Source organism: Ostrea edulis, chromosome 5 (assembly GCF_947568905.1).
Source record: "Ostrea edulis chromosome 5, xbOstEdul1.1, whole genome shotgun sequence".
NCBI lineage: Eukaryota > Metazoa > Mollusca > Bivalvia > Ostreida > Ostreidae > Ostrea > Ostrea edulis.
The window spans coordinates 72,971,125-73,115,303 of NC_079168.1; the positions used below are offsets into that span (position 1 = coordinate 72,971,125).

The 144,179-nt window shown below is 35.3% G+C and overlaps 4 protein-coding genes, 3 long non-coding RNA genes and 1 pseudogene across 15 annotated transcripts in view; 1 reads left to right on the forward strand and 7 right to left on the reverse strand.

The window, feature by feature from the left end:
• Nucleotides 1-3,773: 3,773 nt before the first annotated feature.
• LOC125652814 (presenilin-1-like) lies at nucleotides 3,774-30,868 on the reverse strand. Its single transcript, XM_056165459.1, has 11 exons — nucleotides 30,578-30,868; nucleotides 27,186-27,412; nucleotides 26,793-26,943; nucleotides 24,916-24,983; nucleotides 22,140-22,360; nucleotides 20,690-20,788; nucleotides 19,433-19,513; nucleotides 17,501-17,610; nucleotides 16,358-16,454; nucleotides 9,404-9,516; nucleotides 3,774-4,381 (listed from the first exon to the last, which is right to left on the reverse strand). Exons 1-11 carry the CDS (start codon nucleotides 30,722-30,724, stop codon nucleotides 4,226-4,228), a joined length of 1,470 nt encoding a protein of 489 aa, XP_056021434.1. The 5' UTR covers nucleotides 30,725-30,868; the 3' UTR covers nucleotides 3,774-4,225.
• Nucleotides 30,869-31,081: 213 nt separating this feature from the next.
• On the forward strand, nucleotides 31,082-95,819 carry LOC125652816 (ral GTPase-activating protein subunit alpha-1-like). Of its 8 annotated transcripts, XM_056165463.1 has the most exons (48): nucleotides 31,091-31,282; nucleotides 33,742-33,852; nucleotides 33,964-34,013; nucleotides 34,492-34,549; nucleotides 34,715-34,758; nucleotides 34,851-35,010; nucleotides 35,258-35,379; nucleotides 35,501-35,639; nucleotides 35,781-35,919; nucleotides 36,121-36,367; nucleotides 36,499-36,570; nucleotides 37,301-37,414; nucleotides 40,457-40,882; nucleotides 41,094-41,167; nucleotides 43,087-43,201; nucleotides 44,377-44,499; nucleotides 45,017-45,137; nucleotides 45,342-45,467; nucleotides 47,174-47,347; nucleotides 51,246-51,335; nucleotides 62,370-62,486; nucleotides 63,423-63,584; nucleotides 64,015-64,199; nucleotides 64,981-65,079; nucleotides 67,439-67,594; nucleotides 68,225-68,356; nucleotides 69,738-69,863; nucleotides 69,966-70,024; nucleotides 70,186-70,294; nucleotides 70,397-70,576; nucleotides 70,732-70,842; nucleotides 71,769-71,951; nucleotides 73,188-73,337; nucleotides 74,896-74,949; nucleotides 75,061-75,211; nucleotides 75,339-75,493; nucleotides 75,724-75,905; nucleotides 76,192-76,209; nucleotides 81,250-81,357; nucleotides 82,125-82,196; nucleotides 82,592-82,715; nucleotides 83,548-83,703; nucleotides 84,572-84,730; nucleotides 86,615-86,742; nucleotides 86,962-87,077; nucleotides 87,334-87,444; nucleotides 91,841-91,861; nucleotides 95,213-95,377. In XM_056165463.1, exons 1-47 carry the CDS (start codon nucleotides 31,156-31,158, stop codon nucleotides 91,843-91,845), a joined length of 5,940 nt encoding a protein of 1,979 aa, XP_056021438.1. In that variant the 5' UTR covers nucleotides 31,091-31,155; the 3' UTR covers nucleotides 91,846-91,861; nucleotides 95,213-95,377. The 8 variants fall into 8 exon arrangements, with proteins under 8 accessions (XP_056021435.1, XP_056021438.1, XP_056021439.1 ...); XM_056165460.1 differs by lacking the exon at nucleotides 91,841-91,861 and having other exon boundaries at nucleotides 31,082-31,282; nucleotides 95,213-95,819; XM_056165464.1 differs by lacking the exon at nucleotides 91,841-91,861 and having other exon boundaries at nucleotides 40,457-40,687; nucleotides 95,213-95,819.
• LOC130054756 (uncharacterized) lies at nucleotides 46,873-61,248 on the reverse strand. The gene is made up of 2 exons (XR_008803070.1): nucleotides 61,031-61,248; nucleotides 46,873-47,328 (listed from the first exon to the last, which is right to left on the reverse strand). It is a non-coding gene; the product is annotated as an uncharacterized LOC130054756 (long non-coding RNA).
• Nucleotides 95,686-108,902, reverse strand: LOC125652813 (uncharacterized; annotated as a pseudogene).
• Nucleotides 108,903-112,693: 3,791 nt separating this feature from the next.
• LOC125652802 (uncharacterized) lies at nucleotides 112,694-118,065 on the reverse strand. Its single transcript, XR_007361683.2, has 3 exons — nucleotides 117,880-118,065; nucleotides 114,762-114,893; nucleotides 112,694-112,767 (listed from the first exon to the last, which is right to left on the reverse strand). It is a non-coding gene; the product is annotated as an uncharacterized LOC125652802 (long non-coding RNA).
• A 912-nt stretch (nucleotides 118,066-118,977) lies between these two features.
• On the reverse strand, nucleotides 118,978-125,681 carry LOC130054757 (uncharacterized). The gene is made up of 7 exons (XM_056165468.1): nucleotides 125,066-125,681; nucleotides 124,931-124,984; nucleotides 124,747-124,800; nucleotides 124,255-124,311; nucleotides 121,213-124,163; nucleotides 120,974-121,060; nucleotides 118,978-120,027 (listed from the first exon to the last, which is right to left on the reverse strand). The coding sequence occupies exons 1-5, from the start codon at nucleotides 125,613-125,615 to the stop codon at nucleotides 121,912-121,914; spliced, it is 2,967 nt and encodes a 988-aa protein (XP_056021443.1). The 5' UTR covers nucleotides 125,616-125,681; the 3' UTR covers nucleotides 118,978-120,027; nucleotides 120,974-121,060; nucleotides 121,213-121,911.
• A 4,136-nt stretch (nucleotides 125,682-129,817) lies between these two features.
• On the reverse strand, nucleotides 129,818-134,785 carry LOC125652815 (riboflavin biosynthesis protein VVA0006-like). 2 transcript variants are annotated; one of them, XM_056165470.1, is made up of 4 exons: nucleotides 134,526-134,785; nucleotides 131,679-132,081; nucleotides 131,414-131,565; nucleotides 129,818-130,362 (listed from the first exon to the last, which is right to left on the reverse strand). In XM_056165470.1, exons 1-4 carry the CDS (start codon nucleotides 134,556-134,558, stop codon nucleotides 130,147-130,149), a joined length of 804 nt encoding a protein of 267 aa, XP_056021445.1. In that variant the 5' UTR covers nucleotides 134,559-134,785; the 3' UTR covers nucleotides 129,818-130,146. The 2 variants fall into 2 exon arrangements, with proteins under 2 accessions (XP_056021445.1, XP_056021444.1); XM_056165469.1 differs by lacking the exon at nucleotides 134,526-134,785 and adding an exon at nucleotides 134,326-134,466.
• A 3,879-nt stretch (nucleotides 134,786-138,664) lies between these two features.
• Nucleotides 138,665-144,179, reverse strand: part of LOC130054758 (uncharacterized) — an 11,399-nt gene continuing 5,884 nt past the window's right edge. The window contains exon 3 of the long non-coding RNA XR_008803071.1: nucleotides 138,665-138,745. This is a non-coding gene — a long non-coding RNA (uncharacterized LOC130054758). The remainder of the gene's footprint in view (nucleotides 138,746-144,179) is intronic.

Genomic DNA, 144,179 nt, shown 5'->3' on the forward strand with positions numbered 1-144,179 from the left:
GAACAGGCATAGCCTACATCCACAGAGAAGTGGGTGTAGGCTATGCCTGTCCACCTGTCTAGAGAGAATATCATAAGATAGTAATACCCGCACGCAAAACATCCTCTTCCTCGTACTTGTGTAACTAGCAAAAGAAGCCCCTATAGCAATACCATACAACATACCCTATGCATGTCAAGATGCATCGAGTACTCTGTTGGGACGGTGCCCTGGGGTAATCTAAAACCCTATTTCACATGTTAAAATATAGTTTAAACAATTGAGGTCCTGACCTTTAAACCATATATATCCCTGCTGCACTTATCAAGATGCATGGAGTGTTTTGATGTACAAGTGCCCGTGTCGTCCCAACCCCCATCACGTTTTTATTTTGTCCAAATATCTTTAAAATGGTTGAAATTCAAACCCTTAAAGCAAATATATTTTTGTTGCACATGACACATTAATGGAATGAGCACCAGCTTTTTGTTCGTCGTTTTCCTCACCCCATTTGCCCCACAATCAAGGTGAAAAAGAAAATTCTGACAACTTATTGCACACCTAAAGGACACCACCAATCATCTCCCCAAAACGAATTGGCTGCTGCATAAAAAGTAAGAAGAGTTCTGGGAACAAGGTTTTTCTAAAGAAGAATACCAAAAGCTGTTGACATATAATTGATTTTATCCCACATAAGGAGAAATACTACAACAGAGAAATTTGATAAATGGATGAAAAGTGGAGGACTTGTACAATAATTATTTTGAAATTGAAAACTTTTAAATTTACTTCACTTGGTCAAAAAATGCAGTTTTAGTAGAAAGTAATCTTTAAAAAAAAAATTAAAACCGCTGCTGGACTCGAGCCCGCGATCTTCAGTTTACACGCTAACCTACTGAGCTATGCGCTTTAAAAATCTAAATGGAATAACTCGATTCGTGCTTTAAAAGGAAGTCAGCCATTATAGTGATGTAGTGTACCTCCTTAAATTAACCAATACATAAACCAAAAATAAGTGATTTTGGACATACACAATGTATTACATCTTTTTGGACGTGCTAATAGTCCAAGGAAATTCTGGCGTTCTAATTTAATTGGCGATTTTGATACGTAAATATCACATCTCCTCATCAACAATTCAAATATTGCACTCAACCTCCATCAACCTAAAGCGACACGCGACCTGTCACCATCTTCTAGAACTTGGAATTTCTTTTGCTGGACACTATACAATAAAAACAAACTAAAACAAAGAACAATAAATACATAGAAAAAGGCATAAAATAATACTACAACTGAGGTTAACACAGCACATGTAACTATTAGAAGGTAAAACTACTTAAGTTTTTTCTAAATAAATGTATACATAAATACCCAATTAAATGAAGTTTAAAGAGATAAGTTTTAAGTTTGTTTTTATAAACAGCCAATGAACCTTCGACACGAAGATTCAGCGGGAAGCAGTTCCACAGATTTGATGAAGAAACATAAACCCGTCTTTCACCATACAGTTTAGTACGACCGCGTGGCTTTAGAAGGGATAACGAGTCCGCAGAAGGAAGTGTTTGCTGAGGACGGTAGACTTGAACTAGCTCCTCGATGTGTGCTGGAGCTAATCCACATATTAGCATGTAGAGCCTTGAAAGTACACAACAGGATTTTATACTTCGTTCAATATGTCACAGGTAACCAATGAACCGAAAAATAATGATAGAAAAACTTCTTTGCTTCGTAAAATAAAAATTTTAATCTTGCAAACTTCCCTTCAGCAAATACGGAGTGATTGATTCATTGATTGATTGTCAAGCATGGGTTATCCGCCCTAAAATATTTTCAGTCACTGAATCACATTTAGTGGTTTCAGCAATTTTTGTAGGCCCCAAATTTCGATTTTGCAAAAAATGCAGTTTCCTTGGTTTGTAAATTCCTGGATCTCAATATACATATTTTAAACAGGAAGAAAAAAAAAAATTCAATGGATCAGACCAGGATTAGAACCTGGTCCCCCTGAATCTCTAGTCAGGTGCTCTACCAACTGAGCTATCTGGCCACCAGTGATCGATCCCATCTGACTACTACAAAATATAATTTCTTTAAAAATGGACTTCCTTAATCATTTGATTTCCTGATCTTGCTTTATAGAGAAAACAATGAAAGCAGTTACTCAACAAATAATGATAATGTGCCTGTATTCAACAAATAATGATAATGTACCTATACTCAACAAATAATGATAATGTGCCTGTACTCAACAAATAATGATAATGTGCCTATACACAACAAATAATGATAATGTGCCTATACACAACAAATAATGATAATGTACCTATACTAACTCAACAAATAATGATAATGTACCTATACTCAACAAATAATGATAATGTACCTATACTAACTCAACAAATAATGATAATGTACCTATACTCAACAAATAATGATAATGTGCCTATACACAACAAATAATGATAATGTACCTATACACAACAAATAATGATAATGTACCTATACTAACTCAACAAATAATGATAATGTACCTATACTCAACAAATAATGATAATGTGCCTATACACAACAAATAATGATAATGTGCCTATACACAACAAATAATGATAATGTACCTATACACAACAAATAATGATAATGTACCTATACTAACTCAACAAATAATGATAATGTACCTATACACAACAAATAATGATAATGTACCTATACACAACAAATAATGATAATGTACCTATACTAACTCAACAAATAATGATAATGTACCTATACACAACAAATAATGATAATGTACCTATACACAACAAATAATGATAATGTACCTATACTAACTCAACAAATAATGATAATGTACCTATACTCAACAAATAATGATAATGTGCCTATACTAACTCAACAAATAATGATAACAGTGCCTGTACTCAACAAATAATGATAATGTGCCTGTACTCAACAAATAATGATAATGTGTCTGTATTCAACAAATAATGATAATGTGCCTATACTCAACAAATAATGATAATGTGCCTGTATTCAACAAATAATGATAATGTGCCTATACTCAACAAATAATGATAACAGTGCCTATACTCAACAAATAATGATAATGTGCCTATACTCAACAAATAATGATGATGTGCCTATACACAACAAATAATGATAATGTGCCTGTACTCAACAAATAATGATAATGTGCCTGTACTCAACAAATAATGATAATGTGCCTATACTAACTCAACAAATAATGATAATGTGCCTATACACAACAAATAATGATAATGTGTCTGTACTCAACAAATAATGATGATGTGCCTATACTCAACAAATAATGATAATGTGCCTACACTCAACAAATAATGATAATGTGCCTATACTAACTCAACAAATAATGATAATGTGCCTGTACTCAACAAATAATGATAACAGTGCCTGTACTCAACAAATAATGATAATGTACCTATACTCAACAAATAATGATAATGTGCCTATACTAACTCAACAAATAATGATAATGTACCTATACTCAACAAATAATGATAATGTGCTTATACTCAACAATTACATGTAATAATAATATACCTATACTATGTCTATCAGAGTCAAAAGGAAAAAAGAATTGTTTGAGAAGAAAACTTTTCTGCAGTGCAATCATGTAGCTCATCAGTTCAGAGAAGTTAAATATGTTCAACATACAGCACATGAAGAGGGACAAATGAGAGATCATATTACGTCGTCTAAGTTCGACTAAAGATGATCATACCGATAGGTACCAATGTTCAAGAACAAACTTTTCATTTTACACAGGTTACAAATACTTTATTATCTTTTTTTCAAAACTTTCAGTTTCATTAATGCTTTAATGATGTAAATACAAAAATCATTTGATAAACATTTTATGATGCATATACAAAAATCATCTGGATAAACATTGAATTACTACAGAGGAAATAACAAAACAAAGAGAACAAAAATAAATGAATAAAAAATAAAATAAATGAAAATTAGAGAGCATTTAAATAACATATGACACAATATCTAATTCAACATACTGTACATCACACAAAAAATGGTAAACATAGTGTTTCGTATGGTTCAAGATCATGACAATGTTAACAGTGCTGAAGTTTTAAAATAATTGATGTATTTTAGTCTGTGCCACCTGACACTTTTCTGTGTCACGGATATCAGATATACACCCACTGACTGACACAGACATCAGATGTACACCTGAACACTCCCACAGACATCAGATGTACACCTGAGAAGCAGATAGGCTGTCTGCAAATGGCTGAACCAGGAGACTAGTGGAGAAGTTAAAAATCAGTCCAAATGTGATGGAAATAGGCAAAGCTGGCAGCGCTTTTCTGAAGATAGCCAGGAGCAGAAGAGTGAAACACAATCCCTGTAAAGAGAAACAAAATATCTATGAGTCGCAAGACTTGCTTACAAATAGGGACGAAAGCATAACAGAGATAAAAAACAGAAAAAGGGAGGTAAACATCTCACATAGGGAAGAAAACGCACATAACAAATAAAATCAGAAAAAGGGAGGTAAACATCTCACATAGGGAAAAAACCACACATAACAGAGATAAAAAACAGAAATAGGGAAGTAAACATCTCAAACAGAGATAAAAACAGAAAAAGGGAGGTAAACATCTTACATAGGAAAGAAACCACACATAACAGAAATAAAAACAGAAAAAGGGAGGTAAACATCTCACATAGGGAAGAAAGCATAGGAAATAGGGATGAAATAAAAACAACAAAAAACAGGATGAAAATATAATAATTAAAAAGATAAATAAAGCACTGAAAATGACCAACTACATGAACAATATGAAATTGTCAAATTTTTGGGATGACTTGTCCCGCATACCGCACATGTGCATGTGAAGGTTATATTCAGAAAACAGGCGACTGATGAGCTGAGAATCTGCAAATATGACACACAGTTGTGCTTATCAAGAGAAAGTTTGATAGAAATTTTCTGTATGTTGAGACTATGATTTCTAAAGAAAAAAATATGTGAAAAAATTACATATTTTACATGCTCTTAACCCCACCATGTAGCAGAGTGATTAGCAAGGTTTCCTGTAAGCAATATATAATATTGCATTTATATGTAGTTTTGGTATTATTTACCTATAATAAAGTAAATGTTTTCTGAAAGGTTAGATTGTGAACTTTCTGAAAAGGACATTCAAAAAGTTATTTCCCTTGTCATGGCAACAAGAACTGAATGATACTGTGGAAATTCATCTTGAAAGCTATAATTTAAGCTTCTTCTGCTACAGGTATGAAATAAATGGTGTTAATAAAATCAGAACAGTGTTATATGAATGTTGTGGGGACACTTTCAATAGTACAAGATATTCCAGAGATGACACAGCTACGATGGATACAGTGGTCATTACGTGTTTGTGATCTCACACTTCTGTTTAGACATTCAGATTCTGAACTTAAGCCAAACTACTATACACTTTATTCTAAGATGGTAATAATATTACAAAAATAAGTCAAGTTTAATTTTTTGTCAAAAGGTCATAGAGTATTCATTACGATGAGAAAAAATGTCAAAGTCATGATGAAATGACAATGCATTACAGAGATTCTAATGAAAATAGATGGGTCAAAGTGTGTAAAGTTTTCAATGATGCTGAGTACTTCCTCTTTTTTCATTAACCAAGTATGGAACAGAATAAATGGAACATTATTATGACATTTATGCAATATCACAATGTTCTTTCACATAAACCAGTGATAACAATTGGCATTGTTTCCCAAAAGTTAATAATCTTTTCATTAACTGTAATATTAACTATTGTCTGAACTATTATGATCTCAACTTTATTCTGATTTTATGACTTTTCACACAACTACACGTATATGACAATGACACGATATCTAACGGATGCCGCCATGCGGAATATTGATGCGATGTCAAAACTATCGCAAAAACTCAATACAATTTACTCCTTATATCTAAAAAAATTATATTATTTACTATAGATTTTTTAATGATAAAAAGTGTTCTTTCATGCTTGTTCATTTTTCCCTATTGGTTGAATGTTATGTTATATCCCTTAATTTTTAACTTTAGATAAATTTTCCACATACTCTATTAGAGATGCGTAAGAATGTGTATCTGTCATATAAGGGGTTAAAACCTCAGATAAAGGCCAGCCATTTACATCTTATGATTTATTCTGGGCAATAACCAGGAATTTGATGGAAAGGGTCTTCTAACACCACACATTTAAGAGAGTAAAGTTATCAATAAAAATATTCAAGTAGAAAAATATTCAAGTAGAAGCAAGAGCTCCACAAGGCAGGGCATATCTCTTCACAACGAGTGTCTACAAAAAATTTTTCTATGAAAACTTGTAATGACATTGATCTTTCGACCCCAAAATCAATAGGGTTCTTCCTCACTTCATAACAAAGCAAACAAGAGGCCTATGGACAACATTGCTCACATGAATCACCTTGGCCCTTTCATGGTTTGGCTGTTGTGATTTCAAAGATTTTTTTTTTTAATCCAATAAATCATTCTGATCCCATATTGTGGCCCCAATCTAGACCCAAATGATCACATCGTATTTACTGAAAATGAATTCACCTACCATATATACTCGCCTATAAGTCAGTCCGCCTATAAGTCGGTTGTATTTTTTAAGGTTAGTTTGTAGGAATTTGCCATTGACCTGCTTAAAAATCGGTACAAATTTTTGTCAGATTCGGTTGACAATTTCAAGTCAATGCTCTAGTGTTTTTATCTATGTTTCAAAAAATCTTTTGAGAAATTGATAATTATAATGTGCTCAATATCCAAGCCATATCTGTTTGGGGTTTAAACGCAACCCTTGATCTAGTATGGGCAATGATCCCTTGTTTACCTAAGCAATTATGGTCTCCTAATTACCAGTTCCTGACACCGTGTTTACTTGTTATTTTTGGATTCTGGTATAATTCATTGTATCAACAATAGAGTTTTTAGGAGTCAAGAATGATGATCTAAATTATCTGTTAATATTCAATCTGTTATGAAATATATTTCAGCCGGTATACATATGAATATTTCAATATTAAATTGGGTTCGTAATTCAATTTTACCGACAAACGATAGATTAGTTGAATTAAAAGTATTAGTTATCGGTATGTAAATAATTTTTAACTAGATAAAAATATGTAAATACTTGTACTTTATACATAATTTTAAAATACATAAGCAATACAATATGTCTAGATATTTGTGAACAATAATCATTTGTGTGGTAGTCCATGATAATCGTCGGAGTTGTTTAAAAAACACTACATTGGCGTATGTTCTACGAAAAATACCAATCTCCTTAGGACGCGCCTATAAGTCGAACATAGAGTTTTGGACCAAAAATTGACTCCCAAAAATCCGACTTATAGGCGAGTATATATGGTAATAAGAGTTACATCAACACCAATATGACTAACATGATCTTGGTGTTCTGGATAAAACCAAGTCATGGTCAGAGATCATGGTATGATATGAAAGTTCTTGCCAAAAGGAATTTGTATACAAAACATGAAAATTCCATCTTAAATAGTTCTGCAGATATTGAATAAGTAATATTTTTATCAAAATAGGTCAAACTTCTAGGTCAAGGTAACAAGGTCAAACACCAAAATATAACAAGGTCTTGCTTTAAAGAATTTATAAACAAATTGTCAAAGCCCTACCTCAAATACTTCATAAAATATTGAATTGGTCAGGCGTTTTTTAAAAGTAGGTCAAACTCGAAGGTCAAAAGATCAAACACCATTGTGTCAGTGTCACAAAATCTTGTCATAAAGAACATATACACAAAACATGACAGCCCTACCTTAAATAGTTCAGGATATACTTAATAGGTTATAATTTCTTAAAAGTAAGTCAAACTCAAAGTTCAAGGTCACAAGGTCAAAGGACATGACATGAAATTAAAGCTCTTGCCATAAAAAAAATTATTTTCAAGATATAAAAGATCTACCATAAATATATACATATTGTATAGGTCAGATTTTTATCAAAAGTAGGCCAAACTTCCAGGTCAAGATCACAAGATCAAACACCATTGCATCACATGAAAGGTCTTACCGTAAATAATGTATATACAAAATATGAAAGCCCTAGCTTAAATAGTTCAAGATATATTTTTAAAGATTTTTTCTATATATCAGCATATGTAAAACTTTGGTCCCTATTGTGGTTACACCCTATCCCCAGGGATCATGAACTGCACAAACTTGGATCTACTCTATGTCAGGAAGCTTTCATGTAAATTTGAACTTTTCTGGCCCAGTGGTTCTTGAGAAGATTTTTAAAGATTTTCCCTATACACTCATATGTAAAACTTAGATCCCTTATTGTAGCGCTATCCTACCCCCGGGGGCGTGATTTTAACAAACTTGAATCTGCACTATGTCAGGAAGCTGCCCTGTAAATTTGAACTTGTCTGAAGATTATTAAAGATTTCCCCTATAAATTTGCATGTAAAACTTTGATCCCCTATTGTGGCCCCACCCTACCCCCAGGAAAAATGATTTTATCACACTTCAATCGGCACTATGCCAGAAAGCTGCCATGGAAATTTCAACTTTCCTGGTCTAGTGGTTCTTGAGGAGATTTTTGCTATATATTCGCATGTAAAACTTTGATCCCCTTTTGTGGCCCCTACCTAGCCCCATGGACCATGACTTTTACAAACTTCAATCTACATTATGTCAGGAAGCTTTCATGTAAATTTCAACTTTTCTGGCCCATTGGTTCTTGAGAAGATTTTTTAAATGACCCACTTCTATTTTTGCATTTTTGTGATTATCTCCCATTTGAAGGGGTATGGCTCTTCATTTGCACAAACTTAAAAAATCCCTTTTACCAAAAGATGCTTTGTACCATGTTTGATTGAAATTGGTCCACTGGTTATGGAAAAGAAGATGTAAACGTGAACAGTTTACAGACGGATAGACAAGGGACAAAATATGATCAGGAAAAAAAACCCATGTTGCCTGTAGAGTGTCTATAAGCTCAGTATTATACACACACTTGCAGACACGGATGGGGCCCATTACTGTGAAAGTCTAGATACTTTGAAAATTTAAATCAGTACACTGAGCTCTCAGAAATTCAAGTTCCTGTTTTGCAACAACTTACAAAGGACCAACATACAGGCATGTATAAACTGGCTGGGGATATAATCATATACTCAAGAAGATCTCTAGACCTATAAAGAATGTTTACACAACATTTTTAAAAATATTTCCCATCAAAATATCTATAACTGTGAAAGCAGAATCATTGTATCATTCATGATGTGAATTTGAAAAGCAGACACTTCACATACGAACCCCTCCCATTTCATAATGGCTGATCGGTCCCACACAGCTGTAATCACCACAGTGTACTTACAATAAGAATAGCCACAAAGCAGGCCAGGGTGGTGTTCCAGTCTCCATTTGAGGAAGCTTTACCAACAAGTACGCCATAGAATATGAAGTCACCAAGGCCCAATTTCACACCTCCTGTAAAAAGAAGTCCATTATTATAATTCACATTTGGATAAAATCTGGTAATTGTCAAGCATGTACATGTAATTATCTACATGGAATCAATGCAATATATTTTTTGAGAAATTAAATAAAATTTGTCTAATTTTCTTCCGAGATAAAATCTCTATAAATTGCCACTGCTCCATACAAAAGTCACATTTACAGGACTACAATGTCCTCTTGCTAACTTTGTACTTAAAAATTGTAGCTAGAAAGTACCTGTAGCTTTCAAACAAGTCCTGACAAAATGTAACACATTTTCATTTCTTATAATATGCATATAAACTAAACGCAACAAGAACATCAGTAAAACTGATGGATGCATCTTACTTCTTCATAGGAGGAATGACTCGCACAATGATCAAAAACTGTTAAAATATTGTTAAAATGAAGGCTTTTTTATCATATATAAGATATATGTTGATGAGTGATGCTGCCCTTTAGAAAATGACCTGAGTGACCAATGTCTGGAAAGCGATTTTCCTATTACTAATTTGTGTGATATATGATCAATACCTGTTTAAAAACTGTTGAAATCAAAAAACTTCTTATATAAGGTATATGCTTTGAGTGACCTTGACCTTTCCAAAATAACCTTGGTCCAAATGTTCCTGTCTCAAGGAATATTAGTGATCAATTATGATAATTTTTTTATGAAAGGTTTAGGAGATGAGAACTTTTATATCAAATACTGTTGAAATAAGGAACTTTTATGTGTTCCAAGTTACCTTGACCTTTCAAAAATGACCTTGGTCCAAAAGTCCTTGTCTCAAGGAACATTTGTGATCAATTATATCAATTTCTGATGAAAAGTTTAGGAGATATGAGCTCAGATGGACGGAGGGACAGACATGACAGAGACTATACATGTATGCTAAAAATTTAAATTAAAAATTTTAAATTAAAAAAAACCCCTTCTTTAATGGATGATATAATATGCTAATAAAATCAATTTTCAAGCTAAATACAGAACACGTTTAATGATATGAAAATAGGATGTTCTGGCTTTGGGGCTACCAATGCTGAAATTTTCTCAAATTTGAGATTTCTCAAAAAATTTGACTTTTTCTCACCCAACTATGCAAATATTTTCTCCTACTCACATATTTTTTAAAATAGTTTTTTCTCACATTTGAGAATTTTCTCAAATGCGCATGCCACCAAAATATTTTTAAACTCAGCTGAGAAAAATATTTGCGATTTCTCAGAAAATCCTGTGATTGGTAGATAGCAACCTCAAATAAAATCTCAAGTGTCTTTACTCACAACAAAGAGGCTGTCAGATGACTTTGTCAATGCAGATGATGCAAGAATATAATGATTGTGAGGACAGGGAGGTTTCTTGACAGGTCCAGTCCTTTGGAAAGGTTGAGCGAGGGTTATATTTTAAACAGATGTTTTTTCCCTGTCACCATTTTCTTTGTTTTATATTTCGGTGGGTGACTCTCATTGTTTCTATAAGGGTGGCAGGCAGAGTAATAAGGGTGTTCAAAGACTTGTTGTATCATTTGGCCAAAAGATTTATCAAATTTCCTAGCCGTGAGGAACTTGCACACATCAAAACAGCATTTCACAAGATAGCCAGTAAGGAAATTCCACTTCAAATGTTTATGTTGTCTGCTACTTGTACCTAGTGACCATGACCCTTACATTAATGCATATCTTGAGTCTGAGTTCAGTAGCACATGTACCCGTTATATCATTGTCGTTAGCCATGGTTACTGAATTTAGTAGTACGTAGCGTAAATTGAGACAATAGGCGTGGATTGTGACCGTGACATTATATATATTGTGTCAATAAGTCTCAATATCTTTAACTTCTCTATAAGTTGAAAAACAATTTCTAAAATATTTCGTATGTCAAAAATAGCAAAGACAACTGTACACGATCAATGATAGCTGTATCACTAGAAGTATAGACACTACTACCCCCCCCCCCCCTTCTGATAATTTCTCTGAAATGTGTGGATTGCCTGTCTATCTCATCCCTCTTCCGATTTATATATTCGATTCGCGCTTCTTCATAAGCTTTAGAGATTGGCCCTTTACCGGTATAAAATACACATGGTAAGAAACAAAAATTAGTAACCAAACAGAAGGTCCCGGCTTCAGGACACATTTTCCAAGTAATCACAGCATTAGCTAAGAGAATTTGGCGAGCGGCAGGTCAGGGAGATGTCATACTACAAGTCTCTTCAACTCAAAACCCATCTCACCCTTTTATTTGTCACAATTTTGCGTGCATTGATCAGACAGGGTTTTCCCTGACAGCCAAAGAGGTCACAGAGTATGAAATGAGTTACGTGTTGTGTGATTAGTCCACAAAAATCCTTAGACTAAACAAGTGTCAGTGTGGTATTTTAATTATACCTTTATTATACCAGTAGAAGGTCAATCTCTAAAGTTTACAAAAAGCGCGAAAAGATTACATAAATCGAAAGAGGGATGAGATAGACAGGGAATCTACACATTTCAGAAAAATTATCAGCGCAAAACAACTATCAAAATAGGGGGTGGGGGGGGGGTGGGGTGGGGTGGGGGGGGGGGGGGGGTAAGTAGTATACTGGTAGAAGGCCAATCTTTAATGCTTACAAAAAGTGTAAAACAATTACATAAATCGAAATTGGGATGAGATATACAGGGTATCCAGAATCCACACATTTTGGGAAAATTGCCACCACAAAAAACCAAAAATCAAACAAAAAGACAAGATGTGTTAGTGAAACACAAATGCCCCCGATAATGGCCAATTCTAAAGATGGCCAATGTCAAAAGGACAAATATCTTGGTACCAGTAGAAAGATCTTGTCACAAGAAATACTCATATGCAGTATGAAAGCTCTAATATAAATTTACCATTTAGAAATTATGACCAATGTCAAATTTTTTAAAAGTAGGTCAAACTCCAAGGTCAAGGTCACAGGGTCAAAAATGTTGGTACCCACGGAAAGGTCTTGTCACAAGGAATACTCATGTGAAATATCAAAGCTCTAGCACTTACTGTGTAAAAGTTATTAGCAAGGTTAAAGTTTCAGACAGAATGACAGACAGGACAAAAGCAATATCCCCCCCCCCCCCCCGATCTTCGCTCTCTGGGGCATAAAAATTCAGAAAAGGTGGAAAGGGGGGGGGGTGTTAGTAGTGTCCATACATCAGGTGCCTGTGCTTTTGCATGTAACGTCATTGAATGATTCAACAAGAGGCCCATGGGCCTAGAATCGCTCTTCTGATACATTGTAGAACAGGCAAAAATTGTCACTAACCAAGATTCATCAATTAACAAAGTTTGATGATGTTAAGTCAAATAGAACCTGAAAATTTAAATGTAATTGTCCAAAAGTAGGTCACGGTGGCCTACTTTTGGTTGACACATTGAAAACTCAAGATGTATCAACTGACAAGTCAAATTGTATTCAAATATAGCCGTCAAATTCCAAAAGAAGGCCACAGTGACCTACTTTTTGGTTGACAGACTTCCAAGAATCAAGATGCATCAACTGACAAAGTTTGATAATTCAAGTCAAATAGTATCTGAAATATTCCGATGTAAACGTCAAATTCCAAAAGTAGGTCACAGTGACCTCCTTTTTGGTCGACACACTCCGAAGACTCAAGACCCATCAACTGACAAAGTTTGATGACTGTAAGTCAAATAGTACCTGAAATATTCAAATATAGCCGTCAAAATCCAAAAATAGGTCATGGTGACTTACTTTTTAGTCAACACACTCTAAAGACTCAACATGCATCAGCTGACAAAGTTTGATAATTGTAAGTCAAATAGTAAATATAGCCGTCAAATTCCAAAAGTAGGTCACTGTGACCTACTTTTTGGTCAACAAACTATGAAGACTCAAGATGCATCAACTGACAAAGTTTGATGATCCTAGCTTTCATAATGTCCAAAATATGCATCTAAAATTGAAAATGTGAAATTTGAATGTCTGCAAAATTCAAAAAGTAGGTCATTGTGACCTACTTTATTTTAATAAATATGTTTCGAGGCCTCTAGACGCATCAACTTACAAGGTTTGATGATTCTAAACCTCTCGGTATCTGAAATAACAACCTAAAATGTATTCATAAATGATTAGCCATAAAATTCAGAAAATAGGTCATGGTGACATACTTTTCACATGACGCACTTCAAGGTCCCATGATCCATCAACTGACAACTTTTGATGATCATAGGCTCAAAAGTGTCCAAGATATGCATCAAAATCCATTTAATAATAATTACCTGCGAAATTCAAAAAGTAGGTCACCATGACCTACTTTTGAGACAACATGATATTAGGTCCTAAAATGCATCAACTGACAACATTTGATGATCCTAGTCCTTATACTAAACAAAATATCAAAGTTTTAACAAAACAAAATTTAAGGTCAACTTTGAAGTGACCTTGAGACCACACCCTTTGCCCCAGGATGATGCCTTGAACAATTTTTTATCTACAACCTATCCTCATCCTTATGCATAAGTTTGGTGATAATTTGCCCAGTGGTTCTTGAGAAGAAGATTTTTTAGCAACCACTACTTTTGTTTGCATTTTCCTAATTATCTCCCCTTGTTAAAGGGTCACAACCCTAGTTTTAGTACAAATGAAAGCCCTTGGGCCAAGGATACCCTGTGACAAATTTGACAAAAATTGGCCTAGGGGTTCTTGAGATATAGCCCTTTTTCCAAAAAGTTGATGCACACCGCACGCCAGACATATGGCCAAATGATTAGCTCTTTGAGATGTAAAGTTCATGCCAAAGCGTTGTAGTTAATGTAAACAACAAAGTGAAAGTGGATTTTATTGAAAGTAAGGCCCCTTGCAACAATGAAAACACATTGAATTATTTTGTCAAATCTCAACTTGCGTGAGATGACTCCAAGAAATTTTGGTGGCACAGTATTTAAGCAAAATCTCTCCTCAGGTGAAAAACAATAATTTGAGTCGGAGTTTGAGATTTTTATAAGTTAGTGGCCCTGAAGCATAGTTACCCTTAAACTAGTTCTTCCTAACAGGGCTAATACCCCTTTAGAGCAAGCTTTCATGTAAATCTTAGCTCTCTTGGTTCAGTGGTTCTTGAGAAGAAGATTTTCCCTACATATTTCTATGTAAAACTTTGATCCCCTATTATGGTCCCAACCTACCCCCGGGGGCCATGATTTGAATAACTTGAATCTGCACTGTGTCAGGAAGCTTTCATGTAAATCTCAGCTCTTCTGGCTCAGTGGTTCTTGAGAAGATTTTAAAAAGATTTTCCCTATATATTTGTATGTAAAACTTTGATCCCCTATTGTGGCCCCATCCTACCCCCGGGGGCCATGATTTTAACAAATTTGAATCTCCACTATGTCAGGAAGCTTTCATGTAAATGTCAGCTCTTCTGGCCCAGTGGCTCTTAAGAAGATTTTTAAATGAACCTACTCAAATTTTGCATTTTTGTGATTATCTCCCCTATGAAGGGGGCATGGCCCTTCACTTGAACAAACTTGAAAGCCCTTCACCCAAGGATGCTTTTGGCCTAGTTGGGTTGAAATTGACCCAGTGGTTCTGGAGAAGAAGATGAAAATGTGAAAAGTTTACAACACCAACAACAGACAAATTTTGATCAGAAAAGCTCACCTGAGCCGGAGGCTCAAGTGAGCTAAAAATGGGGGTCGCAACGCTTGTTACTGAACTAGAGTGTTCTAAACATGATCTTTTTGCACTTAAAATTTATTCAATTAAACTTGATTTGTTTGGTGGTGTCAACACAGCATAAGCAACACAAATCAATCATTACATAAAACAGATATACATAATCATGTCTTCTAACACTACAGATAAAAAAAAAGTTTAATAATAGTAATGGAAATAAATAATGACCTTCTTGCATTTAATATACGAAAAAATTCATGATATGAAATTTGAGAGTTTAAAAGAACATATTAGGAGCAATGTCAATTTTTAAAATTTCACATAATTTTCAAGGTCTTTTCTTAAAATTTAAAATGAAACTAAAAATAGTGGGGGTTGGAGATCAAATTTTTAAATTATTGGCAAAAATACTTAATTTTTATACAAAATTTTGAGTAAATAAATCTAAACTTTTTTAAGAATCGGTGTTCTATTTGGAAAAATATACCAACCATGTTAATAAATTACAACATTTGAATTAGTTCCAAGTCTCAACTACTTGTATCATAAATCATAAAACTGTAATACATGTACCGGAGTATAAAAATAGAAGATATATATGTGATGAAACAGAAACTGTAATATCATGCAGATTTAGAACTTTCTGATTAATCAATCCTTCCGCTACAAAATATAGTCCATGTCAAACCCTTTCAAAATTTGAATTGACACAAAATTTTTCAACTGGATGGGGTTCAGTAATAGATGCGTAATATGTTTGCACCAATGGGATCAGTATTGAACCACTAAATACTTAGTTGTAGCATCCTGCGCAGTTGTACTCAAAAGCTCAGGAGCTAACTTCCTTAAGAATTTTTAATGAACAAAAAACAACACTAATCCTTATTTTAAAAAAAAATCATCTTCTTTGTTTAATTGATAATTATTGTATCATACAATACATTGCCGACCCTCAAGATCGGAAAGAATGGAGATCTGAGGTGAGATCTGCCATGCGTGCAGCCAGCCAGATACCTGGAAGGGGGCCCACTAGTGTGGACACTACCCGTGATACTGCACGGAAATAAAAAGGAACCGACAACAACAGTAAGATGTCTGTAGAGAGAGTAATCTCCCTTGTGTCTGAAGCTACATGCGATTTGTTAAGGCTTTTTATCTACAGTATATATAGAAAACCTTACTTTCTTCCTCGTCTTCCTCCTCAGTATTCTGATTTCTCTGTGTGTTTCCTCGCTGCCCATTATCTGAATCTCCCAGAGTTCTGGCAGCTCTTACAGCCTGAAAATACACACCAATCGATGCATTAAAGTTAAATAGAAAATACACACCAATCGATGCATTAAAGTTAAATAGAAAATACACACCAATCGATGCATTAAAGTTAAATAGAAAATACACACCAATCAATGCATTAAAGTTAATTACAAAGTACACACTTATCAAGTATCTAATAATTCGTTAGGAATAAAATGTTACTAAATTCTATCATCGTCACAAACCACGAACAATATGCACGATCCTCTCCCAAAGAAGAGAGCTATATGTGGACTCTGGACCGTGGCTTGAGATAATGAATTCCTATAGAATTTTAGTGTGTGCCATTATAGAGCACCAACTTTTTGTGAAATAATAGGATCCATAAGAATATATTCCTGGTATAAGTTATCATTAATGCACTATAGCTCCAAATAGATGGCAGATTATATTAATATCGTTCGGTAAGCTCTGGTAGTCAGTTCAAATGTTTCATACATTTGGTATCAATTAATTCTTATATTTCAACCCTGATCTACAGTTAGGACCATCAACTATTTTCCTTATTTGAAACATTCCACTAACAGGGATCAGTGCCAATAATGCTTCAATTTTTAAACTTGACAAAAAAATGAATAAAATGATACATGAGTTATTGAACTTATATTGTTACTCATTTCTACATCCAACTCTGATCTATATTCACCAATAACCCTACAGTTTAACTGTTTTCACCAATAACCCTACAGTTTAACTGTTTTCACCAATAACCCTACAGTTTAACTGTTTTCACCAATAACCCTACAGTTTAACTGCTTTCAAAGTATTGAATTCCATTGGTTGTCACTAGTCTTCGACAGTGTCTGCTATCCACTTGATTCTGATTTTACACAATGATCTATTGAATCTAGCAGACGCCTCTGAGCTTTGATTTTACACAATGATCTACTGACCGGTCTCCTCTGATTTTACACAAAGATCTATTGAATCTAGCAGACGCCTCTGAGCTTTGATTTTACACAATGATCTACTGACCGCTCTCCTCTGATTTTACACAATGATCTACTGACCCTAGCGGTCTCCTCTGAGCTCTGAGACAGATGTCTAGGTGGTCGTTCCTCCGGAAACCCCCCATCTTCTTCCTCCTCTAAGTGATTTGGCTCAGCTGAGGCGGCTGGTGCTGGAAACAGAGGTAACATCAAATAATAACCCAAATGGTTTAGTCTCTGCACCTTAATTTTCTTTTATGTAAGACTGTTGACTGATGCTGTTCTTAAAAGGACTATATGACTAGTCTGTTGACTTGTGGGAGATGTGAAAACAATGTGGATTATATGTAGTAATCATACCAGGTTTCCATTAACCCAAGCTTCCTTTGTTTTTATACCCCACACAACACACTTCATGAGATATATAGAAACAAGAGGATCATGGGCCTAGAATCGCTCTTCTGATACATTGTAGAACAGGCAAAAATTCTCACTAACCAAGATTCATCAATTAACAAAGTATGATGATGTTAAGTCAAATAGTACCTGAAAATTTAGATGTAACTGTCCAAAAGTAGGTCACGGAGACCTACTTTTGGTCAACACACTGAAGACTCAAGATGCATCAACTGACAAGTCAAATAGTATTCAAATATAGCCGTCAAATTCCAAAAGTAGGTCACTGTGACCTACTTTTTGGTCAACAAACTATGAAGACTCAAGATGCATCAACTGACAAAGTTTGATGATCCTAGCTTTCATAATGTCCAAAATATGCATCTAAAATTGAAAATGTGAAATTTGAATGTCTGCAAAATTCAAAATTTTATAAATATGTTTTGAGGCCTCTAGATGCATCAGCTTAAAAGGTTTGATGATTCTAAACTGAAATAACAACCTAAAATGTATTCATAAATGATTAGCCATAAAATTCAGAAAGTAGGTCATGGTGACATACTTTTCACATGACGCACTTCAAGGTCCCATGATCCATCAACTGACAACTTTTGATGATCATAGGCTCAAAAGTGTCCAAGATATGCATCAAAATCCATTTAATAATAATTACTTGCAAAATTCAAAAAGTAGGTCACCATGACCTACTTTTGAGACAACATGATATTAGGTCCTAAAATGCATCAACTGACAAAATTTGATGATCCTAGTCCTTATACTAAGCCAAATATCAAAGTTTTAACAAAACAAAATTAAGGTCAACTTTGAAGTGACCTTGAGATCACACCCTTTGCCCCAGGATGATGCCTTGAACAATTTTTTATCTACAACCTATCCTCATCTTTATGCATAAGTTTGGTGATAATTTGCCCAGTGGTTCTTGAGAAGAAGATTTTTTAGCAACCACTACTTTTGTTTGCATTTTCCTAATTATCTCCCCTTGTTAAAGGGTCACAACCCTAGTTTTAGTACAAATGAAAGCCCTTGGGCCAAGGATACCCTGTGACAAATTTGACAAAAATTGGCCAAGGGGTTTTTGAGATATAGCCCTTTTCCCAAAAAGTTGACGCACACCGCACGCCAGACATATGGCCATATGATTAGCTCTTTGAGCCTTCGGCTCAGAAGAGCTAAAAATTTAATTTAAAAAAAAAAGTACAAGTTTCTATATCAAATTGTATCACTGCAAAAATCATTATAGTTCATTATTCATATGTTGGTATAATACTGATATTGTCCATTTACTTGTGTATACACCTGATTTGCAATTCATATATATGTATGTACTTGTTTCCCCCACATGCTACATCCACATGTAGTTTGCAGTTCATGTAATCTGTAGTTAATGTTGAAAACTTTCTTTTTAAATTATAAGCTGTCTTGCCGTTATGCCCTCTGGGTCCAAAATTGGAATAAACTTATCTTATTTTATCATAGTGTTTTTATCAAGAATTACCAACAATAAATCATTAAAGATTTATTACTGACAACATATTTGCAAATACAAATAATTCAAATTATTCCATAAATATCAGTGTACTAAGTGACAACAGTTACCCTTTTTTTTGGATTTCTTCTTTTTCTTCTTTTTATCTGATCCATCTTCTGCCATTCCAACAACAGACCAAATCATAGTGGCTAAAAATCCAATTAAAGATTAAAAATCATAGTAGCTAAAATCATAAGGGGCACAACTCTTACATCTCAAAATTTCCAATACACTCTTTAGAAAAAGAACAAAGTTCACATACATGTAGGACCTAATTTGACACTATGAAGTTTTAAAATTCTAAGATGATATTTACTTTTCCGCATAAAAACATATAGAGAATGCATCATGATTTAATGATCTATTACTGTGATGCAATTTCACTGTAGTTTGTATACCATGATGTTACAAAGTACATGTTTGTTAAATTATCATTCAAAACTGCCCCAAAATGTAATCTACTTTTCAAACATTTTGTATGCAGCACAAACTGTGATGTAATCTTTATATATATATGTACATGTATGTTCAAAAGTTGACAGAATTTTTTTTCTTCTCTTATTCAAATTCTTGTAAAACATGTACAGTGGAAAATCACCAATTAAAACCTTCACAAACAGGAGAAGCTGAACTATAATACAGAATAACAACTTTTCAATTTTTCTTAAAAACATTTTGGCCCCATGAAAATACAGGGTTTTGCTATCAAAATACTGCATTTTTACCCCGATAAAAATCTACAATTTTGCTTGACCTTCATCCATAAATGAACCCTGGTGGAAAAATGCATGACAGTTAATAAAATTATTAAGATTATAATTCAAATCAACATTTAATTTGTTGATTTGAATATACTGGTATTCATTTGAGATATTGTTTCGTTTTGGAGAGTTTTTAAAAAAGAATTTCATTCCACTTGATGTTACAAAATCCAGTCTTCGGTTTTGTGTTTGCATGTACATGTATTCATTTGGCATATTGTAGTTTTATTCTGGAGAAAGTTTTAAAAGAATTCTATTTTACTTGATGAGATATTTTTGTAAATCTTTAAATCCTAATGTGACCTATTCTGGAGTCCTTGATTTATACAAACTTACATCCACATGTATATGACTTGAAAATTCCTTGCTTGAACAAACCCTCACACAAGTCTTATAATTTTTAATGCATGACTTTATATCATAAATGGCCTATGGAATCCAATTTTCATCATTTTATATCAAATTATAAGATGTACTATTGACAGTCTTTTGACAAACTCTGGTAAGAAAATTTATAGCTAATAAAAAAGCAAGTATCAAATTTAAAATTCAATCTGCACTTACAGGAATAAATAAGGGCTGGAAATATAGGTTCATTTCTCTCCTGTGCTGTTTCTACTAAAATTCTAAGTGGACCCTTAGGACAAAGCACTGCTACTAAATCTAAAAAAGAAAACATCTTCATGCAGCATATTCAATACACTGGTTTCGAGATACGTTCGAGTTAATTCTCTATGGAGAACTCTCTTACATAATAAGGCGCGAAACAATTTGTTTACATGCGGGAGTGGGACAAATTTTCAGCCAAGCATAAGTGATTCTGCTTAATAAGTTTCTCATATATGCAGTTTCATCACCCAAATTCGACCGATACATAAACTAAGTAAATGATAAGTATTCAGGGAGTAATTAAATACATGGAATTCTTATTATATCACATTATTTTGTTGCTCGTACATATCATATCCAGGAAATTACTTGTAAATATGACATTGTTTTTAATGTTTCCACTTTAGTAAAATATTTCATCTTTCAATAATTTTTTGTATTTCTTTTGATGTATTTTGTATTTCCTACATTTACAAACTTAAAGAGAAGCTGCTTTTCATACATTCCATTGTCTTCCCCCCAGACTGTAGGTCCAGCCTGTCCCACTTGGGCATTAAAAGTGCCACTAAATGCACCTCCTACACAGAAGAGCTCTTATCTCGAAACTGGCATATTCTTTAACAGTGAAAAAGCACTATATGGTTCTGTACAGAATCCAGCTTGTCATATTGAACTTTCTGATACGTGTATCACAGCATACGTTTTTACAGAATCCAGCTTGTCACATTGAACTTTCTGATACGTGTATCACAGTTTTTACAGAATCCAGCTTGTCACATTGAACTTTCTGATACGTGTATCACAGCATACGTTTTTACAGAATCCAGCTTGTCACATTGAACTTTCTGATACGTGTATCACAGCATACGTTTTTACAGAATCCAGCTTGTCACATTGAACTTTCTGATACGTGTATCACAGCATACGTTTTTCATGTTTAGCATATATATGTTTTCATACTTAGCATAATTATGTTTTTCACATTTAGCATACATGATTTTCATATTTAACATAAATGTTTTTCATATTTAACATACATGTTTTTCATATTAAGCATACATGATTTTCATATCTAACATACATATTTTTCATGTATAGCATACATATTTTTCATGTTTACCATACATGTTTTTCACATTTAGCATACATGTTTTTCATACATGATTTTTATGTTTAGCATACATGTTTTTCATGTTTAGCATACATGTCTTTCACTTTTCTTCAGAACTTGAACTACATTGAATTAATCAAATGAATTAATCTTTTTTCCTCCTAAAACACAGACTTTTATACAAATATTTTTTGCATACTAGCAATGACAAATCATCATGTGTCATGTTAAATGACCACATGAATGATCAGAAACAACAGCAGAGAAACAGTGTGGTGATGAACCGATACCTACCCCAAACAACCATGACCCCTAGCACCACCCACGTGGTCCAGTCTGGTAAATACTTAATAAAGATGAGGGCCATCAGGGCTGATATAACGATGAGATACGCCTGTTGTAGAAACAATGGTCCCTTCCAGTGGATACAGATCATACCCACCACCCCAAAATTCCACATCAGAAGGGCCACAGTGATGTAATCCATAGCCACATTATAGGCTTGTAGCACCACCCTGTACAGAAAAAAAAATATTGTAGCACCACCCTGTACAGAAATAAAATATATTGTAGCACCACCCTGTACAAAAAAATATATATATCATATTATAGCACCATCCTGTACAGAAAAAAAAATCATATTGTAGCAACACCCTGTACAGAAAAAATAGTATACTTTACATGTCTTAACTTCAGATGGGAAAACTAAAACTGTACACAACAGATTTTTCTTGACAGAAAGAAAATCCATCACATACATATACAGTAATCATTTAGAATGAACTCAAACAGTTCACAATTACAACAAATCTTTTCTGAATCCCCACAAAGCACCCCTTGTATTTCTCTGATATTCATGTGTAATGAATTAGCATACAGCAAAATATATCTAAATGATGTACCCATATAATGAACTTGAACATTACTCTTCCCTTTATCCCTCTACTTTATTTAATCAATTGTTTTTAACATCCGACATATTACCTTTATAACCTTACCTTAGTTACAATTAATTCTATTCTAAACATCCTTTAGAGACCTGAGTTAGAATCACAGGGGCTAAGCCCGTTTTGGGCCCAAACTCTGTGATACCATAAATATAGATATTTATGGTATACAGAGTTCATACCCAAAACAGGCTTAGTCCCTGTGATTAGAATAGGTTCTTAGTACCCCTTGCTTTGTCGTAAGAGGCGACTAAATGCGGAGGTCCTTCGGAGGAGACCGCAAAAACCAAGGCCCTGTGTCACAGCAGGTGTGGCATGATAAAGATCCCTCCCTGCTCAATGGCCGTAAGCGCCAAGCATAGGCCTATATTTTGTGGCCCTTCAGCAGAATGGTAACGTCTACATATGAGTGAAAGATTCTCGAGTGGGACGTTAAACAATATACAATCAATCAATCTATTCTTAACCATTTAGATTCAATTAAGCCTACTGGGTGTAACATCAATTAAGGATACAAAAAGACCTGTCCATACACACAGTCTATGTACAAGCAGCATGGCAAGTCCTGTAAGAGGCCTCAATAATCACACCCAAGGCTTGTGATGCCTCTCTGCAGTCAGGCTTTATTCATATCAAATATTAATCCGTTTTTAATACACACGATATCATGTACATCACTCATGTAAAAAATATTTGATACAAACTATTTACAATATATTTTAATAGATCGGAATCATATTACTGAGTCAGCTGATTTCAAAATGGCACACGTAAAATTGACACGCTTATGAACTGTAAAGTGTTCTAAAATTTCTCCCAGTTAAATTTTGCTCTCATAATAAAATCCTGTAAGTACATATATGTACATGTATAATAGATCCCTTTTCTTACAATGTTGACAAAGATAGAGATATAAGAGAGTTTATTCTACTAAGCTTAATGAATCCATTATAAGATTTTGTTTAAGGATATAGCAAATCACGGATAAATAATGAAATAAATCCACAGTATTCAAGAATTCACTGTATCAATATTTTACTGTATATGAAGCATGAACTTGGTCATTCAAACTGACAGTAACATAAAATTCTCATCAGAAACAAAATATTGAAAAAGAAATTGGACACAATAAATGAAAACAAGTGGTACTGTGAGCAATGCTCACTAAGAATACCCCCCGCTTACCCCAATCTCCCAAAGAGTGTTGTGAATAGGTATAAATTACCTCTTTCCTGAGTGTAAAAATATGGTATGCCTTTGTAGAAGAAAATGTAAGATATAGTCCGAACACAAATCCATGGCATAAACCTATAATTTTGACCTTGAGATCAAAGGTCAAGGTCATAAAGAGGTCATGAATGTACATGACACATAGTCTCATGGTGATACACCCATGTCTTATGGTATGACTATGTCAAAACCCTACAATCAATTTTGACCTTGAGGTCAAAGTTCAAGGTCATATAGAGGTCATGAAGGTACCCAACACATCGTCTCATGGTGATACACTCATGTGTCAAATATAGTATGCCTATGTCAAAGAACAAAGAAGTCATGGCCCTGACACGAATCCATTGAAAAAACCTTTAATTTTGACCGTAAGGTCAAGGTCATATGGAGGTCATGAAGGTACATGACACATCGTCTCATGGTGATACACTCATGTGTCAAATATGGTATGCTTATGTCAAAGAACAAAGAAGTTATGGCCCGGACACAAATCGATTGTAAAAAACCTTTAATTTTGACCTTGAGGTCAAGGGTCAAGGTCATATAGAGGTCATGAAGGTACTCGACACATTGTCTCATGGTGATCCACCTGTGTGCCAAATATGGTATGCCTAAGTCAAAGAACAAAGAAGTTATGGCCCGGACATGAATCTACACAGACAGACGGACAGACAGAGTGATTCCTATATACCCCCCTGAACTTCGTTCAGGGGGTATAATAACATGTTTATTGGATAGACGTTTCTGGACATCTAATAAACAAATATTTATTGTATCATTTTTCTTACTTCATAACTCTGATTCATAAATTGTTGTAAATACAATTTGACGCATTTTAAAAATGCAATTTGACACAGTCTAAATATACAATTTGACGCAGTTTAAATTCTTACCCCAGGTAAATGTAGGAAAACAGAAACAGAAGCATTAAGGATGACATAATCAGCCAGCCATGTATAACCTAAAAAATACAAGTAAACATATATATCAGTCAGATTAGTAGTTATAATTCACAACTGGGTTTAATTATTTTGAGGGAGTGAAGAGATGCAGATTGAGTGAAAAAGAAAAACCCAACAAGGAAAATTGCAAGACCCAATCACTAACAATTTTTTTTTACCAGTTGTTCTACTGTATAATTAGATAATTCTTTAGATTTGATAAATCTGGCTTATGGAGATCTGCTTATTCAATTAAAGAACAACTCAATCTAATTAAAATCAGATCCTAAGATACGCTCATAATCGCTACAATAGGATCTGACATAACCCCATAGGGGGTCTTGTCCGTACGACCTTTCGCTTGGAATATTCATAAGAACTATCAGCCAATCAGATTGTGCCATACAATCAATGATGGTTATTTAGGTGGTTCCTGAAGTTTATTCCACACTAAAAATTTTTTTATTCTCATATAAGGAATTTTCAAACTTTTGCAATAATGCATAATCTATTCCACTCATTCAAACAACAAAACGTATAATATAAAATACAACCAAATTAAATTAATTGTGAAATGCAAATCATGTATGAATAGGGATGGGTACAATTTCAATAGTTTTCAAGATGGTTTACTTAATTAACGCAAGGAATATAACACCAGTTGACGTAAACGGTGCATTGTGACGTCACATCTAGCTGTGATGTGTTTTCTTTCAAACCAAACAATCACAGCCATTTTCCTTGAAATTGAATTGTGAACACCATTTCATTGGCGACGCGCTGATTGGCTAACATAAAGTTCACCTGAACATGACCCCTAGTCGGGTTATGTCAAATCTTCTTACGCAGAGTATACAGCGCATATCTAAGAAGTCTGATTTTTAATTAGATTGAGAACTAGTCCAATTTCCGAGATATCAGCTCTCTGCTTATTCAAGTAAAGAACAACAAGCCCAATTTCTGAGATATCAGCTCTTTTGTGATGGAGGTATGTTCAGTATTCTGTTGAACGCTTGGGTGGGTACAAGACGTATACATATAGTCTAGACTGGCTATTTAAATAAGGATAAAAGTTGTGAAAGCATAATTTTTTTTTACATCAGTCGTTGGTATACATTAAACTGACAATGTCAAGAATAATTTGTTTGATTTAGGCCTTTAAATCAAATATGAAACTATTATTCATTTCCTCCTCTACACGAGTGATACTTTAATCAAAAGGAAGATGGTGATTATTGATTTTTCTTCAAGTCATTTTATTATCGAATACTCATAAACTTACAGAATTTGTGTGTCCATGCAATTCGGGTGGTTGCATGTCTGCTAATCATCCTTTAGACAATATATGAACGCAGTGATAAGCATTTGTACCCATCGCGTGAATATGACAATGCATTTTGCATCTCACCGTGCGCATGAGTTCAACAAAGGGAAATAACTATTGTGCAACTCAGAAATTGCGTATTGGATTGAAGGTTCAAAGTGTTTTGATTGTGGTTACATAATTCATGTTATACTGACCTCACCTTGTAACACTTGGTTACATAATTCACGTCATATTGACCTCACCTTGTAACACTTGGTTACATAATTCACGTCATATTGACCTCCTCTTGTAATATTTGGTTATATCATTCACATTATATTGACCTCCTCTTGTAACATTTGGTTACATAATTCACACGTTATATTGACCTCACCTTGTAACATTTGGTTATATAATTCACGTTATATTGACCTCACCTTGTAACATTTGGTTATATCATTCACATTATATTGACCTCCTCTTGTAACACTTGGTTATATAATTCATGTTATATTGACCTCACCTTGTAACATTTGAATTTGTAAAGCAGTAGAAGCACAATAGTCATCACACAGATAACAGCCAATAGAATGAGAGCGTTGGCCAATGACTGCCAGACTTTCGTTCCTGTGTCAGCATCGGCTTTGTCGCCATCATGGAATGGAGTGTATACTCTGAAATAAAGTAGATGATGCTGTGGATTGTTTCATTTATCATACACCATAATAAAACTATTCATATGTCCTAATAAAACTATATTTCAAATCTATCAGGTGTAGTTCAACAACCATGACAGCTGCATTTACAAATGCCAAGAAATTAAATTCATGTGATGTATTGTAATCAAATAGTATGGACTCCTGATTTAGATTTTAAATTCAGTAAATGCATTTAAAAGATCAAAAAGAAATCTTACAAATAGCCTCCTTTATCTGTGTAGAAGGTTACAGAGCTGATAGTAGCCACCACGACAGCCATACAGAGGGACACGGGAACAAACAGCATGATGACATGTTTAGCCCCGTACAGTAGTGTGTCGTCGTCGTCATCCTCCTCCTCATTAGACCGCGCTGACCGCCTTTGTGCGGATCTTCTGTCTCGTGTTGGACGAGTAGTCACTGCACTGTCATGGTTCTCAACTGCCTATAGTAACGCATCAAAATATAATCGGTAGAGATTGTAGAGATTTAGTCTACAGAACTTCTCCTGCCTATAGTAACACATCAAAATATAATCGGTAGAGATTGTAGAGATTTAGTCTACAGAACTTCTCCTGCCTATAGTAACGCATCAAAATATAATCTGTAGAGATCATAGAGATTTAGTCTACAGAACTTCTCCTGCCTATAGTAACGCATCAAAATATAATCGGTAGAGATTGTAGAGATTTAGTCTACAGAACTTCTCCTGCCTATAGTAACACATCAAAATATAATCGGTAGAGATTGTAGAGATTTAGTCTACAGAACTTCTTCTGCCTATAGTAACGCATCAAAATATAATCTGTAGAGATCATAGAGATTTAGTCTACAGAACTTCTCCTGCCTATAGTAACGCATCAAAATCTAATCTGTAGAGATTGTAGAGATTTAGTCTACAGAACCTCTCCTGCCTATAGTAATGCATCAAAATATAATCGGTAGAGATTTAGTCTACAGAACCTCTCCTGCCTATAGTAACGCATCAAAATATAATCTGTAGAGATTTAGTCTACAGAACCTCTCCTGCCTATAGTAACGCATCAAAATATAATCTGTAGAGATTGTAGAGATTTAGTCTACAGAACTTCTCCTGCCTATAGTAACGTATCAAAATATAATCTGTAGAGATTGTAGAGATTCAGTCTACAGAACTTCTCCGTATTGGCTTACACATATCGATGTAACTCCATATCATTCATTTTCTCCTCAGTACCAGAGCAGGTAGTTTGTACACAGACTCAGATAGTTACCATAATCAGTTTCAATACCTCAGATGCTAGCTGGGTATGTCTGTGCACCTGATTTTACGTTTTCATTTGGTTTTAAATCTTGCCAGTGGTGTTTTTGCTCACTACTGAGTGTAATGCTTCAATAAGCATCTGCTTGGAATAGGATTATCAATAAAGATGGTTACCGTGAAAGTTTTCCATTTTATGAAAGATCATTTATCATAATAACTGGTTTTTATCCTGATTTGCAGTTCATTTGAACTGCATTACTTCTTAAGGCCCACGAGATAGGATGTTGGACATTTCCAACTAAGTCAGGAAGCTTTCATGTAAATCTCAGCTTTTCTGGCTCAGTGGTGGTTCTTGAGAAGACGATTTTTAAAGATTTTTCCTATATATTTGTATGTAAAACTTTAATCCCCTATTGTGGCCCCATCATACACCTGGGGGCCATGATTTGAACAAACTTGAATATGCACTATGTTTTGAAGCTTTCATGTAAATTTCAGCTCTTCTGGTCCAGTGGTTCTTGAGAAGATTTTTAAATGACCCCACCCTATTTTTGCATTTTTGTGATTATCTCCCCCTTTGAAGGGGACATGGCCCTTCATTTGAACAAACTTGAAAGCCCTTCACCCAAGGATGCTTTTGGCCAAGTTTGGTTATAATTAGTCAAGTGGTTCTGGAGAAGAAGTCGAAAATGTAAAAAGTTTACTCACAGACACAGTTGTCTGAAGTTTTGTCAATCAAATTAAAATAAAAATCCGGAAAAAATATTGTCCAATTCAGAAAAGAAATATGCATTGTTTTCTATTAAAATTCCGTTGAGCGGTCTCAGAGAAGTTGCGCTGACAAGAACAGGACCGACAGGCTCGAAATTAAGGACAGACGGCTCAAAATTCTAAGTTCAAATGGGACATAACTCTAAGAAAAATTATTGAATCAGAATTTCCTGGGAATATGCATGTCTGCACTGTGTCCTTAGTAACTTCAGAGTTTCACAAAATTCTGTTGAGCGGTCTCGGAGGAGTTGCACTGACAAAGAACAGAACAGACAGGTTGGAATTTTAAGTTCAAAAGGGGCATAACTCCCAGAAAAATAATTGAATCACAATTTCCTGGGAATATGCATATCTACACAGTGTGTCCTTATTAACTACAAAGTTTCATGAAATTCTGTTGAGCAGTCTCAGAGAAGTTGCGCTGACAAGAACAAGACAGACGGGCTCAAAATTTTAAGTTCAAAAGGAGCATAACTCCAGAAAAATTATTGAATCAGAATTTCCTGGGAATATGTACATCTTCACAGTGTGTCCTTATTAACTACAAAGTTTCAAGGAATTCTGTTGAGCAGTTTCAGAGAAGTTGCGCTGACAAGAACAAGACAGACGGGCTCAAAATTGTAAGTTCAAAAGGAGCATAACTCCAGAAAAATTATTGAATCAGAATTTCCTGGGAATATGTACATCTTCACAGTGTGTCCTTATTAACTACAAAGTTTCAAGGAATTCTGTTGAGCAGTTTCAGAGGAGTTGTGGTGACAAAATAAAGGGTCTGACGGACTGAGAGACAGGTCAAAAACATCATACTCTTCGTGTCTTGGTACATCTTTCTATGAGGAGGAGAAGCAGTATTTGAATAGAGACATTCTCGCACATATATTAACTCCGAAAAATGGCTGTTTACGACATAATTTATCAATTTGATACACTCTTTCTTACAATTGATTCAAATAAAATGCTTTTTTAAAATCAAAATGAATTCAATTTACATCTATTTATCCAAAACTTTACACATATTCACATTTTTAATTAATGAATAGAAATTATAAACACCACTGCTGACCGCGACTTCTTTATTACAACTGAAAACTGAGATTATGTCATAAAACAGTTTAAAATGTTGACAAAGTTGTTTTTTAATTCAGAATAATTAAAATATCTTGAGGATTAAAATAAAATTTCTTATTTATTTTTTCAACACGACCAGTAGGACTAGTAAAACGACATTTTCCCGACTGGACTTATCATTTAGTAGACTAAATTGGTCAGAGGTGCCTTAGTGTCAAATCCTGACCTGTTCTGAGACGCAGAACTTTAGAGCACTGAAGAGACATTATTTGTCGAAATGCGCATCTGGTGCATCAAAATTGGTACCGTATAAGTTTTACATCATTATAACTACGCTCACCCAAACAGGTTCTCATATACATCAAAGCCTCTGTATCTGTTAACCTTAAATTCATACTATTAATTTGGGGTCTGCAAACCACCTACCCCTTGGTCTTTGGGAAAAACAGAACCACCTTGCCCCCCCCCCACCATTAAATGCCATACAATGACAGTTGTGGTTCATACAATGACAGTTGTGGTTCATACCTGGCCAGTTTCAGCAGCAGCTGCTGTGTCATTAGATCCAATGTCCTCGTACAGATGCCTTCGGTATGTTTCAACAGATCCGTCCATCAGTGGCTTTCTTTCCGAGGGCCTGTCGGAGTCAGTGGAAGAATTGTCGTTCCAGCTCATGCAAACCTCATTTGTTTATTCTCTGACTAACGTTATATGTTAAATTAACAGTTAATTCTTCCTTCTAGACTAAAGATCATGAATATGCTTCCCTACTTCCGTTTTGACTCATGAAGATATGTCGTTCGGTAACTGTTTCGCTTAATATTCTGTAGCGCGTATAGCGTGAAAAAAGATAAGTTATTAAAATATCAAATTCCTAAAAATTTAATTTTAGCTTTCATGGTTCATGATATTCACAAATCATTTTCATTTCGATAAGACTTTAAATAAAATTTACTTACTTACTTTACTCACTTAGCCTATTTTCAAATCGGGTTTGGTGTTTGATTTTCAAATCGGGTTTGGTGTTCTAAATTTATTTGTGCGCATGCGCAAGTAAACAGACGAAAATGACAGAAATTGCAGAAATTCGCCTAAAAATATTTTAAATGTCTAGTGTTTTGGACATGTTTAGGAAAGGTACCAAAGATGGAGACTTAAAGAAATCCGTACAAAAAGTGTCGGATCCAAAGAAAGATGCTTTAACGAGGCTGAAACACCTTCGACACGTACTTGGTAATGTTGCAAATTCATATTCAAGGTGGTGCTAGTGCAGTGTGCATCATAATCTTCAAGGGGAGGATGATTACATAGCGGTGCCGTTTATTGATCTTTCAGCATTTCCCCTTTATTGTAGTTAATTAGAAGCTAAATATTAACAAATCAATAATTTCAGTGCTATGCACAATGTAGTAAATTTTATTTCTTCTCCATTTCAAATGTATACATTTAAAGTACTCTATCTTACCTTGATACCAGTAAGACAAATCCTGTTTCATCCACCCTTTACTTTTGTGATATGCTGTAGCTGTGAGGGAATCGGAATGAATTGTAGGTTTCAGAAATTGGTGATATCTGCAGGATGCCAATATCATGAAAATATAAAATATTGCAAACAGAACAGTGGATTTTGTGTGTTGAGAGTAATATGTTTACTGTGCAATTGTTGCCATTATCAAAGGTGAGATTAGTGCAGAAGATAAAACTGGGTGCAAAGGGTTTTGCGAAATAGTTTTGCATGCATTTTTAAAATATCAGAGATGTAGCATTTTGTTTGTCCTCTTGACTGTTACTCAATCTAATTAATGTTACTCAATCTAATTAATGTTACTCAATCTAATTAAAATCAGATCTTCTCTATTACCGTTACACTTCTCCAGTGTAATGGTTAGAAAAGATCTGATTTTAATTAGATTGGACTATTACTGAGAGTGTGGGGAACTTCATAATTACAGACATTTAGGGTAAACAAGATTTTGATTGGTGTGCAGCTTACATTAATTACTAGATCTCACTTCAGGAGTGCACCTTTGGGTGACTCGTTGTATACACTTGTCTATAAGATATTTTGAATCAGCTTTTGTGGATCAGGTCCAGAGACCATGGTGATTATGAAACAGTTATGATATATATATTCAAATCTTTAATTTCATTTGAGGAATTTTAATCATTTTGTATTAAAAATTCAAGGAGTTTCCCCAATGGAAACATGGACTATATTTTAGCTTCATGTGAGAATTTATGCATAAGATGAAAAAAAAAATTGTGTTGTGCAGTAACTCCAATCTCATGTAAAAATTTAGAAAGATGTTTCTTTATATTGAAAAATCATGAATCCACATCACCTCTCCTTTACAATACTGTACTGGTGGTAGTTCATGAATGTAGATCTTGGATGAAATGGTGACTGGAAATGGTTCAGTTATTTTTCTATACTTGTCATTAGAATTTGGAAAAGTTACATCTAAAGATTTAAATTTGATGGATCTGATTCACATCTATATATTTCATTTAGGTAGTAATTTATTAGATACAGGTACCATATTCACCCTATTTAGTGCTCTGGGCACTTAGAAAATTGGAAAAGGGGGCTGATATATGGAACTTTGTTTTGAAATATTTCCAATGAAATTATGACCTTGACAAATGTTTGAATAGATAATTAGATTCTAAATGAGTTATAATTGTGATAATACTTTCTTTTACAATAATATAATCCACTATGGTCATACACAAAGATGTAGTAGCCATTACTGGTATAAGGTAAGTTGTACTGTATTTTAAAAGTTGAAAAAGTCACAGGGGGCACTTGTAGGGGTTGCTCAATAGGATGAATATGGTATACATGAACTGTTTTCAAATTTCATGTTGAAGTGAGCTAAAAAGTTAGTCAAATTCCGTTGTGTGTGACTCTTACTTTAGTATTGTAGACAATAACTACACTAGTATGAATCTGATCATAAAAATATTATAGTTTTGAAGTTTCCGCAGAATTAAAGTGCAATTTGATCCATATTTCCTCCTTTTATTGCTATGTCAGAGTTTTCATGGGATTTGTCCACTGAAAGTTCTTTCATACTATAGAAAGTTGCACAACATATCGTTGTGTGGACTGATAATGCTATCAAAATGTCTTTTGAACAAGGATCAGATTTCAAAAACTCTGGTAGTGGTATATTGATCAGTATGTAACTAATACTTCAAAATGTGTTGGGGGGTTTTCTATGAAAATATGGTATATATTCAGATTTACATAATAATGGCACTGAATTTGCCTTGATTTTTTTTTTCATTGACTTAAGTAAGAGAGAAAAGAAATCGCATGTACTTTAATGAGAACTGGCGGATCAGTTCATGCAACATTTAAATTTGTAGAAATAGTTTCCTGTACATAAAATGTTGGGGAAGGAAACAGGAAAACATATGACTTTGTGTAATTCGGCTGACTTGGTGTCAAATCTTGTTGTGCAGAATGAAATTTCATTATTACTTTAACACAGAAATGGTCAGATGTTCTGTAATTTTAGTAAATATTAAGTACATTAACTATAATATGATTTCCTGAAAACAAATTCAACACTTGATGCATCGATATGTCAAGAGATGTAATCAATGTTGTATAAAAATCAGCTTCGAGGAAACAGTCTCTAATTCTTGTATATATGTGGGTATATCAGTATAATATTTCATTGCAGATAATCACAGCTTAACAGAAGCAAAGGCATTCTTTGAAGCCAACTACTCACACATCTACTTCATTTTTAATGACAATTTTTCAACGGTAGAGGCAGACCTAAAACAAAGAGGTAATATGATACCATGCCAAGCAGGCCATGAACTCGAAGTTAAGATTAAGTGCAGCTGCCCTATTTATTGGTGTCATATTTTCATTGAATGAAATTTATCATTAATTACAGCCAACAGAGCTCATAGGGAGGAACTAGATGGAATTCTTTTTGTCTTTGAGGTTGGTTTATGTAGTTTTGTTATTATTATTTTTAATTGGTGAATTAAGGTTTTAGGTATGTTAAGTGAATGCATGAGTGCATACTTGATTTTATTAAACCATTTGAGAGATATATGCAGAAGTTGTCAACAGGCACTTCTCACCACATGTTAGTGTTTTATGCAGCAATACATTATACCTAATATAAGTAAAGATACTATAACTGCAATGAATTATTACTAGCACTTAGATTAACTGTGTGTATTATGTGGTGTACATATATTTTATGTATTGGTACAGATCAGAAATAGGAAATAAATGAACTTGTAGACAAGCTTGTTTGACTACATTCATTGTGTTATCATGTGGTACTTTTATAAAGGTCATTTATATTGTAAGTACTTCAAGAATTGTATTATTGAGTACTGTTTATTAAGATTATTCATTTGTATTTTTTTTTTTCCCTTAATAATTCATGTGAGTAAATTGTAAATTTCAGAAAATACTCATACTGTTACCTGAATTAATACACAAGCGATGGATGTTTCACAGTATTGGTGAGATTTTTTGTGCATTTTTTAAGAAAGAACTTCAGTTTTGAAAAAAAAAGTATATGTATAACAGTATTTATAAAAGAGAAAAGAGACCTGGGTCTTGAACAGATGAAATGCATGCATTGTCGCCCCACATTTATCTATTGTTTTTTATCATTATTTTGATAGGGAGAGTTTTAAAAAAGCTGTTGCATCCAGGGAATGGATTAAAGGTATTGAAAAAATTATATCCTTTTGTATCTTTACAATATTTTTTTAAAAAAAATTGAAAAGACTTGTGAAAGTGGTTATATTTATCTCATAGGTGAGGAAAGATGGCATCCGATTGTTCATGCTTTGGTACCAGATATTAAATGAGAATGCTTCAGAAGAGTGCCATGAAATATTCCTGCAACTGGTACCAGGTTTGGGAAAGGGAGTTCATCAAGAAGTTTTATATGGGAAGTCTCCTGAAGCCTCTGAGAGTAAGTACTGAATCAGAGAAGTGGGAGTATTTGTATCATTCACTCCTTTTTATTGGAATAAACAACATATATTCTCTCTTTTGAGTAGAAAAGAATTGATGGAGGGAAAATCCAACACAAATGACTTTAAGCATGTTTCTAAATACTATGTGTCAACATTAAGATTATTAAGGTTTCTGGAATATAGTAAAAGAAAACAAATTTTAGATATACACAAGTTTTATTTGTTACAATATTGTTATTAAAGGTTGCAGTGGGACTATCATGTCAGGGGACATAACTCCAATATTACCTAGCAGTGGAGAAAAATTACCAGAGAATATTACCAAACACTACTTTGATGCCTTGCTGTACTACATGGTGTCTGAGGTAAAAATCACATTAAGAGGAAAAAGCTGTCAAGACATTTTACTGATAAAGGTTTTTTAAATGAATAATCCTAAAGGCAAATGAATCACTAAATACTTGGAATGAATATTCTGTGTTCCAGGTCACCAAAGTGGAGTGGACAAATAAAATGATGAGAGAGACCTGCTTTATATTTTTATTTGATAATTTTAAGTCATCATACTTGATGTGGCTACTTCCAACATTTGATAAAATGGGGGATATTTATAATCCCAAATTAGGTAGGTTGTGATATTATGTTATATAAACATGGGATGTACACATGTATCACTTGGTTCAGCTAGGTCTGTTGTAAAAAATTGTGTATTGGTTATCTTGAATTATACTAGTGCATAGAAGGTACATACTGCTTGTCCCTCCAGATTTACCTGAGTCCCGGAGAGTGTCGGAGTTGGAGAGTCATGATATGCCTGGTAATGTGTCAGACTGTCGATACTCCTTCATCAAGTGGCTGGCTCACTTTGTTTTCATCTCCAAGCAACAAGACAAAGCCATCGAGAAGTACAGTGTTCTATATATAAATTTAGCAGTGATTTTATGGTGATCAAATGATTACCAAATACAAGTGCATTGTCTGATATTTATTTTTCATATGCTTCATGTTGACTCTGATGCAGTAATTGTGTCACTTGCATTGGTTTATTTATATGAGCACAGCATCTTCTTATGTGTAGTCATGCATTGTTTGGTATTATTGAATAGTCAAGTTCCCGAGACAGTTGGTTCCGAGGAGGACATAACAGAATCGGACCAGCCAATGGCAGCAGTTGCAGAAAACATGCCCGGAAGCAATACTAGCACCCTCTCCACCGGCTCACATCACTCGGAGCTGGAGTCCCTCACGTCTAGTCTCTGCTATGAGGAGTGGGGGAATGAGAATGAGATTGTTCGAACAGTTTTGTTTTCCACCCGAGAGAATATCAATATTATTCACGAGTCCTTTAGACAGGTACATCATCAACATAGACATTCTTTGCTGGTGTTGATAAGTATAAATATTTGACACAGAGTTTCTAAACATTGTTGGGAAACAGTTTGTGTACAAGTTATCAAATGATGTTAACTGTTGTTCACTTTCAGGCCTTTCTTTTCTCCTTGAATCAGTCTAAATCCATCAAAATGGTGATCAGTGTGTATAAGGACTGGTTTCAGGTAATGTAAAGGCATGGTTTGTGGAATGTTGTGAATGCATGTGTCAAAGTCATTACATATTTAAACAAATTTCATGGAATCTTCTTTATCAACTAGCATAGATGCATAGCTTAACTAATAATCCATGTATGTAGTTTGATTGATGAAGAAAGATTTATTAACTGCAGGTAGAAACTTTCAATATTTTTATTTTAAATACCATACTTTTTTGAACTTCAAATTTGATAACATGGCTGTCAGCAGAAAACACTTTATCCAAGTACATGCACTTTAAACTTTTGAAAGCAGAGTTGTTAACATGTAATTGTAATCAAGTATTAGGAGAATAGACTAATTGAATGTCAGTATTATCGAATACTGCTGTAGAATCATTTAATTTAATGGTTTGTGGGATCTTCATTTCGTGGTTCAATAGCTTTACAACTTAATATGGGTTCGTGCTCTCCTGTTTGTAGAGAGTTTTAATTCATGAGTTTCTCCATATCATCAAAACGATGAAAATTAGACCCTGATGAAAATTGTTCATTTTGCAATACACATACACTGCATGATATATTGGAATTTTTAGAAATCACTGCATTTTAATTTGAAATATATTGCATGGGTGTTGTACTTCGTAGATACTTGGTCTAGTACATCATAGGACACATCATTTACTAACATGTTAGTTCATAAACCTATCTTAATGAACCTCTTGTGCATAAACTGAATGCTGTTTTTCCTTACATAGCATGATGACCAAAAACCTATCTTCATGCAAGAACCGTCCGATATAGGCTTTGGTCATGCACCAGAATTTCACCATAGCAGCTTGTCTGATATCTTGGAAGAGGACTCCTCCGATGTATGTATGATAATCCTGATGATAATCATGGCCTTGACGTAGAGAATGCCTCCGCTATATAACACGGTCATGTGTCTTTGTAATGTGACTCTAATTAGTATTGTGGAATGCTGAATCATGTTAATATATCTTTACTTTGGAACCATATATTATTATTTATGTGTAGTACTTGGCCATCAGTGAGTGGTCAAATGATTTTTTAATGTCGTTCAGCTAACAGCTCAAAATTACCAACCTGCAAATTGGAATGTTGGAAGGTATGTATTTGTATTAGGTCAAATGATTCGTTTAATTTGTGTGTACTCTTTCGAACTTGCCTAAAACCAGCAATAAATCAGAAGTATTTGATAAAGAAATGAAGATTGGTCTGTTTCATTGATAGAAAGACACTGATGAATTCTTCTGTTATGTATTTGGTACGGTTGTGAATCTCGGTCTGTCTCACCAGTAGATGGCACAAATAAATATGTTTTTTATGTATTTGGTAAGGATGTGAAGCTGGATCTGTTTCACTGATAGATGGACAGGGATGAATACATCTGTTTGTACTGTATATAACCCAGGACAAAGTCATTGTCAACAAAGATTTCTTAACTGCAAACATTTTATTGAAGCTCGAGATGACTGATAAATGTTAGAAACTTGATCTGACATTGCAGGTAGGTAATTCTTTTGTGGAATATACAATCTGTGTCAATATTGATGATAAGGTCAGGTTTGTTTACATTTAAAGGAATCAATCCATGTTGGGGGTGGTTCTGACCTCTTATTCTGACTGGGATAAATGAATTTTGAAGTTTGGCAATTCATATTTTAACGTACCTCCTGTGACGTCATAAGATTTCGGAAAGTCAATGATTTAACAAGATTTATGCATGACAAGAACATAAATTTTGTTGGAATCTTTTTCAATAGTTATATTAAAAATTCTTGTTAACCATAAAATATTTCAAAAGTCTTTAATAGTTATACATGTATATGAATAATCAATTATATGTTTTAAAATATTGAATCTAAGGGCAGTAACTCTGTTTTCGTTAAATTATTTATTAAGTCCATTATGCAATAGATTTCGGTTAATTTTCACAAACATTTTGTATATTTTTTTGAAAAACATTTTCATGAAATTGTTATGAATACTATTATATCATTTCAATCAGTTGTTGTGAAATTTTGATAATGCTGGTTAAGGAAAATTGCAATTTTCTGACGTTGATATAGGTATATGTGTGCTAATTGATAAAAAATGTATTAATACTGCAACATACTTATTTTATCATTTTTATTTGTTACTAAGATATAGTTGAAGAATCGCAAGATCTAGAAGGTGGAATTACCTTAAAACATTTCTAACCCATCTACATTTCAATGCGTGAGAGCTACAGATGACTGTCTATGGTTCAAACTTCGATCTCTCCAAGTTTTTGATCTCTCGTAGTAAAATCAGTCCTGATTTTTTTTCTCTATATAGCTAAGCAAATTCACTCTTGATCTCTTGAAGTTCTTGATCTCTCGATGTGAAATTTGGGTCCCGTAAAACATATATTATTGTTTTTCGCTCTTGATCTCTTAAAGTGGTGATAGTGATCTCGAGAAGAGGGGGTAGTATATACACACCATCCATCGAGTGTATATTATTTCTGCTTGGACCTTGTCTGGGTAACAATAAATGCCAAGGGCTAGCTTGGCGGTATTAATTAGGTGTTTACGTGTATACATGTATAGGTTTTTCACCCTACACCTGTGCTTTGTTTTTGTTATGTGTAATCTGACCATAAATGAAATTTACGATTTGTATGGACTTGGCAATGATGCAGTAATTTTGAGAAAATAATTTACAGACATGTCCTTGAAACATTTGTATTTTGAAAAATAGTGCTTTGTGTAAAGCGACTGGAAATTGTGCTCTGTGAATTTAGTGTGAAACTTGATTATTTATGAGAAATTAAGTACATGTATGTCTGTTTTAGGTTAATAAAAAGAAATGCATAAGCTTAAAAAAAAAAATCATTATACCCCCCGCAACAAGTTGTGGGGGGGGGGGGGGGTATACTGGAATCGGGTTGTCCGTCCGTCCGTCTGTAGATGCAATGGTTTCCGGGCTCTAAAGCATTATCCTTTCCACCTACCGTCTCCATATCATACATATGGACTACCCATGGGATGAAGATGTTCCCTATCGATTTTGGGGTCAAAAGGTCATGCGCACTGGACATCGAAGTAGCAATATAGTTCAGTTTGTCATGCCATTTGTTTTTTACAGTCAGAAAAGAGGTAGTTTATACCTATTACCAACACCCTTTGGGAGATTGGGGTAAGCGGGGGGTATTCTTAGTGAGCATTGCTCACAGTACCTCTTGTTCATGCAAGTTAAAGTTAGAACTCTGTTGTTGAAATGAAGTCAATTAACAAAGAAATATGAAGGACAATCCCAGAATGTTGTAAATATGCAAATTGGTTCCTGTAAAATCTTAACCACAATGGTTGGACCTTAAATTTCTGGCTTTCAATCTCTTGAGCTCGGGAAGCTTTATTAAGAATCCTTGAACTTTGAGTTATCTCGAGTCATCTGTACTATGCTTTCCTTGCATCAGCATTCAGACTATGTGATAAGATAATGAAATGTTTACTTTCAGTTTAATGGTTGTAGTATTACAACAGTGTACATTTTCAGCTGTCTACATGCACCTGTGTGTATCATTTCTAAGAGAGAGAGAGAAGAACACATAGTTTTCATTGAAATACATGAAATTGTTTGATGATTCATTGATGGCAAGTACTACACACAGACGACCATTAATAATTGTATAAACAAGAGTGCTTATTCCTACAGAACTTACCTATATAATGTGTAGGTAGACTGTATATGAATGATCGCAGATTAATGCTATACCTGTACAGATTAATGCTATACCTATACAGATTAATGCTATACCTGTACAGATTAATGCTATACCTGTACAGATTAATTACCCAGTATGTATGACAAATGAATATACAGTGTAACGTATCTATAAAAAAAAACTCGGTATTTTCATTTAGGAATCAGCACCTCAAACCAAAGATCTCTCCAAGTCCCTGCCATCTTTAGATTCCATCAACAACTCACGAATCAGGAATGCCTCATATCTAGGGGCCATTGGTGATCTTGCTGATGGTGGCAAATTAAATGATGTCAGAGCAGGAATACAAAAAGTCCTGCAAGTCTTCATTGTCAATTCAGCCAATGTGTTTCTACTACAGACAGATGATGAAAGTGCCATGTCAGAACAGGTAAAACAAACCGATGATGAAAGTGTCATGTCAGAACAGGTAAAACAAACAGTTGATGAAAGTGCCATGTCAGAACAGGTAAAACAAACCGATGATGAAAGTGTCGTGTCAGAACAGGTAAAACAAACAGATGATGAAAGTGTCGTGTCAGAACAGGTAATACAAGCAGATGATGAAAGTGCCATGTCAGAACAGGTAAAACAAACCGATGATGAAAGTGTCGTGTCAGAACAGGTAATACAAGCAGATGATGAAAGTGTCATGTTAAAATGAATTATAGGAATGTGTTGTGGATAATATTTCTGTAATATCAATTTAAAGAGATGTTTGTAGAAATTGAAGATCCATGCATGCTTTTGTATTTCTGAATTCAGAACTGTGTTAAAGTTAGTATTTGACATTGCAGGTTGATTTATGTAAGAAAGTTATAAATATCTACAGATATCTAGTCATGAACATCAAAATGGAACAAAAGACATGGTAAGTGTGGGAAAAGTTTACGTCGTTTAGTAGTTTAATTAGATTACAAAGTTTAGATACTGTGTAAGGGGGGGGGGGGGGGGGGCATTACTTCTGACATCAAAAATGGCTAGTTTGGAATATATACAATACAGTGAAATTAAGAAAAAGTGAATAAGGCATGATATTGTGTAAAAAGGTAATTAAAAGTTACACTGAAAACTTGTTTTGTACATCAAAGCATCTACTTGACAATTACCTGTATTTATTCCGATGTACCAAGCTACACAGGGATTTTTTAAACTTTGATTTCAAGAGCCATTCACATTTGGAAAAAGAGTGATATATGGTTGAAATTGGGAAAAGCTAGTTGATTTATGTACTGATTTAAGCAAACTTCAATTTCCTGTTAAAGAAAGATGGAAATGTTCAAGTAAAGTCATGACTCTCTGAGTCTGATTTTACCAAAGGAAATTAATATTGGTCTCCAGTCTTAAGTGATGGCTGAAGATGACAATGTTTTCCTTATCTGAATCATCAGAACTTCAATTGTTTGAATACTTTTGTTTTCAATATCATTCTCTGAAAATTGAAGGAAAACTCTGGGAATTTGTTTCCATTGAAAGACTTGTATCACTGTCATGAGCATGGTCAACCTCGGGACCAGTCTCTTGTTGATTTTTCACCTGGTCACTTATCGGGGGACATGGATTCCTCTCTTGAAGATCCATCTTTAGTTTACAAATAATGAAATATAAAAACGTAGGTTTCCTGTTTTTACTCTCTTCTAATCTAATTAATATAACTTTATGACAATGATATTTTTAAGTGACATTTTTGTCACATCGACAGATTTATAGAATACCGATCCCGAGTTAATTGCAATAAAGTTACGAACATAGATTAGATAAATTCTTGAAATATCCTGAGTGACAAGTTCCTAACAATAAATAAACAACTTCTTGATTTTTGATATCTTTTTTTTTATTGTTATCATTCATGAATTTTTAGGTGTCATTTTGGGGAAAAGGTCTGTTTTCAGCATTTGAAATAGAACTGAATTTCGGCCCTCTACAGACCTTAAAACTACATCCTTCAATGTTATTCATGACAGTTTAAAATCATCTTCTTATATAAATCAGATCTATTTTATTTCCATAGAATTTCTAAACATATCTTTAATTGATATTAATTTTAATTTCTGTTATTAAACACCAAGCCCATGCCAATAATGGTTCACCTTATCAGTTTGTTCAGTACAGGTTCAATTAAATCCACCCTGGTGTATTGGTCTATACAGTCTACATTAATGAACACCTTGAAACTCACAAATTTTTTTTTTAATGAAAATTATATGATAATGTTGTAAGTAAACATTTAGTGGGCCTCCTATATTGCTTTTCAAAATTTCAAATGTACTTTACTTTATTTTTGCATATGGTATGTATAACTTTTTCATTTATTGCTATGTCTGAAACCTTTAACCTTTCCTGGATTTTTGAAATTTTGATGAAACAGTGACCACTTCTTGATATTTTTTTTTTCTGTAAATGTAAAACAATCCAAGGAGCAATATTTATATTGTTACTAATATGTATTATTCAAAGCTCAAAATCCAAAAACAGTCAAAGAATTGAGACAAATTACAAGGAGGGATGCAAAATGGTGGTATTCATGATTTTGTCACATTTTCTAATTTCAAAAAAAAAATTTATAAATTTTTTACTGCTAAAATTTTGTCCATTGATTGATTGATTGTATATTGTTTAACGTCCGTCCAAGCCATATACATGTACATGTATATACATTTGTAGCCCTTTCTGTGTTTTATATTTTGATGAAACAGTTTTAATCATATGTAGGCTTCATCATTAACTTGAACTTTTGATCGGAAGGTAATTTGAGATGTATTAAAAAGCAATTTTCATTTTCATTTTTAGGGAGAAAATGCTTCAGGTGTTGTTGTGTATTACTACGGGAGTGTTAGGAGATGTTCCTATTTTCAATCAGAAGGCCACTGACCTTCAGAAAAGATTAGCAACCCCAATATTTCAGGTATCACTATCAAACAGACCAAGAAATTCTTTTTATGTAGATAGATATATATACATTGCATGGCTTTTTTTTTTTATCAACAAAACATACGATCATTACTTTTTTGAAAGATAATTAGACAGGCTTACACAACATTTATAAGTCAATAGACAAGTTAATACAACATTTATAAGTCAGTAGACAGGTTAATACAACATTTATAAGTCAATAGACAGGTTAATACAACATTTATAAGTCAATAGACAGGTTAATACAACAGAGATAAGTCAATAGACAGGTTAATACAACAGATATAAGTCAATAGACAGGTTAATACAACATTTAAAAGTCAATAGACAGGTTAATACAACAGAGATAAGTCAATAGACAGGTTAATACAACAGAGATAAGTCAATAGACAGGTTAATACAACAGAGATAAGTCAATAGACAGGTTAATACAACAGAGATAAGTCAATAGACAGGTTAATACAACAGAGATATGCCAGTAGACAGGTTAATAAAACAGATATTCATAGGAGTGCATTCAGTCTACACTGTAGTTTATTTCATAGATTCTACTAGGTTACAAGTTTACACTAATCCTGTGTCACAAATATTTCTACACATGATAAAACTCATTCAATTGCTGGGTAGGATGAGTCAGCCTTGTGTTAGAATCTGGTTAAAAAGATTAGGGAATATAGCAATGGCCTGATGAGATCATGCAAAGTCTCTCTCGATCATGACAACAGTTTCCAAGAATAACAGTGAATAAACAGCTTCATACATAACAACATACTGATATCTAGAGCATTAAACATGTAGAGTGCATTACATCAGCTGTTCAGTTCACTTGGTTGATTTTACTAATACTTGTTTCAGTCAAGAAGGAGAACTCTTGCACTTCTGTATTGAAATTCTTAAGTAAATTTGGTTGTATCAGTTCAAATGATATTTGAAGATCGCTTCTTTTGAACTGATTTTAAACCTAGATGAATATGGGGTAGCCTCAGTACCTTGTAAAGTCACACTAGGTACTGGCCGAGAACCCAGACAATTCATTGTGTCTCCTCAATGCTCTTGATACCTGATGCATCAAAGAATACCAGGTATTGATTCATGTATTTGTTTAAGTTTTATGAATAAAATCAGCATTTTTAAATTAGCCTTGAAAATTGAGTGAATACATTTCAGACAATCATTGTTACTTGGATTCGTGCTAACCTGAATGTATTTGTGAGTGGCCAGCTATGGGACCAGTTCCTAGAAGTGCTATCCTCCCTGTCAGGCTGGTCAGAACTTATCAGGCAGTGGGCGGTAAGAAGTCCAGCTAATGGCTGACTCTTAATGTTCAGTGACATCAGTATTGTCACAGCATGTACACTCTCTGGGATCTCAGTTTGATGTGATTAATTAATCTTAATTAAATGTTTTCAAGAGATCAGTGTCACTGATCTATACTTTACAAGAAACTCTTGCATGAATAATATGCAACAGAAAATAATGAGAACTATATTTAAGGGAATTTCTAATCTCTCTAAATAAAATCTTAAGGCATAAAACTGATTCTGCAGCATAATCAACTGGTACAATGGAAAGAGAGTAACACTGGTTTGAAGATATATTGTATATATAAAAGTTATCTGGGAATATGAAATAGATAAAGCCTTAACAAAATAAGAAATTTCAGCTGTTCGATGGTGGCTTAAACAAAATTGTTACATTGTATAAGAAATCTACTCATATGTGTTCTAAACAAAACAAGATAAGGTTGGAACATCACGAAGTTTTGTTAATGCACAGAAAATATGATGTAGTTTTTTTTTGTACACAGAACACGATGGACACACTCACACGAGTTCTGGCCAAGCAGGTGTACGGGTTAGATCTGACAGACCTACCTCTACAACGGCTGACGGAGCAGAAAGAGAAAAGACGACGAGGGAAGAGTCAAGGTACATAACTCTTCTTGGGAGAATCAACAGCTGTTCATATTGTTAATCTCAGCTGTAAACCTGAGTGTGTTAAGGCATGTGCTATTTTTAGGGATGAAGACCATTATTATGTTCATCACTAATTACACCAATTTATGACAATGGTTTAGGGAAATGTACTTTTAGGTCATTGACCATTTATTATCTTGATATAATTTGTAACAGAGATCCCAAGGAACAGGAACTGTGATAAGAGTTTCTCTCGCTCCTGGAGTAAAAATGAGCCACCCTATGATAAGGCCTTCTCCAGCACGACTGTGCCATTTGAGAGGGGGAAATATAAGAGTGATGGTAAGATCTTATACTGAACTTACAGTAAATGTGTGATATTTATGATACAGAAAACCCCTCAATTTTTTGTATATTTTAGGGTACAACGATACACTTGACTCACGATACAATATGTGTCACGATACATACGATACTTTTACACTAATTTTGGTATCATTTAGTCGCACTTAATTGTATGACACATCAGCAAAACAGTGCTTACAGGTTGTAACACTACAGACGAAGACTTTCTTAGCATTTTCTTCCGTTGTTCGGAATTCAAAATGTTCCCATATTGGAGATTTATTGGTCTCAGGGGGAGAAGTTAATTCAGCAACACCACCTCATTACTGGAAGCCATTTTATGCTCCTGCCAGAAAGTGGTCGGGGCATATAGTTTTACTTGTCCTTCCTTTCGTCCTTCGACGACATCCAATTTTCTGGACTTTTTTTAGTAATCGTTTTGAGATAATGAACTGATTTTTTATAGGCAGGTGTATATTGATCAGTTACAGATCAAGTTTGAGTTTTGTTCTGGTTTGTTGATATTTGATGAAGTTGTATTTATTTTATGGCTGTTAAAACATATAAAGGATTGTTGTCGAGTTCTTCATTGTACTAAATGCATGTAACATACAATCTGAATACCATATTCAATGCTATACTTAGTTGGATTTCCTACATTTGACTTAACTTTAGACTGACACATCTAGTTACAACATAATTTTAAAGGGGCATGAACACAATTTGAGATAAAAAATTTCAAATTCATTTTTAATGTTTAGTATGCTTGACTAAGGTATTACTAATGGTCAACAAAACTTTGAATGTCGGTAGTCGAGGTACATAGGAGATACAGAGCACACAAGTCTTTGTTATGGTAACAAGGCTTGTGCCATGTTATTGTTTACATAGGTTAAATATACTAGTAAATGTTCGTTTAAAGCAATTCTTTTTCAATTTTCAAGTTAATTCTGAACACAATTAAATAGTTTCTAGTGTTTGTTACATCTTATTTTGTTTTAAACATGCTATTTTCTATTACACCATCTGTGTAAACAAAAATATGACAGGAGCCTTGTTTACATAACAAAAAATTGTGAGTACTGTATCTCACTTGTAACTCAACAAGTGATGTTCAAATTTTGATTGGCCATTAGAAATACTCTAGTTAAGCATTATAAACAATAAAATGGAAAAATAAAATTTGGAAAATTTCAGCTCACATCGTGTCCATGCACCTTTAAAGACAAATCGGATGGTTCAAATTAATCCCGATTGAGAATACCAAACCGAGGCATATTGTAAAGAATCGTGAATCGAACTGTTGCATAATATTACCATGATATACTGTCTCATGGTTAATCATTGTACCCTTAGTATATAAAATAGTTTCATCATCAATAAAAATAATGGAACAGCTGGGTAACTTTTGGACATAAAATGTTTATTAGGTGTGGGAATTATTGGACATTGTAGAACAACAGATGATGTCACAGAAATGTTCTGATTCAGAATATTTACTGCATTACATGTTTACATGTCTTAAGACATGACACATACATGTAGCTTGTGTCAAAATATTTATAGGTGAGACTGCCAAGTGCCTGTAATCTTTAGATCATTTCAAACCAAAAGACTAGGAGTAAAAAAAAAGTTTAAATTCATTGACATACATGTAATATTAACATCAGTTAAACAAAGAATTGTTCCTCTATTTTTGCTAGGTGCTGGTGGTGGTAAGTCAAGGCCGGACCTGAACAAGCAGCGGTCCCTGAGTGGAGAACCCTCCCCTTCTCATTCCCGTCAGCCATCCAACGCCTCAGACTCCGCCCTCTACCTTAGAAGCAACAGTGATGGCAACCTGGCAGATCCCAAAGATCTGGTGGAGAGGTTGAAAGGTATAACTTATTTTTCTGTTGTTTTGTATTAGCAAGCAGATTACTGAGATTCTATATAACTCTACCAGCTGATCATTGAGATTATACTTAATACTGTATAGTGGGTTTTTTTTCCATGGGGTGATAAATTTGGCTTATTTTAGCAGGTAGATAGCTTTCTGCCAAAATTTTACTTGCCAAATATTTGCAAGAGAGATAACTCTTCCCTGTCCACCAAAATTTATTACGCTAAAATTATTCGCATACCTTTGAGCCAGCAAATTGCCAAATTTTAGACCCGCAGAATAAACCCGCTATACGGTATTCTTAAAATTACTGATCACAGATCTCTTCTGTACATAGCTTGTTGTAGTGATAATTAATAAATAGCCACCCTAAGTCTATTCTCATATTAGCTCACTTTGACAAAGTTGGAGAGAAGTTATGCTCTACTACTGGCATTTGCATGGGTGGCAGTGGAATTGAATTCCCATAGGCCCTACCTCGACTAAACATCCATGGAAATTACCTGTACAGTGATGTGCTCAACTAGCTTCAGATGTTGAATGTGGTCCATAGGATTTGGATGCTGACCAGGTTAAAGGTTTTGAAGCAGATTATAGTTTTTGGAATTGGTTGCATTCCCCAAGTAAAAGGCCATGTGTGGGCCAAACTTGCATACTCTTCTCAGATGATGGGAGATCTAGATACATGTATTTCCAGTTGATTGACTAGGTTTTTGGAGCAGGTTCAACTTTTTGGGTGTGGTTAGACTTAGAAGCCTGTAGACCGTATCAGTTGTGAAAAGTTAGAATAAAATGCAAGCACCCTGAGACTTGCAGTATATTTAGTGGTCCAGTAGCAGGACTGGGCTTACATGTATTATAGTCCAGTAAGATCTTTGTATCAGCAAAATGGCTCAAGTGAGCATTGTAGACTGTTGACCTTTTGTATATTGTTATACAGTGGAACCCCGTTATTACGTTTTCCATTTTGTCACGATAAAATAACGTAATACCGGGGGCAACGTAATAAACGTTCCCAGTGAAATCCGTTAAAAATATCATTTGGAAATTGTATATCGTCCGTTGGTACTCCTTGAAGAGGTGTGAATATATCTTTACTGTTTCTTTGTTTAAAAGACTATGATACTTTGTTTTATTTACATCTTATCTTTAATGTCCGTAATTCTTCATGTTCTTATCCCTTTTCTCTATTTCGGTGTAGGATACATAAGGATGTTTTGATAAACATTGCTTTTTCTGCATTCATTTGGACCGCCATTTTGTTAAACTGTAAAACAATGCGTTCATGTAAATTTCTCTCAATAACTCGTTCCGGTTCGTATTCAACATTCGTATTAAAAAAATAACAAAACATCGTTTTTATTAAGTTCTCTAATTACACAATACAATAAAAAAATCTCACCCAAAAAACAACAAAACTATAGACACAAAACGCACACGATACCCAACACTTACACACTTCTCACCAACGATAAACATGCACGGAGAACAATTTAAGCGCAATCCACATAAAAAAATATAATGATGCACGAAGATTTCATTTATAACGCTAAATGATGGCACTAAAATCACGTGCGCATCAAGGGATTTTAAAATATTCACTGAGGTAAATGCCGTGCACGAATCGGCCGATAGATTTGTGTATGTATGGACGAGATTTACGAACACCCAAGCTGCATGTCCAAACAACGAACAATTTTTTTAATTGAACACCTTTAGTCATCTATATCCAAGCAGTTACCCAAGCGGTTGTAACATTGCCACGATAAATCTTGTCTTTCTTGTTTGGTACCAAAGCTGTCCGTGAATAGAGTTTTAATAGCGAAGGTAATCACACTATGCTGAACACGCAGGTGGTTGAGAAATTATTTCTTTGATTATCAAAATATGAAAAATAGAGTACAATTTCTAAATAAACATTATTTAATTGTTTATCACTGGCTTCTATACGGGGTATTCACCTGTATTGATGTCGCTAGATCTATCGAAGCGTGATCAGTCAAGCGTCTCTTATCCCCAAACAGACCAGGAAATTTACGTAGTGACTGCCTCAGGCAGTCAAGATGTGAATGGCTTATTATTTTGAGAATCAGTATTGAATAATTAGGGGTTTATTACATTTTTGTCGGAATTTTTACAACGTAATACCGAGTCCTGGCATTTTAGGACAACGTAATAACGAGGTCTATTTTACATGTATATAGGTTTGTTAAGAAATGGTTTTGTGCTTTGAAATTCCAACGTAATATGCGGACTAACGTAATAAAGGGGGAACGTAATAACGGGGTTCCACTGTATTCAGTAATGTATTCTCTCTATATATCTTATGTATATAAACAACGAACACAGTAAAACTAATGAATAGTCAATAATTAGATCACCTGATCGTTCTGCTCAAAATCTATACATTGTTTGTCATCTGTTAAATTTTCTTCTCCCCCACCCCCCCCCCCACCCCACCCCAAACTTTTTCTACAGAACCACTAGGTTATTTTCAGCTAAACTTGCCATAGAGTATCCTCAGTTTAAGGGAATTCAAGTATGTACAAATAAAGGGCCATGTACATGTACCTCTTTAATGGGAAATAATTGCTGGTGTTTATATGAATCCCTCTCCTTCACTTTGGGCGTCAATATGTCAATCCCTCAGCATTAGTGTTACCCTTAACCACAGTCAACAAGTAAATGATAATGTGACAACATAAATAAGTTACATCTCATATGCATGTATATTACACATTGGACAAATAGAACATGTCTTAATTCGCTTCTTGAAAAGGTTATTGATTTAGATTAGCGAGCCAAAAACAAAAAACATGTAATTTGTTGGGTATATACATATGTAGAATTGTACATGTAGTCTTTTTTTGTACATTTTTTACTCACGCAAAACTTTTCCATTTGTCCTGAGGAAGGGAGAAATCTTACCAAGAATTTGACAATATAATTGTTTCCGACTTTGGTCATGTTAGTGCTTTATATTATTTTTATATCAGACCTTTCATCCTTTTTTGTGTGGATCCAATACTTTTGGATAAAGTTGTTGGAACTCATTATTGCTCTCTCTTTCTCTCTCTCTCTCTCTCTCTCTCTCTCTCTCTCTCTCTCTCTCTCTCTCTCTCTCTCTCTCTCTCTCGTATATACATTATCATAATGTATATCAGAAGTTCATATTGTGTTATGGTGCTGTATTATTTTATGATTTATAAGATATCATATGAATAAATGTTTGATGCTTTTCATGCATCTTTTAACATTTATCATACTCAAACCATATTTTATCATATCGCAACTCATATATCATATGTGTCACCTTGTTTAATTTCCTATTTTTAAGAATCATTGAGTATAAGAAATAGGGAAATGCTATCATGGCTAATGCCAATGCATTTATTGTGTATGTGTCTTGTGCATCTTGGCCCCATTTAGAAATTGCCTTCATTGAGGTGAGCTCTTCAGGCTTTTACCAAGATATGTTTTGGTTTCAAGCAATGTTTGAGCTTTTACTATGATTTTGATACTGCGTAAGGGCACTGGATAAAAATGCTTTTGTTTTTAAATCCATTCAGGATAGTATTTAAGATATTTGCAGTTAACAGAGAGAGGAATGAAAGTACTGAAAACCACCTTATAATAGAGACTAAGTGTACTATCATTCAGTGAGATGATGAGGACTCAGTTAATGATGACCCTAGACTAAGTGTACTATCATTCAGTGAGATGATGAGGACTCAGTTAATGATGACCCTAGTTGTAATATTTTGGAGTGAACCAGTGTTTAGATCTTACACATAAAACAATGCTGGTAAAGCTGTATTACAGTATTTAATGAATATATTGATCATTTCCATTACTAGTCAAAATGTATTGTGACTTTGTCCTATTTCTGTCAGGTGTGTCATCAGCTGAGATGAGAGAGAAGCATGATAGCACAGATATACCTGCATGTACAGTCTCTGTGTCCAGCACGTCTGAAAACATAGGTATGCACTTATTTACCAGCACTGAGTTACACGCATTGACCTGTCGAAAGGTTCAAATACAGAGTTTATTTTATAGCTGTGAGTAACTCAGAAGGATTTGCATGTCAAAAGCTTACATTTGGAAATAAAGGATACGCATTATATTATTGACATTCATTAAATTGACAGAAATCATCTGACTTTGTTAAAGTAGGGAAAACTTATGCCATTGGGGGCTTATGAAATGGAGACATTGTCATGCCCCATGTGTCAGTTTCTTTGTCACTATCAATGTCAGTATACTGTCCTGGGTGTCAGTTTCTCTCTCACTATCAATGTCAGTATGCCATGCCCCAAATGTCAGTTTCGCTCTCACTATTAATATTTGTATGTTTTGCCCTGGGTGTAAGGATCTCTGTCACAATTAATATTTGTATGTCTTGCCCTTCTCTGTCACAATCAATATCAGTATGTTTTGTCCTTCTCTGTCACTATCAATATCTGTATGTTTTGCCCTTCTCTGTCACTATCAATATCTGTATGTCTTGCCCTTCTTTGTCACTATCAATATCTGTATGTCTTGCCCTTCTTTGTCACTATCAATATCAGTATGCCTTGCCCTTCTCTGTCACTCTCAATATCTGTATAATATGCTGTTCTTTTTCACTATCAATATCTGCATGTCTTGCCCTTCTTTGTCACTATCAATATCAGTATGCCTTGCCCTTCTCTGTCACTCTCAATATCTGTATAATATGCTGTTCTTTTTCACTATCAATATCTGCATGTCTTGCCCTTCTTTGTCACTATCAATATCTGTATGTCTTGCCCTTCTTTGTCATTATCAATATCTGTATGTCTTGCCCTTCTCTGTCACTCTCAATATCTGTATAATATGCTGTTCTTTTTCACTATCAATATCTGCATGTCTTGCCCTTCTTTGTCACTATCAATATCTGTATGTCTTGCCCTTCTTTGTCATTATCAATATCTGTATGTCTTGCCCTTCTCTGTCACAATCAATATCTGTATGTCTTGCCCTTCTTTGTCACTATCAATGTCTGTATGTCTTGCCCTTCTTTGTCACTATCAATATCAGTATGCCTTGCCCTTCTTTGTCACAATCAATATCTGTATGTTTTGTCCTTCTTTGTCACTATCAATATCTGTATGTTTTGTCCTTTTTTGTCACTATCAATATCAGTATGCCTTGCCCTTCTTTGTCACAATCAATATCTGTATGTCTTGCCCTTCTCTGTCACAATCAATATCTGTATGTTTTGTCCTTCTTTGTCACTATCAATATCTGTATGTTTTGTCCTTCTCTGTCACTATCAATATCAGTATGTCTTGCCCTTCTTTGTCACAATCAATATCTGTATGTCTTGCCCTTCTTTGTCAGTATCAATATCTGTATGTCTTGCCCTTCTTTGTCAGTATCAATATCTGTATGTCTTGCCCTTCTTTGTCATTATCAATGTCTTTGTCCAAGGTGAACCATTTGAAGCACTTCTATTCCCAAGTAAGCAAAGCTGTATGTACTGGAAGTCATGCTTTGTATACTGCATGTGTCATATACAGTATTCTCTTGATGAGTAACCAGATACAATATCATGAGCAAGTTCATTCCTTATCAACTATACTTCTAGAGATGCATGTTAATCATGCTCCAATGCTGCATGTGACCTAACCTTTTCAGATCCATTACCAGGTGTAACTTCATTTTTATGCTCCAGTCTAAGACCGATGATAAAATGGTATTATGAGGTTTCTGTCTGTCTGTTAAAACATGCAAAAAAGTCCAGTTAACTTTCCTTTTGGGATCTTATCTATGTATAGCAAATACCTTTCATATTCTGCTGGGTCTCCCACATTTTTCTAACAAAAAAAAGGTTAAAAAGAAAAACCTCCTGTATGTATGTCAATCTTCCTTGTAAGGTTGAAAATTTTCATGCAATTGAGAAATGTAAGCCAAGCAGAATTCAAGCAGGACAATTTTTCATCAAAATATTCCCTAAACTGTGTGTCCTGTGTTTTCTTAGGTGATCAAACTTTTGTCTGTTTGATGCTGATGACCTGGGAACACACATGTCACTTCCCGCACATACTTGATCAGCAAGGTGTGACTGTCTAGGGAAAATGGTATGAGAGAGACTTGAATGAAATTGGTCTAGAACCTGTCTGCTTTGGAAGAAAAAAATACTAAATACTGAATTACTAAATACATAACAATTTAGCTAGATTGCTTGAATGAAAATTAATGAAACTGCTTGGAGTTTTACGATAGTAATTATGGTGGTCCATATGAATAGCTAAGGATTGCTATTTATGGGGAAAATACCAATATAGACGAAATTTTATTTCAGTGTCTTTAATGAGCTTAGATTAGAAAAACTTTCAAAAACAATTTCTTACTGGGTACTTTGTACTTTCTGTAATAAAAATTTTGAAAATACAATATGAATAAAAATCAGAATTTTTTTTTTTTTCTCGGGTGAACTCATTTTCAATGAATGCCATGGACTTTTTCTTCTGATTTTAATAGCTAGATAAACTGTAAATGAAAATTAGATTAAAAAGAAATGATGATAAACACTGAATATTATTACATAATCTATAAAAACAATAAACAGGCATTCCAATTTGAAAGTGAAAGATAACGGAGAATAAGTCAATACATGCTCCATTGTCAATGTTACTATAGTACATGTATAGATTAATCGTTTCAAAGTCCTTTCTCCAGGGCCAACAGAAGCTCTTTTTTGTTTATCTAAGTTTCACTTTTTCCCAATTTGTTCCTTCAATAAAAGTAAGGCTTAGATCAAAAGTAAGCTCGTTTAATTTGTATGGCCCCGGAAAAAAGTCTTTCTTTTATTATTATTATTTTTTTTTTTTTTTTTTTTTATACATACAATTCAATCAAATGAATGTGAATTTACTAAAGGTGTTTTAGTACTGTGTATACGGGTACAGTAAAAAGAGTGATCGAGACCCTAGGAAGAGGTCGTTAAGTGCAATTAACGAAGACCTCTCTCATTTTAAAGTATTCTCTTATTAAAGTTAAGGTAAGTTTGCAACAACAGGGAAATAACTCTTGATGTACCTCAATGCACTTCGCGCTTGATGACGTCATAATGAAAAAATGTGTCACATCATAGTTGTATCGAGGGAAAATGACACAATATTTACTTGTTATCTACTACTGGTGTCAAGCAGCGTATGTGTAAATCTCTATGACAAAATGATAATAATGTTTCTCAAATGATCATTTATAAATTATTTTCTTTGATATTATAAAAGTCTACAATTTTTATATATACAGTACATATGTAGTATGCACTACGGTTAATTTCCATTAAAATTATGTTGTGACCATGTAATCTCTGCGAATCTTGCTAGGGAAAGTAGGATTTATTTTGATGCTGTTATAATCGATCATTGTTTGTTTGTGAATAGTATCCTCAAAGACGAGGTTCAACATTAACGAAGCTAGGAATTTTTATGACATTCACAAGCATTTTCGAAAATAAACCTGACAATGCTCTCTTTATATATCAATGCTATATAACATCGACTGATAGAGCGATTTATCACATGAACTGTAGAAAACGCGACTGATATGATCACGTAAGAATAATAAAAAAGGGGTCTTCTCTTGTATATCTTAATTAGTTTTAATTTTGTTAGTGTCAGTTTTACTAACTTTATGTCCCCGTCCCCCCCCCCCCCCCCCCCCCCCCCCCTTCTAGATCCACCACTGACCCGGCTTTATATTATCGCGAAGGTTACAGTTGTATGTTCAACTATGTAAACAAACATCAAGCAATGGAACAAGGAAAGGAATTTATTTCAAAGATGTAGTACATAAGACAGGTTTGGGCTAATGTAACAATTAATTTATGTCGAAGCAGGACCGTGGAAAACCCGCCGGGATATTGAAAATATTGTATTGTATTGAATATAGAAAAAACAAACAAAAAATAACCAACTCAACATCTCAATTTCTAATAAATGTGATACTACAATACTTGACAAATAAATATCATTTATCATTTTTGGGCTGGAATTGTATCTTATTCATGAAAATGCTCAATGCACTCATCAAAAGTTGTACAATTAGAAAACAAAGTGACAAATCGCATAAATGAAATAATTCTTTTTAATCTGTTACCATGGAAACAAAGCCTGGTGGGTAGTAATTCTGTATGCTTTCCTAAATATTTATGGTCCAAATAATATGTTTAAAGTAAAAGTTTTCTGACGTAGACCTTGTAAAGCTGCTCAATGTGCATTTTTGTTGTCATGGCAACCAATTTAAATTTTATTCAAGATATAAAAAGTGCTATTTTTTGTGTTTTAATATAACATTTTGCTACCAATTAGTATAATCTTATAGATAATACTCTTTTTAAAAATTCTACCAGCTTTTTACTCCATAAGTTTGCCTCTTGTAGTTTTTATACCACTAGTATTCCCTTTTGTAGAAAGATCCCCAAAATGTAAAACATCACAAAAATAAGCCCATCTGGTCAAAAAAAGACACGGGCAATTTTTTTTTTAAAAGTCAATTTTTAAAAGATAAATTTCTACTGAACTTACTGATATGCAATATGACTTTGTTCGCTACCTGTCAAAATGTCGCAAACCTTACCTTAACCTCCCTGATTAAAATGTTCAACATGACTGATCACATATTGTGAACATTGAAGCCTAGGAGGATGAATCTTTATAGGATTATTGATTTCAGGAAGGAGTAGTATTATGGTTTGAAGTAGTTTAGGATTACCTCATTTTGAAATATAGTTTTTATGAATTTACCTGCAAAAAGGGAAGTAATGCTTTTCAATGTACTCTATATGGTAAAAAGGGGGAAAAACCAAACCGAAATTGTAGTCTCAATGATTTTTTTTAAAAAATCACAGGAAGTATGAGTTAGACATCATTTTGCATGGGATTAATTTCCACCATGCTGCTGCAAGATTCAGATTTCAAACTGTACATACCTTGTTACAGGATAGTTTAGATTAAGATCTGCTTTGTCTGAACTTACTTTAGCAATATATATATATTTAAGAAATAAACTTCATTTCAGGGTGTGAACTGCAACGCTTCATGCCGGCAGACTTTTCATGAAGTGCTAACACACTACGAAGCATACTGGCATGAAGTGTCACAGTTCATTCCCTCATGTATTTTCTAAAATGAAGTTTATTTTAATGCTCCTGTCACGAAGTGGTCGAAGCATATAGTTATACCCTTGTCCGTCCTTCCGTGACACCCAGTTTTCCAGACATTTTTCTAAATGCCTCGAGATTTGAAATTGATTTTTTGTATGCAAGTGTATATTGATGACTGATGAGTTACAGACTAAGATTGAGTTTTGTTCTGATGCACTGGATTTTGATGAAGTTTTGCCCCTTTAATGTAGAGAAATTGCTGTTACGACCAGATCTCCAGACTTTTTTTTTCTAAACACCTTGAGATATGGATCTGATGTTTTGTATGTAGATGTACATGTATATTGATTAATTGCAGATTGAGATTAAGTTTTGTTCCAGTGTGTTGATTATTGATGGAGTTGTGCCCCTTTAACCTAGAAAAATTACTGTTATGACTAGTTTTCCTGACTTTTTTTTTAACTTTTGGAGATATTGAACTAATTTTATTGTATGCAGGTGTATATTGATGAGTTACAGGTCAAATTTGGGTTGTTCCAGTTTGTTGATTTTGATGGAGTTGTGCCCCTTTATAAGATATGTATTTATTTTATGGCTGTTAAAACATATTTATATAAAAGGATTGTTATTGAGTTCCACATTGTACAAAATAAGTGTTTCATACAATCTAAATACCTCATTCAATGCTATACTTTGATGGATTTCCTACATTTGATGTGACTGCAGGCGGGGTCATTCATGTTGTGTCAACACATCTAGTTATGCCCCCCTTTGAAAAAGAGGGGGCATATTGTTTTGCACCTGTCGGTATGTCGGTCGGTCGGTCGGTATGTCGGTCGGTCTGTAGACCATGTGTTGTCCGCTCAATATCTTGAGAACCATTCACTTGATGATAAAGATATTTCATATGTGGGTTAGTTATGAGTAGAAGAGGATCCCTATTGTTTTTCAGGTCAAAAGATCAAAGGTCAAGGGTCAATCTACTCTGGACATAGGAATATAATGTCTGCTCAATATCTTGAGAACCCTTTGCTTGAAAGACATCAAACTTGGCACACTGGTACATCCTAAGGAGTAGATGACCCCTATTGATTTTGTGGTAATATGGTCAAAGGTCAAGGGTCAAACTGGGCATAGGAATATACTGACCATTCAATGTCTAGAGAACCCTTTGCTTGACAGACATCAAACTTGGTACGCCAGTACATCTTCAGAAGAAGATGACCCCCATTGATTTTGAGGTCACATGGTCAAAGGTCAAGGGTCAAACTGGACATAGGAATATACTGTCCGTTAAATATCTCGAGAACCCTTTGCTTGACAGACATCAAACTTGATACACTGGTACATCTTCAAGAGAAGATGACCCCTATTGATTTTGAGGTCACATGGTCAAAGGTCAAGGGTCAAACTGGACATTGGAATATACTGTCTGCTCCATATCTTGGGAACCCTTTGCTTGACAGACATTAAACTTGGTACACTGGTACATCTTCAGGAGAAGATGACACCTATTGATTTTGAGGTCGCGTGGTCAAAGGTCAAGGGTTAAACTGTACATAGGAATATACTGTCCGCTCAATATCTTGAGAACCCTTTGCTTGACAGACATCAAACTTGGTACACTGGTACATCTTCAGGAGTTGATGACCCCTATTGATTTTTAGGTCACATGGTCAATCCACTCTTGACATAGGAAGATATTGTCTGCTCAATATTTTGAATTGATGATACTACTCTCAATTAAATGATGTGTGTGTGTATAACCCTTTTCAATTTTGCACCATGGGGGGCATATGTGTTTTACAAACATCTCTTGTTTGTATTTACAATTTCTACTTTTATTTCCATGTAGATCCAGATTCCTACACATTGATCACAACTACATCACATTCATGAGGAAATGGCTATCACTGCAATTTGTAAAGATATCAAAAACCAAAACATTGAATTTAAATATTTTATAGTGAGCTAATTATTGGTCAGTGTTATATGTGCTGTTAATACAGTATTTATATAGCATACTACTGCCTCATAGCTGCACCAATAACCCATTGCCTGCAACTGCGCTAAATTTTGAAAAATAAATACACATGCATCATTTATAAATAGGCAGATACCATAACATTCTAGCAGACTATTCGTTACCCAGGTCCATTTAAGGTTGTACGGAGATATATCTTGAAGTTGTATGTTATAACTAAAATAAGTGTTTTCATATAAGATATTTTTCACGTTTTACGAACTGGGTGTAAGTAACATGATGTCACATAACATTGAATAGTGATGAACACATTCTAAGGAACCAATGTCATTAAATCTTTTTCTTTGTGTGTAGATACATATTGCATTAATTGTGATGTCACTTTATTTACCTCCAGCTTCAGCAGGGTGTACAAAAATTCAATTTATCAGAACTCATTTTACAAGCTACATACGGAATAGAGATATTTATTTTCTTGCAACAGAGTTGCTAAGGGATAAAGTAGCATGCTTGTCTGTTTGTTAATTCATTCTATATTGTGTATGTTAAGTGTTTGTAGTGGGTAGATCTGGCCATATGTACAAGATATCAGATTTAAGGAATGGTACATTTTTAGTAAAGAACTTGTCTCTTACTGGTTTTCATTGTCAAATGTGAAAGTTAACACAGTTAGATGGAAAATTGTTTTGTACAAATTTAATGTTAAGATGATTTTGAGGGAAATGTGTGCAAGACTTTGACTGGATTTGATTCTTGTTTGGTTTAAAAGTTATATAGGACAATAAGGTCTTTGGAAAGAACTGTTGGAAATATACCATGTTGTGGGGAGATGGCCCACTTTTATGGAGCTCTTGTTTAATGTGATAATTGCATCTTAAATACATGTATCAGTGTTTTGAACTGTTTTCCCATATATTTTGCAAAATTTTCAGAAACCATTTTGGCTGTATAGTGAAAATGTATTAAATCTTAGAAAATCCTTTTCTCTACTTCTGCAGTATTTCGAAATCCCCTTTAATCTTATGTATTTTGACTATTATTTTTGTGCATAATGATTATGAAAATATCCATGGCCTTAATGGCCAGTTTAGACTTGGGGGGGGGGGGGGGGGGGGGGGGGGGGGGGGGGGGGGGGGGGGGGGGGGGGGCTAACTTTACCATATCATAGTATGTGTTCTATTTTAGAAATCTGTTTGATTTATTGTGCATTGTAGCAATAAACTGTAAGCATGTAGCTATATACTTAAATTAGAAATTTCATGATTCATGGGGCAGGAATACTGATTCAAGGCAGAGGGCAAAGTCAAAATGGTCATAGAGTATATAATGCTTATGACAATATTCATGGCCTCTAATTCACTTTTGGGTGATGGGTGGGTGGGTGGGGTTGAATAAGGGCTGATTTAAAGGCTTCAAACTTCATATTTCCCTCTATGTATTTGAATGGGAAATGAATGCATGTTTTGAAAGATTATAAACCTGTGCACAAAAGACTCCAGAATGTGGCTTAAATGCGAATATGAGACACCATGACAGGTCTATGTATGGGCTATGGTATTCAGGTGATCATTAAGTCCTGTAGGTCTCTTGTTAAAAATTAGATTTGGCAAATTAAAAATCAGATGAATAGTAATTTTGAAGCAAAAATTTATTGTTTAATTCTTTAGTTTTTCATAATTTTGATGAGAGTTTAAAGACACGTTTGTGACATACTGGTTCTAATGCCATCAGTAAGTTTAATGAATAATCTCGGAAGTTTTGTTGGCATCATCAGAGTGGGCGTGCAGACCTTGTTTGGTTTGATGCATGATAAACAAATGGTCTTCTCAAGTATATAGAAAGTCTTATCTGTTTATTTTTTCACTCCTTGTGTAGCATAAGAAAAATTAACCTAATATAAAATGTAGATTTAATTTGGTTGGCCTAAGATCATAAGAACATGTCCCCTGCAGAAAAGGACACACCCAGCTTGTCAGCTCATCTGTCTAATGGCAGTATTGGAAGTGCATCTTGTAAAAAGAAAAAAGACTTCACACTTCACATTCATGAATGGTAGAATTTTACTCGATAATGCTAATTTGAATGAACACATCCTGTATTACCATTACTAAGTGCATGTGTACTTTGTAATGCACATAATTCGTACATGTGTATAGCTGCACGACTTGTCAATATGAGTCCCAATAACGTGTGTGACCGGTCAACAGTGTAAATGTTGGTCATTAATTTAAAGGTAACAAATGTTTGTAATGTTATGAAGGGGGATAGTTATGAAATACATTAAGTGATGAGGTATTAGGATTTTAATTGATGAATCTGTGTACATAATGTAACATGTGAATGAAGGGTTTAATTACTAATTTGTCAGAATCTAACTGATATATGATTTAATGATGAAATTATCAATGATAAACTGAATTGTCGAACAGAATATATATACAGGGGTATTATCATAGCTTCAGTTTTTTGTTCAGTTAATTAGGAATTTGAAAAGCTACAAATATTTCTAACTTGACTGAATACTTTCAGTGACTTGACTGTATAATTTTACATACCGTTTGATCCCCTAATGCTTTCTTTTTAATCACACATGACATCTGTGTGTACAAGGAGCAGGATGTTTGAAGCATGTCGTCCTTGTGACTCACTGAGAGCGATTATGAATAATTATTTCAATTTCTGATGTAACTAAACAGGACTTCGTGGCAATAAATATGATATACAGATACTAATTTATAGCTAATCATGATTGATGGTCATTACATAAAAAGGAAGGATATTATGTACATTATTGAGTGTCTGTGTGTGTCGCTGATCAAACAAAACGTTCTGCAAGATCTTTTTGAAAGGCTTTCAATTTCTCCGGGAAAATTTAAACGATATTAAGGGTGTTAGGATTGTCTTTTGTGTGTACTTGTGTATTGGGAAATTAATAGACAGCCACAGGATGTAATCGCTTTTACTGACTGCTACAGAGCAGAGGAAATACTACAGGACTAGCCAAATGTCATGTCCAAGTGTCACAGTCTCTGTCAGCTCTGCTGCTGGTCAATCTTTAAATGTACATGTAGGTCAAAAAATAAAACAATTACATGTAGCCTCTATATAGTCTACAGACAATTTATTGAGTAATCATAATATCTGATGCCTTGTGATTTATGTTTTTAGTTTTAAAAAATTGTTGGGAGGGGGGTGGGGGTGAGAAAGGGCTCCAACAATAAAGTGAGCTGTGGTATACCTGAATTGGTTATATTTAAACATTATTTGTTAGAAATGTCATCTGTAACTTCCGTTGTCTGGAGGCAGTGTGTATCATGGAGAAGTGAAAATATTGTCAATGTTTATTATCAATTGATTTGTATCAAGTTGTGTAGATGATATATTGTCAATACTAGGTGTATGTCATATTTTTATGCTCCACTGCATGATTGCAAATTCTGTTAGGTAATTTACCTGGTAATACAGTTGTATAGAAAAGGTGATAAAAAATGAAGTTTTTTTTCCCTAAACCATAAATTGGTTTTATGACTTATCATAATGGAAGTTAAGACTCATGAGAAAAGGAAATTTGTTCAGTACAGTAAAATACTATTACAAAACTATGTTTAGTATTAGCTTGTTCAGTTTCACTTGAGTACTTTTATACTACACTGTACACAAAACATTCATATACCACACAGTGTTATGTATTTAGTAAGAGTTTTGACAGTCATTAAAGTAACATCCTTTTTAGCAGAAAAGAAATGTGGAAAAGAAAAGTGTTTAAGAGGCTCTACTCCCTCCGCTGTATGGGGTTCAACTCTGTTTTGTGGTGTTTGAAAATGTTTTGCAACTTAAAAGGCTTTCACAGGAAATATGTATACTTTTATAAGTTAGGATTCCTTTTATTTGTAGATTCTCCGGCCCCGGAGGATCTAGAAGTGGCCAAGCTCAGCATGCATAGTCTTCAGAGTGAGGCTGATATTGACAGCATCAGTTTGGAGCGTTCGGAGCAGGATACCTCATATAGATGTATGTCAGGGTGTACTGTGTGTAGAATTCATGAAACAAAGTCGGTAGGACTAGATTGTGGAAAGATTTGCCTATTATTTTAAATGATATGAAGGAAAGATTTTTAATGGGAATGGTAATTTGGTAGCCTCATTGCGTGCTAATCTTCTTAATCCTTTCACTGTGTCATTTTTATGCGCCCAAGATCGAAGGTCGGGGTGCATATTGTTTTTGTCCTGTCTGTCATTCTGTCTGAAACTTTAACCTTGCTAATAACTTTTGAACAGTAAGTGCTAGAGCTTTGATATTTCACATGAGTATTCCTTGTGACAAGACCTTTCCATGGGTACCAACATTTTCGACCCTGTGACCTTGACCTTGGAGTTTGACCTACTTTTAAAATATTTGGTCATACTTCTAAATGGTAAATTTATATTAGAGCTTTCATATTGCATGTGAGCATTTCTTGTGACAAGATCTTTCTACTGGTACCAAGATGTTTACCCTTGTGACCTTGGCCATCTTTGGAATTGGCCATTATTGGGGGCATTTGTGTTTCACAAATGCATCTTGTTATAAGTCTTTTTATTACTTGAAAAAAGGATTCTTAAAAAAAAGAGGAAATTTTTCACAATAAAAGACTAGCTATGACATGTTTTCATGGTCTTTCAAATTTTCATAAATCTGTTAACACAATGAAACGTTGTGAAATGTTCACGTCATTTCTATATATGTTATGTTGCTTCCTGTTTATGATAGCTTTTGTTAAAGTCTAACATTGTTGAAGAATGGATTGTATTTATGTGCATTTACTTTACCTGGATAAACAATCTAGGTATTAAATATCCCGAGATTTAAACATACATGTACCACTTCAGCAATTTAAATCTGGCCACTTATCTGTATGTAAGTTATGAATATATGTTGACAGTATATGAGATTTTTCTCTACCCCCAGATTCGAGGTCTCCCTCCCCAGCCTCAATTCACTCCCAGAGCCCCTCCCCCATCAGTGAACTAACCGTCCACCAACAGCAGAAAGACTGCCCCACTCCTGACCGGGATAGTTTACACATTGAGATGGCAGCTACTACCACAGATGGTTGTATGGAATCTAAAGGTGAGACTGTACTACAAACTAGGAATTTTTTTATCATGAATTTAAATAGAAGATCAAAGTGTACATATGTTTAGGTACATGTAAATTATATTTGTGTTCCTGCTATGTTTTGGATTAATAGAAGGATGGTATATGCTGTTGAATTTTGTGTCATGTACAGAGTAGATTGCATATACAAAGATCTTAATTAAAAACAAGGAAAACCATCTAGATCAATGATGTTTATCCACAACTGAAATAATTATAACCCACCATATTCATATGTATTTATATGTGCATTGTTTACAACTGCAATGCATTCATGAATGAGGAATTGCCTATCATTACAAGTTTTAAAGATATCAAAGGCTAAAACATTGGAAATGTAAGTATTAGTGCATCATACAGTGGAAAAAGAAAAACTTCAGAATATTAATGTCTGTATTTACAGAATGTACAGATGACATGAGGAGTGTGTTAGCTGGAGGAACAGTCCAGGGCTGGCTACCAGACAGTGCTGTGGTACTGTGGAGGAGAATGCTAGGAATTCTGGGGGATGTGAACCAGATTACAGATCCAGAGAATCATGTCTTGGTGTATGAAGAACTTAGCAGAATTCTGGACACGCTTCACAAGGTGATCCCTTTTTTCTATGAATCACTAGTCTCAGTGAGCGAGTTACATTTTATAATGCAGAGTAGGAAGACCTTGACTTTTTTTATATTGAACTTTTTCCTGTGAATAGCCAAAGCCTGATGCACATTTGGAGGAGAATTTATCAACAGGCAGGAAGGTATTTGAGAACATGAAGAGGCTGGTAGCACACATATTACAAATTGGAATGTTGATCCATCTTCAGATATTTATCATGTAGTATTACATGTAATTTTTATAGTTGTACTTGCATTAGAAACCAATGTTGATAATCCACACATTCAAAGTAATGCATACATGATTTTCATACATGATTTTAAATATGAGAAACTTGCATCACATATTATCTCCATACATGCATACTTTTTTCATAGACTTAGCACTACTACATGTACACTGTATATGTGTGTGTCATGTATTGTATGGTATTTAAATCTCCAAAACATCAAAAAGTAAGTCTCAAATTTCATCTCGTCAATATCTTAGTGAAGTTTTATTTACATTACATGTATGCACATTGAAATCTGAAAATTTAATTCAGAACTCATCTTACAGTACATGTAAAATTTCGCGTTCCAGTATTATGACTTGCACAAATTTCAAAGTGACATTTGCTAGTGTTTGGGAATTTTTGTCGTACTTTCAACTAACAGTCTAAGATTTGATAGATTACGACTATGCCCAACAGTCTTGAATTGTACTTTGAGGAAAGATGAATTATATTCTGGAGAACTACATGTATAATGATTTTTGTTGGTTACAGATTCGGAATAACATCGGGGTGACGGAGGATAACACATTTTCTCCCCCTCCCCCTGACTGCATCCCTCCCACTACAACTATCACACCATGGCAGTTTGAGGTTTGTAACTCATTCTTTATCTTTCTCTCCATCATTTGAAGTTATGGAGTGAAATGTAGTCCAATTTCATTGTGCCAGTAAATGCATTCGGTTTTTTTTTTGGGGGGGGGGGGGGGGGGGGGGCAAAAGCTGTATATGGAGTTCTGCAATTCAAAGTTCAGAAATGTCTGTTGATTATTTAGAAATATATTCATAAGCAAAATTTTGAAGGGTATTCCTTTAAAAGTTATCAGAATGACATTGTATAGTACACATATATGTATGAGCGATAACTTTCGTACAGGGAATGTATGAGGGTTGTCCCAAACAAGACAAGCGGTGCTCCTCATTAAACTGAAGTCACAGAGAAATGAAACTAGTGCAACTGATACAAATAATTTGCAATATGTAATAAGTAAAATTATCCTGCTTCAGACAAATTTGTAGATAATTGATTGGATAAAAGCTAACCACATAACGCCCTGAAATTTTTTATTTTACGTCTCCGTCCGGAGGGTGTATAAGTTTGACAACTGTGATGTCACTTATGAATCACATGACCCCCCTGAAATTTCAATATTCCGTCTCCGTTCAGAGAGTTGGCAACTGTGATGTCACTTACAAATCATATATGACACCCAAAATTTCAATATACCGTCTCCATGCAAGGGAATATTGATCTAACAACTACCGTAACTTACATTGTATGTCAGCATTCAGTTTCAACATACATGATTTCTTTATTTATGATTATTGTTTATATTCTTAACTGTGATGTTAAGATTTAAATTTGTGATTGTATGATTTTCATTGTGATACATATATATGAAATTCAATTTTATAACTGAGTAATATTTATGAAATATGTTACTGATTTTCTAAAGGTCCTCAGCAGGATAAATTCGTTATTCACCGAGTCCCAATGTGAATATCCATTTCCCACCCTGGATGACTCCGTAATACATCTCAAACTGACTGTGTAACTAATAATATTAAATATTGTAAGTGAATGAATAGGCAAAGTACAAGTATCTTGTGTAATAAGACCAGGAGGTGGCACGATGTCAAAAATAGCTAATGAAAATCATAGATATAATAGTTTATCAAAATAGCTAATGAAAATCATAAATATAATAGTTTATCAAAATAGCTAATGAAAATCATAGATATAAAAGTTTATCAAAATAGCTAATGAAAATCATAGATATAATAGTTTATCAAAATAGCTAATGAAAATCATAGATATAATAGTTTATCAAAAATAGCTAATGAAAATCATAGATATAATAGTTTATCAAAATAGCTAATGAAAATCATAAATATAGTAGTTTATCAAAATAGCTAATGAAAATCATAAATATAATAGTTTATCAAAATTTCGCTGATTGATTTTAAAGTTTTGAGCTGTGTATGCATGCAGAATTTTAGGACAACCCTCGTACATGCAGAGTAGTTGTGTAACCATCTGTTTGTACAATTGTTTATTTATTGGATCAGCACTGTGTGCAAGATTTCATCCATATTGGTCTGCAAATTTTTTATCTGAGTTACAGGAATACCTTGTATAAAGACCTTAAGGTATTCCATGTATACTGAAAGGATAATGAACAGTTTTGAAGGATTTAGATCCACATAAAGGTTTATTGTTAAATAATGATGAAAGTGAAGCAGATGAAATTCACATGACTGGAAAATGATTAGAAGCTGACCTTTTTGCACTTAAGACTTTTTGGAAGAGTTGTCTGCCCTTTATAAAATCAAGAAAAATCTAATTTTCTAAAAATGTGTGTGGTCAATGATTAATTTTATTTCATATTTTCACTAAGAGAAAGTGTTTGTAACTTTCTACTTAGAGATTTGTGTGAAAATATAATTTCTTTTTAAAATATTGTAATAAAACATGCTTTTCCCATATACTTCAATGTTAAATCCTAGGTGAAATAAATCAAGCAGTAAACAAAATTTTGAAAATTCCTATGGTGGATTATTTTTATTTGATGAACCCTTCAAAATGATACCATGATTACAAAAATTCCACCATCCATTTATTAGATATGAAATATGGTCATTACACATTGAATACCTTAATTCCAATTGGTTTCAAGGTAACATCTAAAAGGTCAAGGTCACTGGATGGGACTAGATAGTCAGTGTATTTGGTGTGCAATATGAGAAACATGCAGGGATGCTAAATTACAAAGAATTGGATTAACTTTAGTTTCTAAAGTTAAAGGACAAGTCATTGGATAGGACCCCCAGGAATAAGCCATGTAGTGAGGGGGATGAATGTTGAGCATTACATTGTAAATAATCATGGTTTTACTCTTTGTCAGGTAACTTTATTAATTACTTTTTCCTGTAATTGGTTATTGTTTTGCAGTGTCTGACATTGTCCGATGATTTTAAGAAAGGTAAACTCCTGGCATATCAGCTTCTGTGTCAGACAGTGGTCAGAAGACATGATGTCTCTCTCCCTGACGAGCTCCTGTCTCAGTTTTACATGTGGCTCCACACAGGGATTGGGTCAAAGGATCAGGTATGTCAGGGCAGGGTAAATTGTCAATTAGGGCAAGAGTAAATTATCTGTCAACACAGGGTAAACTGTCTGTCAGGGCAGAGTAAAATGTCAATTAGGGCAAGGGTAAATTGTCAGGACAGGGTAAATTATCTGTCAGGACAGGGTAAATTGTCTGTCAGGGCAGGGTGAATTGTTAGTCATGGTAGGATAAATTATCTGTCAAGGCAGGGTAAATTGTCAGTGAAGGCAGGGTAAATTGTTAGTCAGGGCAGGGTAAATTGTCTGTCAGGGCAGGATGAATTGTCAGTCAGAGCAGGGCAAATTGTCAATTAGGGCAGGGTGAATTGTCTGTCAGGGCAGGGTAAAATATCTGACTGGACAAAGTGCATAGGGAGGGGATAATTAAAAGATGGGTAAAGTGATAATGTAAGAGTTAAAGCCTACAGAAGTGATATAAATGAATAACAATTGGAATGGATTAGAGGATGAAGAAGGTGAGGGTGAAATCAAAGGCTAATTAAGGAACTATATTGGGATGATACACTGTACATGTAGGATGTTGTTTGTATCATAGGAACTACAAAGAATACTTAATGAAACGAATCATGTCCGTGTAGTTTGGGCTGATTGCGATTTTTGTGTTTTCAGGAGATTGTCAATGTGTTGGTGAGACACTGTGGACCTCGCTTTTTCTCCATGCCATTAATGAGCTCCACATTACTAATCAAAAACTTAATCCATGCAGTGGGAGTGGTGTTGTCGTCTCCCGACCTCAGACAGGTTAGTGTCCAGAAATAGGGAGAAACATTAATTTAGTTCAGATTAGTTTTAGTTTGGTGTCTCTTGCTGATCTCGGAGAGTTTAGGTGAAAAATATGTGCAGTGTCTTGCATGATGATTTTAATGCAAAGGTGAACAATCTTAAATTCGGGAAAAAAACTTGGCATCTAATGGTATGCTTTAGTATTTAGTAAGTCATATTGTGGTATTCTGGCATGGCTATAAAGATATTTTGGTTTTTTTTTTAATAGATACTGTATATACTCGCCTATAAGTTGGTCCGCCTATAAGTCGGTTGTATTTTTTAAGGTTATTTTGTAGGAATTTGCCATTGACCCGCTTATAAGTCGGTACAATTTTTTTGTCAGAATCGGTTGACAATTTCAAGTCAAAGCTCTAGTGTTTTTACCTATGTTTCAAAAAATATTTTGAGAAATTAATAATTATGAGGTGCTCAATATCCAAGCCATCTCTGTTTGGGGTTTAAATGCAACACTTGATCTATTATGGGCAATGATCCCTTGTTTACCTATGCAATTATGGTCTCCTAATTACCAGTCCTTACACTGTGTTTACTTAGTGACATGTGCCTCCCGCAAACTGTTATTGTGGGATTCCTGTATAATTCATTGTATCAACAATAGAGTTTTTAAGAATCAAGAATGATGATCTAAATTATCTGCTAACAATATTCAATCTTTTATGAAATATATTTCAGCCGGTATACATATGAATATTTCAGTATTAAATCGGGTTCTTAATTCAATTTTACCGAGAAACGATAGATTAGTTGAATTGAAAGTATTAGTTACCGGTATGTAAATAATTTTAACTAGATAACAGGGGATGTTTACTCCTCCTAGGCACCTGATCCCACCTCTGGTGTGTCCAGGGGTCCGTGTTTGCCCAACTATCTCTTTTTATTGCTTATAGGAGTTATGAGAATGATCACTGTTCGTTATCTTCACCTTGCATAAAAATATGTAAATACTTGTACGTTATACATAATTTTAAAATACATAAACAATACAATATGTCTAGTATTTGTGAACAATAATCATTTGTGTGGTAGTCCATGATAATCGTCGGAGTTGTTTAAAAAACACTACATTACGCTGCCCAGAAAAATACCAATCTTCTTAGGACGCGCCTATAAGTCGGACATAGAGTTTTGGACCAAAAATTGACTCCCCAAAATCCGACTTATAGGCGAGTATATACGGTAGTGTTTAATTATAACTTTACTTCTGATTTACTAATTATGGAAGATTAGCCCTTGTAGCTTTTTTTTTTTGGATGTATTTGATGGCAGATCTTATTGCCACTGTCTTCAGCAGACCTTGATCTTTAGCTGACTTCAGTAAACTGTTTCCTATTTTCAGACTCCTAGATCGGAGGCCCTGTCTCTGATTGGAAGTTTGGTGTGTTTCCCAAACCACTATCCATACCTACAGGTTCTGAGTGTTGGAGATTTGTCTGTAGAGTCCTTGTCCTGTAAAATTTTCAAGGTAGGCATACTTCACACACAGAAAGTAGCACTAGTAACAAAATCAGATAAGATTTAACATCAAGGAAATTTTTTGATGATTTTTTTTCCTCTCCATGTGTAGGATTCATTAATTGATCAGTTGTTACATAGTGCAAAGAAAGAGTCTGCAGAAACAGCCAGGTAAGAAATGAAATGAAAGTAAAAGTAGATTTGGAGAAAATTTCCACATAAAAGGATATTGAGATTTTTTTTTAAAAAGTAGATCTCTTTAAGTTGAATTAAGAGAATTGTTATTTCAGTAGTATTCCGGGAAGATTGACAGGTGCTTGTTGATATTTCAGGTGTATAGCTTTAAGCAGTATTGGTGTATATTTGTATGAAGAGTTGTGTCATCGTACCCTTCATGCTAGACTTCATGAGGCTGTGATGGTACTACTGGGAAACCTAAGGGTATGTGACAGAATGTAATTCAGATTTATTCTTAATATTGTTTTTTAAAAAAATTGTTTCATGTTAGATTACAATAGTTTCATTTTCATTCTATTATTTCAGTGCAAAAACAAAGTAGTTGCCAAAACCGCAGCAGATGTGCTATCAATTTTATGTGACCACACTGACCAGCTGTTCAGTTACCATACTGATTTACCAAAGCTTATCATAGAGGTTGTGACGGCAACCGTTGCCGTTTTAATCCCCCTCACAGGACTAGATGTCTCTCAGGAGGAAAGGAAGGTAGGCTGAATAACATAATTTTGAGACTCTAGCGTAAAGCAAGAGAAACTTCTTGTAAATTCACACATTTCGGAATCATTTAATGCAAAGAATCAGATAATGTGTGTATAGTTGAGGTAATGATTGCTGTAAGCCCTCTCTGCTGTGGATTTCAGTTGATCGTGGGTATGTTATTCTGTGTTGTGGAGTGGTGCATGAGGATGCCCATTTCTCTGCTGCTGGAGACAACAGACACCGACAGAAGTTGTGTATTCAAAGTATTCCAGGTTTGTGTGAAGTGATTTTTTGGAATTTGTTTTGAATGTGAACACCAGTACTTTAAGTCTCATTCTTTTTTTGTTTGTTTGATAATCGGTAACAAGTGAAAATATAAAAAAAAAAATTTAAGAAACTATGAATGCAGAAATATGTTTTGTTGTATTATAACGGGATAACAAGATTTGATGAAGGAATAAAGTATTTATGGTAAACAAATGTAGAAGAGAGTCTAAACTTTAATTCCACATTAAGTTAATATGTGTAAAGTAGAACTTTGACTTTAATTTCACATTAAGTTATGTGTAAAGTAGAGTTTTGACTTTAATTTCACATTAAGTTATGTGTAAAGTAGAGCTTCAACTTTAATTCCACATTAAGTTATGTGTAAAGTAGAGCTTCAACTTTAATTTCACATTAAGTTATGTGTAAAGTAGAGCTTCAACTTTAATTTCACATTAAGTTATGTGTAAAGTTGAGCTTTGACTTTAATTTCACATTAAGTTATGTGTAAAGTAGAGCATTGACTTTAATTTCACATTAAGTTATGTGTAAAGTAGAGCTTCAACTTTAATTCCACATTAAGTTATGTGTAAAGTAGAGCTTCAACTTTAATTTCACATTAAGTTATGTGTAAAGTAGAGCTTCGACTTTCAATTTAACAGTAAGTTATATACTGTATAATGGAGAACCTCTGCTTTAACTTGACATAAGTTATTATAACAGAGAATCTTGACTTTAATTGACATTAAGTTATTAGAATGGAGAATCTTGACTTTAACTTGACATTTAGTTATTATAATGGAGAATCTTGACTTTAACTAGACATTAAGTTATTATAACAGAGAATCTTAACTTGACATTAAGTTATTATAATGGAGAATCTTAACTTTAACTTGAAATTAAGTTATTATAACAGAGAATCTTGACTCTACAGGTTCTGGATTTGGCAGTGAAGGGACACAGTACTGAGACCCTGTCCCAAGCCCGACAGGTTCTCGCGGGGATGATACAGGGTGCAGACTTTGACCACCTGAGGGATCTGCAGAGCCCTGTAGGGGATTACAAGTCAGACAGGAAGTCCAGTGACAGTGATTCTATACAGTGTGCTGCTAAACTGGTTAGTGTGGACTAGAGAGCTAGTCATTCTATTACACACCATCTTCTCCTTGCACACATCCTGAGGTCTCATGTAATATATCATTCAGGTAGCATTAACTTGATTTGAACCTATTGTATTGTATATACAGTGAAACTTCTCTAAACCGGTCAGCTGCCAGACTGAATGAAATGGACAGATTAGAGAGATGTCTGAGAACTTAGGATTTAGTGATACTTTTATCTCAATTATCATTAGATTTTTCTTCGTCGTATCATTTGTATGAACAAAATAAGCACTTATCTTTGTATAAAAACCAATTTTTAAAGGAAATAGTTTTGATAAAAGATTTAAGTTTAGATATATTTACAATCTGTACCATTGCTGTAATCACCCCCAAGCTGTTAACGAAGATTCAATACACAAGGTAGGCCCTGTTCACTATGATCCTTGTAATTGAAAATCACCATCTTAAATAATTATCAGTGGACATTTAATTAACTGGCTTGTACATAATTAATACTACAGGTATAAAGATCATCCCAATTAATACATTCCGTAATCCCGTTAAAAGACAGTAGAAAACTAATAGAAGTTTCTTTATTGACATTTCTGTTTAATAACTAAACTCTGTTGCTTTGATATGTAATTTATAATGAATTTGTTTTAAATGTTTGTGAAAAGTACAGTTATAGATATAAAATTGTTAAATTCCCATTTGTTAGGAATTTTCAGTCATCGGAAATCAAGAAAATCAATGTACATGTATCTTCTAATAATTTTCAATAACACGTGGGTGTTTGATGGTCTTTATTCCCCACTGACCAATATTTTCTTGTCTTAAAAAGGTTGCCAGTGTTATCAGGGGAAATTAGATTTGTTTGTTACCTGCTGTTTCTTTTAAAAATGACCAGAGTCCAGTTTTTAGGGATGGTTGGTTTTGTAAAAATTAATTGATTGGTAAGGAAATGTTAAGATTTCTGTTGGGACTTTGAAATTCAATTGATAATTTTGGAGGACTGGTTTTCTTAGGGTCCAGTTTGGAGAAGTTTCCCAGTATTATCAATTTACAAAGGGATTTAAAACAAGTTCCAAATTCCTCTCCAGGAAGTGTTATTATGTGTGTTGTCATTTACATTTACTAGGTGGTCACAATATTACAAAATACATGTAGGATCAATGTACTCTGTCAAATCAGCCCACTGCATAAAGAAAGAATATTAACAATGAGATTTTTCTTTTCCTTTTTTGAATTAGTTGATCAATCACATGGTTAATCACATGTGTCACTTCCCAATGGGTTCAGGAGCATCCCGTCTCTCCTCATCCATACAGGAACACCACGATATGGAGGAACTGGAGGTGAACGATCTCAAACAGGAAATCTTCTACTCCTCCAACATACAGGTATTTCTAAAACACACAGGCTCTCCTTAAACATTCAGGTACTGCTAAAACATACTGGTACTCCTAAAACATGCTGGTATTACTGAAACATACTGGTACTACTAAAACATACTGATACTACTAAAACATACTGGTACTGCTAAAACATACTGGTACTGCTAAAACATACTGGTACTCCTAAAACATACTGATACTGCTAAAACATACTGGTACTGCTAAAACATACTGATACTACTAAAACATACTGGTACTACAAAACATACTGGTACTACTAAAACATACTGGTACTGCTAAAACATACTGATACTGCTAAAACATACTGGTACTGCTAAAACATACTGATACTACTAAAACATACACGCACTACTAAAACATACTGATACTACTAAAACATACATGTACTACTAAAACATACTGGTACTTCTAAAACATATATGTACTACTAAAACATACTGGTACTGCTAAAACATACTGATACTACTAAAACATACTGGTACTGCTAAAACATACTGCTAAAACATACTGATACTACTAAAACATACACGCACTACTAAAACATACTGGTACTGCTAAAACATACTGATACTACTAAAACATACATGCACTACTAAAACATACTGATACTACTAAAACATACTGGTACTGCTAAAACATACTGATACTACTAAAACATACACGCACTACTAAAACATACTGATACTACTAAAACATACATGTACTACTAAAACATACTGGTACTTCTAAAACATATATGTACTACTAAAACATACTGGTACTGCTAAAACATACTGATACTACTAAAACATACAGGTACTACTTAAATATACTGATACTACTAAAACATACTGGTACTGTTAAAACATACTGGTACTACTAAAACATACTGGTACTGCTAAAACATACTGGTACTGCTAAACATACTGGTACTCCTAAAACATACTGGTACTGCTAAAACATACTGGTACTACTAAAACATACATGTACTACTAAAACATACAGGTACTCTTAAAACATACTGGTACTACAAAAACATACTGATACTACTAAAACATACTGGTACTACTAAAACATACTGATACTACTAAAACATACACGCACTACTAAAACATACTGATACTACTAAAACATACTGATACTACTGAAACATACTGGTACTACTAAAACATACTGGTACTTCTAAAACATACATGTACTACTAAAACATACTGGTACTACTAAAACATACAGGTACTACTTAAATATACTGATACTACTAAAACATACTGGTACTACTAAAACTTTCTGGTACTTATGTGTATGTACTCCTTAAATGCATACACAGAACAGGTAATCTAGTCCTAAAAATGCAGGACATTTAGTTGACATACAACTATGCTGATGATTGGTTTATAGCACAACTTTTACAATGGTATTTCTGTGATGTGCTTCCTTCACATTCACTTTATGTACGTGTTTAAACACAGAACTCCTCTCATCAGATACTAGTTTTGTGCTATTCAGTAACTTGACAGAATCTTGAAATGAATTGACCTTTATGTTTCTACTTCCTTTATTTCAGTTCTTTGTGCAGAATAAGAGAACCCTGATCTCTTTCATTGAGCTCCCTGCCATGGTAAGTACATGTACAACTGATGGAGAGGGGGGGGGGGGGGGGGGGTGCTGTGTTTATGTTGTCTAGGAGTTTGTGTTGCCTGTATGTGTAACTAACCTGTACTTTCTATAGGTGGATGTACCTGGCGGGGGAGTGACAGCAGGACTGACCACAGCTCGGACTGTATGCAGGGTCTTGCTGAGGGACCTCACAGGGAAATATGCCTGGGAGTCCTCTATGTTGTATGCCCCTCCCTGGTGTCAGGAGGGGTCCTCAGTTAAAAGTAGGTCATTGGCAAAAAAATTTCTAAAATCACATACTGTTTTTACTGACCACATGGTCTTGTATTTGATAGATGTGAAGAGGATATGCTATGAACATGTAAATGAAGCCATAAAATTCTGTTTCAGATGCCAAAGCTTTATTAGATCTGTCCGGTACAGGTGAACTAGAGCCTTTATTATCACTGGAGGACAGGGAGGTTCCACACATTGAATCAGAGAGACCCAGTTCTGAGATGCCTCTGTATAACCTCTCCTTACCTCATCATGACAACCTTAATGATGTAAGTCAGTAAATAAGGCGGTCATGCAGTTCTACAGAGCTATTTTCAGATCTGTTTATTGAAATTTCTAAGACCAGTCTAAAGACCCTGGATATTCTGTTGTATTGATTATTTTAAATTATAGTAATAAAGTATGACATGTTTATAGAAAATGTTGCCAGACAATGCATGTACTAAAGTGTTGAAATGTAACTTACATACAATGTAGATCTATGTACTTCTCGATGCAGATGTTGAGGTATATAGGTCACACTAGTCCGGAATGCCACCTGATTCCCGGGGAGCCACTGAATCTGGAGGCAGCCACACCTGAGGGGTTCAGTATGGAGAGTGAGGAGGCCATAAAGAGGATGGTTGTACATCAGAAGGAGAACGAGCTGAATTACTACGCCCAACACAAGGCGGACAATGGGTAAGCTATCTGTAGGAATTTCCCATTTCTGACATGTTTCTATAAATAGTCACATACAGATGTGCGAGTTAAGACTGTCGCCAATGAAAAATAGATAATGATTGATGTAGGATTTAGTCAGGTTTATTTTCAGGAAAAAATTCACGAGAAGATTACCAAACTTATATTCATAACACATTTAGATGCATTTGTGTTGCGTATTAGTAGCTTTCAGTAACGTTGCTCAGTTTACAATAGTTATTTGCATGTACTGATTTGTTTTTAATTTTTTGCCTTGGACTACCAGAAGTCTGGAGTTACAGAAGTAAGTGTTTGTTGTTCTAGGGCCAGGTGTGTAGTACTGTAACCTGTTGTCTTTTTCTGTCATCACAGAATAGATCTTTCCATAGTGCCATCAACATATAGCTATTCAGATTCACAGTACATAGCTTTGTACACCATATTACATTTAATTTTTCCATCAAAGTATTGCTTGTTTTTAAAAAAAAAATCACTATACATCATATTTAATACCTTTTTTATGCCCCATGAGATCGAGGATTAAGGGGCATATTGTTTTTGTCCTGTCATTCTGTAATTCTGTCTGAAACTTTAACCTTGCTAATGACTTTTGAACAGTAAGTGCTAGAGCTTTGATATTTCACATGAGTATTCCTTGTGACAAAACCTTTCCGTGGGTACCAACATTTTTGACCCTGTGACCTTGACCTTGTCGTTTAGCCTACTTTTTAAAAACTTTAATCTTGCTCATAACTTTTTAACGATAAGTGTTAGAGTTTTGATATTTCACATGAGTATTCCTTGTGATGAGACCTTTCCGAGGATACTAAACTTTTTGACCTTGGCATTTGACCTACTTTTTAAAAATTTGACGTTGGTCATAATTCAGAATGACAAATTTTAAAGCCATCATATTGCACATGATCATTTTTTGTGACAAATTCTTTCTACTGGTACCAAGATATTTGTCCTTGTGACCTTGGCCATCTTTGGAATTGGCCATTATCTGTGGCATTTGTGTTTCACAAACACATCTTGTTTATTTTATTGTTTTCCATCAAAGTGTAGCTTTTTTTTTTTTTTTTTAAATCTTAATACATTGTATTTCTTTTTATTCATTCACTTAACCCATCAAAATGTAGCTTTTTCAATTTGCAGTATTTTATCCTCAAATACTTTTTGCACTTTTTCAATGTTAGATATACAATTATGTACATGTAGTTATTTTAATTCATCTTCATTCAGGTTTTTTCAAATTCCTGTTATCCATGATAATTGGTAATTTTGGTGTGAATTTGCTTGTGTGAAACTATAAAGATGATGAATTTAGTAAATTTCATTGTTGATGCATTAATTAATTAAAGCTTGTGGTTTTTCTCAAAATTTTATCCTCTTTAAATGAATTACATGTATCTGTTAGTTCATACTGAAAGGAACTTTTTCAGAGTATAGGGTGAAAACCCAGGATCTGATTTTTGTTTTTGCCTGTAAAGTTGACGTCCTTCTCCATTGTATGTTAGACAGACAGTGCTATTGTGATGTGTGTTTTCTGGAAAAAGACAATTACTAATTCATGTGTATACATGTAGAGGTGTTTTGATTGGTAAATTTGAAGTGGAAATTTAAGGAAGACCTGTTTTGATCTTTAGATAGATGTAGATTAGAAAGTGTATGCTAAACAGAGGAGATTAACCAGACTTTATAGAGCTTCCTGTATACATTATTATATAAGGCTAAGTGATCAATTTTTTTTTTTTTGTATGCATTTTTTTCTAACATTTAATTCACAGAGGTTGCTCATGTTCTAAACAGAGAATGAATTGCTGAAGGATTTTAAATTCATTGTGAGACTTTAAAGAGCCATAATCAAACCCCAGTCCATGTTTTGTTTTTGTTGACAAGTTTGGTGGTGGTGTTAAGGTACAGGCACTGTCAGACAGAACATCAGACTGAGTATAATATAAACTGGAATTAAATATCAAGAAACCTATAAAGTACATCTACTGGTACATGTATGATAAAACAGTAAGGCTGGATTTTGATCAGGATTCAACAGAAATTCAGTCCCTATAATTATATATGTAGGAATTGTAAAGTAAACCATGAACTATATACACCTATTACATTTGTTTGTGTCCTGCAATAGACACTATGTAAATGTACCATGCATTGATGATAAATACAGTTCACTCAACAGATAGGCAATCATTATCATTAGGGCTGTTCCATTAAAACATATGAGGTACCCGGGGAAGGCACTTTAAAATTTGGGTAACCACTCATAGAAGTATAAAAATGTAATGAGGGACCACTCACAGAAGCAATTTCAGATAGTGCAGCACCACCCATAGAAGTGAAATAAATGTGAAATGCACTTTTTCTTTAAATTCAATATGTATGAATGACTATTTATAACCCCTGAATAGAGGTCTATTTTCAGATGTTCCCAAGCATGATAGTAAAGAGAAGAGTATCTTGGGTCTCATCACCATTCAAATAACTGGCCATCAATGAAGCTTGATCATAGAACCATCAATTTATTCTATCAAGACTGTCTTTCTTAAACACGATGAACTAAATCACTTTTATAAGTCTACCTGTTCATAAAAAGCCTAGTATTGTAAATGTTCAAAAACAACTATTAAAAGTTTTAAAATTGACTAGTATTTTGAGTATTAAAAAACAAGAAAATGTGTCTCTGCGACACTGATGTCTTAGATATTTGTTACACTACGGCTCATTGCATTGTTCACAAGGATGTTATGGAATGACAACTGGATCCTGTGATCTTAACCTTTGTAAAAAAAATAATAGGGTTCTATGTCATTCTAAAAACTATGTACCAAGTTTGATAAACAGTCATCACTGAATGAAGTTGATTTTAGAGAGTGTCCAAATGCTATAGAATAACAACAACTTCTTTGGGAAAACGATAATAAAAAGCTGAAGGACTTGATCCATTTCTGACAGTTGAAGACTTTTATATCCCTCTCCAAATTTGTGTATTTAAGGTGGTACCCAACACCCAAAGGAAATAACTCTGTAAAAATTAGCTAAACCTTTTAATTTGATTTGATATCAAATTTAGAGCATCTCAGTGATCAAAAGTTTGCTTGATGAAATTTCTATACATCTATTGAAATTATTCAAATGAAAATGTGTGGTTGAAGTTTCTTGAAATTAATATAAATTTTCCTTCATTGGTCAAAGTAGATACAGTAAGTATAAAACAAAATTTTAAAAAAATTAAATGAGCGAAATTTATGCTCATAATGGTGTTGGGTAACCCCATTAAAATCTATAATTCTGTAGTCATAGTTCAACATAAGATGACAAATACTAATATGAACAGGTAGAACAAGTTTTAATGATTGGAGAAATATTCTTTAAACTGCAACACAAAATACAGTTCTAATCTTTATACAAAAAACAGTGCACAACCAAAACTATATAGATTGTCCAAACTCTAACTTTGGCACTTTATACTCCAACATTCAGTCAATTATTTGAATTGGCATACTACACAACAATCACCGACTTTTTTACATACCAAATCACCCAGGGTGGACACAAAATTGAAAATAATGCCAATTCGAATAAGTTGCCAATTTGACAAAGACAAATTCTATAAAAGTGCCTATTCAAAAATTGGATAAAGCATTTGTCAAATTTAATTGTAATATGACTGTTCAAGAAAGGCCATTGCATATTGCTTTAAAAAAGTCACTGACTTGTGTATACATCGGTAACAAATACATTGTGTACCTAGAATTCAAAACCATGTCTATAAAATAATAGGTAAAACTAGCTGCAAATCTCTGAAATTCAATGTCACGATTTTGACTTCCTAAACTTTTGAGGGAAAAGTTTTTCCAGTGTCTCATATAAAGAAGTATCAGATATATTTCTACTTTTGATTTCCTTGTCCACAGCAACTAAAAAGTCTGCCTTAGATTTTCTTCCAGTGTGTGTTGGCTTTTGAAAGTGTGTGCAATAATACCTTTAACTCAGCAATTGTTAGTAACAATATTGGACCGTCTTTAAAACTATCTAACAATTTCTTCTGCTCTAGTTTATTTCGTTTCTTTTCTTTGACATCTTCAACATACTTCACTATTCTGTCTTCTCTTACTCCTATAAGATTACTGATATGTGCAAGATCTGAGCTTGACAATATATCTGGGTCACTCTCCATCAAATACTTTCAACTTCCGATTGTCAAGTCATTTGCATATGCCATATAAAGTAGTATTTACATCAATGGACAAGTATGGAGGCGAAAGCTATTTCGTCGGTATTGAAAAGGTTTGAATTTAATATCAAGTTAAAAACCGAACAGCAGACTGCAACAATATGATTTTCCTTTCTTTGTCAAAGTGGCTCAAGTAACTACATTTTTGCGCCGATTGTCAATGTTTAGCTTTTTTCATTAGATCCACCTACAAGATTTCGCGATAACAAGCATGGTGGAGCAGACGAAGAATTTTGCATGCTGTGCATTATAATTAATGAAAAACACCTTTATTAGACATGCCCGAGCACAAAGTTGGTACTCCTTTTGGTGTAAACAACATTTGGAACTAATACACAGAGTTTATTATCGGGTTATTCATAAAATTATTTTGCACCATTATGGAGATCCTATGGAATTGTAGCCTCATCCCGAAAACATCAGAATAAAAAAAATTGGATAGGGCTACATTATTGCAGCTAGAAAAAATCAAAAACCATTTCAATGGATCACGAGCACGTTTCGTTTTCCATTTTGGACAAGGGAGATAATCCTAATTTCCGTTCGCTATAATTTTAGAGTCAAACCGGAAACGATAACCGGATCGCGGAACCTCATCGACCGAGATAAAATGAAGACAGAAAACGGCGTTTGTTTCACATTCTACTTTCAACCCTTCCTTTCTCTTGTTGCATTCCTCTCAGTTTCGGTAAAAAAAATAAAGATTTTATCAAAACAACCACCCACAGATGCAGTTTTCTGGCAGTAGGTACCCACCATAGATGCAATTTTCTACCAATGACAAGCACCCATAGATTTTTTTTTAATTGCCGTCCCCGGGTACCTCATATGTTTTAATGGAACAGCCCTTAGTAACATTCACAAGATAGAGCAACCTTAAATTCATGTATCATGATGTAAAGAAGTTTTATTACTGTGTTATAAACTAACCTATCTTCCAGGATATGATGGTACATGACAATTTATTTTGCATATCAAGAAAAAAATGCAATTACATGTATATGGATAATTACTAATTGAAAAGGATTTTGAAAGATTTTTTTATGGATATTTGTATTGATTAAAATTGTGTACATTTTTCTCTTCTTGCAGCATGTTAGCCAAGCCCCAGGTGCCCAGCGAGGCAGAGGAGGCAATGCCTCCATTCCAGATGTGTAGGATGATGCTGGATCAGCTTGGCCTGTTGGCATGGGAACAAAGGTAAGGCACTCTGTTCTATAGTAATGGAGTGTGTCAGCAGAAGAGTCACATTTAAGCATGTGTAAGATATGTAGGTGTAAGTGCACTTGTGTGTGTTAAGTGACAGTTTTGTACATCAGATGGAGTGATAGTCTTGTACATCAGATTAAGTGACAGTCTTGTACATCAGATTCAGTGACAGTCTTGTACATCAGATTAAGTGACAGTTTTGTACATCAGATTGACAGTTTTGTACATCAGATTAAGTGACAGTCTTGTACATCAGATTAAGTGACAGTTTTGTACATCAGATTAAGTGATATAGTCTTGTACATCAGATTGAGTGACAGTCTTGTACATCAGATTAAGTGACAGTATTGTACATCAGATTAAGTGACAGTTTTGTACATAAGTGACAGTTTTGTACATCAGATAAAGTGACAGTTTTGTACATCAGATTAAGTGACAGTTTTGTACATCAGATTAAGTGACAGTCTTGTACATCAGATTAAGTGACAGTCTTGTACATCAGATTGACAGTTTTGTACATCAGATTAAGTGACAGTCTTGTACATCAGATTAAGTGACAGTATTGTACATCAGATTGATTGACAGTTTTGTACATCAGATTGAGTGACAGTCTTGTACATCAGATTGAGTGACAGTTTTGTACATCAGATTGAGTGACAGTCTTGTACATCAGATTGAGTGACAGTCTTGTACATCAGATTGAGTGTAATTGCACCTGACAGTCTTGTACAGTACTTTGTATGCCTGTCTAATTCCAGATGCCATTTTGACCTTCTGAGGAAGAGTGATAAACTTCTGAGGGAACTAAAAAACCTGGACAATCAGAAATGGTGTGTAATTTTTTCATTGCTAGACCTGTGAATGAAATAGAATCAAAAGTAGGAACAAAGTGACAATATTGTTAGATTAAATTGTACATGAATTCACTCATGGAATACTTTAGATTAAATTGTACATGAATTCACTCATGGAATACTTTGGTTTGAATTGGTTTAATTTTGGAGTACTTTGGTTTTCACTTTGTCACTGGAAGGAGATACAAGTATATATAGCTCATGAGAGTGAGTGACTGTGTAACACGAATATAGATATAAAGTACATCGGGTTTGATGTCCATGTTTATAAATACACATATGCCTAGTTATCAGGCGATGCTCCGGTTTGCAGTGTTTTTGTTTCTTCTGCATCATGTACAACAATACAGAAAATATTCCTATTTTTGCAGTCGAGAGACCCACAAGTTTGCTGTTATATATGTGGCTGAAGGTCAAGAAGACAAGAACTCGATTCTCTCAAACTGTGGTGGAAGTAAAGCTTTTGAGGACTTTGTATCTGGTCTGGGATGGGAGGTAACTTAGTTTCCTTTGGAATTTCATTTTTTATTAGTGTTTAAAAGATGCACTCATTGTGCCATCACCACACTACACTCCTAGTGTACATGCAGGATTTTGAATCTGATTTTTCAAGTGACAGTTAATGCTCATTGGCCTCTAATAAATCTTTTTGAATGTTTGTTTGAAGTTAAAGGAAAACTGTGAATACTGCATGTGTTTTTATTTTAATGTGTCTAACATTTGGTACAATCTTTGTTTATGCACAATTTGATGTCATCATAATTTAGTGCTTCTTCTGTGTATGAAGTGGGATGATTAGAGATTTCTGTATTCTGGTGCAGCCATAAATTAGCAATCTTTTGTCGTTACCAAAGACACTGAAATATAAATCCCTCTGAAATATAAATCCCTCTAAAACATCTCTGCCTACAGCGTTGAACCAGGGAAATATAAATCCCGCTAAAACATGTCCGCCTACAGTGTTGTACCAGGGAAATATAAATCCCGCTAAAATATCTCCGCCTACAGTGTTGTACCAGGGAAATATGAATCCCGTTGAAATATCTCCACCTACAGTGTTGTACCAGGGAAATATGAATCCCATTGAAATATCTCCACCTACAGTGTTGTACCAGGGAAATATGAATCCCATTGAAATATCTCCACCTACAGTGTTGTACCAGGTTTTGGCTATGTGGTGCAATGGTTATCACGGAATTTTGCTTCAGTTTAAAATTTTTGTACAAGAAAACGATCTTTACTTCTGGATGCCAAGGCTGGTCTTTCTGATGCTGCCTTATAATTTAATGTAGAAACATGTTGTAGTTTTTTTTTTATATTATTAAAGGTGGACCTAGAAACTCACCAAGGTTTTCTTGGGGGACTTCAGCAAAACCGGACCACAGGAGATACAGCACCATACTACGCAACATCACTCACAGAATGTATATTTCATGTCTCTACAAGGATGCCATCCGGCACAGACGACGCAATGCATATAAAGGTATTACCCAACCGAATTATGTAGGATTGTTTTAGTGAGTTATTGATATAGATGATGACCCAACCGAATTATGTAGGATTGTTTTAGATAGTGAGTTATTGATATAAATGATGACCCAACTGAATTATGTAGGATTGTTTTAGATAGTGAGTTATTGATATAAATGATGACCCAACCGAATTATGTAGGATTGTTTTAGATAGTGAGTTATTGATATAAATGATGACCCAACCGAATTATGTAGGATTGTTTTAGATAGTGAGTTATTGATATTATAAATGGTGACCCAACTGAATTATGTAGGATTGTTTTAGATAGTGAGTTATAGATATAAATGGTGACCCAACTGAATTATGTAGGATTGTTTTAGATAGTGAGTTATTGATATAAATGATGACCCAACCGAATTATGTAGGATTGTTTTAGATAGTGAGTTATTGATATAAATGATGACCCAACCGAATTATGTAGGATTGTTTTAGATAGTGAGTTATTGATATTATAAATGGTGACCCAACTGAATTATGTAGGATTGTTTTAGATAGTGAGTTATTGATATTATAAATGGTGACCCAACTGAATTATGTAGGATTGTTTTAGATAGTGAGTTATAGATATAAATGGTGACCCAACTGAATTATGTAGGATTGTTTTAGATAGTGAGTTATTGATATAAATGATGACCCAACTGAATTATGTAGGATTGTTTTAGATAGTGAGTTATAGATATAAATGGTGACCCAACTGAATTATGTAGGATTGTTTTAGATAGTGAGTTATTGATATAAATGATGACACTGTGTGCTTAGGTATGTATTGAATGTTAATTGTCATGCTCGCATGTGAACAGATCCTATTGCTCTTGCAGATGAGACATTTAGGTAATGACGAAATTCATATTGTATGGTCGGAGCATACGAGAGACTACAGACGAGGAATTATTCCTACAGAGTTTGGGGATGTCCTCATTATCATCTATCCACTACCCTCCGGGCTGTACCGAATCGAGATTAACAAAAAGGCAGAGGTAACGCTTGTTTTTATGGATATTCTTGTTGGTGACCTTTCAGTGAAGAACGTAACTGCTACAAAATTCACCATCAGTAACTTTAGTTTCACATCTTGTTGAACTCTAAAGCTCTTTTTATCATTGTGATCTGTGTTATATAACTATAATTCCATTTATGGCCGTTAACTAACATTGAATTTAAACCTAACTATAAGAGGGTTGTTAGTAAGTTATTTAGACATTCACAATTATTAATTGAAGAATAAATAGATCGCATGAAAAAAATTATCAAAATTTAATGGTTCTAAAATTGTACAGGTGTGCAAACTTTCTGTAGGATTGGTAATTATACCCCCCCCCCCTCCCCCCCGCAACAAGTTGTGGGGGGGTATACTGGAATCAGGTTTTCCGTCTGTAGACGCAATGGTTTCCGGGCTCTAAAGCATTATCCTTTCCACTTACCGTCACCATATCATACATATGGACTACCCATGGGATGAAGATGTTCCCTATCGATTTTGGGGTCAAACGGTCAAAGGTCACGTGCACTGGATATTGAAGTAGCAATATGGTTCGGTTTGTCATGCCATTTCTTTTTTACACTCAGAAAAGAGGTAGTTTATACCTATTACCAACACCCTTTGGGAGATTGGGGGTAAGCGGGGGGTATTCTTAGTGAGCATTGCTCACAGTACCTCTTGTTATTCATGATTGTGCGGGTTAATTCACCTTTAGTACCTGGTAGCATTATCACAATGTTATTTGACATTGGTTTTATATACTGTATTGCATCGTTACTCCCGTGGGGATCCTGGTTAGAATAGGTCATCAGTACCCCTTTTTTGTCGAAAGAGGCAATTAAGGGGGCGGTCCTTCAGATGAGACCGCAAAAGTTTAGGTCACAGCAGGTGTGGCATGATGAAGATCCTTTCCTGCTCAAAGGCCATGAGCACTGAGAGTAGGCCTAAATTTTGCAGCCTTTCACTGGAAATGGTGACGTTTCCATATGAGTGAAAAATTCTTGAGAGAGAGACATTAAACAATATACAACCAACCAGCCTTTTCAATTCAAAGTCAAGTCTGTCCAAAAAACTTCAGAGATCCGATGTGCACAAATTTACTTCATTCTTAAATTTTCAGTTGGTGCTTTGTGTCCTTTGATATCCCTCGCAGCCTGGCCTGCGTCGTTTTTATGGCATTGAAAACCTACGATGTCTGCTCTTTAAAAAGACGCATTCCAACTCGTCTGTGAATCCAATTGTTTAAGCATTCTAGACAGCATTCTCTCTATTTGGGATAACAAATTATCAACAAACTGTTTATGCCACCTGTAAATTAATGCCTGGGACACTTTTCTTCAATTTTTTATTTGCTCCTACAATTTCTTCATCTGTACAGGCGTTCTTACGAGTTCAACAGATTATCATGAATGAGTGCCCTACCATCAATATCTACTATGTTTGACTTATGGGATTGAATTCTGGTTACCTGTGGGAGATGCTGACTTTTCCCTGTTATTCATAGAGCATAATTTTTAATTCTTTCACAGAATGACACCATATTGACGAAATTCAAAACTTTTTCATTTTCTGTCAATTGTATTAATTATGGTCCAAGTAGTGCAAGCTATCATTTTGATGCCTTAGTAATCAGAGATTCGGGGGGATATACATATAGCTTTTGGTCTGTCCACATGTCTGTCTGCAAAAACTTTCAACCATGGCCATGTCTATTGATAGGGGGGTGATGGGGTATTCATATTTTTAATGAGATAGCAATTGTCATCTATTGATAGAGAAACTTTTCTTAACAGCCCTCATTCATTTATACATATCATATTTTTGATGTTTAACTGGTACTCTTTAACAGTGATACAGTAAGTACTTTTTACATCGTGTATAGGTGCCTTACTTTGGGCCGCTGTTTGATGGTGCAATATTGGACAGGAAGGTGCTACCTGGTCTAGTCAGATCCACAGCGATCAGTGCTAGTCGAGTCAAGCGATCCCTGCTGCCATTCTATCATTCATTGTATCCTTTTGTAGACATATTACAGTGTATATATCAAACATGTTTCATTGAAATATTAATGTAAATAGTATGTGTCATGAAGGTTTCATAATGCAACTCATTCGATTACAGGAATAAGAGATTAAGGTATGCAGTGGATGTGAAATTATTTTGTGGTGGTCTTTAGAGTTCAGTCACAATCTGATATAATGAATTGTGTGATTACTTAACTCTGGACAGTTATGAGGAACGAGCCAAGAACTTCGAGACTGTGATACAGCAGCATGTTGATTTCACAATGTTTGAAGACTTTGCTGCTAATGTCTTTGCACCGGTTCTTCCTCAGAATGCTATGAGTAAGTTTTAAACCAATCAAATAAAAATTAGATGTTACATCTGCTCGCATACTCGCTCACATAAGAAAAAAAAGATCATAAGTTCTCTGCAAGTTTGAAAGTGTCAGTACTCTGCTTTGATGAATATGTGGAGGGCTAACTGGTGAGTTCTATGTTACAAATAGCAAGTGAATGTTGTATATATGATACATGCAAACTGATTTCCAAGGTCAAGTCCGTTTTTAGATTTTGTCAGCCAGATCTTGTGTGTTTACAGTTATGGACCAGTCCCAGGACCTTAGTGTCACTGCCAGCATGATCTCAATTGACCAATCACAGAGCAGTGCTGGGGAGCAGGTGTCCCCTGCCATGCCCCGACAGAGCAGAGGTAGGAAAGCCCAGTCTGCCCTCTGGCACAAGGGCAAGGAGAATCTGGTTTTCTACTGAGTTACCTCCCTTTGTTTAGTTTGTTATGTTGGACTGCTATACACGGGCTGTTGATCAGCAACATGGATTATTACAAAGACTAATAGTTCATTAAAGTCAAACTAACATATTGTGGTTTTTTTAGTCTCTTCATGAAGTTTGAAAATTATCATGACTAGAACTGAGTTTGGAAATCTGAAATGCAAATATCTGGATTAAGTATAAGGATTCATAACTAGAAGATAAACTTCCAAACTCAGTTGTTGTTGGATCTTCATTAAGACTGATATTCAGAACAGGCATTGAATGTTAAAGCATGAGGTGTGCCTAACCAGACTGTGTTGCATTCAGTAATCAATATAGGGTATTCCATTTTGTTTTCCTTTGAACAATTAGTAACAAAAATATAATCATATGAAATGAACATTAGAAACAGCTAGCTCTGTGGAATGAATTAATTCACTGCACTGAACATCCTAATTTTCTGAATTGATGTAAAACTGTAAGAACTGCTTACATCTACATGATCTAGATAATGCAAAAAAGTGAGCATTAAATACATTTTTAGATCTGAAATGTGGAGAAGTCTGTAAATGATTACGAGCGGTGATTTTAATATTTTGGGTAGAAAAGCTAGGAATTGAAATGTGTATCAATTCCACTTTTATTTGGATTGGAAATATGTTGCTGTGCTTATTATTTGATTGGGTGTTTGCTTTATGTGGGATTTATATCGGTGTACAATCCTGATCATTTGATTGGATGCTCACTATATCGGTGTACAATCCCGATCATTTGATTGGATGCTCACTTGACGAGAGGACCAGTTTGGGAGGAGTGATAATAGTTTCTGCTGGACAGTGGTAAGTATGGCATGATGCTTGCATGAGATGTTGTGGCTGGAGAAACCAGGGACTTATTTTAAGAATCCTTACTAACAGCTGTTTGCTACTATTAGACTTTGTAGTGTCTGTTTTTGCTTGTTCCATAGTGTCATGTGTAGTCTGTTAGGTTGTGTTTGTTTAAGATGGATGAACTTGCTATGCAGCATGACCCTCCACTGCATCAGAAACAGATTCTCCAGACTAAGGGCTCTTTTATTTGTGATAATTATTGTTGTCTTTTCAGCTTTATCAATGTAAGGATGTATACTATAGTATGTTTTTCACAATCTCGGGAGTTATTTCAGCGGCAGTGTGTTCATGTGGTAGAATCTTCATGACTGAAGTTCTATGTACTTCTCTACTATTAAATACCAACTGCCAGGTTTACATTTGAAAACTAGTGTTTTAAAGTGCCTTTTCCTGCTATCTTGTGAAAAAAGCATGTAGCATTTTGAATTAGTCCATTCCATTTACATATCATATCTTGTTATTCAGTAGAAGTTCTGTATTGGTGACTACTGTTAAACTTGTATCTCTTGAAAAAAAATGTTGCCATTAACAGAAAAAAAATTGTTAGGTGTCTACTATTTTATATTAGTCTTTCTGTCCATTTACTGTTTTCTTCATCTTCTATTAGCGGATCTGTATTACGATTTTGTGCCAAGGACAAGGGAGGTCACTCCTCAATCCATATGATACTAGTACTTGGAATAAGAATGTTTTGCTAAGTTTATTTTTATGACAAATCATGAAATGGAATGGAAATTGAAGAGTCAGTGTGTTTACTGGTTAGCTACAAGTAATTAGATTTGACCCTTTTGCACTTCAAGTTAAAATAAATTCACATTTGATATAGCAACCAACATGAGTAATCCGAACATTAAATCATCTTTAAAAGTACAACAAATTAATGGTATTTAATGGACTAGACAAAAATCATTGTCGCTAGACAAAAATATACAAATAGTGGAAGTTTATATTTACTGATTTTGACCTTTATGCACTTGAAAAGTAATTTCCTACTTTGAAACTTAAAAGGTAATGAAAAGAAAAGTTTGATGTAATTTTTAGCTCACCTGAGTCCGTTGTCTTGTCGTAGGCGTAAAATTCTCATCTTCTTCTCCAGAACCACCAGGTCAATTTCAACCAAACTTGATACAAAGCATCCTTGGGTGAGGGGCTTTCAAGTCTGTTCAAATTAAGGGCCATTCAAAGGGGAGATAATCACAAAAATGCAAAAATAGGGTGGGGGTCATTTAAAATTATTCTTCTCAAGAACCAATGGGCCAGAAGACCTGAGATTTACATGAAAGCTTCCTGACATAGTGCAGATTCAAGTTTTTTCAAATCTTGGCCCCCGGGGGTAGGTTGGGGCCACAATAGGGGATCAAAGTTTTACAAGCAAATATATAGGGAAAATCTTTTAAAAATGTTCTTCTCAAGAACCACTGGGCTTGGAAGGTAGAAATTTACATGAAAGCCTCCTGACATTGTGCAGATTCCAGTTTGTTTAAATCATGGCCCCCAGGGGTAGGATGGGGCCACAATAGGGGATCGAATTTTTACATACTAACAAATAAAGAAAATCTTTTGATATGGGTCAAGGTAACCCAGGTGAGCGATGTGGCCCATGGGCCTCTTGTTTTATTTTTTAATCTGATGGAATTTCATATGATATACATCAATGATTAGATTGGAAAAGGAAACATGGGGAAGGGGTCAATGATGAACTGTTTTATATGGAGAACTACACAATAGGAATGTTTGGTCATTGTTAGATACCACAGACTTCTAAATATTTGCTTAGTATACATTGAGAGTTCAATAAATTAGAATTGTGTTTCATTAATATACAATGTAATGAAATTAAATATATCTTGTGCTATCAGTTTTTTCTTTGTTGAAATAGGAAGGGTAAATAAATAGCAATAATTCTTAACAAATTCTATGCACATGTTTGGGTTTTACTGATAACTTTCTACCTATAAAGACCCTCCTTAAAAATTGTAAATAATTCTAATGCTATTTAATTCTAGTTTTTGGTTTGGAATGGTGACATTTTTGGTGGTTTCAGAATGTATTTATAGTACCAAAATAAAATTGTGTTAGACATTTATGAAATTTACCAAAACTAGGAGGAGTGACACCCCCTGCTTTCCCTCCTGAAGAAAAATTCAACATAAGATGTGCTTGTCACTTTCATCAAGGATCTTGTCAGTTTTACGAAGAAAGTCTGTTGTCTAGTGTCTTCAATATGGAGTACTTTTTAGCTCACCTGAACCGAAGGTTCAAGTGAGCTTTTCTGATCACATTTTGTCCGTCATCAGTCTGTCTGTCCGTCTATCTGTCTGTGAACTTTTCACATTTTCGACTTCTTCTCCAGAACCACTTGGCCAATTTCAACCAAACTTGGCCAAAAGCATCCTTTGGTGAAGGGCTTTCAAGTTTGTTCAAATGAAGGGCCATGTCCCTTTCAAAGGGGAGATAATCACAAAAGTGCAAAAATAGGGTGGGGTCATTTAAAAATCTTCTCAAGAACCACTGGGCCAGAAGAGCTGAAATTTACATGAAAAATTTCTGACATAGTGCAGATTCAAGTTTGTTCAAATCATGGCCCCCGGGGGTAGGATGGGGCCACAAGGGGGGATCAAAGTTTTACATACAAATATATAGGGAAAATCTTCTTCTCAAGAACCATTGAGCCAGAAAAGCTGATTTTTACATGAAAACTTTCTGACATTGTGCAGATTCAAGTTTGTTCAAATCATGGCCCCCGGGGGTAGGATGGGGCCACAAGTGTGGGGGGGGGGGGGTCAAAGTTTTACATACAAATATAGGGAAAATCTTTAAAAATCTTCTTCTCAAGAACCATTGCGCCAAAGAAGTTGACATTTAAATGAAAGCTTTCGGACATAGTGTAGATTCAAGTTTGCAAAAATCACGGCCTCCAGGGGTAGTTGGGGCCATAATAGGGACTAAGGTTTTACATGCAAATATATATGGAAAGTCTTCAGATATGGTCCAAGGTGACTCAGGTGAGCGATGTGGCCCATGGGCCTCTTGTTGGTAGTTGCTTTGATTTTAAAATGAATGAATATGACAATTGTGTGCAATAATGAAAACACGATTATGTTCATACATTAATTCAAAGCAAGATATTGATAATGATTGTGTTCATGACAAAGAAATTTGCTTCTTGTGAAACGTTTATGCTTGTCCCTGGCATTGAGTGATATTGTTCCCTCCTTTTGTGTCCAGGAATCCAGATACACAAATGACTACATCTAGATGTTTTTGAAGAGGTTTGAAAGCACTCTGTGTTGTTGTCTGTGTATTGATGTGTCACACTGGTATTGTGATAGAACTCCGTATAGTGGGTCTGTTTTATATCAGCACATTTTAAACTGCTTGGTGTACATGTTTGATGTTATTAAATTCTGTCATTGAGTGTCACATGTTCTGCCTGTTTCTCAGCCTGACAGGACACGCCACCTGGTGAGTCAATCTGCATGTTTTAGGCTCATTGTCTGTTCCTCCTTCCTGTTCATGTTTGTCTTTATATTTTAAAATTAACTTTTTTTTTTCATGTCTGTTTTAATTAATGTTATTTTATGCTTACAAACAGTGAAGTACTTGTGAAGGGTATGCTTTTATTCAAATATACTGAGTCCAGTGGGTAAAATTGAGGTGTCTTGCATTATGGGAATTGTAAGCCATATTTTATCTTTATGATGTCATGCTTATGGATTGGTATCGGGACATCTCGCCCCCAAGACAACTCACCCTCAAGACAACTCGCCCCATCTTCGGGACAACTCGCCCACAAGACAACTCTCTTGAGATAACTCGTCCCCTGATATCAAACATGTTTACAATTATTATTTTTGGTCCAAGAGGTGTATTGGCAAAAATTAATAAATTTCTTATAGATAGTATATACATCACAGACAAAAAGACATGTTCACATAAACACCAAAGTCCATGTCTTTTTATGCAAGACAATTTTTTTTTAGTGAAAATCCAGTGTTTTGGTTCAGTAAATTCATCATCACTTTTATGTACATGTAGAATATATAATTTCAGCAGAAACGAATTAGCGTTTGGTAGGGCGAGTATTTAAAGCTTGGTCTACTGCAGATGTAGTATAATTATCAATAATCTGTTGTTAAGTCTAATTGTTTGATTTTCCCCAAGCTGTTTTATATTTACTTCAAACGTTAAGGTACTCATCATTAGAGTACTTTTCACTTTGAAATCGCCGCGTAAAAAGAATCAGTAAAGCAAAGCCTTTATAAAATTTCTAAAATGGGAATTTTATGATTTTTCAACGGGAATTAGTTGAGAAACGCATTAAAAGATAATTACATGGATCAGAATACTCATGCTTCACATTACACTTAGGTAGTGTACAGTGTACATACTGTGTCAATAAAAAAAGAAAACACACACACACACCTCCCTAAAAAACCCAAATTTTTCTCAGTATTGGAGACATTTAATCAATTACCTGAAGATCAGTAAATATAATTTTCCTAGCCAATTGAATTATGAAAAATATAATTTTTCCTGAAATGCACTAATTAAATATGTGTATAATTCTATTAGAATTTACCATTCGTGTGAAAGTATGAAATAAAAAGATGCATCTTTATAGAGTTAAAAGTGTAAATTTTTGTACAATTACACACACACACACACACAAAATAAAAATAAAATGTGATAATATATTTATATATGTATAATATTAGGGGTGAGTTGTCTCAAGAAAAGGGGAGACTTGTCCCGAGAGAGGGCGAGTTGTCCTGAGAGGGGGTGAGTTGTCTTTGGGGCGAGTTGTCCAGCATTCTATGGATTAATAGGTTATACATGTAGGTCCATATTCTGCTAGTGGGCTACATGTAAAATACCTAGGTACATATAATGTAAACTACCTATATGTATTATGTGTGAAATACATAGGTATACATACACTTCAAATACCTGGGTATGTATATCTATTACATGTTAAATACCACAAACATGTATTACATGTCAAATACCTTGTATATACACATGTACAGCTTGTATGCATTACGTGGACTCTAAATGGTAGAAACACATTTAAGGAGAGGCATTTCAAGTTTTAAGAACTTGTGTCCAATCCTATTGTCTTCAATATATTGACAGTAAAATGATTATGTTCATATATTGACAGTAAAATGATTATGTTCGATATATTGACATTAAAATGATTATGTTCAATATATTGACAGAAAAATGATTATGTTCAATATATTGACAGTAAAATGATTAGGTTCAATATATTGAGTAGGTTCAATATATTGACAGTAAAATGATTAGGTTCAATATATTGACAGTAAAATGATTATGTTCAATTCAATTAACGAAACTCTAGCAAAAAACTGATTTATATAGAGCTATTCCCCTTGTGGTTTCACTTCAACATTTTAGTCTGTTAGATATGTGATTGAGGGGTTTGTTAATGTATGTAAATTTGATTGCTAATCAGTGTATGTGGATGTATCAGTCCTGCATTGTGTAAATGAATGGAAAGCAAAGGATTATGATATATTCTAAATGAATGAATATTTAAAAAATGCAGCAGACCTTGTTATTTTATTCAGAACTAGCCTGGCTTTAGTACCTTCCCCCCCCAATAGGAACATGTTACACTGATTTTGTGCTGGTTCAAATTTTCTATACATTGTTCAACATATTCTCTGGAGGGAATTTGTTTGAAATGAATCTGTTTATGGTATGTATAGCATAAATCTGTGGAAAATCCATTTGTGTCACAATGTGCACATGCATGTCCATGTGCTGAAATATGGCTACCTAATGATGTGGCTGTCACCTTCGTTATGAAACAGATGTGATTTTTGTCTTCCTTATCTTTGTATGTTGAAAGGATGCATGGGGTATATTTCTCATTGCATGATTGTTTTCACATCTCTCAGTGTTACTTAATTTTAGGTTATTGTGTTTACAAATTTTTTGACGATGCTTCTAATTTTCGGATATTTTCATTTTTGGAGATGACAAGGACTTGCAATTTTCCCCCTTTCCTTAATTCTAAGTCTAACATGTGTTGAATTATTTCTGAGATACATATATGCATTTAATCATTTACCCGGTATTTTACAATCACATGTGAAAATTTTGATGTTTAATTCGCATGGCTAAAGTCACAACCAGTCAACTCTGTGTAAAAATATGTTGTACATTAATGATAATCACAGAGAAAGATTTTAAAATTGACAGACCAAATCTATGCTCACATGATTTAAATCCGTATATTTCACAAATGAAACTGATCATTATTTTATACGAATAAAAAACGATCAATTGATAAAGAGATCTGTATCACTGTATAATGTATATCCTTAAATTTATATGATACTAATATCAAGTTTATGTCATATCTATATGCTTCAGGACTGTATACCGTATTCTCTTCACTTAGCGCCCCTTTGGACAATTATCGATTGTCAGAAAATAAAGCGCCCCCCAGTATTGACTGGTCCCACTGTGTACAGGATCTGCATTGTTTTGAACTGTTACTACTTTTCATGTCCAATAAATCAATCATTTAACGAGAGGGATATCTTCAGTTGGAAGGAAAGTGCTTAAAACATTTAAATTCATTCCACTTTTAAAACGTTCAAAAATCACACCCAAAATAATAAAGATATAGAAATTGATTTTGCCCTTTTCATATATTTTTAGTACCTGGGGCAGTAAATGGTGAGAATGCAGTATACAGTAGTTAATTACTTTCTTTTCTCTGTGAATGACCATTGATCCTGCTATGATACAGTTATGCAGTGCATTCTTTATTTTTTACAGCTGGGTCAAGTGATACGGGAATATTCGAAAGAACAGCCAGGAGACTGTCCCTGAATCGACGGAAAGCCTCCAAGTCGAGTAGTACCAGTCAGCACCAGACGCCTCCAGAGAGCCCAGAAGCCCGCACCAAGAAGTCTTGACACCAAAGACCACAAATAGCCCCAGACTACACAGAGCCATCTGCTAGAGACCAGAGACAGAAGTTGAACAACTCAGAAAACTGTGATATTCCTGATTTTACTCGTGACCCACTTGTGCCAAAGATTCAAACTCAGTGCAGGAAATGGCTTGTTTTAATCATTACTTTTATTGATTGTATATTTGGATTTTTTTTTCTTTTTGAAAAAGGATGTATAAATATTCATCTCATTGTTCTGTTGAGTTATTGTAGAACTTGAATGTCCCATTATCTATTCAGGCAATAATCATGAACATTTTATTGAATGCATATTTTAAGATACTACACAAATTACTAGGTACATATACATGTTTATTGTTGTCATGGCAGCAAGCATTCATATCGTTACACATGTTTATTTATGATCAAACTTGATGTGCAATAATTATTTATGTAATATACTTATAAATATAAATGTCTGTGCTACAAGAGAGTTTCTGTTTTGATATTGCATTACAGTGAATGGTAATTTGGTTGTTTAGCATTTTGTTTTCATCTGTTCACAGTGATTAGGGACTTTTCACGGCACCATGTTCTGCCAATATTTCACCCACAGACTTTCTATCTTGTTGCATGGCCACAAAAAGTGGAGATTTGCCCTCAATGTCACATTCATTGATGTCGGCACCATTTTCTATCAGTGCTTGTACAATGGACAAATGCCCGGATTTTGATGCTATGTAGAGAGGAGTTCTTTTGTCTATATCACTTTTGTTGCAGTCAGCTCCATATTTGACCAGTAAGTCCACAACGGATGTATGCCCAGCTTGTGATGCGACATAAAGAGGAGACATTTTATAAATGTCTGGTTTGTTGTAATCACTGCCGTGTTTTATTAGAGCTTCAACGACTGACGAGTGACCAGATTGGGCTGAAGCAAACAATGGGCTGATGCCGTCTAAGTCACACTCATTGGAGTTGGCACCAGCTTCGATCAAAGTTTCCACTACTGGTAAATGTCCAGATTCGGCCGCCACATAAAGGGCTGTGACACCCCACTCATCCTGTTGATCAATGTTAGCCCCATATCGTATTAACTCTTCAACCACTGACTTATGACCATGTGCACATGCTGCGGTCAAAGGCGTGATGTACCTGTGGTCGTAAAACATATGGCATGTATATTGTGATTTGTTGTTTATGCATTTTGCATCACAGTATTGGAGTAATAGTTTTACCACCTCTAATTCCCCACTGAAACAGCTAAGAGTAAGAAGTCTTGTTTGTTCTGTTAGGTCAAGAACAGTCTCATCTTTCTCTTCATCATCGGATGGATTTCTCCATCCAACCACGTGCGTGATCGATTCATGATTCTCTAAAACTTTATTGAAAAGGAACCGGAGGATTTTACTGTGTCCATAGTATATCACCCAGCTGATGACACGAACAATGTCCGATTGGGAGCTGCTCTCCGCCACCAGCATTTCTCCCACCAGTAGCTTCTGTCGATCTAGCTCGCAGTCAGTAAGCCTTTTACTCTCTACTTCATTTCCAACATTCCTGCTTTTGGAGACTATTTTTGATGTGTCGTCTTGCTTTGAGAAGAAAATGGTTTTTACTTCTTGATATGGTTTTCTTTTCAAAACGTCTAGAAATGCTTCGCACACGTCATCTTCTTTTAGTGCGTCGTTCATAAATACATCATGGAGTTCAAGACTTATTAAATCCTTCAAGAGTCTTTCAGCAAGCATTGAATAATGTTCTTTTTTTAGTTCTACATACAAACCGTTCGTGGTGTTGCCATTTTTACCTATGATAGTTTTCTTTGCAACAAAATTACTACTCATATACTGCAGCATTTGTTCCTGGTTTTTGTTTCCATAGTGATAAGCCAAAACCTCGTAAACGGAATCGTGAATCAATGAATACCCATTTTTCGTCTGTGCAGTAAAGGTGCCCTCCATGTTGAATAAAGCGTCTTGAATCTCGGAATTCCTTGCATTGACTCTGCAGCTTTCGAAAACATCTTCTCTTTTCTCCACAAATACATGATCTTTCTTTTTCAGCATATCTTTAGTTATTTCATTCTGGCTGAACATGCAAAGCACAAGTGCGGCGTAATGAACTTTTTTATGCTTCTGTAGGTTGTTAAGTTCACGGAGAATGTGCACACTCGGATTTTCAAAAAATTGTGTACCCAAAGACCTATATGTCATATCTGAGCAGAAGAGCTTGCACAAAAGTGGATACATCATCAAAGCTATTTTTGAGGAAACATTTGGACTCTCCATTGATCCCAAAGTTACGCCATTTTGCAGACAGTGGTTATTCAGAATCTGTGTTTTGTCTTGATTGTTCAGCTGGTTGTTCGTGTCTTCTAAGTCGACTATGCATTTCTCACTGAGGACAAAGGACTCTAACTGACTGGCTTCTTTGTATAGAGTTTTTCTACAAGTGAAAAGAATCTTCGACTTGGAACCCAGCACGTTCAAAATGTTGTCTTTGTAATCCTCTATCGTTATGTATTTACTTCTCTCAATTCCAAACACTCCAAAGACGTCATCTAGTGTGAACAACTGTTTGCGCTCCATGTTTCCATAGTGGATGATGTCGAAGGAACTAGAAATTGGAAGAATGTCGAATTCTGTTTGTAGGAGAAGTGCGATGTGGCGAATAGTCGCTGTTTTCCCGGATCCAGGCCCTCCAATGATGGTCATTATTTGTTGGGATTTTACTTTTTTTCATGATGTCTGGAAAACTGTGAATTTCATGGAATGGTTTATCATCTTTCCTCCATGATTCTAGTAATTTCACATGCTGCTCTGAAATGAAATACAACCAGAATGTAACTATTGGTTTGGAGTTTCATTTAGTGATATTTAAAGGTGTTTTATATATTCTGTAATGTCGTACTTTTTATGTGAAGTGGAATAGTCCTTTTATCGAGTGACGAAATTTTATCTTGGGTCTCTGTAAAAAAAAAATAAAAAAAGAAGACGTGTTTAAGATATATATATCAAGAATACATTATTTAATATATTTCCAAGGTCGTGAGCTCGAGCCCCGTTCGTGCCATGGCCGCGTCAAAACCAAGACGTAAACTTGGGGACAGTGATTTTTCCTTCGCCAAGCGCTCGGCATTAAGAAGTCAGAATCATGGGTCTTACGGATATATCTGTAAAACGGAGGTTCCGTGTCGCGGCAGGCGTTGACACGATAAAGAACCCTCACTGGAACAGCCCTGAGCGCTAAGCAGAGGTCTAAAGAACCCTCACTGGAACAGCCCTGAGCGCTAAGCAGAGGTCTAAAGAACCCTCACTGGAACAGCCCTGAGCGCTAAGCAGAGGTCTAAAGAACCCTCACTGGAACAGCCCTGAGCGCTAACCATAGGTCTAGATTTGTGGTACTTCACCTACAGCTGGTGATGAGTGAAAAATTCTCGACGGGACGTAATACAAACCAAAAATGTATTTCCAAACAACAACTTCTTATTGGAAAGAAGTTGTTATATATTTTCCAAGTACCTTCTAGATAATCATGAAAGAGTGTATTCTGGGTTTTGATGACTTGCACGGATCCTGCAATAGAAAATATGTGTTTTCTTAAAAAGAATACACTGGTAATAGTGATGAAAGTTTACATGTACTATTACAAAGAATAAAACACCAGTTAAGTTTTTACCATCGAGCTTCAGCATCTTCTGTTGTACTTGTTCATCGTTCTCTTCGACGTGTCCTGAAAAGCGTAAAAATACCTGAACTCTAACAGTATATGAAACTGACGGTTAATTAATCATAACTGTGTTATATGACGTACTTTTAAGTTGGTTAATCTCGTTCACTGTTGTCTGATATTCTGCTGTTTGTTTCAACATAAGGTCTCTATAGTGTTTATCCCTCACAGGGTCCATTGTGTCGTGTCTGATGAAATCTACCTCCTTTTCGTATTTTTGTCCATTCTTCAGCGCCAGGTCCAAGTCCACTACTGATGCTCTTATCGTGGACCATAACTGGTTGAATTCAGCATTAGTAAGAGCGGCACTAGTGGAATGTCCACACTGATTTCTAGCCATTCTCATCCGCTCGATGTTTGCGGAAACGGACCTGTCTGTTGGATCTGGATCTTCTCCCCACCCATTGTCGTGCTCCGTTGTCCCAGAGATGTTTCTAAGCAAGACATACAGCATTGTGATGTCCATGTCTGTATAATTACCCGTGTAAACGCCTGTTTTGGGCAAGATCAGATTTCTTTGAGAATCGGACAGACGGGGCAAGCGGGACTTTTCCTTTTTGATTATCGCTGGAAATGTGGATGGTTGTATGTAGGAACGGAGCAGGTCTTGGAGTTGGTCTGTGCAGGGTCCCATCAAAAGCCGCGAAACTCTGTTTGTGTTTGTGGTTTGCTCTGTTGCAGCATAGGACGAGGAGGAGGTCATTGTCTGATAGGAAACGAAAAACTTATTCAAAATTTCAGAAAGATTTTATATCAATTATATATACTAAGTTCCAAGTTCCACTAGATTCCTAGGCGTGTAAGATCCACAACGTGGATACAAGGTAAACTACATGATATATATATATAAATATTATATAAAGCACTAAATAATCACAACTAGGTACTGAAAATTGTCGCCCCAGCCCGGGGTCGAACCAGCGACGTACGGCACCCACCGCCTAGCAAGATTGTCAAACCAGTGCGTAAGTCCACTCGGCCACAACGACTTCCCTAGAAAGGAAGTTTTGTTATGCTCCTAAAGCGCTACTTATACACACTGATGCAATCTCGCACAGTCGCTGTGTCATTCAGTGTTTAAGATATTTTATAAGGAGAGTGGATCTCTCGATGCAATTGTATAGAATATTTAATATAAAGCACAAACAAACAATTATAACACCCAACCTTACGTTTACCCCTAGGATCTAAACCATACATGTGATAATTAATTAATATATAAAGCACTAAATAATCACAACTAGGTACTGAAAATTTTCTATAAATATATATATATATATATATATATATATATATATATATATATATATATATATAAAGAACTATTAAATACAACAACGCTCAACATCCAAAGTGTCGGATCTAATAGTAGATATGAGGTCAAATTAAAAAAAGAAAAAGATATAAAAAGCACTAAAAATTACCAACGACACGAACAACAGTGAATTGTCAAATTTTCAGGACAACATGTCTCTTCCACGGGACGATAGAATATTTTTATAGAAAAGGAAATTTTTGTCATTTTTAGTGCTTTATATATATATATATATATATATATATATATAGTTTTCCGAACGTGATGTGCATGCATATGAATCATCAGGTTACGAAGTTCACACTATCGCTTACTCTGTCGTTTTATATTTCCTGTCGGTGTTTAAAGTACAGAACTAAAATAGTAAAACTTTAATCGACCATATTTCATATCTAATAAATGGATGGTGGAATATTTGTAATTATGGTATCATTTTGAAGAGTTCATCAAATAAAAATAATCCACCATAGGAATTTTCTACATTTTGTTTACTCCTCGATTTATTTCACCTAGAATATAACATTGAAGTATATGGGAAAAGCATGTTTTATTTTTGTATGCAGATGTATATCGATGGGTTACAGATCGAGTTTGAGTTTGTACCAGTCGTGGTATACTAGGGTTCAGTTCTAAAGGTGAATACTAAAGTTGATTAAATGATAACTTTCTGAATTTGGTATACTAGTATTCAGTTCAGCTTTCTGGTTACATGGCATATTAGTATTCAGTACAACTTCCTTGTCTTAATGGGATTAATGTCTGTCGGCTAGTTCAGTGCGCGAGGACGTGGTCTGCATGTGGTTTAAGGGTCGGGACGGGCTGATGACGGATGGGTTGATGAACTGCGGGTATTTGGGGGTCGGCGTTTCTTGGGTTCTTTTGGTCGTTATGGTGGTTTTTGTTTGAAAGTGCAGCCTATCGTTGGGTCAGGTGCTGTCTGACTTGTTTCGTGCCGGTTGTGGGACTGTTCTTGGCGCTCTGGTTTTGGCTGCGGGTTGCTCCGATCCCTGGTCCGGGGGGGGGGGGGGGGGTCCTCCTGGCGAGTCGATTCAGTGTGATAGGTAAAAGTTCCTTGATTTTTTCATGGAGTTGTATTTATTTTATGGCTGTTAAAAGATATAAAGGATTATTGTTGAGTTCTTCATTGTGTGGAACATGCAATCTGAATACCACATTCGATTCTATACTTCGATGAATTTCCTACATTTGATTTTACTGCAGGCGGGGGCATTCGTGTCGTGTCGGCACATCTAGTTTGTTTTATTTCATTCAGTGAATAAAATTCCTCCAAAAGATACATTTCTATCACGCTCAAAGTTTAATCAAGTAAATATTTTGAAAAAAAAACCCACCCAAACAACCCGTGACATCACATGAGGCATCGTTGGAAACCCACGGTTGATTACGCTTCGTTCCTCTCTCGTGATGGACGAAATGTAATCAACCGTGGGTTTCCGACGATGCACATGAGAATGGAGCTACCCTAGCTTAAATACCAAAAGATTTATATATTTGTGTAGATTTTTTGCTTAGAAATCCCTCCGACCAAAATTCAGTTGGAACGATCAACTCGTTGAATAATGGTGTTCGGATGTAAGAGTCCGAGGAGCGGCGGGACGTGAACAGAAGCTCTCTCACATGTAGAAGAACAATCCTTCACATGTTTTACTTTAGTTAAGCATTGAAAACAGTAAAATGGAAAAATAGATATTTAAAATGTTCAGCTCAAATCGTGCCATGCCCCTTTAACTGTGAAGTCATTAAACAAGATTTTTTTCTTTGCTATAGTAAGCAAAATTAGTAAGCAGAAACAATTTCACGCAGAAGGATAACGATTTTAAAATGTTTATGTATACACGTGTATATGTTTGGAGTATTCATTTGTCTGGACTCAACTTTCTTATTGCCTCAGTCCCATGGGGATCCGGATTAGAATAGGTCCTCAGTACCCCTAGCTTGTCGTAAGAGGCGACTAAATGGGACGGTCCTTCGGATGAGACCGCAAACATCGAGGTTCCGTGTCACAGCAGGTGCTAGGTGTGGCACGATAAAGATCCTTCGATCCTGCTCAATGGCCATGAGCGCCGAGCATAGACCTAGTGTAAATCCACTAGATAGTCTTGAATCCACAAAACACTTCTCAGCCTTTTTGTATTCCATGAATAAATAGATACAAGGTAATAAATGAAATTAATTGAACCCGAAACAATCGCAGTAGAAATTGATAACTCCAATTTGTTTATTACAATTTTTTTTTATATTAATATACTTGGTCTATTTCTAGAGATTATACAACTCAAATGCTAATATTATCGATAACTTCAATTCCCAATTAAATTAAATTAATTTTGGAAAGATTTCTAAAACTGTATTGACATCAATCCCGCAATTTTTTAAACGGAAACATTAATTCCGCAGAAACGCATGTGTCCAATTTGAAAACCCGAATCAGAACAAACCGCACTCTTGCGCGGCCTGTAATAACGATCATGGAATTTGCAATGTACTGACTTTAAATGAGACTATTGAAATCCCTGTAAGATTGATTTTTTGTCAGAAACTTGTTTCGATTTAAAAACTGATCGTACGTAGAATATGACCTTGCGTATCGAATCAGTTGAGAGACATAAACACCAAATGCAGGTGATAATAGAATATTGCTATATAAATGTGAGAAAATGACGATTAAGAAACTGAAGTCTTTGTCATAAAGTTGAGATATTAGTTTGCCGTTAACATCTGTCTTCAATAAAATATGTTGAAACCCACAGCAAGAGATCGTTTTGCTCATGTAGACGCTTTTGAACCTACCGGTCGCTGTAACTCAGCACATGAAGGTCGTGAGTTTGAGCCCTGCTCGTGCCATGGCTGCGTCAAACCTAAGACTTATAGTGATTGTTCCTTCGTCAAACGCTCGGCATTTAGGAGTGAGAATCACGGGTCTCGTAATCCAAGATTCGGGGGCATATAGTATTGGGTCCGTCCGTCTGTCTGTCTATCCACAAAATCTTTTACCGTTGGTCATAACTTTTGAATGGATGATGATGATAGGGCTTTTATATTTCATAAGTTTATTCCTTGTGACAAGACCTTTCTTTTTGTACCAAAACGTTTTACCTTCAGCTTCGAATTTTACCTACTTAAACCTTTGTCATAACTTTTGAATGGTTAGTGATAAGGTTTTCATATTGCACATGTATATTCCTTGTGACAAGACCTTTCTTTTTGTACCAAAACGTTTTACCTTCAGCTTCGAATTTTACCTACTTAAACCTTGGTCATAACTTTTGAATGGTTAGTGATAAGGTTTTCATATTGCACATGTATATTCCTTGTGACAAGATCTTTCTTTGGGTACCTTAATTACTTTGCTGCCATATGTCTGTCCTCTTCTCATTAATTATAAGTACAAATGTACCCAAAATTAGATACTAACAACATCGGTCAAATTACTATAATCCTTTAATGCACACAGTAAATAAACGAATTCTACAGATCAAATAGTGGCAACATTTTTCAGCATCTTCTCAAGCCAAGGGTTTTCGGTTGGCTACGTTCGCCTTGGGAATTCGATCCAATTCGCTCCGAGTTAGAATCATCTCGATGTTTGTGGGGAATATAAATCATTCCGACAGTTTCCTGATACCTTCCAACAATGATCCCTTGGCCTGAGATGGTGATAAACAGGTTAATTATGTAGATGCAAACAGTTCCTTAGTACATCATTTGCAAGTTTTAACGGCAAGCAAATAAAAAAGTTCTAACGGCAGACTCTAGGAAAACAGTCCCCTCTCTTCCATAATTTGATTTCTAACATCGGTCAATAAGTATCCTAGCCAGTTCTTGCCTCGCCATGACCTCCGACTGTTGATCTGAGGGTCTTTGAGGCCTAATCCAATTCCCCACAACGGACTTCTGGGCGTGGCCTCGGCAAGGATCCTAGGATACGTGTCAATGAGGGCTCTCTCCAAGTGTTGGTTTTGCTTAAACTGAGATGAAATAGTCAATATTACATGTACTTTACATATCAAAAGTTTAAACGGCTCTTTTCACGATTAATAAATGTGAATTTTGAAAAACTATTATTCTATTTCTGATCACTATATTTTCAATGACGATAAACACGGATATATATTTCGATAAATGACAGCTTCAAGAACAGTCTTGTCATAGGTAGCGGTACATTCGTGTACCTTTATTTTACCCCCACCCACCCTGGGTGTGGTACAGCCGACAGGAATAGGTACAGCTATTAAATAGATGTTCTACACAGGTGTGAAAAAGTCTTACAAGTTTTTCAATCAGAGCACATTGATCTGTTTTATTGATCCTACCTATTATAGTTCCTATATGTAAAGCGCCGCGTGAATAATCTACAATTCTTTTTAATGAAAAGGGACTTGTTCACGATTTTTGATCAAAATATTTTTCACTTTTGAAAAATTAACATTAAAGATATAACTCATTTATTGTTGACAGCCAAAATTTTGACCTTCTGGATGCAAGAAGAAAAGCAATATTTTAGCCTTGAATCTGTGTTATGAAAACAAAGACTCGTGTCTTTTTATGTACACAAACAAACAAGTGAAATATTGATTTTGTAATATAAAGCATCTTGATTTTGCATAGTCACAAATTTTAACATTTAGATGACACATTTTACCCCAAAAATGCTTGAAATGTGAAAGATATAATAAACTTAGATTGATATCCATTTGTTTTGAAAATTTCGTAAACAATATTACATGTAACATATCACAATCTTTGTTAACAAAACAAGTAATCAACTCACTAAAATGAGCTGCTGTGATAATGTATAACCTTAGTTGTTATGTGAAATCTTTTAAACACATTTGACAGTAGATTTTGATCATTAAAAGTGAAAAAGAAAATTTTGGGGGAAATCGTGAATCAGTCCATTTATTGGTTGGATTTTCATATGCTACATGTTTCCTATAGGAAAAATCAACGCGTGTCCTGGACTGGTCTAGCTACCAACCCCCGTCTCAACGATTTCTACGTGTCTGGTCCACATTATACCTTAGCTAGTACCCCCGTCTTGACGATGTCTACACATCGTTTGGTCCACACGTCGTCGTCAAAATGTTTCACTTTTCTGCCCAACATCTTCATCGTTAGCGGGTCACTGGCCTTCAGTATTTCTTTGGCTTGCTTTTCATCATGAAAAAGCACTACAAGATATTTTCTCTCTCGTCATTTTAAAGTGAATACCAAAACTACACGTCTATTTTTGTCGATAAGTTTATTGTGTAATTATTGAGGCTTTCGATGATTCTACTTTTACCTGCTTTTTGGTACATCATATACTGTTCGCTACAGCTGTATGCAATGCCCTCTAACGTGAATCTAGCTGGGTGAAAATTACTGAAAGGCGAATCTTTTCCATAAAAATGATAAAAATGTTCAGGTCGATCTTTGGAATATTCTTGCTTTAAAATCGAGATGCTTTCTTCTTTTCGGACTTTCTTTATTTCACGTCCATTTTCTTCGTCTTTGCAAGCCAAAGGTTTATGATTGGTAGGGAGAGAGGCAGGCAGAACGCGGCTGTCTAGTGATGATTCATTTTTCTCGGAGGTCAGTGTTTTAATGTTGCCATTTTCCACAATGTCTTCGGTTATTGATGAAGATGAAGAAATTCTACTTTGTTTATGTCGAATACCACAAATCTGAGCTGCTGATCTTTTCATCTGTATGGTACGAATCGGATTTTAAAATAATAATAATAATATCTATTTATATAGCGCCCTATATATACGACCACTATAAAGCGCTGCACACAATAAAAATGATACAGCATGTTATAAAAGCAGTAAGAGGAAATTACAATAGCGTTAAGACAGATAATATCAAAACAATGCTAGCAAAACATCAATAATGTGAAGTAAAATTACTAAAATCTAAAACATGATGTGCATGAAGAAAGTTCCACGTCGCACAATCAAATAATATAAAATTTAGTTGAAATAAATATACAAATATACGCTAGAAAAAGTCATGTTAAAACTGATGGCAAAGAAACCATAAATATTCAACCACCTATAATACTAATAATATGCAAGTCTAAAATACTCGTTTTTAAATGTTTTTTAAAAGTGTTCAAATTCTGAAAACGGCGGAGGGTATCAGGCAGAGAGTTCCAGATTGTAGCTCCTGCCACATCCAAGCGCCTGTTTCCATATGTGGAGGTTCGACATCTAGGTCTGACCAATGTCAGTGAATTTTCAGATCTTAGGGAACGATTTGGTTGGTAAACAGTGATCACCTCTTTCAAGTATTTTGGTGCCATCTTATGAATCACCTTATATGATTATTAAAGGATATTGGGAAGGCAAGAAATCTAGTGAAAAAGAATCATTTCGGTTATCGTGATTGTTTGATTTCCTTTTCATTGATACGTAGGTTATAAAGCAGTTATAAGCGACTGTTATTGAAAGGCCCTTCAGAAGCAGGGAGGGGGTTATTTTTGGACAAATTGTCAAGGATTGTTATGGGAAATTCAAAATAATCAAGGGAGCACCCCACCCCATTTGTACAGTCATGTACCTATTTATATTGAGGATGGTGTATGCACTGCGACTAAGCTTATAGTAACAGCACATGGACTGCTCATGGTGGTTTTTCGATTCAGTAAATTATAAGAAATTTGTAATTATATCATAAAATGATCAACGGCATCACTGTCTCTTTCCCTTTATTTTTGTTTTACACGTGGTACCAGCAGAATCACATGATCTATATAAGATTCTACCACGGTTATTGCAAAGATCAAAGGAATGCCGCGGTCATTATTATGCGATATACCTTCATACGTAATAACTGATTGATTGCTTTACTTCCGTCGATAACTTTTTTCACTCATATTGAGACATCGCCTGCTGTAGCCTAGGTGAAGTACCACAAATTTAGACCTACGCTTTGCCGTAGCAGTGATGATTTTTTCTCGTGCCAACCTCCGTTTTTAAGGTCATATCCGAAAGACCCGTGATTTTTACCTCTAGAAGCCGAGCGTTTGGCGAGCAGCACTACCTATATTTTAACGTCTTAAGTTTGAATCGGCTATGGCACGAACGTGGTTCGAACTCACGAACTCCTGGTTACGATGCGAACGCTCTACCACTGAGCTACTGCGACCGTAATCTCGGCTGAATATTTGGATTGACGCCTTCACCGAATCTATGAGCAGTCCTTCATGTCTGGAAATTTACTTTCAGTTTCCGACGGTTCTAGTATAGGTGACACTGCTGTATTGTTCCATTTAAATTCCATTTTAAATTTATTACATATGAATGTTGAAATATATTAGTACTTTAGATAGATGTACCTTATGATTGGAAGTCCCGGCCAATAAATATTTAGGAAGCATCTCAGAATTCAACTCTTAATATAGTGCGATTGTAATTTCTCTATCAAAAATATGCATCATTAAGCTGAAGATAATACTAGATAGCAAAATCCATGTCATACATGCATGTCATGTCAGCTTCGGTCGAATTGGCTATTCGGGCTGATATGATACAAATTGAGTATGGATTTTACTATGAATTATTCTCAAGATATCGCCTGGGTATGATTTCTCCTTTTCTGCTTCTCTCCAACTTTGTCCAGGTCAAGGTCATGGACGTTTCACCATTGATTATTTTGACATGTCTTTAGATCAGCTATGTACATGTTTTGAATGTATCAGTAACTAGATAAAGCATACTATAGGAACTCTTCAATTCCAGAAGATAAAATATTGTGCCATGGAAGTCTTCATTCGGACGAAAAATTTAGTGCCTATTTTCATTTTGGAATTTTTATACCTAGGCGGTAAGCAATACAAAATTAATAGTGATAGAGAGTTAGTTTGATAGTCAAATCACTTATTTGAAGCGAACAGCAGTGTTAAATAAGTGCACATTAATTGTTAGAACTGGCCGAACCTGAAAGTAAATTTCCACACATGAATTATGAGGGACTGCTCCGAGATTCGGTGAAGGCATCAGTCCAAATATTCAGCTGAGCCGAATCTCAACCGAGATTAAACTTCCGGTTCACTGTATCCATTCATTGTAAATACATGTAAATGCTGTGTCATCGTATAATAAAAACAAAATGTCGACTACAATAAAAATCGGATTACCTGCATGTATTTAAAACAGAGCAATCCTCGCATTCTTCGTTTAACACTGCATGGTATCCCTATGTTCACTGAAGATTTTCAGTAAATCAGCTGGTATTTCCAGGAAGAGAAGTGAAAGAGCAGTGGATATAAAAATAAATCTCACCATAAGCGGCGTGATTTATTTCACAATTGATATCCATTTAAATCCATTGCCATGTATAGACTAGTATTAATCCGTACTACCATAGGCAGACTACTTCTCTCCTAATGATGAAAACATGAACATGATATGCAAAATCGATCGAATGTTTTAGCTCATCTGATACGAAAGTTTCAGTGATTCTTTAAATTAAATTATGTCGACACAATAAATCACTATAAGACTGTTTGGCAGTGTTTGTCATGGCTTTATATATAAATCAAATGATTGACTGATTGACTGAACAATGGTATGAACAATATTAGAGTAAGCAAGTGTTTAAACAATGAAATGGATGTAACATTAGGCATAGAATTGGTTAGTCACAAAATGACAATTTTCCACAATGACAATGATCTACACCAACACCTGAAAGGAGAAAGAAAGACACGCAACAGCAATCACCAATAAATATCAATAATTGGGATGGGTGGGAGGGTGTCCTCTGCTGTCGTCTGCAGCAGCTACAGATTCCAAAAGAAAGCACCCGTAGTGCGCATGCTCTGATGATGGGGTCTATAGATATCGCGCATCCCGCACGAGTTATCGTTCGTTGTACATGTGCAAGTAACAGTGAATTACTGGTCTCCATAACGGGAGTTAACTCGTAAGGCGTTAACTCTATTTCTGTTCGTCTGTCTGTCTGCCCCTTCTCTCTCCGTTATCTTGAACATTAATTTAGGTTGCATATATAACTATAGAATGCAAATGTGCATGTCCATTGCTAGTTATTATATACCCCCATGAAAGAAGTTGAGAGAGGTAAATTGAAACAATTAGAAATGTCCATTCATCTGTCTGACCGCCAATAACATATTACACACGGGCTTCCAATATTCATTGCTGTAGATTTTAACACTCATGTTTTGACTCTGTCATGTCCCCCGAATACTCAATCTAACAATCATCTTCAGTAATCCTCCGTACAGCAAATATTTGAATATTTTCCAGTAGTTCAGATTCAATTGTCCTAAAGCAATCATCCATATTCCGAAACTGGTCGAATGAATGAAAAATACATTCTGATGAAAGTGTCATGACTTGCATTATGTTTATCATACGTAAGATATTTAAACGATTAAACGAGATTTCTAGTGTATATATTTAATATGCATTTTCCAACGAACATCACAACGACATACTGAGAATTAAACCTAGGTGTGGATATGTGTCACTGGGCCGATGAAGCGAAAAGTGACTTATGAATGATCAATATTCCTTCTTGAGCTGAAAGCTCAAATGAGCTTTTCTGATCGCTTGTTGTCCGTCGTCTGTCCGCCTTGTCTGTAAACATTTTACATTTTCGACTTCGTCTCCAGAACCACTGGGCCAATTATAACCAAACTTGGTCAAAAGCATTCTTGAGTAAAGGGCTTTCGAGTTTGTTCAAATGAAGGGTCATGCCCCCTTTAAAGGGGAGATAATCATAAAAATGCAAAAATAGGGTGGGATCATTTAAAAATCTTCTTCTCAAGAACCATTGGGCCATAAAAGGTGATATTTACATGAAAGCTTCCTGACATAGTGCAGATTCAAGTTTGTTAAAATCATGGCCCCTGGGGGTAAGATGGGGCCACAATAGGGGATCAAAGTTTTACATACAAATATAAAGGGAAAATCTTGGAAAAATCTTCTTCTCAAGAACCACTGAGCCAGAAAAGCTGAAATTTACATGAAAGCTTCCTCACATTGTGCAGATTCAAGTTTTTTAAACTCATGACCCCTGGGGCTAGGACGGGGCCACAATAGGGGATCAAAGTTTTACATACTAATGAATAGAAAAGAAATATTTTTAAAAATATTTTTTCTCAAGAACCATTGGGCCAAAGAAATTTACATTTGCACGAAAGCTTCCTGAAATAGTGCAGATTCAAGTTTGTAAAAATTTAGGCCCCCACAATGGGGGATCAAAGTTTTACATACAAATATATAGGGAAAATTAATAAAACAAATCCTCTTATGAAGAATCAATGGGCCAGAAAAGTTTACATTTACATGAAAGCTTCCTGACATAGTGCAGATTCAGGTTTGTAAATAGCATGGCCCCCAGGAGTAGGTTGGGGCCACAATAGGGATCAAAGTTTTACATGCAAATATATAGGAAAAATCTTTAAATAATTGGACCAAGTGCCTCAAGTGAGCGATGTGGTCCATGGGCCTCTTGGTTTTTTTTATTTGGATTAAAATCAATTGCCCATTTCTTTTACCATTATTCATCTTTTCTTCAGATCACTAGTTAATGAGTTTGCTGCATTGACATGTCATGGGAACGCGTATGCCCTGATCCTAAAAAGGCCAGGTTGATTGCAATTAAATTAATTTGAAAATTACTCTCTGGTACAAAAACAAACTTTTCAAAACAGAACAGCAGTGAAATTTACACTGTACTTGACACAAAGCTTATGATCATCACTAAAACAAGATTGCAAAGTATCTTAGAGAACTGTCAGGGTATACTGTCCATTCAGAGGTTTTGTATGGTACATATGTCAAATCAGACGACTTGTAGGGTACAGGTGTCCTATCAGACGACCTGGAGGGTACAGATATCCAATCAGACGACTTGTAGGAGACAGGTGTCCAATCAGAGGACTTGTAAGGTACAGGTGTCCAATCAGACGACTTGTAGGGTACGGGTGTCCAATCAGAGGACTTGTAGGGTACAGCGCTGAGAACGGCCAAACACAATATAATTTTATCTCTTACTTGAAATTATGCTTAAACTTTCTGTAGAGGTGTAGATTTTTTTTAATTTCCCCTTTTTTAAAGTCAAATGTAAATCTCAATTAATTTAATTGATATGGTAAACAATGTATTAATTTCTGATAATAATTATTGGAAAGTAGCGGGATAAAGACTATGAACATATATTGTCTTTTTGTTTGGTTTTTAGCTCACCTGAGCTGAAAGCTCCAGTGAGCTTTTCTGATTGTCTGTTGTCCATCGTCTGTCTGGTCTGTAAACTTTTTACATTTTCGACTTCTTCTCCAGAACCACTGGGCCAATTATAACCAAACTTGGCCAAAAGCATCCTTAGGTGAAGGGCTTTCAAGTTGGTTCAAATGAAGGGTCATCACAAAAATAGGGTGGGGTCATTAAAAATCTTCTCAAGAACCATGGGGTCTGAAGAGCTGAAATTTACTGATGACCCCTGGAGCTAGGATGGGGCCACAATGGAGGGTCAAAGTTTTACACACTAATAAATAGATAAAAAAAAATCTTTTTAAGAACCATTGGATCAAAGAAGTTTACATTTGCACGAAAGCTTCCTGACATGGTGCAGATTCATTTTTGTAAAAATCATGGTCCCCGGGGGTAAGATGGGGCCACCGTAACAGTAGGGGATCAAAGTTTTACATACAAATATGTAGAGAAAATCTTTAAAAATCTTCATCTGAGAAATTACTGCGCCAATTATAACCAAACTTGGCCCGTGGATGAAGGGCTTTCAAGTTTGTTTAAATGAAGAGCCATGCCCCCTTCAAAGGGGAGATAATCACAAAAATGCAAAAATAGGGTGGAGTCATTAAAAAAATTTCTTCTCAAGAACCACTGGGTTAGGAAAGTACATATTTACATGAAAGCTTTCTGACATAGTGCAGATTCAAGTTTGTTAAAATCATGGCCCCCGGGAGTAGGATGGGGCCACAATAAGGGACCAAAGTTTTACATACAAGTATATAGAGAAAATCTTTAAAAATCTTCTTCTCAAGAACCACTGGGCCATAGAAGTTTACATTTACATCAAAGCTTCCTGACATAGTACAGATTCAAGTTTGCAAAACTCATGGCTCCTGGGGGTAGGTTTGGGCCACAATACGGATCAAAGATTTACATGCGAATATATAGGGAAAATCTTTAAATATGGGCCAAGATGACTCAGGTGAGCGATGTGGCACACGGGCCTCTTGTTTATTTTACAATCAGAGTTGAATATTTTTCTTAAAGAGGTTAAAAAGAAGAGAAAAGGAGCAAAATTGTGAACAAAATGATTTGTAATTACACATTTATTTGAATACAAATTCATTACATTCTATAGTGGCGGCAAAATCGGATCACCTTCTTTCTGCAATGAATAAAAAGTAAACGACGGTTAAAAGTCATCAAGCTGTGCTAAATTAGAAAAAAACCGTGAGAAAAGCAGAAAAACGACAACGACCCCCCCCCCCCAACCATTCGGATATGTTTCCATTAATGATGTATGCAGTATTCTCCCTTTACAGCATTATGGTTGATTGATTGATTGATTGATTGACTGAATATTGTTTAACGTCCCGCTCGAGAATATTTCACTCATATGGAGACGTACGTCACCACTGCCTGTGAAGGGCTGCAAAATTTAGGCCTATGCTCGGCACTTATGCATGGTCATTGAGCAGGGAGGGATCTTTTTCGTGCCACACCTGCTGTGACACGGGACTTCGGTTTTTGCGGTCTCATCCGAAGGACCACCTCATTTAGTCGCCTCTTACGAAAAGCAAGGGGGTACTGAGGACCTATTCTAACCCGGATACCCACGGGATTTATAGCATATGTGTACATAGAATAACATTGACGAATTTTTTCTTCTTCAACTATACTTATACAGTATGTTGTAGAAATGAGTGGTGGGAATGTTAAATGTGGAGATGACACAAATTAACATTGGTAGAAAGTTAGATCTGATGAGTTATACAAGTTACATGTGACGAACTGTACACCTTACCAATGTTGGAGAATTACATGTGATGATATATACAAATTACCAATGTCGGAGAATTACATGTGATGATCTGTACAGGTTACCAATGTCGAAGAATTACATGTGACGATCTGCACAGGTTACCAGTACAAGGGAGTTACATTTGACGATATGTACACGTTACCAATGTTGGAGAAATACATGTGATGACCTGTACAAGTTACCAATGGTGGAGAATTACATGTGACGATCTGTACAAGTTACCAGTGGTGGAGAATTACATGTGATGACCTGTACCAGTTACCAATGGTGGAGAATTACATGTGACAATCTGTACAAGTTACCAATGGTGGAGAATTACATGTGATGACCTGTACCGGTTACCAATGTTGGAGAAATACATGTGATGACCTGTACAAGTTACCAATGTTGGAGGGTCTGTACAAGTTACCAATGTCGGAGAATTACATGTGACGATCTGTACAAGTTACCAATGGTGGAGAATTACATGTGATGACCTGTACAAGTTACCAATGGTGGAGAATTACATGTGACGATCTGTACAAGTTACCAATGGTGGAGAATTACATGTGATGACCTGTACCAGTTACCAATGGTGGAGAATTACATGTGACAATCTGTACAAGTTACCAATGGTGGAGAATTACATGTGATGACCTGTACCGGTTACCAATGTTGGAGAAATACATGTGATGACCTGTACAAGTTACCAATGTTGGAGGGTCTGTACAAGTTACCAATGTCGGAGAATTACATGTGACGATCTGTACAAGTTACCAATGGTGGAGAATTATATGTGATGACCTGTACCAGTTACCAATGGTGGAGAATTACATGTGATGACCTGTACAAGTTACCAATGGTGGAGAATTACATGTGACGATCTGTACAAGTTACCAATGGTGGAGAATTACATGTGACGATCTGTACAAGTTACCAATGGTGGATAATTACATGTGACGATCTGTACAAGTTACCAATGTCGGAGAATTACATGTGACGATCTGTACAAGTTACCAATGGTGGAGAATTACATGTGACGATTTGTACAAGTTACCAATGGTGGAGAATTATATGTGATGACCTGTACCAGTTACCAATGGTGGAGAATTATATGTGATGACCTGTACCAGTTACCAATGTTGGAGAATTACATGTGATGACCTGCACATGTTACCAATATAAGGGGGGGTGTTGTGTTACAAGTGACGATCTGCACACCTTACCAATGTAGAAGAATTACACGTAATGATCTATACAAGATACCAAGGCGGAATAATTACATGTGAAGGTCTACACGATGTACATCCTGGCACGTTACTGTTATACTAAATTCGTGGTGACAGTTTGGTACTTACTTTTTCCGGTGATGGTGATGCAAACACACTGGTTGTGTCCAGATACGTACTGACATATTGCGAACTGGTTGGTGTTAGGACAGGGCTCTGTACAGTCGTTAAACGAGATACATTCGTTGGCGGCGACTGCAGCTAATTAAGAATAAATATGAACAGATGAAATTCAGAGAGACGAGAGTAAACTGCGATGGAGGATCAGTCCTCCAGTAGGACCAGTCTCCACTGAGGAAATGAGAGACGAAATGTGTTAATTATGGAGACATGTCTGTGAGAATTATTCTGCATCGTATCTAAGATCGGTTTTGAATAATAATTATCAAAATATGTGTATACATATGTATATTAGAATACATGTATAGTTTAAACAATATTTATTCGTAAATAATTCGATAATGTTTACAAACAATGTCTTATACATGAAATAGATTGAGAAACAAGCCAAAAGGCTTTTATTAATCTCGCTCTATACATAATACATGTATGTGTATATATGAAGGGGAAAAGACTAACATCAATTAAACGCAAGGAATTTACTCACAAATTTTTTTTGGTTTAATAATCGTTTGTTTTTCTTTACATTACTACGATGTATTGGATTCGAATATAGTTGTCATGAATGTAAAATATCTGCCAATATCCGAGTGGTCAAAATATCATCAAACCTGAATCTATATAGATAAGATAAGATAGATAAGATAAGTTTATTCCAATTTTGGGCCCAGAGGGCATAACAGTAAGACAGTTTATAAAGAAGGAAATTCAAAAAAGAAAGAAAGTTTACAACATTAACTACAGGTTACATAGACTGCAAACTACATGTGGATGCAGCATGTTGGGGAAACAAGTACATACATATATGAATTGCTAATCATGTGTATACACAAGTAAATGGACAGTATCAGTATTATACCAACATATGAATAATAAACTATAATGATTTTTGCAGTTTTAAAGCATCACTTCTTTTTCTGAAAGTTTGCACTAAATATTCACTCAATTTGACAATTACTGGTTTGTCTTCATTAATCATCAACCAAGTCAATTTGTCCTTATTTGTTAGATAGATAAAAATTTTGTTGAGCTTGTATATACCATTAAAAAACATATTTCTCTCTTCAACATAGAATGGACAATCAGTAAGGAAATGAAATTCATCTTCTACACAATTAAGGTTACATAATTCGCAAATTCTTTTGTTTCTTTCTAAAGAAATCTTCTGGCCAGAATTGGTTTTTGTAAATTCATATCTTCCTCTTTCAATTCGAAGGTCATGTGCACTAATTCGAAATCTACATAGAGTTTTTCTTAATTCTAGGGATTCTAAAAATATATAACTTTCCATAGTAAAGTTTTCTTTATACGAAAAATATGTTGTGAGTTTTCCTGATTTCTGACCCTCTTCACGTCGTTTTGACCAGTAAAGTAAAAATTGTTTCCGTACCTGATTCTTCATTTGTTTTTTGAAAAATGAGAATTTGAGATTTTTACAATTGGGTACCAAAATGCCCATTTTTTCCTTAAACTAACTAATGTTTTTGTACCAACAATTTATATTATATGAATTCAGATTGATATTCTCTGTATAAGCACTGTATAACAGGGATGATTCTGGGCAATTCTCAAGTCTATGCCAATATAGTAAAATACTTTGGATTATAGAGCAGAACATAGGATATCTACCCAATTCAGAGATTATTGAAATATTAGTACTTCTTTTACCGGCACCCAGTAGATGTTTACAAAACTTAATATTCAGGTTTTCTACCTCCCAATTTTTAAAGATATTATATAAATCTCTGTCTTTTTCCAGCATGCGTGCTGAAAGTGTTCCCTATATCTCGCAGCCATACAAGGCGATGGGTTTTACCATATGGTCAAAAAGATGCAAAAATGTTTTAATTGGTGGATCGATAGATTTGATGTCTTTATAAAGTTTGAATGAGGCCTTAAGAGCTTTATTGTATAGATAAGATTTTGCTTCCTTGAATGAACCACAGGAGGATAATATTACTCCTAGATATTTATATTTGTTAGTACATTCAATACATATGTTACCGAACACAAAATTTTCTTTAATTAGGTGTCCGGTTTTATTAAAAATGACTACTTTTGTCTTATTGGTATTAATTTCTAAGCACCAATCGTTGCAATATTTTTCAAGTAAATTTAGTTTGTTTTGTAGTCCATTCTGGTTTTCTGAAAGCAGTACAAGATCGTCCGCATATAGAAGAGAGGTGATTTTCTTTCCAGAAAGATTGACAGAGCCAATGGTTTCTTCATCCAGTAATTTAGAAAAATCGTTCAAAAATATTTGGGCTTAAGACATCACCTTGTCGGACTCCTGTCTCTGGTGTATATGGAAAGGTTAACTTGTTCCCTACTTTTATGAAAATATTGTTGTGCCTATACATACTACATAATATGTTGTAGAATAAACCATTGATATTTAATTGTAGGAGTTTTAGTTTAATGCCTTCATGAATGACGGTATCAAATGCCTTGTGAAAGTCTACAAAACATGCATAGAGTCGTTTATTGCCAGTGTTAATGTATTTGTCAATTAAACATTTAACTACAAATAAATGGTCTGATGTCCTGGATTTTTTTGAAAATCCTATTTGACTCTCGTGTATTATTTTGTTTTATATTTCAGTTTTCAGTGGCGTAGCCTGAGTTAATTAATGTGTACGCCTATTGTACGGCGAGGGGTCTGGGGGCCGCTCAAGGCCACCAGCGGGTCCAGGGCAGGGCCCTTGTAGGGGGTCCGGGGGAGACTAATGTACCGCAGATACTGCAGACACTTATTTTTCACCTATGTTTGTAGCATTTAATAGGTGGGGTTTTTTTTTTTTTTTTTTTTTTTATGTGCACGCGCGGTCGTTTTGACGTAAACGTAGCTACGCGCCTGGTTTTAATACCACTAAATTTTGCTAGCTCTTTTAAATTCATTCAAGTTACCCACTCATACACACATGTTGCGTACAAAAGAAAATCCGCCTCAGTTACAGACAGCACAGTATTCCTAATTTGACCGGAAGTGACCCGGTGCATTTAGTACCAAATAATCGTGAATATCAGAAAAGCGCCACAAGTACTGGTAAGAATACTATATACGAACCAGCAGCCATTCCGACGAGGAAAAGCAGCAAGAGATTCTTCATACTGTACGTGCCAGGAAAACTACACCACACAATTGTCAAATGAAGGCTACATATAGTTGTGTATATATAGGAATATATGCACTTTACATCTTATCTAACAAGAACGGCCTACCTAGTTTTACATCAGGGGACGATCACGTTCGAATTTCATCAAATTGAAAACGTCACTGACTGCCTAACCTCAGGTGACAAAGTATAACTGTTCAACGCGGGGTTATACCTGTAGATGGCACTATTCATTTACTCACTCAAACCCAGATCACTGGTACATGATCGAGATATACTAATACTGTACAAATATATACATATATTAACTATGATTATAGGTAATTTGGGTCACAAAAAAAAAAAATTCGCTGCGCTCCTTATGAATAACATATAGGCCTAGTTAGTATAGGTAAATTAGTTATCATATACAAATTGTACGATTTATTTACAAACTCTTGTTCCCACTGACAAGTTGATTTTTGCTTTAAAGACAAGATTCCCTAATTAATATTGTATCTTCACCAATATCAATACGAGCTGATTAAATTATGGGAGGGATCTGCGAATATATTCAGAAATCACTGTTGCCCTGACAAGGTTTTGAGATCCGTGTTGGAATATTTATGCCAATGCTTACATGTAACCAAATTTTCAGTATCAGATTACATAAAATTCAATCTAATCAAAATTCAATGTTCTCGAATTCACTATGCTTCAAAAACTGTAAAGTGGAAGAAAATAAATCATTGATTTTTTAATTAAATAAATAAATTATTTAAAAGTTTGTCAACTGCTTCATATCTTTCACCAATTCTTCCTCGTTTTCTTGATTAAATATTGCATCACAAAATTAAATTATATCCATGACGATTATCTTGTACATTGTATCTTGTGATGATTAAATTGTATCGTGATGATTAAGTCTTATTACATGATGAATACCTTGCCTACGGGCGCAACAAGGACTAGGTAGGTAGGTCCATGACAAATACATGAATGCCATGACTATTGACTACCTATTTCTAAGTCGATATCAAAGCCAAGGAAATAGACACTGAAAACAACTATTTATTTTTACCATCAGTTTAATTAAAGAAATCTTTCTGTAAAGTTGAACAACTAATCAATTAAATAAAAAAAATCACACACACACACAAATCACAAGGGACAATGTACTTACAATTTATTTCTTCCTTTCAAAATTTCATGCTTGATAATCATCAAAGCAACAATCTATTATTACTAATCAATACTGCATTCATTATCTCATATAATAGCATTAAGCATGCTAAACATCTAAACTATTGGTGGAGTCATTTCCACCACGGAACCAAACCTCGCACGATAAAGTAAATGGGCATATATTACTTGATGTTTTCTTTGCTCTTCTGAAATCTAAATCTAATTACCAAAGATCATATACATGTATAACAACAAGTGAACTATTTTTCTCTTTACACCATAATCTTTGTAAAATGTGGCACAGGTCAAAAGACCTTGTATAAAAACATAAATAAACAGAATAATTATGAGCTCTCTGCTCTGTCAAAAATAAAATAAATACAAGATTAGGTGAATGTTTTTATACATGCATTAGCAGATGTTTAAGAACATTTTTGATTTTCCTGGTGTTTCGTTGTCAGAATATGCACAGTAAATGGCTTAGTTAATACTGTCAGAAATTGTAACAAGTTACCAGGCAACCTACAAAGTAATTTTTTTCTCTTTTTCTAAAGGGCAGATCAACTTTTCAGATACAGATATAGCTACAACAGTTTATGTATGATATACATTTTGTAGCGAATATTATACAATATCACAATTTTTTCTGACTAAAAAATTCCAGTTAAAAAGTCATTACAGGTACATTGTATTGTGTGTCTGATCCATAAACAATAACACATATTGAAGCGTTTCATGACTGACATGTCAATATAAATGCACAATGTTATGACCAATAAAAGCAGCTATTGAATTCTATAATGACACATTAAGTGCAGCTTTGTTGTGGATTGAGAGAGAGTTCATCAAGGTCAATTGGAGTCTTGATCCAGGACAAGCATGGGCTCCCCAGTGATTAGTAGTCCCTTCTCATACAACATGCTGGCTACATCAATCTGAAGAGGACAGTCAAAAACATTCAAACACATAAAAATACCTAGTTACATTATCTCAAAAAACAAAATCACATGGTTGACACATCAAATTTTATAATCAATATAGAGTTCCACCTGGCATTAACAAAACTCAGCTATGTTACCGTATATAAGAATCATGTTTCATGTTTTAAAATACACGAGACTAGCACAATTCATGAAGTATGTCAGCATGAAGCATTGCAGTTCATACCCTTATGCATTTTAAATAATGAAATTTATTCTCTACTTTCATTTATCAGAATTCCTAGCTGTTAAAATAGATGTAATATATTTATCAAGATTTATAAACACCTTTAAAAATTGCTATTTTTGCAAATTTGTAAAGAAACGAAAGGCAAAAATATTGGAAACGTAAATATATGGAAAATATTGCCTTCATCCTGTAAATAACCTCTTTACAAATCCAATAAAGATAACCCTATAATCCAGAATGGTATTCAGTCAGTGTCCATATATAGCCTTCTGTGTTCTTTTTAAGTTTACAATGGAATGTAAAAGATGCAACTGCTAAGGGAATGCTTCTATGTTACATTTCCAATAAAAAAATAAACAATTTTGGATTATTACATCATTTGATTTGATATTGTGTTGCAGGATAAACAAATTACTTTGTAATTGTTTTGAAAAATAAGTGATATTTGGGCTAGTTATTCAAACATGAAGACAGCTCAGCAAACCTTGCCATCTATCACATTTTAACCATGTCCATTCCTCACTTATCTTTCAAGACAGAAATCACATTTTTTATTTCTATAACCAGATCACTCTGAGACCTGACACGCCTTTTACCATACCTGGAATTTGACAAGCCTTTTTTAAAAATACACACAAAATTGCCCGGAAATCTGTCAACCTTTACTTTACCCAGAATAACCCTAAAACTTCAGAGGACAGGATTACTTACTCTCTGGTCAATGGAGGGTAACGGCAAGCTTTCCACGGTTACATACTTTGGGTACGAATGAATCAAAAATTCCACGGCAGGACCAACCTGTAAAATGAGATGCTTTTCAAGAAACGGATGGAAGAAATTTATAAAATGGGTAGGAATTCCAAGGCAATGAAGTCTGACCAATCTTTACTCGGTTCCTGAGCAGAAATAGATGCATTTTCAATATTTGATGACAGTTTTCATAAAATTACCTCTGCAGAGATCTGAATAAAGGTGGGTTCCACTTCATGATACAGTCGGGTGTTTTCCAGAGAGTAGTATATCCGTACCTCATCTTCCTCCGTCAGCAGCCTGTATAAAAATAAACCAATACCCAGTGCAGGCAGGTCACGTGATGGAATTCATAGTTACATGTATCTCCGAGATTAATAATTCTCTAGATTATTGGAACACCCTCTAAACATGTACTGTATTCATCCTATTAAGGGACGAGATCAAAAGATCGATGTTGGATATAAATCTAAATTCGAATAGTTAGGGGGAGGGGGGATAAAAAAACCCATAAGTTTCTGTCATCCGACTTCGATTACACATCAGTAGACAAAGAAGAAAGACAAGTGACTGTTAAAAACCACATACTAATATTGCATAATAAACTTGAATGTCCCATTATCTATTCAGGCAATAATCATGAACATTTTATTGAATGCATATTTTAAGATACTACACAAATTACTAGGTACATATACATGTTTATTGTTGTCATGGCAGCAAGCATTCATATCGTTACACATGTTTATTTATGATCAAACTTGATGTGCAATAATTATTTATGTAATATACTTATAAATATAAATGTCTGTGATACAAGAGAGTTTCTGTTTTGATATTGCATTACAGTGAATGGTAATTTGGTTGTTTAGCATTTTGTTTTCATCTGTTCACAGTGATTAGGGACTTTTCACGGCACCATGTTCTGCCAATATTTCACCCACAGACTTTCTATCTTGTTGCATGGCCACAAAAAGTGGAGATTTGCCCTCAATGTCACATTCATTGATGTCGGCACCATTTTTTATCAGTGCTTTTACAATGGACAAATGCCCGGATTTTGATGCTATGTGGAGAGGAGTTCTTTTGTCTAGATCACTTTTGTTGCAGTCAGCTCCATATTTGATCAGTAAGTCCACAACGGATGTATGCCCAGCCTGTGATGCGACATAAAGAGGAGACATTTTATAAATGTCTGGTTTGTTGTAATCACTGCCGTGTTTTATTAGAGCTTCAACGACTGACGAGTGACCAGATTGGGCTGAAGCAAACAATGGGCTGATGCCGTCTAAGTCACACTCATTGGAGTTGGCACCAGCTTCGATCAAAGTTTCCACTACTGGTAAATGTCCAGATTCGGCCGCCACATAAAGGGCTGTGACACCCCACTCATCCTGTTGATCAATGTTAGCCCCATATCGTATTAACTCTTCAACCACTGACTTATGACCATGTGCACATGCTGCGGTCAAAGGCGTAATGTACCTGTGGTCGTAAAACATATGGCATGTATATTGTGATTTGTTGTTTATGCATTTTGCATCACAGTATTGGAGTAATAGTTTTACCACCTCTAATTCCCCACTGAAACAGCTAAGAGTAAGAAGTCTTGTTTGTTCTGTTAGGTCAAGAACAGTCTCATCTTTCTCTTCATCATCGGATGGATTTCTCCATCCAACCACGTGTGTGATCGATTCATGATTCTCTAAAACTTTATTGAAAAGGAACCGGAGGATTTTACTGTGTCCATAGTATATCACCCAGCTGATGACACGAACAATGTCCGATTGGGAGCTGCTCTCCGCCACCAGCATTTCTCCCACCAGTAGCTTCTGTCGATCTAGCTCGCAGTCAGTAAGCCTTTTACTCTCTACTTCATTTCCAACATTCCTGCTTTTGGAGACTATTTTTGATGTGTCGTCTTGCTTTGAGAAGAAAATGGTTTTTACTTCTTGATATGGTTTTCTTTTCAAAACGTCTAGAAATGCTTCGCACACGTCATCTTCTTTTAGTGCGTCGTTCATAAATACATCATGGAGTTCAAGACTTATTAAATCCTTCAAGAGTCTTTCAGCAAGCATTGAATAATGTTCTTTTTTTAGTTCTACATACAAACCGTTCGTGGTGTTGCCATTTTTACCTATGATAGTTTTCTTTGCAACAAAATTACTACTCATATACTGCAGCATTTGTTCCTGGTTTTTGTTTCCATAGTGATAAGCCAAAACCTCGTAAACGGAATCGTGAATCAATGAATACCCATTTTTCGTCTGTGCAGTAAAGGTGCCCTCCATGTTGAATAAAGCGTCTTGAATCTCGGAATTCCTTGCATTGACTCTGCAGCTTTCGAAAACATCTTCTCTTTTCTCCACAAATACATGATCTTTCTTTTTCAGCATATCTTTAGTTATTTCATTCTGGCTGAACATGCAAAGCACAAGTGCGGCGTAATGAACTTTTTTATGCTTCTGTAGGTTGTTAAGTTCACGGAGAATGTGCACACTCGGATTTTCAAAAAATTGTGTACCCAAAGACCTATATGTCATATCTGAGCAGAAGAGCTTGCACAAAAGTGGATACATCATCAAAGCTATTTTTGAGGAAACATTTGGACTCTCCATTGATCCCAAAGTTACGCCATTTTGCAGACAGTGGTTATTCAGAATCTGTGTTTTGTCTTGATTGTTCAGCTGGTTGTTCGTGTCTTCTAAGTCGACTATGCATTTCTCACTGAGGACAAAGGACTCTAACTGACTGGCTTCTTTGTATAGAGTTTTTCTACAAGTGAAAAGAATCTTCGACTTGGAACCCAGCACGTTCAAAATGTTGTCTTTGTAATCCTCTATCGTTATGTATTTACTTCTCTCAATTCCAAACACTCCAAAGACGTCATCTAGTGTGAACAACTGTTTGCGCTCCATGTTTCCATAGTGGATGATGTCGAAGGGACTAGAAATTGGAAGAATGTCGAATTCTGTTTGTAGGAGAAGTGCGATGTGGCGAATAGTCGCTGTTTTCCCGGATCCAGGCCCTCCAATGATGGTCATTATTTGTTGGGATTTTACTTTTTTCATGATGTCTGGAAAACTGTGAATTTCATGGAATGGTTTATCATCTTTCCTCCATGATTCTAGTAATTTCACATGCTGCTCTGAAATGAAATACAACCAGAATGTAACTATTGCTTTGGAGTTTCATTTAGTGATATTTAAAGGTGTTTTATATATTCTGTAATGTCGTACTTTTTATGTGAAGTGGAATAGTCCTTTTATCGAGTGACGAAATTTTATCTTGGGTCTCTGTAAAAAAAAAAAAAAAAAAAAGAAGAAGACGTGTTTAAGATATATATATCAAGAATACATTATTTAATATATTTCCAAGGTCGTGAGCTCGAGCCCCGTTCGTGCCATGGCCGCGTCAAAACCAAGACGTAAACTTGGGGACAGTGATTTTTCCTTCGCCAAGCGCTCGGCATTAAGAAGTCAGAATCATGGGTCTTACGGATATATCTGTAAAACGGAGGTTCCGTGTCGCTGCAGGCGTTGACACGATAAAGAACCCTCACTGGAACAGCCCTGAGCACTAACCCGTAAACCATAGGTCTAGATTTGTGGTACTTCACCTACAGCTGGTGATGAGTGAAAAATTCTCGACGGGACGTAATACAAACCAAAAATGTATTTCCAAACAACAACTTCTTATTGGAAAGAAGTTGTTATATATTTTCTAAGTACCTTCTAGATAATCATGAAGGAGTGTATTCTGGGTTTTGATGACTTGCACGGATCCTGCAATAGAAAATATGTGTTTTCTTAAAAAGAATACACTGGTAATAGTGATGAAAGTTTACATGTACTATTACAAAGAATAAAACACCAGTTACTATTACAAAGAATAAAACACCAGTTAAGTTTTTACCATCGAGCTTCAGCATCTTCTGTTGTACGTGTTCATCGTTCTCTTCGACGTGTCCTGAAAAGCGTAAAAATACCTGAACTCTAACAGTATATGAAACTGACGGTTAATTAATCATAACTGTGTTATATGACGTACTTTTAAGTTGGTTAATCTCGTTCACTGTTGTCTGATATTCTGCTGTTTGTTTCAACATAAGGTCTCTATAGTGTTTATCCCTCACAGGGTCCATTGTGTCGTGTCTGATGAAATCTACCTCCTTTTCGTATTTTTGTCCATTCTTCAGCGCCAGGTCCAAGTCCACTACTGATGCTCTTATCGTGGACCATAACTGGTTGAATTCAGCATTAGTAAGAGCGGCACTAGTGGAATGTCCACATTGATTTCTAGCCATTCTCATCCGCTCGATGTTTGCGGAAACGGACCTGTCTGTTGGATCTGGATCTTCTCCCCACCCATTGTCGTGCTCCGTTATCCCAGAGATGTTTCTAAGCAAGACATACAGCATTGTGATGTCCATGTCTGTATAATTACCCGTGTAAACACCTGTTTTGGGCAAGATCAGATTTCTTTGAGAATCGGACAGACGGGGCAAGCGGGACTTTTCCTTTTTGATTATCGCTGGAAATGTGGATGGTTGTATGTAGGAACGGAGCAGGTCTTGGAGTTGGTCTGTGCAGGGTCCCATCAAAAGCCGCGCAACTCTGTTTGTGTTTGTGGTTTGCTCTGTTGCAGCATAGGACGAGGAGGAGGCCATTGTCTGATAGGAAACGAAAAACTTATTCAAAATTTCAGAATTTTTTTATATCAATTATATATACTAAGTTCCAAGTTCCACTAGATTCCTAGGCGTGTCGGATCATATATATATATATATATATATATATATACACTATTAAATACAACAACACTCAACATCCAAAGTGTCGGATCTAATAGTAGATATGAGGTCAAATAAAAAAAGGATATAAAAACTAAAAATGACCAACGACACGAACAACAGTGAATTGTCAAATTTTCAGGACAACATGTCCCTTCCACGGGACGATAGAATATTTTTATAGAAAAGGAAATTTTGGTCATTTTTAGTGCTTTATATATATATATATATTATATATATATGTATAATTATATATATATAGTTTTCCGAACGTGATATGTACTTGATGTGCATGCATATGAATCATCAGGTTACGAAGTTCACACTATCGCTTATACCTGTGTCACATTACACTGCGATTAGGTATCCGACTAGGTAGCGGGTTCTGAGCGGCCTGAGAATGCCAAAATCTGAAAAGTGTCCGACCGGGGACCATGCGGTGAGAACACGCCATTCAGGGCCCGTATACCCCACCGGCAGCTTTTAGCGCGGAGTTAAATCCTGGCGATGTCAACCCCATCGTAAGATAACGCTCACGTGCTTCAGCGAGTTGTAGACGTAGGAACGGCAGTCTCAGATGCCTCGGAGGATTGGCCATGTCGATGTTGATGGCAACAGCGTCGATGATGATGTTGCAGATGATGAAGATGACGATAGGTATATATACACCAGTTTGCAATTGCCTTAATTGCACTTAACACGCATGAAAAGGCAAAGGTCACCGAACGATACCCGGATGTTCTCAGAACGGACATCGTCCGGGCTTCATCCGATACCCCTCAGGTGTCCGAGCGGTGACCGCACGGGGGTACCTAGTCCGTATGGGTGCCGGACGTACCCCTCCCGGTTACCTACCGATAACCTTACGGATATCGGGCGGCCACCAACACCATCATTCCATACGCTCCCCGCCCGGTAAACATACAGCTGCCTTCCTTGTCCCGCCCGAGGTGCGGGCGGTATATGAGGAGAGCTAATCACCCGGCAGACTTGGAAATGTGTCCCTACGGTGTTAGATCTTGACAGGTTCCCCCCCGATACCTATACCTCGCCCGGTACCCGCTAGTAATGTGACACAGGCATTACTCTGTCGTTTTATATTTCCTGTCGGTGTTTAAAGTACAGAACTAAAATAGTAAATCTTTAATCGACCATATTTCATATCTAATAAATGGATGGTGGAATATTGTAATTGTGGTATCATTTTGAAGAGTTCATCAAATAAAAATAATCCACCATAGGAATTTTCTACATTTTGTTTACTCCTCGATTTATTTCACCTAGAATTTAACATTGAAGTATATGGGAAAAGCATGTTTTATGTTTGTATGCAGATGTATATTGATGCGTTACAGATCGAGTTTGAGTTTGTACCAGTCGTGGTATACTAGTGTTCAGTTCTAAAGGTGAATACTAAAGTTGATTAAATGATAACTTTCTGAATTTGGTATACTAGTATTCAGTTCAGCTTTCTGGTTACATGGCATATTAGTATTCAGTACAACTTCCTTGTCTTAATGGGATTAATGTCTGTCGGCTAGTTCGGTGCGCGAGGACGTGGTCTGCATGTGGTTTAAGGGTCGGGACGGGCTGATGACGGATGGGTTGATGAACTGCGGGTATTTGGGGGTCGGCGTTTCTTGGGTTCTTTTGGTCGTTATGGTGGTTTTTGTTTGAAAGTGCAGCCTATCGTTGGGTCAGGTGCTGTCTGACTTGTTTCGTGCCGGTTGTGGGACTGTTCTTGGCGCTCTGGTTTTGGCTGCGGGTTGCTCCGATCCCTGGTCCGGGGGGGGGGGGGGGGGGGTCCTCCTGGCGAGTCGATTCAGTGTGATAGGTAAAAGTTCGTTGATTTTTTCATGGAGTTGTATTTATTTTATGGCTGTTAAAACATATAAAGGATTATTGTTGAGTTCTTCATTGTGTGGAACATGCAATCTGAATACCACATTCGATTCTATACTTCGATGAATTTCCTACATTTGATTTTACTGCAGGCGGGGGCATTCGTGTCGTGTCGGCACATCTAGTTTGTTTTATTTCATTCAGTGAATAAAATTCCTCCAAAAGATACATTTCTATCACGCTCAAAGTTTAATCAAGTAAATATTTTGGAAAAAAAACCACCCAAACAACCTGTGACATCACATGAGGCATCGTTGGAAACCCACGGTTGATTACGCTTCGTTCCTCTCTCGTGATGGACGAAATGTAATCAACCGTGGGTTTCCGACGATGCACATGAGAATGGAGCTACCCTAGCTTAAATACCAAAAGATTTATATATTTGTGTAGATTTTTTGCTTAGAAATCCCTCCGACCAAAATTCAGTTGGAACGATCAACTCGTTGAATAATGGTGTTCGGATGTAAGAGTCCGAGGAGCGGCGGGACGTGAACAGAAGCTCTCTCACATGTAGAAGAACAATCCTTCACATGTTTTACTTTAGTTAAGCATTGAAAACAGTAAAATGGAAAAATAAATATTTAAAATGTTCAGCTCAAATCGTGCCCATGCCCCTTTAACTGTGATAACGATTTTAAAATGTTTATGTATACACGTGTATATGTTTGGAGTATCCATTTGTCTGGACTCAACTTTCTTATTGCCTCAGTCCCATGGGGATCCGGATTAGAATAGGTCCTCAGTACCCCTAGCTTGTCGTAAGAGGCGACTAAATGGGACGGTCCTTCGGATGAGACCGCAAAAATCGAGGTTCCGTGTCACAGCAGGTGCTAGGTGTGGCACGATAAAGATCCTTCGATCCTGCTCAATGGCCATGAGCGCCGAGCATAGACCTAGTGTAAATCCACTAGATAGTCTTGAATCCACAAAACACTTCTCAGCCTTTTTGTATTCCATGAATAAATAGATACAAGGTAATAAATGAAATTAATTGAACCCGAAACAATCGCAGTAGAAATTGATAACTCCAATTTGTTTATTACAATTTTTTTTTATATTAATATACTTGGTCTATTTCTAGAGATTATACAACTCAAATGCTAATATTATCGATAACTTCAATTCCCAATTAAATTACATTAATTTTGGAAAGATTTCTAAAACTGCATTGACATCAATCCCGCAAAAACGGAAACATTAATTCCGCAGAAACGCATGTGTCCAATTTGAAAACCCGAATCAGAACAAACCGCACTCTTGCGCGGCCTGTAATAACGATCATGGAATTTGCAATGTACTGACTTTAAATGAGACTATTGAAATCCCTGTAAGATTGATTTTTTGTCAGAAACTTGTTTCGATTTAAAAACTGATCGTACGTAGAATATGACCTTGCGTATCGAATCAGTTGAGAGACATAAACACCAAATGCAGGTGATAATAGAATATTGCTATATAAATGTGAGAAAATGACGATTAAGAAACTGAAGTCTTTGTCATAAAGTTGAGATATTAGTTTGCCGTTAACATCTGTCTTCAATAAAATATGTTGAAACCCACAGCAAGAGATCGTTTTGCTCATGCAGACGCTTTTGAACCTACCGGTCGCTGTAACTCAGCACATGAAGGTCGTGAGTTTGAGCCCTGCTCGTGCCATGGCTGCGTCAAACCTAAGACTTATAGTGATTGTTCCTTCGTCAAACGCTCGGCATTTAGGAGTGAGAATCACGGGTCTCGTAATCCAAGATTCGGGGGCATATAGTATTGGGTCTGTCCGTCTGTCTGTCTATCCACAAAATCTTTTACCGTTGGTCATGACTTTTGAATGGATGATGATGATAGAGCTTTTATATTTCAGAAGTTTATTCCTTGTGACAAGACCTTTCTTTTTGTACCAAAACGTTTTACCTTCAGCTTCGAATTTTACCTACTTAAACCTTGGTCATAACTTTTGAATGGTTAGTGATAAGGTTTTCATATTGCACATGTATATTCCTTGTGACAAGACCTTTCTTTGGGTACCTTAATTACTTTGCTGCCATATGTCTGTCCTCTTCTCATTAATTATAAGTACAAATGTACCCAAAATTAGATACTAACAACATCGGTCAAATTACTATAATCCTTTAATGCACACAATAAATAAACGAATTCTACAGATCAAATAGTAGCAACATTTTTCAGCATCTTCTCAAGCCAAGGGTTTTCGGTTGGCTACGTTCGTCTTGGGAATTCGATCCAATTCGCTCCGAGTTAGAATCATCTCGATGTTTGTGGGGAATATAAATCATTCCGACAGTTTCCTGATACCTTCCAACAATGATCCCTTGGCCTGAGATGGTGATTAACAGGTTAATTATGTAGATGCAAACAGTTCCTTAGTACATCATTTGCAAGTTCTAACGGCAAGCAAATAAAAAAGTTCTAACGGCAGACTCTAGGAAAACAGTCCCCTCTCTTCCATAATTTGATTTCTAACATCGGTCAATAAGTATCCTAGCCAGTTCTTGCCTCGCCATGACCTCCGACTGTTGATCTGAGGGTCTTTGAGGCCTAATCCAATTCCCCACAACGGACTTCTGGGCGTGGCCTCGGCAAGGATCCTAGGATACGTGTCAATGAGGGCTCTCTCCAAGTGTTGGTTTTGCTTAAACTGAGATGAAATAGTCAATATTACATGTACTTTACATATCAAAAGTTTAAACGGCTCTTTTCACGATTAATAAATGTGAATTTTGAAAAACTATTATTCTATTTCTGATCACTATATTTTCAATGACGATAAACACGGATATATATTTCGATAAATGACAGCTTCAAGAACAGTCCTGTCATAGGTAGCGGTACATTCGTGTACCTTTATTTTACCCCCACCCACCCTGGGTGTGGTACAGCCGACAGGAATAGGTACAGCTATTAAATAGATGTTCTACACAGGTGTGAAAAAGTCTTACAAGTTTTTCAATCAGAGCACATTGATCTGTTTTATTGATCCTACCTATTATAGTTCCTATATGTAAAGCGCCGTGTGAATAATCTACAATTCTTTTTAATGAAAAGGGACTTGTTCACGATTTTTGATAAAAATATTTTTCACTTTTGAAAAATTAACATTAAAGATATAACTCATTTATTGTTGACAGCCAAAATTTTGACCTTCTGGATGCAAGAAGAAAAGCAATATTTTAGCCTTGAATCTGTGTTATGAAAACAAAGACTCGTGTCTTTTTATGTACACAAACAAACAAGTGAAATATTGATTTTGTAATATAAAGCATCTTGATTTTGCATAGTCACAAATTTTAACATTTAGATGACACATTTTACCCCAAAAATGCTTGAAATGTGAAAGATATAATAAACTTAGATTGATATCCATTTGTTTTGAAAATTTCGTAAACAATATTACATGTAACATATCACAATCTTTGTTAACAAAACAAGTAATCAACTCACTAAAATGAGCTGCTGTGATAATGTATAACCTTAGTTGTTATGTGAAATCTTTTAAACACATTTGACAGTAGATTTTGATCATTAAAAGTGAAAAAGAAAATTTTGGGGGAAATCGTGAATCAGTCCATTTATTGGTTGGATTTTCATATGCTACATGTTTCCTATAGGAAAAATCAACGCATGTCCTGGACTGGTCTAGCTACCAACCCCCGTCTCAACGATTTCTACGTGTCTGGTCCACATTATACCTTAGCTAGTACCCCCGTCTTGACGATGTCTACACATCGTTTGGTCCACACGTCGTCGTCAAAATGTTTCACTTTTCTGCCCAACATCTTCATCGTTAGCGGGTCACTGGCCTTCAGTATTTCTTTGGCTTGCTTTTCATCATGAAAAAGCACTACAAGATATTTTCTCTCTCGTCATTTTAAAGTGAGTACCAAAACTACACGTCTATTTTTGTCGATAAGTTTATTGTGTAATTATTGAGGCTTTCGATGATTCTACTTTTACCTGCTTTTTGGTACATCATATACTGTTCGCTACAGCTGTATGCAATGCCCTCTAACGTGAATCTAGCTGGGTGAAAATTACTGAAAGGCGAATCTTTTCCATAAAAATGATAAAAATGTTCAGGTCGATCTTTGGAATATTCTTGCTTTAAAATCGAGATGCTTTCTTCTTTTCGGACTTTCTTTATTTCACGTCCATTTTCTTCGTCTTTGCAAGCCAAAGGTTTATGATTGGTAGGGAGAGAGGCAGGCAGAACGCGGCTGTCTAGCGATGATTCATTTTTCTCGGAGGTCAGTGTTTTAATGTTGCCATTTTCCACAATGTCTTCGGTTATTGATGAAGATGAAGAAATTCTACTTTGTTTATGTCGAATACCACAAATCTGAGCTGTTGATCTTTTCATCTGTATGGTACGAATCGGATTTTAAAATAATAATAATAATATCTATTTATATAGCGCCCTATATGCGACCACTATAAAGCGCTGCACACAATAAAAATGATACAGCATGTTATAAAAGCAGTAAGAGGAAATTACAATAGCGTTAAGACAGATAATATCAAAACAATGCTAGCAAAACATCAATAATGTGAAGTAAAATTACTAAAATCTAAAACATGATGTGCATGAAGAAAGTTCCACGTCGCACAATCAAATAATATAAAATTTAGTTGAAATAAATATACAGATATACGCTAGAAAAAGTCATGTTAAAACTGATGGCAAAGAAACCATAAATATTCAACCACCTATAATACTAATAATATGCAAGTCTAAAATACTCGTTTTTAAATGTTTTTTAAAAGTGTTCAAATTCTGAAAACGGCGGAGGGTATCAGGCAGAGAGTTCCAGATTGTAGCTCCTGCCACATCCAAGCGCCTGTTTCCATAAGTGGAGGTTCGACATCTAGGTCTGACCAATGTCAGTGAATTTTCAGATCTTAGGGAACGATTTGGTTGGTAAACAGTGATCACCTCTTTCAAGTATTTTGGTGACATCTTATGAATCACCTTATATGATTATTAAAGGATATTGGGAAGGCAAGAAATCTAGTGAAAAAGAATCATTTCGGTTATCGTGATTGTTTGATTTCCTTTTCATTGATACGTAGGTTATAAAGCAGTTATAAGCGACTGTTATTGAAAGGCCCTTCAGAAGCAGGGAGGGGGTTATTTTTGGACAAATTGTCAAGGATTGTTATGGAAAATTCAAAATAATCAAGGGAGCACCCCACCCCATTTGTACAGTCATGTACCTATTTATATTGAGGATGGTGTATGCACTGCGACTAAGCTTATAGTAACAGCACATGGACTGCTCATGGTGGTTTTTCGATTCAGTAAATTATAAGAAATTTGTAATTATATCATAAAATGATCAACGGCATCACTTGACAATTACTGTCTCTTTCCCTTTATTTTTGTTTTACACGTGGTACCAGCAGAATCACATGATCTATATAAGATTCTACCACGGTTATTGCAAAGATCAAAGGAATGCCGCGGTCATTATTATGCGATATACCTTCATACGTAATAACTGATTGATTGCTTTACTTCCGTCGATAACTTTTTTCACTCATATTGAGACATCGCCTGCTGTAGCCTAGGTGAAGTACCACAAATTTAGACCTACGCTTTGCCGTAGCAGTGATGATTCTTTCTCGTGCCAACCTCCGTTTTTAAGGTCATATCCGAAAGACCCGTGATTTTTACCTCTAGATGCCGAGCGTTTGGCGAGCAGCACTACCTATATTTTAACGTCTTAAGTTTGAATCGGCTATGGCACGAACGTGACTCGAACTCACGAACTCCTGGTTACGATGCGAACGCTCTACCACTGAGCTACTGCGACCGTAATCTCGGCTGAATATTTGGATTGACGCCTTCACCGAATCTCGGAGCAGTCCTTCATGTCTGGAAATTTACTTTCAGTTTCCGCCGGTTCTAGTATAGGTGACACTGCTGTATTGTTCCATTTAAATTCCATTTTAAATTTATTACATATGAATGTTGAAATATATTAGTACTTTAGATAGATGTACCTTATGATTGGAAGTCCCGGCCAATAAATATTTAGGAAGCATCTCAGAATTCAACTCTTAATATAGTGCGATTGTAATTTCTCTATCAAAAATATGCATCATTAAGCTGAAGATAATACTAGATAGCAAAATCCATGTCATACATGCATGTCATGTCAGCTTCGGTCGAATTGACTATTCGGGCTGATATGATACAAATTGAGGATGGATTTTACTATGAATTATTCTCAAGATATCGCCTGGGTATGATTTCTCCTTTTCTGCTTCTCTCCAACTTTGTCCAGGTCAAGGTCATGGACGTTTCACCATTGATTATTTTGACATGTCTTTAGATCAGCTATGTACATGTTTTGAATGTATCAGTAACTAGATAAAGCATACTAAAGGAACTCTTCAATTCCAGAAGATAAAATATTGTGCCATGGAAGTCTTCATTCGGACGAAAAATTTAGTGCCTATTTTCATTTTGGAATTTTTATACCTAGGCGGTAAGCAATACAAAATTAATAGTGATAGAGAGTTAGTTTGATAGTCAAATCACTTATTTGAAGCGAACAGCAGTGTTAAATAAGTGCACATTAATTGTTAGAACTGGCCGAACCTGAAAGTAAATTTCCACACATGAATTATGAGGGACTGCTCCGAGATTCGGTGAAGGCATCAGTCCAAATATTCAGCCGAGCCGAATCTCAACCGAGATTAAACTTCCGGTTCACTGTATCCATTCATTGTAAATACATGTAAATGCTGTGTCATCGTATAATAAAAACAAAATGTGGACTACAATAAAAATCGGATTACCTTCATGTATTTAAAACAGAGCAATCCTCGCATTCTTCGTTTAACACTGCATGGTATCCCTATGTTCACTGAAGATTTTCAGTAAATCAGCTGGTATTTCCAGGAAGAGAAGTGAAAGAGCAGTGGATATAAAAATAAATCTCACCATAAGCGGCGTGATTTATTTCACAATTGATATCCATTTAAATCCATTGCCATGTATAGACTAGTATTAATCCGTACTACCATAGGCAGACTACTTCTCTCCTAATGATGAAAACATGAACATGATATGCAAAATCGATCGAATGTTTTAGCTCATCTGATAAGAAAGTTTCAGTGATTCTTTAAATTAAATTATGTCGACACAATAAATCACTATAAGACTGTTTGGCAGTGTTTGTCATGGCTTTATATATAAATCAAATGATTGACTGAACAATGGTATGAACAATATTAGAGTAAGCAAGTGTTTAAACAATGAAATGGATGTAACATTAGGCATAGAATTGGTTAGTCACAAAATGACAATTTTCCACAATGACAATGATCTACACCAACACCTGAAAGGAGAAAGAAAGACACGCAACAGCAATCACCAATAAATATCAATAATTGGGATGGGTGGGAGGGTGTCCTCTGCCGTCGTCTGCAGCAGCTACAGATTCCAAAAGAAAGCACCCGTAGTGCGCATGCTCTGGTGATGGGGTCTATAGATATCGCGCATCCCGCGCGAGTTATCGTTCGTTGTACATGTGCAAGTAACAGTGAATTACTGGTCTCCATAACGGGAGTTAACTCGTAAGGCGTTAACTCTATTTCTGTTCGTCTGTCTGTCTGCCCCTTCTCTCTCCGTTATCTTGAACATTAATTTAGGTTGCATATATAACTATAGAATGCAAATGTGCATGTCCATTGCTAGTTATTATATACCCCCATGAAAGAAGTTGAGAGAGGTAAATTGAAACAATTAGAAATGTCCATTCATCTGTCTGACCGCCAATGACATATTACACACGGGCTTCCAATATTCATTGCTGTAGATTTTAACACTGTCATGTCCCCCGAATACTCAATCTAACAATCATCTTCAGTAATCCTCCGTACAGCAAATATTTGAAAATTTTCCAGTAGTTCAGATTCAATTGTCCTAAAGCAATCATCCATATTCCGAAACTGGTCGAATGAATGAAAAATACATTCTGATGAAAGTGTCACGACTTGCATTATGTTTATCATACGTAAGATATTTAAACGATTAAACGAGATTTCTAGTGTATATATTTAATATGCATTTTCCAACGAACATCACAACGACATACTGAGAATTAAACCTAGGTGTGGATATGTGTCACTGGGCCGATGAAGCGAAAAGTGACTTATGAATGATCAATATTCCTTCTTGAGCTGAAAGCTCAAGTGAGCTTTTCTGATCGCTTGTTGTCCGCCTTGTCTGTAAACATTTTACATTTTCGACTTCGTCTCCAGAACCACTGGGCCAATTATAACCAAACTTGGTCAAAAGCATTCTTGAGTAAAGGGCTTTCGAGTTTGTTCAAATGAAGGGTCATGCCCCCTTTAAAGGGGAGATAATCATAAAAATGCAAAAATAGGGTGGGATCATTTAAAAATCTTCTTCTCAAGAACCATTGGGCCATAAAAGGTGATATTTACATGAAAGCTTCCTGACATAGTGCAGATTCAAGTTTGTTAAAATCATGGCCCCCTGGGGGTAAGATGGGGCCACAATAGGGGATCAAAGTTTTACATACAAATATAAAGGGAAAATCTTGGAAAAATCTTCTTCTCAAGAACCACTGAGCCAGAAAAGCTGAAATTTACATGAAAGCTTCCTCACATTGTGCAGATTCAAGTTTGTTAAACTCATGACCCCTGGGGCTAGGACGGGGCCACAATAGGGGATCAAAGTTTTACATACTAATGAATAGAAAAAAAATATTTTTAAAAATATTTTTCTCAAGAACCATTGGGCCAAAGAAATTTACATTTGCACGAAAGCTTCCTGAAATAGTGCAGATTCAAGTTTGTAAAAATTTAGGCCCCCACAATGGGGGATCAAAGTTTTACATACAAATATATAGGGAAAATTAATAAAACAAATCCTCTTATGAAGAATCAATGGGCCAGAAAAGTTTACATTTACATGAAAGCTTCCTGACATAGTGCAGATTCAAGTTTGTAAATATCATGGGCCCCAGGAGTAGGTTGGGGCCACAATAGGGATCAAAGTTTTACATGCAAATATATAGGAAAAATCTTTAAATAATTGGACCAAGTGCCTCAAGTGAGCGATGTGGTCCATGGGCCTCTTGGTTTTTTTTATTTGGATTAAAATCAATTGCCCATTTCTTTTACCATTATTCATCTTTTCTTCAGATCACTAGTTAATGAGTTTGCTGCATTGACATGTCATGGGAACGCGTATGCCCTGATCCTAAAAAGGCCAGGTTGATTGCAATTAAATTAATTTGAAAATTACTCTCTGGTACAAAAACAAACTTTTCAAAACAGAACAGCAGTGAAATTTACACTGTACTTGACACAAAGCTTATGATCATCACTAAAACAAGATTGCAAAGTATCTTAGAGAACTGTCAGGGTATACTGTCCATTCAGAGGTTTTGTATGGTACATATGTCAAATCAGACGACTTGTAGGGTACAGGTGTCCTATCAGACGACCTGGAGGGTACAGATATCCAATCAGACGACTTGTAGGAGACAGGTGTCCAATCAGAGGACTTGTAAGGTACAGGTGTCCAATCAGACGACTTGTAGGGTACGGGTGTCCAATCAGAGGACTTGTAGGGTACAGCGCTGAGAACGGCCAAACACAATATAATTTTATCTCTTACTTGAAATTATGCTTAAACTTTCTGTAGAGGTGTAGATTTTTTTTAATTTCCCCTTTTTTAAAGTCAAATGTAAATCTCAATTAATTTAATTGATATGGTAAACAATGTATTAATTTCTGATAATAATTATTGGAAAGTAGCGGGATAAAGACTATGAACATATATTGTCTTTTTGTTTGGTTTTTAGCTCACCTGAGCTGAAAGCTCCAGTGAGCTTTTCTGATTGTCTGTTGTCCATCGTCTGTCTGGTCTGTAAACTTTTTACATTTTCGACTTCTTCTCCAGAACCACTGGGCCAATTATAACCAAACTTGGCCAAAAGCATCCTTAGGTGAAGGGCTTTCAAGTTGGTTCAAATGAAGGGTCATCACAAAAATAGGGTGGGGTCATTAAAAATCTTCTCAAGAACCATGGGGTCTGAAGAGCTGAAATTTACTGATGACCCCTGGAGCTAGGATGGGGCCACAATGGAGGGTCAAAGTTTTACACACTAATAAATAGATAAAAAAAAATCTTTTTAAGAACCATTGGATCAAAGAAGTTTACATTTGCACGAAAGCTTCCTGACATGGTGCAGATTCATTTTTGTAAAAATCATGGTCCCCGGGGGTAAGATGGGGCCACCGTAACAGTAGGGGATCAAAGTTTTACATACAAATATGTAGAGAAAATCTTTAAAAATCTTCATCTGAGAAATTACTGCGCCAATTATAACCAAACTTGGCCCGTGGATGAAGGGCTTTCAAGTTTGTTTAAATGAAGAGCCATGCCCCCTTCAAAGGGGAGATAATCACAAAAATGCAAAAATAGGGTGGAGTCATTAAAAAAAATTCTTCTCAAGAACCACTGGGTTAGGAAAGTACATATTTACATGAAAGCTTTCTGACATAGTGCAGATTCAAGTTTGTTAAAATCATGGCCCCCTGAGTAGGATGGGGCCACAATAAGGGACCAAAGTTTTACATACAAGTATATAGAGAAAATCTTTAAAAATCTTCTTCTCAAGAACCACTGGGCCATAGAAGTTTACATTTACATCAAAGCTTCCTGACATAGTACAGATTCAAGTTTGCAAAACTCATGGCTCCTGGGGATAGGTTTGGGCCACAATACGGATCAAAGATTTACATGCGAATATATAGGGAAAATCTTTAAATATGGGCCAAGATGACTCAGGTGAGCGATGTGGCACACGGGCCTCTTGTTTATTTTACAATCAGAGTTGAATATTTTTCTTAAAGAGGTTAAAAAGAAGAGAAAAGGAGCAAAATTGTGAACAAAATGATTTGTGATTACAGTGGAGACATTTATTTGAATACAAATTCATTACATTCTATAGTGGCGGCAAAATCGGATCACCTTCTTTCTGCAATGAATAAAAAGTAAACGACGGTTAAAAGTCATCAAGCTGTGATAAATTTAGAAAAAAACGTGAGAAAAGCAGAAAAACGACAACGACCCCCCCCCCAACCATTCGGATATGTTTCCATTAATGATGTATGCAGTATTCTCCCTTTACAGCATTATGGTTGATTGATTGATTGATTGATTGACTGAATATTGTTTAACGTCCCGCTCGAGAATATTTCACTCATATGGAGACGTACGTCACCACTGCCTGTGAAGGGCTGCAAAATTTAGGCCTATGCTCGGCACTTATGCATGGTCATTGAGCAGGGAGGGATCTTTTTCGTGCCACACCTGCTGTGACACGGGACTTCGGTTTTTGCGGTCTCATCCGAAGGACCACCTCATTTAGTCGCCTCTTACGAAAAGCAAAGGGGTACTGAGGACCTATTCTAACCCGGATACCCACGGGATTTATAGCATATGTGTACATAGAATAACATTGACGAATTTTTTCTTCTTCAACTATACTTATACAGTATGTTGTAGAAATGAGTGGTGGGAATGTTAAATGTGGAGATGACACAAATTAACATTGGTAGAAAGTTAGATCTGATGAGTTATACAAGTTACATGTGACGAACTGTACACCTTACCAATGTTGGAGAATTACATGTGATGATATATACAAATTACCAATGTCGGAGAATTACATGTGATGATCTGTACAGGTTACCAATGTCGAAGAATTACATGTGACGATCTGCACAGGTTACCAGTACAAGGGAGTTACATTTGACGATATGTACACGTTACCAATGTTGGAGAAATACATGTGATGACCTGTACAAGTTACCAATGGTGGAGAATTACATGTGACGATCTGTACAAGTTACCAGTGGTGGAGAATTACATGTGATGACCTGTACCAGTTACCAATGGTGGAGAATTACATGTGACAATCTGTACAAGTTACCAATGGTGGAGAATTACATGTGATGACCTGTACCGGTTACCAATGTTGGAGAAATACATGTGATGACCTGTACAAGTTACCAATGTTGGAGGGTCTGTACAAGTTACCAATGTCGGAGAATTACATGTGACGATCTGTACAAGTTACCAATGGTGGAGAATTACATGTGATGACCTGTACCAGTTACCAATGGTGGAGAATTACATGTGACGATCTGTACAAGTTACCAATGGTGGAGAATTACATGTGATGACCTGTACCAGTTACCAATGGTGGAGAATTACATGTGACAATCTGTACAAGTTACCAATGGTGGAGAATTACATGTGATGACCTGTACCGGTTACCAATGTTGGAGAAATACATGTGATGACCTGTACAAGTTACCAATGTTGGAGGGTCTGTACAAGTTACCAATGTCGGAGAATTACATGTGACGATCTGTACAAGTTACCAATGGTGGAGAATTATATGTGATGACCTGTACCAGTTACCAATGGTGGATAATTATATGTGATGACCTGTACAAGTTACCAATGGTGGAGAATTACATGTGACGATCTGTACAAGTTACCAATGGTGGAGAATTACATGTGACGATCTGTACAAGTTACCAATGGTGGAGAATTACATGTGACGATCTGTACAAGTTACCAATGTCGGAGAATTACATGTGACGATCTGTACAAGTTACCAATGGTGGAGAATTACATGTGACGATCTGTACAAGTTACCAATGGTGGAGAATTACATGTGACGATCTGTACAAGTTACCAATGGTGGAGAATTATATGTGATGACCAGGAGAGAAGTCACGTGATGAGCTAAGGTACGGACGTACTTTTTTTGCTCCGTCAATTTGACCGTCATTTTCACTCTTTAATTCGAGAAATTAATGCGTTTTTCTCAGAGTTTGGAGTTTGGATAGATAGTGTATATATTTCTTGACTCTTGACACAATTTCTCAAGGTGATCTTGTTTTTGGACTGTTTTTGTGAATTTACACCTGTGCTGAGCGTGAATAGGTGTTCACAATCTACTCACGGTGCCTGTGTTTTTCGAACGGCGTTTCAGAGTCTCATAGTGTCTAAGATAACGAAATTATGGAGTGGACACAAACTCTTAAGCCAGTTTATATGCGGAACAGAGACATTCAAACAACAAAAAGTAAATATTTCACCGACTTTGACATTGCAGAAGCCGCGAGCGCAACAGTCTCGGATGTGATATGTGTACAAAGAGATAGAGATCTGTGGAGGATCTACATAAAGTCTGCGGAGAGTAGATCGAAATTAGTTACTGAAGGATTCTCACTTGGAAGCAGATCAATCCAGGTTTATGACACGAACCCATTCTCTGCGGGTACAGACTCTCCTGATGAGAAAGTTGTTCGAGTCCTAATTAAAGGTATACCTCTATCGGTTGAAGATTCATGTATTAAAAAGATGCTCAAAGGCTTAGGTCTAGGAGTAGAATTAACAAGTGATATCAAATATGAAAAAATCAGACATCCTAAAACCCACAGAATGACTGAAATATTAAATGGAAATCGTTTTGTGTATATGTCGCCTCTAGAGAATGGAAAATTCCTTCCACGCTCTGCGTCATGTGCAGGTTTACGCTGTACCATATCTCACAAAGGCCAACCCCTACGGGAACGAAAGAAGCAGTGCACAAACTGCTGGGCAGATGACCATTACAAAAATGCTTGCGAATTCGAGCAGAGTTGTAGAATATGCAAGCTACCAAGTCACTTTCCGGGATCGGATAAATGCAGATCATATGTCACTCACCAGGAGGACATAGTATGCTTCTCTGGAAAAGATAACCCTCTTTCAAATTTCTTCCCTACTGAGTTAAAGGTTTTTGGGCAAACATATCCTTCAGCCGAACATGCTTTCCAACACATCAAATCCTTACGTTCTGGTGATCTTAACCGTGCAGAAGCCGTAAGTAAAGCTGAAACCGCCTTAGATGCCAAACGTGTAGGAGGTCAGGTCCTGGAATCTGATGCTTGGATTACATCTAAAGACTCCGTTATGCGGGAAATACTGGAATCTAAACTACAGCATTGTTCACAATTCAGAAGTGCTTTAAAAAAAATCAGAAAATCCGATATTCTGGTGGAATCGACGTGGGATACTTATTGGGGTAGCGGGCTGAACGTGACCGGAACATCTCATACTCTAATGCAACATTGGCCAGGTGAAAATAAGCTTGGACGTATCCTCGACGGCATGGCAGCCAAATTGCAGCGTACGGACGAAAATTCAGCTACCAACAATTCCTCTAGATCAACAAGAAACAAGCAGGGCAAAAAACAGAGTTAAGTCTACCAAACAAAAAAAAAACAAAAAAAAAAACCAAAACAAAAAAAAACCGCTAGTCAGTCATACGCATGAACAAGTTAAATATTATTTCAGTGAACTGCAGGGGTTTAAATACTGCAGAAAAACGTATAAAATTTTATACCTGGATTAATGATAGCTGTTTTGATGTAATATTTATGCAAGAAACCCACTATATTGAAAAAAATGTACTAAATTATGATGCAAGGTGGAAAGGTATATCAATACATTGCTTTTCCGATTCAATTTTCAGTAGAGGAGTTTCAATATTATTTAATAAAGATTTGAATTTCAAAATACTAAATATACATAAATCTAATGAAGGCAGGAAACTCATGGTTAACATAGCATATGATGAAAAAATTATTACATTAGTTAATTTATATGCTCCAAACGATATCAATTATAGATGTGATTTTTTTAAACGGGCTAAAGAATGGATTAGTAAATATACAGCAAATTTTGATAATCTATTGATATGTGGTGACCTTAATTGCTCAACAGAAAATGAATCAGATAAAAGTGTTATAATTTTAAAACAACTACTGAACAAGCTCGATTTACACGACATGTGGAAAACTATGAAAAGCGGAAAAAAAGGATATTCATGGTGTAACGGAGTAAATATCCCAACAAGTAGAATAGATTATATTTTACTATCCGATACCTTTTGTTTTCAATGTGAAAATATAAGGCTTCAAAACATTCCTGGTTCACACTCAAACGGTACTAGGATGTCTGATCATAAGTGTTTAATTTTTTCTTTGATTGTAAATGAAAACCTTAGAGGTCCAGGATACTGGAAATTTAACACATCTTTAATTGAAAATGAAACCTTCATGAACGAAATGAATACATTCCTGAAAAACTATAATTTCGATAAAGAAAATGCACTAGATTCATGGGAAAATTTGAAAAGGAATATAAAAACAAAATGTATAAATTTATCGAAAAATATATCTAAATCTTACAAAAACAAAATAAATTCTATTCAAGGAGAAATAAGTAAGATAGAAGACTTGCCATATGAAAAAATAGATATGAATAGAAAAAGAAAATTAGAAAATGAATTGACAGAATTAATAAACAAAAAGGCAAAAGGTGCACAGGTAAGATCAAGGGCAAAATGGATTGAAGAGGGAGAAAGAAATACCTCTTATTTTTTAAATTTAGAAAAGAGACGACAAATATCAAATGTGATAAAATCATTAAAAAATGAAAAAGGTACAGTTTTTGATGAAGATGAAATATTAGATTCTACATGCAATTTTTATGAAAAATTGTATACATCAAATAATGAAAATGATAATAAAGTGAATGAATATTTAAGTAATATACAATTAGAATATAGTCTAACTGATGAAGAAAAAAATGAATTAGACACCCTTCCCTCACTATCAGAATGTACAGAAACAGTATTCATTATGAAAAAAAATAAATCACCCGGATCTGATGGATTACCGTGTGAATTCTATCAAACTTTCTGGGAAAACATAAAACAACATTATTATTGCACTCTTCAAGAGATCTTCCAAAAGTATACAATGACATATTCACAAAGACTATCTTTAATTACTCTCTTATTTAAAAAAGGAGACCCGCAGAGTCTTAACAATTATAGGCCTATTAGTCTTACAAATACTGATTATAAAATAATAGCTTTTCTTTTAGCTATTAGACTACAAAAAGTGTTGGATAAAGCAATACATGTTAATCAATCAGCTTATATAAAAGGGAGAAATATAGCTCTGAATGCAAGGTTAATTATTGATATTTTTGAATATTGTGAAGAAAATGATATAGAATCAATAATGTTATTTCTTGATTTCCAAAAAGCGTTCGACTCTGTGGAATGGAACTTCATGACGAAAGTTCTTAAAAAATTTAACTTTGGCGAAAACTTTCTCAAATGGGTCAACATACTATACAATAAACCTATATTTAAAATAAAAAATAATGGATGGATGTCCAAAACATGCATTATGCAGAGAGGTATAAGACAAGGATGTCCCATCTCTGCAATATTATTTCTTTTTGTTATAGAAATATTAGCGGTAAATATTAGATCGAATTCAAATATTAATGGATTTCAAAAACCAGGAATGACTAACAGTATTAAGATTATACAA

Bases quoted from the DNA above. Each gene is read 5' to 3' on its own strand.
- LOC125652814 (XM_056165459.1), bottom strand. From the start codon at position 30,724: ATGAGCTGGAACGACAATTCTTCCACTGACTCCGACAGGCCCTCGGAA. The intron at 22,361-24,915 runs GTAAGAATTTAA...TTTTCTGTACAG, and splicing joins TTTTCCTACATTTACCTGGG to GGTGGTGCTACAAGCCTATA. The intron at 20,789-22,139 runs GTAGGTATCGGT...TTTCTTTTTTAG, and splicing joins AGGGGTCATGGTTGTTTGGG to ATTTAGTAGCAGTGCTTTGT.
- LOC125652816 (XM_056165460.1), top strand. From the start codon at position 31,156: ATGTCTAGTGTTTTGGACATGTTTAGGAAAGGTACCAAAGATGGAGAC. The intron at 51,336-62,369 runs GTATGCACTTAT...TTTTATTTGTAG, and splicing joins CAGCACGTCTGAAAACATAG to ATTCTCCGGCCCCGGAGGAT. The intron at 84,731-86,614 runs GTAACGCTTGTT...CATCGTGTATAG, and splicing joins AGATTAACAAAAAGGCAGAG to GTGCCTTACTTTGGGCCGCT.
- LOC130054757 (XM_056165468.1), bottom strand. From the start codon at position 125,615: ATGGGACCCTGCACAGACCAACTCCAAGACCTGCTCCGTTCCTACATA. The intron at 124,985-125,065 runs GTACGTCATATA...TACGCTTTTCAG, and splicing joins CGAGATTAACCAACTTAAAA to GACACGTCGAAGAGAACGAT. The intron at 124,801-124,930 runs GTAAAAACTTAA...TTTCTATTGCAG, and splicing joins GAAGATGCTGAAGCTCGATG to GATCCGTGCAAGTCATCAAA.
- LOC125652815 (XM_056165469.1), bottom strand. From the start codon at position 134,385: ATGCCTTCACCGAATCTCGGAGCAGTCCCTCATAATTCATGTGTGGAA. The intron at 132,082-134,325 runs GTTCGGCCAGTT...CGTACCATACAG, and splicing joins GTGTGGAAATTTACTTTCAG to ATGAAAAGATCAACAGCTCA. The intron at 130,363-131,413 runs GTATAATGTGGA...ATTTCATCTCAG, and splicing joins AGACGGGGGTACTAGCTAAG to TTTAAGCAAAACCAACACTT.